The 121,993-nt window shown below is 43.1% G+C and overlaps 9 protein-coding genes and 1 long non-coding RNA gene across 14 annotated transcripts; 6 read left to right on the forward strand and 4 right to left on the reverse strand.

Moving 5' to 3' along the window:
• Positions 1-5,269: 5,269 nt before the first annotated feature.
• On the reverse strand, positions 5,270-26,990 carry LOC118094146 (albumin-like). 2 transcript variants are annotated; one of them, XM_035134193.2, is made up of 15 exons: positions 26,840-26,990; positions 23,465-23,522; positions 21,619-21,754; positions 20,169-20,380; positions 19,121-19,253; positions 17,379-17,476; positions 15,953-16,082; positions 14,478-14,689; positions 13,482-13,614; positions 12,822-12,919; positions 11,613-11,751; positions 9,561-9,784; positions 9,193-9,325; positions 7,370-7,426; positions 5,270-5,412 (listed from the first exon to the last, which is right to left on the reverse strand). In XM_035134193.2, the coding sequence occupies exons 1-14, from the start codon at positions 26,922-26,924 to the stop codon at positions 7,379-7,381; spliced, it is 1,839 nt and encodes a 612-aa protein (XP_034990084.2). In that variant the 5' UTR covers positions 26,925-26,990; the 3' UTR covers positions 5,270-5,412; positions 7,370-7,378. The 2 variants fall into 2 exon arrangements, with proteins under 2 accessions (XP_034990084.2, XP_034990083.2); XM_035134192.2 differs by having other exon boundaries at positions 5,270-5,416.
• Positions 26,991-27,730: 740 nt separating this feature from the next.
• LOC118094150 (olfactory receptor 14A16-like) lies at positions 27,731-33,020 on the reverse strand. The gene is made up of 2 exons (XM_035134201.2): positions 30,458-33,020; positions 27,731-28,962 (listed from the first exon to the last, which is right to left on the reverse strand). The coding sequence occupies exons 1-2, from the start codon at positions 30,494-30,496 to the stop codon at positions 27,985-27,987; spliced, it is 1,017 nt and encodes a 338-aa protein (XP_034990092.2). The 5' UTR covers positions 30,497-33,020; the 3' UTR covers positions 27,731-27,984.
• A 147-nt stretch (positions 33,021-33,167) lies between these two features.
• LOC118094159 (alpha-fetoprotein-like) lies at positions 33,168-51,808 on the reverse strand. Of its 2 annotated transcripts, none has more exons than XM_060281537.1 (15): positions 51,651-51,808; positions 51,057-51,114; positions 49,698-49,833; positions 48,397-48,608; positions 47,130-47,262; positions 44,839-44,936; positions 43,824-43,953; positions 42,899-43,113; positions 40,494-40,626; positions 39,494-39,591; positions 38,755-38,893; positions 37,106-37,329; positions 36,153-36,285; positions 34,366-34,422; positions 33,168-33,343 (listed from the first exon to the last, which is right to left on the reverse strand). In XM_060281537.1, exons 1-14 carry the CDS (start codon positions 51,733-51,735, stop codon positions 34,375-34,377), a joined length of 1,842 nt encoding a protein of 613 aa, XP_060137520.1. In that variant the 5' UTR covers positions 51,736-51,808; the 3' UTR covers positions 33,168-33,343; positions 34,366-34,374. The 2 variants fall into 2 exon arrangements, with proteins under 2 accessions (XP_060137520.1, XP_034990101.1); XM_035134210.2 differs by having other exon boundaries at positions 33,168-33,348.
• Positions 51,809-54,850: 3,042 nt separating this feature from the next.
• Positions 54,851-59,954, forward strand: LOC118094160 (uncharacterized). Its single transcript, XR_004693733.2, has 3 exons — positions 54,851-54,962; positions 56,050-56,188; positions 59,798-59,954. It is a non-coding gene; the product is annotated as an uncharacterized LOC118094160 (long non-coding RNA).
• On the forward strand, positions 57,256-58,239 carry LOC132593085 (olfactory receptor 2AP1-like). Its single transcript, XM_060282052.1, has one exon. It carries the CDS (start codon positions 57,256-57,258, stop codon positions 58,237-58,239), a length of 984 nt encoding a protein of 327 aa, XP_060138035.1.
• A 3,718-nt stretch (positions 59,955-63,672) lies between the features above and the next one.
• On the forward strand, positions 63,673-64,688 carry LOC132593132 (olfactory receptor 6B1-like). The gene has a single exon (XM_060282195.1). The coding sequence runs from the start codon at positions 63,673-63,675 to the stop codon at positions 64,633-64,635; it is 963 nt and encodes a 320-aa protein (XP_060138178.1). The 3' UTR covers positions 64,636-64,688.
• Positions 64,689-67,988: 3,300 nt separating this feature from the next.
• Positions 67,989-68,978, forward strand: LOC118094151 (olfactory receptor 6B1-like). Its single transcript, XM_035134202.2, has one exon. The coding sequence runs from the start codon at positions 67,989-67,991 to the stop codon at positions 68,976-68,978; it is 990 nt and encodes a 329-aa protein (XP_034990093.1).
• A 7,735-nt stretch (positions 68,979-76,713) lies between these two features.
• On the forward strand, positions 76,714-77,742 carry LOC118094153 (olfactory receptor 6B1-like). Its single transcript, XM_035134205.2, has one exon. It carries the CDS (start codon positions 76,785-76,787, stop codon positions 77,733-77,735), a length of 951 nt encoding a protein of 316 aa, XP_034990096.2. The 5' UTR covers positions 76,714-76,784; the 3' UTR covers positions 77,736-77,742.
• Positions 77,743-82,507: 4,765 nt separating this feature from the next.
• On the forward strand, positions 82,508-103,905 carry LOC118094148 (cytosolic phospholipase A2 gamma-like). 3 transcript variants are annotated; one of them, XM_060281540.1, is made up of 17 exons: positions 82,508-82,591; positions 84,579-84,627; positions 85,662-85,705; positions 88,258-88,369; positions 89,468-89,610; positions 90,696-90,898; positions 92,344-92,457; positions 93,314-93,454; positions 93,687-93,740; positions 94,263-94,295; positions 95,094-95,222; positions 96,730-96,855; positions 97,084-97,125; positions 98,309-98,401; positions 98,856-99,010; positions 102,025-102,196; positions 103,082-103,905. In XM_060281540.1, exons 2-17 carry the CDS (start codon positions 84,625-84,627, stop codon positions 103,231-103,233), a joined length of 1,716 nt encoding a protein of 571 aa, XP_060137523.1. In that variant the 5' UTR covers positions 82,508-82,591; positions 84,579-84,624; the 3' UTR covers positions 103,234-103,905. The 3 variants fall into 3 exon arrangements, with proteins under 3 accessions (XP_060137523.1, XP_060137522.1, XP_060137524.1); XM_060281539.1 differs by lacking the exons at positions 82,508-82,591; positions 84,579-84,627; positions 85,662-85,705 and adding an exon at positions 87,822-88,128; XM_060281541.1 differs by lacking the exons at positions 82,508-82,591; positions 84,579-84,627; positions 85,662-85,705; positions 88,258-88,369; positions 89,468-89,610 and adding an exon at positions 89,784-90,080.
• Positions 103,906-106,526: 2,621 nt separating this feature from the next.
• LOC132593106 (olfactory receptor 5B21-like) lies at positions 106,527-107,489 on the reverse strand. Its single transcript, XM_060282118.1, has one exon. The coding sequence runs from the start codon at positions 107,487-107,489 to the stop codon at positions 106,527-106,529; it is 963 nt and encodes a 320-aa protein (XP_060138101.1).
• Between the last annotated feature and the right edge of the window lie 14,504 nt (positions 107,490-121,993).

Below are 121,993 nucleotides of genomic sequence, written 5' to 3' on the forward strand. Positions count from 1 at the left end.
CAGGGAATTTGCCATGGATTTGGGAACTGTGACAGATATGGAGCCAAGGTCTTGTAATGCCAGATTGGCCAGAAAGAAGTACATGGGTTTGTGAAGGTCATGACTGTAAATGGTGACTGTAACGATAAAAAGATTTTCAATGGCGGCCATCAAATAAATGGCTAAGAAAGCAGTGAAATGAAATGTCTGCAACTTCTGATCATCAGAGAATGCATGCAGAACAAATTCCGTCACTCTTGATGATTGGTTATGCATTGTCTGCTTCTTCGGTGGCTGTGAAAAGAAGACATATCCATTTTAGAAAAGAGAAGATGGAAAACGTGCTGATAGAGACATGCCAAAGTGCTCAAGTAGATTGAATTAGGATATTAGGCTCTTGCTGAGAACTTAGTGCCTTAGAGAAGAAGGAAGTCCCCTAAGTGGTCAAGCAACTATCATTAGACCTGGGGATACCTATTTTGGAATTCTTGCTCAGGAATTAGCCATTGCAGGGTGAACTAGATCCTAAGTGGCTGTTCCTTCTGCACTATTCCCAACAGAGGTAGTGTAAGTTGGTAGTTGATACATGAATTCAGAATGAAATTATGTTTTCCTTTCCAAATAATTGGAATTTTAAGATATGCTACACAAGTTTTGAAAAGGTTGACAACATTTCTCATTATAGCACTACTTTGCGTCAACAGAGCTGTGAGTTGGTTGTCACATCTGACCAAGAGCACTCTTCTGAAACAAGTCATTCTCAGAATGAAAAGCAGAGTTGAACACGACTGTAATTCATGTATCCCTTTCCAGTGATGTAGCTAGGTACGGGTAATTTAATATTTTGTTCAGTGTTCTTATGAGGTGCAGCTTTTTAGATGGAAAATGTATAATATATCACCCCAAAGTGGTGCATTCAGCACTGCATGGTTTGAAGGCCCTTCTGTTCATTCTTCTACATGGAAGCCTGGAGTTTTATCTCAGAGCCCTGTGCTGATGGCACCACTGCCACTTTTTAATTCCAGAAGCAACAACATCAGATCCCACCCCATCAGATCCCATCACAATCCTTCTAAACCCTGTGAGCCTGGTCAGTCTATTCCTTATAGTTCTGACATGCACCAACAAAGAAGAAATGCTGAATTGCTGCCACTGTCCTGCTTTCTTCAATGCTTTTTGAGAAATGAGTGTGCACTGGTAGAAACATTTTCTTTATCAAAGCCCCAGTTTAGATGGTGGCTTTATGCACACCTAACCCCTGCAGATATTTCTTCAGAGTATCCAAAGTATAATTAACTTCTGATACAATCAATAAAAGTGTTAACAATAAGATAACTGAAAATACCACATGAACTTACCTAGCTATGCATGGGTATATTCTGGGTTACTTAATCTTATTTTATTTCTCTCTCTCCATCGCTGATCATGCAGTTCATCCACCAAATGTGAGCTGCTGTTTTTTCCATTTACCATGTTTTTCTCACTATATCTGTTTCAAAGATGACCTATCTAATTGCTCTTTGCATTGGCAGAAATGAAAGAGAAATGGTGATGAAGTTTATATTTGGTACCTTTACTCCCATGGGTCTAATCAAGCACTGAAACAAATATTTAGAAGTGATTATGTGTCTTCTGTTGTTTAAACATATTCTACTGAATACCCAATGAGAAAAAGTTCAAGCATTTCAGATGGGAGGGGGCACACAATGACTGTTTCCCCAACATAAAGGGGAGGCGCATTTTGCGGAGTCGCGTGCAGCCCCCCTGGGATCCCTGGGGCAGTTCTGGAGATTGGAAGCTGGCACTGCCTACCTGAGGCTGCAGGCTGCAGTCGCCGCCCACTCAGTTAGCCGACAAATCCAGCCAAGGGGAGGCCTGCCAGGGGAATTGGCCAGGTAGATTCAGGTAGGCTTACCTGCACACAAAGAAGAGGAGCCATTCCTGGGAAGCAGCCGACGGATTCAGAGCTTTCCCAGCTTCCACTCCCTAATTTTATGCTTGATTTACAGGTTATTTACTTCCACAGGCTGCTTGCTTTACAGGTTTTTACTTCCACAGGTGTACACACATGCAGGCGCTGCTACGACCGGCTGCTGTTAAAGGGCTGGAAAGGAATTTCCCTCCATTGGCAGGTTTCGCCTTTCCCGTAGCAATTCGTCACAACTTTGGCGGATGCAGGCCTTGGGTGGAATCCTTTAGTCATTTACATAAAGGGGAGGGGCGTGGGGGCGGTGACCCCCCGCCCTATTGCGACGGCGATAACAGGGTTCCCGTAAATGGGGCACCGGGGGGGGGCATTTGGCGATGCCAGTTGGCTGTTATTGCCCTCCCCTGCCAGTGGCGGCGATCGAGGGGGGCGGGCTATCTGCTTGAACATATGTTCTCCAGAGTTAGCCCAACCCGCACACATGCTGGACAGCCCTGAAGATCACCCCACCCCTGGCTGGGGGCTGGGAGGGATATACGCCCAATGCCTGCGCCAAGGTCTTCCTACACCTGAATTTTAATAAAGTTGTGGCCAATTTTAATCCAATAAAACGTGGTCTTGTGTCATTATTCCACTCGGGGCTGCCCTGGGGACTGGGGGGGGGGGACTCCACCTGACTGCGCAAAGTAAGGCCTCAGATGATGATTACAGAATTTGGGTCAGTTCAACAGAAGAACACGAAATAGCTTCTGATTAGCAAGTGGGTTTTTTAACTGCCTACTTTTGCCAGGACACATAATTATTACAGATAATGCTCAGGTCCAAACACGTTTTTAATAATAAGAGTAGGATGATGACAATATTATTGTTTTATTATCGCTTTTAATAAAATATTAATAAAATGTTGGTTCTATTATCCATGCACTGGATTGGAGAAGAACTGTGGGAAATGTTTGACAATTAACCTCCAGAATGCCATTTTCAGTTCCCTATTCCTAAATGCTATAAATTAATGGGTTCATGACTGGTGGCAACATGCACTAAAACACTGAAAGCACAAGATCCATTGATGATACAGTCCTAGAAGTTGGCTTTAGATAGACTAATGAACCACTGAGAAGATATAAGGATATTACAAAATGTGTGGCAAGCAGGTTGAAAGGGTTTTTTGTTCCGCCTGAAAAGAGTGAATTCTTAGATCTGCACTGAAGATCCAGGTGTGTATGTATTGTGTGGACAGGCGGAGTCCCCCAACCCCCAGGTGACCCCTGAGAGGAATAATGCTGGTTGTCTGTCATTTCCATATATGTGGAGGTGTTTCTCTAGTTGTATCTTAGCCACATTGCTGCCCTTGGGAAATGCCATGATAACGTTAATAGAAAATGTAGACTTCCTTTTGTGCTGCACATTCCAGGTGCAAGTCACTGTTTTAAAACTCCGTGTCCAAACAAGTTTTTTTTTAAAGAAGTGGCTGGCGTGGGCAAGCCATGGGCTTTCCTTATATCCCTGGGAAGTGGGCTGAGCCCACCTACTGGGAGTGGTTTGTGTAATGGATTAGCCTCAGGATGGAAAATTTATTACACCCTGGATAAGTTAATCCAGTTTAACTGACAGCGCATCTTTAGGAGGCGGGACGGTGCCTGGTTTAAAAAGGAGGGAATAACCATTTTGGCAGTTGGAAGAGGGAGAGAGGGAGTGTGGGGACAAAGAGGGAAGAAGAAGGGTGTGGGGCCAGGATAGTGGTGGTTTAGGTTAGACTTAGGGTAACTTGAAGTTAAAGTCTGACAGAGTTAATGTATAACTGTAATTAAGCTTGTAAACTTATGCATCGTTAAGAAAAGAAAAACCTATGTTCTCAAAAAAATAAAATTCATCTTCTTTTTGTGCCTAAGAGTATCGTCTTGGTTATTCTAGCAGCGTATTAGAACTCACTCACAGAGGTGGAGACTCAGAAAAGGGCAATACTTACCTAAGGAAAAGGGGATAGTTTGTGTCCTAGAGTCACACAGGAATGGTGTGGCAGTATGGTGAAAACCTAGAGTGCCGCAAGTTTGCCGGGGCGATATGGCAGACTGATACAGTGGGGATCTGAGTTGAGGGAGTCCCTGTTCTGTAGGCAGGAGGTTGTTCATTCAAATAGCCCTGAGTGTTTGTGAGATCAGGCCATGAAAGCTGGAATTAGACTCTCTTTACTGAGAAGCCCAGAATTGAGGGGTTTATTTTAAGGCATAAGGAATTAAGTGGGGATTGCTTTACCCCTGTACCCTTTCGTCTCATAATCTATCAGCAACATCGGTGAGGGGGTTTGTTGCAGCTTGCACCCTGGCTTGCTCAGGATTGGCAAATGGAGTGAATGGGCAGTATCTGCTTCTCAGGTAGAGAGCTTGGCCCAGGGACTTCCTTTGCTGCCCAAGAAGCAGTCCCAGGGGTCTCCCTCCTTGGATCACAGACAAGGAGGAAGCATCAGCCCACAACAGCACCCACCAAGGAAGGTGAGCATACTTTTGAGAATGACAGGCCATTGTAGGTCTCATGGAAACCTGCCTTTAGCACCACATTCCAGGTAGTCACTAAGCTGATGGAAGACTGAAAGCAGGTCCTGGCAGTCGGTGTCTTCCACTTGTACCCTATAAACAGAAAGTCATCCAGGTAGTTGATGAAATTTAGAAGGCCTGTGGGCAGGAGATCACCAGTGGGCCTATGCCCTGCCTACCAAACAAACAATGAAAGGAGATAATTCCCCTAAAGCTGATGGGGCAAAATGTTCCTGAAGGCCTCATGGAAATCCAATATTGGATTTCACGGTGGTATCATGGAGCACAAAACCACATCTCCCACTCCCATCAGAGCTGCCATGCTGCTGGGAAAGATGCCCGCCCCCCTCGCACAAGACATATTCAGAATGGGACTTGCATTTGTTTTCCATGCTGCTTCATTCTTGCGTGATTGGTAATGTGGTTGTTAATCTGCTTTGTTTTGTACAGAGTTCAAAAACTATTGCTATTTGATGAGTGATAAATGGAAATGTTATAAAGGAAATAAGTAAACTGGGCAAAACAGTTGGATAAGGAAGGACATTTAACTTTTTAGTCCTAGTGTTTGAATAGCAGCAAAATATATTTTCAAATACTTTGGCCACCTCATGAGAAGAGAAGACTCCCTGGAAATGACCCTGATGTTGGGAAAGATTGAGGGCACAAGGAGACGGGGACGACAGAGGACGAGATGGTCGGATAGTGTTCTCGAAGCTACCAACATGAGTATGACCAAACTGCGGGAGGCAGTGGAAGACAGGAGTGCCTGGCATGCTCTGGTCCATGGGGTCACGAAGAGTCGGACACAACTAAAAGACTAAAAGACAACTGCAACAGGGGAAGATTTTATTTAAACACTTTTATGGAAGAATCAAATCCTTTTTTCCTGTGAATCAGAAAGGTGGTGTGTCACAAGTGAAGAAGCAACCAAGGATGCTTGAGCTTATTTGGGCTTTATTTCCAGTGTTCTTCCTTTCTTGAGCGAGAAGAAAATAACAGCAATTAATTATTTGCAGCAAGCAAATAAGAACAAGCAGAACATTTTAGAGAAAATGAGATACCTCTCATTTGATATCTAGTGGTCAGTCCACAGAGTCCCATTATTTTGAAACAACAATAATTTTAATTTAAAGGCACCCAGCACACACACACACTTGATGTACTTTCTTGTAAGTTGGCAGACTATATTCACCCTGCATGGACAACTATAAGGGAAATTCCATCCATTTATGTCAAAAGAAAAAGAAGTGATAGCTGGGTTTTGTTTTGTTTTGTTTTTTACTAATAATGAAGGGGAGAATTTGGCATGCCCTTCTGGGAAAAAACCCCTGCTTCTATTATTCTGAAATTTCCCAGGATTCATGCCTTAAGAATGAAAGGTACTCCAAGGGCAGGGAGAGGATATAAAGCATAAAAAAGCAGTGAATTGGGAATAAATATAGTTGGACAGACAAACTGAACTAAGCAACCTACAGAGCAATTCAGCCTGAAGTGGTATGTTTTAGAAAGCCCCAAATCAAATTTCTTTCAGCCCTACTGACAACCGGGTAGAAAATTTGAGAGGGAGGTAAGACCAGAATGTACACTTGAAAATGTAAAGTGTGAACTATGTTTCTCTTTGTTTCTGTGTATTATACTTGGATTACCTGTGAGTCTATGTTTGTTGGCAAATGTGTGTTTGCCACTGCATAATAAGAGGCCCTTTAAGTATTTGGTTTGGAGAAGCCTCCCTATGGCTGTAGACATAATAAAAGGGGAGGGATGAGAAATAATAATAATAATAATAATAATAATAATAATAATAATAATAATAATAATAATTTATTATTTATTATTTATACCCCGCCCATCTGGCTGGGTTTCCCCAGCCACTCTGGGCGGCTTCCAACAGAAAAATAAAATACAGTAATCTATTAAACATTAAAACAGGGCTGCCTTCAGATGTTCAGAAAGGCATTGGTTCCTATTGTGTGTACAGTCGTACATTGGTTCTTGAACGGAATCTGCTCCTGAAGTCCGTTCAACTTCCGAAAACCAAGGCGTGGCTTCCGATTGGCTGCAGGAGATTCCTGCGCTCAATCGGAAGCTGCGGATGCCACGTCGGACGTTCGGCTTCCAAAAAAAGTTCGCAAACTGGAACTCTCACTTCCGGGTTTGTGGTGTTTGGGAGCCAAGGCATTCAAAAACCAAAGTATGACTATATATATATATATATATATATATATATATATATATATATACACACACACACATACATATATACACCTCTCAATAGAGGCACTATCTTCTCAAGAGGCGTCCTCCCCCCCCCTTGATTGAGGGGACCCAGAAGCACATGATGTCACATGTGCAACATTGTGCAACGTCCAGACATTGTGTATGCAACATCGCGAGGAGTCAGGGGGAAGAGCCAAAAGCCCTCTGAACATTGAGGGGGCCTGGACTCCTAAAAGAAAAACATGGGGGCCTGAAACCGTCTCGACTTCTAGGAGCTGGCACATATATCTCAACTGGGTGCAAGCTTCTGATATAATTCAAAACTCTGAAAGTTTTATTTGTTGGAGGTAAATATGTGATAGATGCAATAGAACCTCCAGGACATGATCCCCTTTGAGATATCTGAGATAATAAAATGGGTCCCCAGAAACTGAGTCTCTCTGTATCCTAGAGGAGGAAGTGTTAACCATGAAAACATGCATACTGAGTGTGGTTCAAATATCCATGATTTTGTCATAATACCATGTTCTGGCTATAAATAGATACTCCAGACCTTGGGTAGTGATATAACATAAATAAGAACAGAGGTTAAGCAAGGCCCTTCATACGTAATACTTTCACTGCAGGTAGTGGCAGAAAACATTAATCCTGCATTGTCAATGTAGAATCAGTTAAACCTTTTCACACAAACCATGCTTGCACATCAGCTCACCTGAGATTATTACTGCTCTCCAAAAACAGCTCTGCTGCGCTCAACCAGTTTTGGACCCTGGAAGAAATGACAAACATCCTTTGAGATTCCTAGAGAAAGAGCTCCGAGCTGACTATAGATCTCTGCATTGAAAAATTGTAGTTACAGGTAGGTAGCCGTGTTGGTCTGAGTCGAAGCAAAATAAAAAAATTCCTTCAGTAGCACCTTAAAGACCAACTAAGTTTATATTTTGGTATGAGCTTTCGTGTGCATGCACACTTCTTCAGATAAAATTGAAAAATTGTGTCACTTTAATTCTAGTAGCCTATTGTGAATGATACAGGGGGTCATTCTGGCACCTTGAAGAAACTTAAAAACCTCCACCCACAGCCTCCCTCTAATTTTATAGCAAAAAAGGCAATTGCAATTATATATTTCTAAAGCAGTGCATTCAAATACAACCATGTTTTCTTCCTAAGCCCCTGCTGCTCCCACCTCATCCTCCAAACTTGGCCTTGCATTGCTAAACACACCACCCCATCCTAACTACATCCCTTCCTATGTAGGCGGGCATACTTTTCACATGCGATACCGGTTTCTCTTTTTCTTCAAGAGAGAAATTCTGACTTGGTTCTGCCAGGGGGGAATAGAAGAGGCAGGGCCGGCCACTCCGCTGCTCAGCAGCGCCCTCGGCAGCAGCGCTGTGCGCTAAGCCCGCCCGCCGCCCACCCGTTGTGCAGCAGCGCCCTCGGCAGCCATGCTACGCACCAAGCCTGGCCGCCCAGCCGCCTGCCACGTTGAAAAACGGGGGGGGGGGGGGGTGCCAGAGGGATTCGTCGCACCACGGCGCCAGGGCGCCAGAGGTGCTTAAGACGGCGCTGAGAAGAGGGCAGGAACTGGTGTTTGAATAGTGCTGTGAAACCTTAGGAGAGTTGCGGGGGGGGGGGTTAGGGAGGTTGTAATGCTGGCATAGCTGTCAAGTTCTCCCCTTTTTAAAGGGAAATTCCCTTATGCTGAATAGGCTTCCTCGTGAGAAAAGGGAAAACTTGACAGCTATGAATGCTGGAGGCAAGCAAACTTCAGGCAACAAAATATATTGGACTGGAACTGATGAAATCTCCTTTTCCATCACATTCTCTAGAAAGCTTGATCAGGATGCATTTTTTTTTCTCATGACAGTATTTATACGGTATTGAGCAACTACTGCCTGGTTGCAAATACCCCCTTTGGCAGCAAGGTACTCAAGGGAGTAATGACAAAGCAGCTGCAGGGATTCCCAGAGGAAATCTAGACCCATTTCAATTTGGGTTCAGACCCAGGTTTGAAACTGAATCTGCCTCGGTTGCCCTGACAAATGGCCTATGTTGGTAGAGGAACCAGAAGAGCATGACACCGTTGCTCTTACTAGACTTTTCATAGGCTTTTGTTACCACTAACAATAGTATCCTCCTGGACCAGAGGTGTTGGGTTGCCCCTAAGACTGGGGTGGGGGTGGGGGTGGCATCTTACGTTGCATGTGTGTGACGTCAGTGTCACACATGTCTCTGGATGCCAGAGCATACTTCAGCATACTCTTCCTCCACCCATGGCCTCATTCTATTTTTAAAAAGTGACAAATAGCAATTGCAACGCTATATTTCCAGAGCCCCACTTTCAAAACATGGAGCTTCTCTTCTTCATTTCTTTTGTCCCCACCACAACCCACAACCCTGAGAGCTACTTGCCACTCTTGTCACTGAGGAGGAGTCCAGGCCTAGGTACTCATATCCCAATCAAGCACTTGATTGGGATATCAGTGAAGAAGAAGAAACTGTCCCAGACATTTGTCCTTCTAAGAAGTTTACCTCTGTCGTAAAGCATTCCTCATGGTTTTCGGCTTCGCAGCATTGTGTCACCATGGCAGAGAAATATCCAGTCATTTCTGCTATTTGCTCAGCGGTGCTATTGGGTTGGTGTTTTATTAAGTGGACAAGCTGCCTGCAATGAGAACAGTGAATGATAGGTTGGCAGTATAAGCTGCGTGTATCTCTCATCCTAGTGAAACTGAGTGTTGTTTCCTTCTTGATTTCAGCAAGGTGGAGAGTTTCAGGATAGCAATATGTGTAGAGACTGAAGAAAGGACAGGTCTTTGTGGCTAGGAACAGAGGTGAGGAAGGCTAAATTTATTGGATTGCTTTGAAGTAGCCAGCTAATTATTGGGCTGATTTCTTACTTTTGCTTCCTTAGGAGCAATTCATCTGGGGTAGCCGAGCATAGATCTTGGTGGGAGGTGAAGAGTTCGGAAGAGAATGGTACAGGGACATAATCTGGATCTACTCCTAAATTGCTAATGCAGTCCCGGCGGAACTCATAGGAATCTTCACAGCAGTTGTGCATTTGTTTGTTTAGTGGTTTAACTTCATGTCGCTGGCATACTTCTCCTAGTAAAAGGTCTGTCTAGAGAAAGAGAGACAACATGTTGACCTTTGATGAACTGAAGAGCGATCAAAGCAACTTGCTTGCCACATAAATCAAGCACTATTTCAATACAATGAATGCAAGTGATGTAACTTTTGAAGACACGGTGCTTATGAAATGCTAAAAGGTTGAACAATCCCATATTGCCACATGCATTGAATTTATTTCAATTTTATAAAATGACGCCAAGTGAATAAAAATAATAGGAAGATTATCAATGAAATTGGGGGAGGTGGGGGGGAGGAGTCTAATGGAGCTGCACTGACAACTACAGAACAAATTCAATAATGAACAGACTTCATCACACAACACACACCTGAAGTTCTATATTTTCAACCAATCCAGTATGCATGTCAGCCTGTTCTGGATAAGGTAGCACACTTACTGAAGGATCAGCTACACAATGGTAAGCTAGTTGACAGGCTGTTGAGGTCTTGAATGCTTTTTCACAGTTTTGGCTAGCACAGAGTGGTGAACTAAGCTACCAAACTTTCCTTAGTAACTCAACATCCCCCATTGTCAGGGGCTGGACTGAGGAGGAATGGTTGGAGATGCCCCCCCCCTCTCTTGAACCTTCCCAAGAGCAGGAGGACAGTATTGATTTGGAACAGTGGTTTGCAGTGGGGCATAGTCCAGAGGGGGGAAGCTGGGGGATATTGGGTGAGGAACAGCTAGAAAAGGAAACGCCAGGAGAGAGAGACAGCTGGCAACTTCAGTGTCCTTGGACAGCATTCTTGACCCCCTTCGCCTAAGACTAGACTAGGCTTTGAGAGTGATAGAACAGAGAGCTCAGTGGCAACAAGCCCACATTACCCGACATAGGAGTGACGTAAATTAATGGGGATGGAGGGGGTGAACCTTAACTGGGAGCAGCACCATTTTTAGAGAGATATACATTCCTTTGTCTCTTGCTTTGATTATTAAAGAAACTAACTGGTAAGAACGCTCTTTTCATCTGATCTGCTTATTTACTGCCACCAGGGGAGGGATCTGATTCCCCGAAGCCTGACACCCATCCAGTTTTCTGTCTGCTGCAACATGGCCCTTAGAAAATAAACTGTGGAGAGCCCTAAGGGGTATAGAGTGAATCTCACCCTCACTGTGGCACTCGGATGGGCAGAAAGGTTTCAAGCTCTTCAAAAAGCACATAGCCGCAATGGGAATGAAATTGACCTTCTACTCCTATTAAACATTTGATATGAATGCAAGGGCTGATTTCTACTTTCGTAGATTCTCAGATGTGCAGGGAATATCTTCTCTCCTCAACTGATCTTCACTGATCAGCAGAGGAGCTCTGTGTGTGTGTGTGTGTGTGTGTGTGTGTGTGTGTGTGTGTGTGTGTACCCTTTGTCCTGTATGTTTGTGTGGAAGAGGTATGTGTGCAGGGTGGCCACACCCACTACAGGCATGTAGACCCTGGAGGATTCCCAAGGGTGGGTGTGGTTCTCCAGCCAAGAAACATTCAACATATATGTAAGTGGGTCAGCTGTAGACATACCGGAAGAGGTCAAATCTAAGCCATTGTCAAACATCCCTGTCCTTTAGGTCACATTCAAGTTACATTATGGGAAATAAGTTTTAGAACATGTTCAGAACTGTCAAATTCCATGTAAAAAAATCAATTTGAAATGGATTCCTTCCCCCATTCCTAATTATTCCAGTATTAGTTATTGCATATTTGTTTGCTTGTTTTTATCTGAGCCCAATTCAAAGGCGTTACATTTAAAATAGTATTTAATAAACCCTGCTGAAAGAGAAAGAAATGTGGAGGGAGGAAAGAGGCCAATATGGAGGAGAAAATACTCACTTTCTCTTCTGCACACACCAGTATGTGTGCATCATTCTCCTTACAGCATTTGGCAACAACACCTGCAAATTTCATTGTGTACTGATACAATTCTTCAAATGTCATCTGGGGAGCTCTCTTGGTATAATGGACAAGGATTCTGCAAAGAACCATAACCGAGAAGATTTTAGTCAATGAGAATTTGGGGTGCAACCCTTGTCGGGGGGCGAGGGTTGCAGTAATGCTCAAGGACTCAGACAACTCCATTGTCTTCCACAAGTTGACAGGTTATTAGAACACGTCAAATCACTTTTAGGGCTGCCACTGGTGGGACCATTGGAGCTTCAATTTAAGAGTTCTCCCCATCTTGACAAAGTATTGTGTGCCTATGCAAACAAACAATTTAATCACTATCCTGGATTTGATACACAGCTGCTGGAAGTTCATATAACTTAGCTGATGTTGCATGTGCAGACAGAACACAGTTAACCACTGGTTTTTTCCTTTCCTTCAAAATTGGGGTAGGAGGCAGCCATTGTTGTATCTTTGGGCCAGCAGACTTCGCTTCAGACTCATTCCATTTTCTGCGTAGCACAGATTCCTCTAATTAGGTCTGCCTAAACTCCACGCCATCCTCGTGTCAAGTTATACGAGCTATAGACTTTGCGCCTCTTCCATGATGCCCAGATTCTCCTTCCCACCCCACATCTTTTGGGTTAACATCCATTCAGATGAATTGTTCTCAAGAACTCTAAAGCTGTTTTTTATTGGCTCTAATAAAAGTTTTCATCTGCTGCATTCTGTCTCTACAAAAAGGTAAAGGTAAAGGGACCCCTGACCATTAGGTCCAATCGTGACCGACTCTGGGGTTGTGGCACTCATCTTGCTTTATTGGCCGAGGGAGCCAGCGTACAGCTTCCAGGTCATGTGGCCAGCATGACAAAGCCACTTCTGGTGAACCAGAGCAGCGCACGGAAATGCCATTTACCTTCCCGCTGTAGTGGTACCTATTTATCTACTTGCACTTTGACGTGCTTCCAAACTGCTAGGTTGGCAGGAGCAGGGACCGAGCAACGGGAGCTCACCCCGTCGCGGGGATTCGAACCGCCGACCTTCTGATCGGCAAGCCCTAGGCTCAGTGCTTTAACCCACAGCGTTATCTAAAACTAAATTAGCGGAGCTAAACTGACCCCTATTCACAAGCTATAATCTGAAAGCAATAGAGCATACTCATTTTGGAAGCCGTGGTCTCCTGCTTTCTCGTACAAATTGCAGCGCATCTTAAGTGTTTCCAGGGTATAGTCAGCGTGTTGTCTTAGCTGTCCTTCCTGAAGGAAGATAGAACTGCTATTTAATGTTTGTACGGTGATTCTCAACTTATGCTGGGGTTAGGTTCTGGGGAAAGTGCCTAAAAACAAAATCTCATACAGTTAAAGCACACTGGGTTCAATGGCAGGTGGGATTGTCAAAGTCTTTTTTCCCATATGCCCTTTCCACCCCTGTGTGTGTGTGTGTGTGTGTGTGTGAGAGTGAGAGTGAGAGAGAGAGAGAGAGAGAGAGAGAGAGAGAGAGAGAGAGAGAGAGAGAGAGAGATTTGTCAAGCACGTAAAGCTGAATGCACACAAGTTAAATGTGTGTACGTTATGAGTTACCTGTATTTAAGGTGATCACTTTTAATAGGGAATGGTAGCTTCAGCTTCATAAAAGCTTCAGTTGCAAAATAATAATAATAATAATAATAATAATAATAATAATAATAATAATAACAACAACAATAATAACAATAATAACAATCCTCCATGTGAACTGACAAATCTGGGACTTGGATCTGTTTGTTCACTGGAATTACCGGTATTAATTGCATGGAGATGAAACATACTGGTAACTCACCTCTTGATGAAAGCACTCTTCAGGATTCTCAGTTTCGCAGCACTTTTCCAACAAACCCTCATATTTACTGCCAACTCTCAGCAGCAGCTGCTTAGAAAACTCAGGGTTTCTCCTTCCAGTCTCATAAACAAACCTGCAACACAGGGAAGAACACATGGTGATTGTGATGTTAAAGTGTTGAAAGTACTTCAAATACATCAACATAGCAATTAATTAGGCAAACACTGTAAGTTGGGTATTTATTTATTTTTAAATTTTTTGCTGCTGTTTGTTCATTTATCAATATAACTTCTATATTGCAGCCGCAGGAGAGCTGCAAACTAAAACCAGGTTCAAGGGCTGCAAATTTAAATCAGGACTAGACTTCGATGGTTTTTAGGTGCACTGTATGGGAGCAGGGGGGTGGCTGTCTCTCATGGACCCATGGGGCCACTGGCGCCATCTCCAGAGGGCCCTGGGGGCCTGGGCACCCACAAATTTTTTGCTGTGGGTACCCGGCCTCCACTGCCAACTGCCACTGCCTGCTGCCCACCTCTGGCATGCCAGAGCTGTGGCAGCAACTGGGACAGGCCTCTGTTGAGATCCACTGTCTGGGGCCCAAGTTGGCACTATTGCATGGGACAGCCATTATTTTCTCTGCAGAATTGCTTTGAAAATAATGCTACATGATCACATGGTGTCACTTCCAGGGCCATTCTTCTTGGCCTATTTGGATAGAGCACAACAGAAACTGTGCACCTAGCTGTTCAAGGTAGTTTGTTTGTTTTTATTAAGTACTTTGCCCTCCCCTCAGAGGGGGCCAAATCATGGGAAGCAATCAGATTGGTTTTTAATTGTAGGTTACAAAGTATCCATCACATGATAATGAAGTTACGTTTCCTCTTTCCCTTCTGATACCATATGCATTCTTCTTGCCCTCATGCCCTCAGTATGCTTGGCCACCCAGTATGCTTTAAGAGGTTGACTTGAGATCAATCTGAATTCTGTATACCATACTTTTCTAGAAGAGTAGCCTTGTTCTCCGTGAAATTTTGGCATGTTTCCTTAACCACAAACTCCTTGAAAGTGGGAGGCAAATCGGCAGGTTTGTCGTCATTTCCCACTTTTATGAGACAATCTCCTCGATCCAGCAGTTCCCTGTCGCAACAGTCCTTCACTTTAGTAGATATAGTGTCTTGGTGGGTGCAAATATACTCTATCATATCTGCCTGTAAGAAAAGAGGCTCAGAAATAACTGGTTATTAAAAAACTTAGTTGGTCTCTAAGGTGCTACTGGAAGGATTTTTTATTTTTATTTTGACTGCGTCAGACCAACATGGCTACCTACCTGTAACTGGTTATTTTAAGGCAGAAGCTTTCAAGCTGACAGACAAATAGCAGCTCGGTGTGCCTGATCACTGAAATGCTCGCATTAACAAAATAGGCCAGAGCCCACAGCTGTATACACTCAAATGGAATCCGATTTGCCCCTGGTGCCACCTGACCCCAGCTGAGGTAGAAGAAAGAATAGTATTCTTTGGCGAATTAGAGTACTGTTAAGTGAAATGAAGCAAGGAGAAGGTCAGCAGCTCCATCTTCTGTCAAACAACCAGTGTAGTATAGAATAGAATCCTCAAAAAATTCATCAATGGTGTCTCTGAAAATTTTTACACATCACTTGGGAAGACAGGCGAACTAATATCAGTGTACTAGAAGAAGCAAGGATCACCATTGTTGAAGCAATGATTCTTCAACGTCAACTTCGTTGGACTGGTCATGTTGTGCAGATGCCTGATGATCGTCTTCCAAAGCAACTACTCTATTCCGAACTTTAAAATGGAAAGCGTAATGCTGGTGGTCAGCAAAAGAGGTTTAAAGACTGTCTCAAGGCAAATCTATCTAGTATAAACACTGACAACTGGGAAACACTGGCCTGCGAGCGCTCCAGTTGGAGAACAGCCTTTACCAAATGTGTCATGGGCTTTGAAGAAACTCGATCTCAGGACGCAAGGGAGAAACGTGCTAAGAGGAAGGCACACTTGGCAAATCCACACCGTGATCAACTCCCGCCTAGAAACCAATGTCCCCACTGTGGAAGGTTGTGTGGATCCAGAATTGGCCTCCACAGTCACTTATGGACCCTTTGTTAAAACCGTGTTTATGGAAGACAATCTTACTCGGCTACGAGTGATCGCCAAAGAAGAAGAAAGAGGAAGAAGTAGTATAGAAAAAAAGCCAGGGAGCACCCCACCAGGGCCCTCTGTTTGAGACTCACGGTGTTTTCACCAGAGGACACTTTTGTATTCTGTGAGCCCTCCGTTCTTCGCTGCTCTAAGTCATTTAACTAAGGCTATGCACAGCCCCCAATTTGCTTCCTGGCCAAAATCCTTCCCATAAGGCTTTGGGCCAATCTGGGGGTTGTGAGTAGACAATGCCAGCACCCATATTATTCTTGGTTTGAAGTAAATTACATTAAAATTAACAAAGCTTACAATGTCAAGCAAACACTCCAGAGTATCACCCTTGCAGCACACTTCATGGATGTGTACACTATCATCAGCAAGCTTGAGAACGGTAGGAAAATCTGCCTTTGGGAACTTCCGGCTCAGCTCAGCAACTTCCCTGGAAAGAAAGCAAACAAAATGTTGAGATTGTTTCAAGACAGACGCCAAAAAAATAAAATAAAAAAATCTAGAATTTATTCCCAGCAACATTGGCAGTTTATTCATATTGTGTCCTATATTCCACTATACACCTGCAGTACCACACTTCTGAACAGTTGCATTCAAGGCTTCGTGTTTCTTTCCTTCTATTTCATACAAGCAGATAAAAGCTGCAGAAATTGGCACGGGCTGCGTAATTCAGTGCCCTGATAATCACATTTTTTTCCTGGAAAGAAAGTTTTTATCACTTATTGGTTAATGTGAGTAGACAAAGCCAGGACCCAGAAACTTTACTCCTGGTCATGTTCAGTGTCATACATGACACATTACACTTTTTTTTTTTACCACTAGCAGAAAGCAGACCATACTATGGAAATTTTGGAAAAGCTGCCTAATTCTCAATTGAGATCCTGGAATGTCATGGCATAGAGTTTGGGGATTGTTATCCTTTAACCAGAGTGTACATATGACCCTATTTATATCACTGGCTACATTTACGTTTGAATGGCTGAATCACAATCTAATAAACCAGTGCAAACTGAATGGCTGAATCACAATCTAATAAACTATCACAAACTAATAAATTTGATGCAAACGTAATAAACAAATAAAGAGAAAACAAAACCTAGGAGGGTTTAAAACATGTGAATTGAATTTGCTGCCTGAAACATCAGAACTATATATATATATATATATATATATATATATATATATATATATATATCCCGAGGCACCTTTTAGTAGCACACCACAATCTAAATTCCTGTGCGGAATGTTAAATATAGGGTTTTTGTTTTGCTCTTTTCTGATCTGACATTTCTGTGGTTCTTTGTGGGGGAAGCAACATGCTTTCAGTGTGCCTTAAATGAATGGGATGGATGTGAGCAGATGCCTCTGCCCTCTTATTATAGCACATCATGGTTTTGATTGCAGAGGCTTACCTGGCAATATGTTTTGTGTGTGTTAAATAAAATGCATTTTGCTCTTTTCCAATGCTACAATTCTATGAGCATCTCACAACCCATACAGGCCTTCCAAAAACTGCTGGGTACAAGAAATGCTGAGCAGGGATATATATATATATATATATATATATATATATATATATATATATATATATGTGTGTGTGTGTGTGTGTGTGTGTGTGTGTGTGCGCTCAAAGGTCCCTGTCATTCTCAAGAATACTTCTGACTTGATCATCCATGTAGCTAATGTCACAACCCCACACCCCCAAAGAGAAAGCACCCAGACTCACTGAAACTTCAGGGATCTTTTCCCAAACTCTTTCAGGATGGAACAGGTGTGCTTCTGCAATCCGATGGCATAATTCTTTTGCTCTCTCACAGCTGGCAACTGTCAGAGAAAACAACATATATAAAGCAATGGAAATTAGTTCACGGCAAAGAGCAAGCTGGAGAAAAAGCAAAACAAAGGGTTTCTGATAGTGGCCCGACCAGTAACGGGCAACCCAAGCTACAGTTGGTTTACAGCTAATTGAACTGAATTCATTCCTTCATTCCCCTTGTGTTGAATCCAAGCTTTCAGAATTCTGATTTCTGCTCTGATAAACATATCCAGTAAAGTCTCGGAAAGAATTGTGGGAGGAATTGCACTTAAGTGAGAAAGCACCTGCCTTATACTGTATTTTCAGGCTCATTGTTTGCCATTTCTACAGTAGATAGATGGAACAGAGGAAGGGAAAGACTCTAATTGAAACCTGGAAAAGTAACTGTCAAAGTAGGTGGTATTTTGTTTGATCAGGAGTGGGTAAATGTTTTTAGGCAAGGGCCAGTTTCCCTTCTGGCAACTATGGGGGGCATGCCAATGTGGGTGGAACAATGAATGTGAGTTTTTCCTTTGTACAGTGGGCTACTTTCTGCACACACACACACACACACCTCCATTCTTCATCTTGGCAAGTGAGAGGCATTATTGGAATTCAAGGGCACATTTCAGCCAGTGTGAAACAGAGCCAGTAGGGTGATGGTGTCTGGGGAGTGTCTGTACCATGGGGAGAAGTCTGAGGGCAAGATGGAGAAGCTTGGAGGGTCACAGTCAGCTTCAGGGACTGAAGGATCCCACCCTGGACCAGTGCTCTAAGAAGATGTAAAACAGCTCCCTATGAATGTAGCAGAAATACCAGACCCACCAAGTGTCCCTATTTTCCAGGGACAGTCCTGGATTTACAGAAGCCATTCTGATTTCTGATCTGATCCCATAATGTTCCACTCTTCCTTAAGACGTCCCTGTTTTCATCAAATAAATGTTGGAGGGTGTGACAGGACATCCCTATTTTCATCAGAGAGATGTTGGAGGGTATGGAGTTATACGATCCCTGAGCCAATGAGATAAGTAACTATACAACCTTTAGGAAGCATCTGAAGGCCGCACTGTATAGTTTTATTATGTTTTTATATGTGTTGGAAGCCGCCCAGAGTAACTTGGGCACCCCAGTCAAATAAGCAGGGTATAAATAATAAAAGTGTTGTTGTTGTTGTTGTTGTTGTTGATGATGATGATGATGATGGTGGTGCTTTGAATTATGGTGCTGGAGGAGACTCTTGAGAGTCCCATGGACTGCAAGAAGATCAAACCTATCAATTCTTAAGGAAATCAGCCCTGAGTGCTCACTGGAAGGACAGATCGTGAAGCTGAGGCTCCAATACTTTGGCCACCTCATGAGAAGAGAAGAATCCTTGGAAAAGACCCTGATGTTGGGAAAGATTGAGGGCACAAGGAGAAGGGGACGACAGAGGACGAGATGGTTGGACAGTGTTCTCGAAGCTATGAACATGAGTCTGACCAAACTGCGGGAGGCAGTGGAAGACAGGAGTGCCTGGTGTGCTCTGGTCCATGGGGTCACAAAGAGTCGGACACGACTAAACGACTAAACAACAACAACAATTTTCATCAGAGAAATGTTAGAGGGTATGAAATACATTCTGTATGTGTCTTTAAATAAAATATTGAGGTGTTATGTAGGCTAAAAGGAAATACCTTTTCTTTGAAGCAGGCATCCTTGTCAGTTTCCGGACAGCAAGTTTGCAGTACCTTTTCAAACTCTTTAACTGTATTATAGAGTATGGCAACCTTTGCAACAGGATGTCTTCTGGAAAGCTCATAGTAGTAACTGGGTCAAAAAGGAAACTTTCATTAATCTGGACTACAATTACTCAAAAAGAAAGAAAGAAAGAAAGAAAGAAAGAAAGAAAGAAAGAAAGAAAGAAAGAAAGAAAGAAAGAAAGAAAGAAGAGATCCTTTATAATTAAAGCTGTTGTTAAGGAGAGGGAGGACAATTATTCAACCTGTTACTGAAAAGAATGGCAAGGCAAAAAAATTCCGGTTGCCACACAGGATACTCAGGCTGCAATCTTACACTCAGTTAGGCCGCTTAACCATTGGCCTCAATGTAAGAAATTTGACAGCATATATATGGGTAGCATTACGTGTCATTTCCTCTAATTGCAAACCCAAACACTGTGTCTAGATAGCTATGGTCTCAAAATGGAGGCAGTGAGAAGGAAGAGAGAGGCACCAAGTATTTTATTGCAGCTCCAACCTAATTTTTGACATCTTACATGAAATAGGTGAGAGTATTTGCAAGCGTCTGATTTGCAGGAGAAAGTCATATATTTCACATTAATTTCATTATTCCCCAAAGGAGAACCAGTTCAGCAAAATGACTACAGTGGTACCTCGGTTTATGAACACAATTGGTTCCGGAAGTCTGTTCATAAACTGAAGCATTCATAAACTGAAGCGAACTTTCCCATTGAAAGTAATGGAAAGTGGATTAATCCGTTCCAGACAGGTCCGTGGAGTACTCAACCTGAAGCGTACTTAACCCGAAGCATGGGTGCAATTGTTTCCAGAAGTCTGTTCATAAACTGAAGCATTCATAAACTGAAGCGAACTTTCCCATTGAAAGTAATGGAAAGTGAATTAATCCGTTCCAGATGGGTCTGCGGCATTCATAAACTGAAAATTCATAAACCAAGGTGTTCATAAACCGAGGTTCCACTGTACATCAACTCAATTTACTTACCTGGCCAGAAATTTAGCTCTTGTATCTTGGTATGCTTTGCAGACGTTCTCTCCATCTGGCATTACAACAGGAGGAATGAATCCAGAAGTTTCATTTTTATGGGTTAGAAAACATTCATTTCTTTCTGGATCAACTTTGCCACAACACTCAGTAAATCCATATTTCTCTGCAAGACCTTCTTCATGACAAATTTCATCCAGAAAAACAATATGCTGAAGGAGAGATGCAAAATATATCAAATATCACATGTTTTTAGGGACATTTGTACATTTGTATAGTTGTCTTAAATTGCAAGCTGTTGTGAGTGTTTATATGAGGAAGTTTACATTTTATAAGAGATTTAAAGAAGGACCATTTCCAGATACTTTTATGGAAAATTCAAGTTTAGTTTATAAACCTCAGGAGTACAACATTTCATGCATAGGACCAAAGACAACTTTATGTTTGTTCACATATTACACTGAAACCAGCTACAAGTTCCTCTGCACATGTATAAGTGTTTGTGGGAAACAGTGTGCAACTCAACTACTATGTTCACAGACAAGGCAGTCATTGAAAATTACATGTGATAAACTGTACTTGCTCAACTATTTGTGTACACAGATACACATGTTACACATGTGTGAACACCTCTGGGTAAAAGAGTGTACATCTTGATTTGTACAATTGTGGTACAATTCACAAGTGCACATATTGTACATTTGTTGAATTCTTGTGTGCCACTTCCTCTTTAGGGGATCTCCACCCATCTTCAAATTCTTCTGCCATCTTATTCCAAGGAAAACAGCCCTGGGCTTATCTAAGGCGGTAACTGAAGAATAGGGAGACAGAAAAAAGCTCCATCCTCAAACACCCTTCACCCAGGAAACAAGATCAGCCAAGTCTAACAGTGCCATTTCCCCCTCCCTGGGTGTCTCTCTTTCAGTTAGGGACCTGCATCCACACAGTGGTGTGTCCTGCAAATCCATCTGTCATTAAAGGCGAGTCTTCTTTATCCCAGGCAAGGACTTCTCGAGGACAGGAGAGAGAACCAATGGGGAATTAATTACTATTTCTCCACTGCTACATGTTATGGAAGGCACTGCCCTGCATCAAAAAAAATGTAATTAAGTGTGGCAGGTTGTCAGGAGGGAACTTAGCTCAGCAGTGAGCCATATTATCATCAATATGCACATTTGCTACCAATATGCCAACCAGGTATACTAGGCAGACTTTTGTCTTATCCAATATGCCTAGCTCTGTGCTTTTAAACCCGGTATGTCCCCAATTTATGACTGTTGTATGCATCTATACATAAACTAGTTTCTTTATAAGTGAAATGTTTTCTGTCTAAAGTTCCAGGTTTGGTAATTTAATTTCATAATCCATCAGAAGATGGCCCAGGACTCCAGACTATGCAACATACCAATATTTCAAATCATAACCTCCAAATTTAGGTCCCAAGGCTTACCAAAGGCTTTTCACAGTCTGGGGCTGCTTGTTCATCACTAGAACATTTCTTGGCGAGCTCTACAAGATTGTCATTCAGTTTAGCCACCTCATCATATGAAGCTCTCTGCAGATTCTGCGAGAACAAGCCGATGATGCTGGGAAAACACATTTATTTTTTATTTATTTATAGATAGGAATATTTATTTACCACTGTATCATAAAAATATACATCACAGCAGTTTACAATATAAAAACATAAAAGCAGCTTCCGGTTCCAGTTTGCCTTAATGGAGGCAGCTCCACGACAGCAGGAGATCGTTGGTGAAGGAAAAACAAGGATGATTGAGGGTTATCTTCCTAGTTCACCCCAGGGACAGGGGCTTCATTTGCAGTTCATCTCAGTACTTGGCTCTCACTCTGGCATGGGATGTGGGAGGCAGGGAGGTACTGAGTGCAAAAGCACTTTGCCTGCCGATAACCATCCTACGCCACCATTAAGAAGCAGAGGTTCTCCTGTTAATTAGAGCTTAATTTGAAGTAAAATATAGGCACATTTGATGCTTTTGAATTATGGTGCTGGAGGAGACTCTTGAGAGTCCCATGGACTGCAAGAAGATCAAACCTATCCATTCTTAAGGAAATCAGCCCTGAGTGCTCACTGGAATGACAGATCGTGAAGCTGAGGCTCCAATACTTTGGCCACCTCATGAGAAGAGAAGAATCCTTGGAAAAGACCCTGATGTTGGGAAAGATGGAGGGCACTAGGAGAAGGGGATGACAGAGGGCGAGATGGTTGGACAGTGTTCTCAAAGCTACGAACATGAGTTTGACCAAACTGCGGGAGGCAGTGGAAGACAGGAGTGCCTGGCGTGCTATGGTCCATGGGGTCACGAAGAGTCGGACACGACTAAACTACTAAACAACAACAACAACAACAACAATAGACACGTGCTGGAAGAGATGAGATCATAAACGGTGGAACAGTACCAGCTGCAAAGTCATTAAGGTTTGAACTTGAGAGAAGACTTTATTCTGTGCAAAAGATAGACATAGCATTTTACAAGGACAGGAAGAAACACCATGGACAAAATAATTGCCACACACAGGAAGAACAAGAATATATTTGAGTGCCTCACTTGTGGTTCATTTAATGTGTTAACATGAATAGAAGTTATTAATATTGCAGCTGTTGTATAAAGGATTAATATTTTGACTGGAATGTAATTGAAATTAATAAGATGTTGGAATGCAGAAATAAAGAAATAATCAAACCATCAAATCTAGTATGCGCGGGGGGGGGCACCAAAAGTATATTCGGTATTTGAATGATTGATATTAGTAATTGTATAATAATTTGGTTATAACGAGGCTATGATTGGACTGTAATTGAAAATTTATACATACATATACATATACATACATATACAAAAAAAACCAAACAATAAAGTAAAAAAGATAAGAGCAAGTTAAAAGCAAAAGCAAATTAAAACAAACACGAATAGACCATTGTTGAGAATGTACTCTTAATCAGCGATGGACCGTATGCTAGTGCCACCCGGGGTGGGCATGCAGGGGGTGAGGTGGATGGGAGGGGCATAGAGGGAGTCCGCTGTGGCTGCACCAGCTGTGCCCAGGACCCCAGTCCCCACAGCCCCCCCCATGTTACTCCAGAGTCTCCCTCAACAACCCCCTCCTGATTTTACACAATTCCACATATACGTGTGGAGTCCAGGAATGTGACACCCTCGTAAGTGGGATAAATGCCTGCATTAACCCTTTAATAGCCTTTGTATTTATTACTACTTTTTGCTTTTGCATGTGAAGACTGGAGGTCATATCAAGGGAAACCATCTGAAAAGACTTACATGCCTGGAAACTGACCCTCTGCTATTTTAATGAAATGTCTGAAGGTGTCCTGGCGTCCTGTGAAGAATACAAAAATCAAATTTTCAATTTGAGGCATCTCACACCATTGGCATTTATCTACTGAGAGGCAGGCAGCAGCTTCATACAAAGCCAGAGTCATGAGTCAGAGCAGGATGCAGAAGTGAGAGCAACGTTTGCCCCAAATGAGATGTGTCTTCCTGAATTGAGTTGGGGTAGTTGTTCTATGGACATGGATAGGGAAAAAAAGTTTAAAAACAGGGCATTCATGCAAAGTTAAAGTCAGTTTACCATACAGTGGTACCTCGCTTTTCAAGAGTCTTGGAAGCCGAACGATTCAGAACCCGAACACCGAAAACCCAGAAGTTCCAGTAATTGCTTCTGTTTCTGAATGTGCCTCGGAAGTCGAAAGGCTTCCGAGGTGCATTTCTCATGTTTTTCAATGGATTTTGCCAACCACCCATTGATCCACGGTTTTCGAACATTTCGTAAGTCAAATGGTCTTCCGGAATGGATTACATTTGAAAACCAAGGTTCCGCTGTATAAGGTCAATAGCACACTATGGCGTGGAAGAGGGTGGTCAGAGGGAGAAGGTATTTTATATTTGTTTTGAATCCCCATAATAGTGAATGGAGAAAAATGTGCTTCAGTTTTCAGGAAGCAGATTCGGATCTGAATCCAGAGGCAAATTTCAGAAGAAGGTGGATGACTTCCTGAAGTGAAATATCCATATACAAGCTTAATCATGAGGCTGGTGCTTATCCTTATTATATATACAGAAGTGTTTTTTACACACAACAGTCCTATACATATGAATATCTATTCATATGATAACAGCCAACAAATCCACAAAGGTTTGCTAGCAGGTTTTGGGGTATATAGGATATTTTTGTAATGATGATGATGATGATAATAATAATAGTAATAATAATAATAATAATAATAATAATACCCCGCCCATCTGGCTGGGTTTCCCCAGCCACTCTAGAATATTAAAATACAACAAATCTATTAAACATCAAAAACTTCCCTAAACAGGGCTGCCTTCAGATGGGAGGGTGTACCACAAGGCGGATGCCACTACCAAGAAGGCCTTCTGCCTGGTTCCCTGTAACTTGGCTTCTTGCAGCGAGGGAACCACCAGAAGGCCCTCGGCACTGGAACTCAGTGTCTGGGCAGAACAATGGGGGTGGAGACGCTCCTTCAGGTATACTGGACCGAGGCCGGAAATGTACTGGGAGCCAATATAGGTCTTTCAAGACCGGTGTTATGTGGACTCGACGGCCTCTCCCAGTCACCAGTCTAGCTGCCACATTCTGGATTAGTTGTAGTTTCTGGGTCACCTTCAAAGGTAGCCCCACATAGAGCGCATTGCAGTAGTCCAAGCAAGAGGTAACTAGAGCATGCACCACTCTGGCGAGACAGTCTGCGGGCAGGTAGGGTCTCAGCCTGCATACCAGATGGAGCTGATAAACAGCTGCCCTGGACACAGAATTAACCTACACCTCCATGGACAGCTGTGAGTCCAAAATGACTCCCAGGCTGCGCACCTGGTCCTTCAGGGGCACAGTTACCCCATTCAGGACCAGGGAGTCCTCCACACCTGCCCGCCTCCTATCACCCACAAACAGTACTTCTGTCTTGTCAGGATTCAACCTCAATCTGTTAGCCGCCATCCATCCTCCAACCACCTCCAGACACTCACACAGGACCTTCACTGCCTTCCCTGGTCCTGATTTGAAAGAGAGGTAGAGCTGGGTATCATCTGCATACTGATGAACACCCAGCCCAAACCCCCTGATGATCACTCCCAGCGGCTTCATTTAGATGTTGAAAAGCATGGGGGAGAGGACAGAACCCTGAGGCACCCCACAAGTGAGAGTCCAGGGGTCTGAAAACTCATCCCCCCCACTTTCTGAACATGGCCCAGGAGGAAGGAGCAGAACCACTGTATGACAGTGCCCCAGCTCCCAACCCCTCTAGATGGTCGAGAAGGATGTTATGGTCGATGGTGTCAAAAGCTGCTGAGAGATCCAGCAGGAAACAGCTCTCACCTTTGCCCCAGGCTGCTGGAGATCATCGTCCAGTGCAACCAAGGCAGTTTCAGTCCCATGATGAGGTCTGAACCCTGACTGGAAGGGATCCAAATGGTCCGCTTCTTCCAGGTGTGCCTGGAGTTGTTCAGCAACCACTCGCTCAATCACCTTGCCCAAGAATGGAAGATTTGAGACTGGGCGATAGTTGGCCATATTGGCCACATCTAAAGATGGTTTTTAAAGAAGCATTCACCAACCCGTGAAGCCCATCGCCCAGCCCTTCCTGGCTAGCTTTTATAAGCCAGGATGGGCAAGGATCAAGGAGACAGGTGGTTGGTTTCACTCGTCCAAGCAGCCTGTCCACATCCTTGGAGGTAACAGATAGGAGGTAACAGTCTACCTCTTCCCGAATCTGAGCAACTTTATCTGCAAAAATTGTTGCAAAATCATTGCAGGAGATCATGTGGCCCGTACTGGGCCCTGATGGAGCAGGTGGTTCCATTAAGTTGTGAACCATCTGACAGAGTCTCCTGCTGCTGTTTTCTGAAGATGCAATAGAGGCGGTGAAGAAAATCTTCTTCGCCATCACTACCACCACTTGGTAGGCTCAACATTGAGCTCTAACCTGTGTCCAGTCAGCTTCAGAATGAGTTACCCACAACCAGTGCTCTAGCCATCTCAGCGATTGTTTCATTGCCCTCAGATCCGTGGAAAACCACGGGTCTGTCTGGGCTCCATGCAATGGCTTTTAGTTAAATACAATAAATGATTGGTATATAGGATATTGGCTCTAGTGAGTTAAGAGAAGGCAATATTGCAACATGCCCCCAGAATGCTTACTCTTTGCCCTGTCCAAAGTCACTAACTCATAGTTTGGAGAGGAACTGACTGTGGAACTCTCTGGTGCTTTACAGACAGGGAGCTAAAAAGGATTATAAAGGTACCAGGCAGAGACACCCTTAAAGGATGGAGGCCTTTTAGCCTTAATGACTTTATTATGTATTATTAAACACCATATTTATTGTGCAATTTTTCATGAATCAATGATACTTTTAAATTGATAAATGTTAAAATTAATAGGATTTTTTAATATACATATAAAAATGAATGAGTTCTGCACAGGAAAACCTCACAATGGACTGAGCCCCTAGTCTTTTTAAAAAAATAGTATGATGAAGCGAGCAATATTCTGACCATTCCAAATAGCTAGCCAGCTAACTAACTAGAAAGATAGATATAGAAATATGCATATATTATACATAAGCACAAAATTAATAAGTTTAAAAAAACAAACAAATCACAAACCCCCCACAACATACCTACATCCCGGTACCTTCTGGGCAGCTGTTTAGACTCAGCCAGGCTTATCAAAAAAAGACAAGAAATTAATGTTACCCACTTCATAGTTTCAAATTATTGAGGGGCTGGGATGTGGAAAGCAGCAAATGGGTAGATGAGCTTTTTATACTTTTGTGCATGCATGTTGGGTTACTGTCACATTCCCAGTTAGAATCTCAGAAATACTGCTGCTAATAATTATCAGAGTCCCAGGGGGTAAAGCAAACTTTGTTTGTTACCTGATAACTCTTAGATCAACCTTTCCCCCCATCAATATGCTGTCCAAAGGTGAATTGAATTGATGTGAGCGGGCCTCGTCAATTTAAAGAGCTTAAGTTCAATGGTGTCGTGTGTGACATTTGTTCTCAAGGCTGTTGAAGAGTAAACATTTACCCTTTCACAACAGGGGCTGAAAATTCAGACTGGAATCTTATTCATTAATCTATGAAAGTCAGAAAAGATATATCTAGTGGAGCTAGAGATTTCCATACCAACTGTCTTCTGATGACAGAAACCCTTCTATTTTTATTTTGTTCCCATCCCACACTGATGTTTCACTGTATTTTATATTATGTTAGAAGAGTGGATTTAGTAAGAGGTGCAGGCGATGATCAAGTATAGAATTTGGTATAATGTGTCCTCAGTTAAAAAAAGGAAATTCCTTCTTGCCTTTCCAGGATAAAACAGATATTCCCTTCTCTGGTATGGTCTACCAATTCTACAGCAAAAATTGGACTTGGTGGGTAGTTTGTAGCTCCTTTGCCAGAATCTTTGCAACTTTGTGAATCCAGAAACACCACTTTTCATGGGGCTGTCTCCATCAACTCACATGATGCATATAATCAAGCTGAAAAACATAGTTCTGACTTACCATGAATCTGACACAATGCAGCAGAACAAACATAAAACAGTGTGAGAAAATAAGTACAAAGTAAGCAAATTGACAAAAATGTTTCCACTTTTTAACACAAGAAAACAAATACAGAAATTGTTGTTAGTTAGAAAGTTTGTTCTCCAAAGGTTTACATTTGGTATGCAAATAGTGATTTATGTATAATAAATGTTTATAAATTATTTACAGGTTTTTTAAAAAAATGAAAATATAAGGTAATCCATTTTCTGGCCATTAGAAATTGGGGGAGCATTGGGAGAAGAGATTTGTATTCAACTTCCATAATGCTGTTTTCAATTCCTTATTCCTAATGCTATAGATTAATGGGTTCATAACTGGTGGAAACATGCAATAGAACATAGAAGCAACAAGATCCAAAAGCTCTGTGTCACTTGATGATAGTGACACAGAGCTTTGCTTCAGATAGACAAATGAACCGCTAACCAAATATAAAGATATTACAATAAGATGTGGCAAGCAAGTTGAGAAGGCTTTTCCCTTTCCCTGGGCAGAAGGAATTTTTAGAACTGCACTGAAGATTTTAACGTATGAATAAACTATTAGAGCAAGGAAGATAAAGGCCAGAGAGGCACCAACACAAAGAACCCAAAATGCAATGAGATATGAGTCAGAGCAAGCAATTTTGAATAGCTGTGGAATTTCACAGAAAAACATATTAATGTCATTTGAACAGAACTCAATTGTGAATGTACTGCCAGTATATACTGTGGAATAGATAAGCCCTGTAATCCATGCACTGATTGCCATTTTGACACATGCTTTCCTGTTCATCACAGTCTCATAGTGCAGAGGATTGCAGATAGCAAAGTAGCGGTCATATGCCATGATGCCAAGGAGGACAAAATGAGATACAGTGAAGAAGATAAGGTAGAAAACCTGGCAGATGCATCCATTGTATGAAATGGTCTTGGTGTTCATCAGCGAATTTGCCAAGGATTTGGGAACTGAGACAGATATGGAGCCAAGGTCTTGGGATGCCAGATTGGCTAGAAAAAAGTACATGGGTTTGTGAAGCTGAGGACTGAAAATTATGACTGTGATGATGAGGAGGTTTTCAGTGACAGCAATCAGATAAATGATCAAGAATGTAATGAAATGAAATGTCTTCAATTCCTGAGTATCAGAGAATCCATGCAGAAGGAATTCCACCACTCTAGATGACTGGTTGAACATTGTACGGCTGTGTAGTACCTGCAAAGAGAGGGCACAACAATTTTAGAAAGGAGGAGGAAGAGGAGAAAAATGTTTTGACGCATGCTCCCCAATGGAACAAGTAGGTTGACTTAGATCGCCAATTAACCATTGCTTGTTTAAGAAATAATTATTGTTTATTTATTTAACAAAATGCATAGTCTGTTAAAAATGTAAGTGTTTGATATAGAGTATTGTATTCCCTCCTGGAAAACCCCCCCAGATAAAACAAGAAAAAAATAAAACTAGTAGACTTCATAAAATTCCATGTGTGGGTTAACTTGTCAACAGAAAGAATGTTTTAGGAAACTTTTTAAACAGTCCAAAGAGAGATTCTATTTGATGTTCAAAGCAAGGAGTTATAAATATTGGTGCTACTCTGAATATTTCATCCCTGATTAAGAACAAAGTTCACATGGCATTGGTACAACTACGAAGTGCCACAGGTTGGAGCTATAGAGTTTGAATGTGTGAGGCCAAGCAAGTCTTCAGATAAACTGACCCCAACCTATTTAGGGCTTTATATGTTAACAGTAACTCCTTAAACTTGGCATAGTAAGGAATTGGCAGCTGGTACACTTATTTGAGCAAAGGTGCAATGTGCCCACATAATCTCACTCTTGTTAGCAATGATACTGCAGCATACTGTCCTAACTGTAGTTTTTGTACCAGACACAAGGAAAATCTCACATAGTATACATAGTATATAGTATATATATATCCCAAATTACAAGAAAATGATTCAGGATCTTTTGTGATGGGCAGCTTTGTGTTAGTTTTTGTGTGTGTTTGTTTGTTAGTTAGTTAGTTAGTTAGTTAGGCAGAAGTGGATTTTGTTCTGAACAAGGTGACCCTTAAGCCACTATTTCTGCCAAATTTCAGAAGGATAATGTTTTTTGGAAAACGGTTAGAAAATAGCCTACATGAGAGAGGTGCTCCTTGGTAAGAAACCTTCCAGATTTCTGACAAATAGATCCAGGGAACTTTGTGCTGAGCACCTTTCAATTTGCTGGGGATGAGAGATCTAAAAGGGAATTACATTACTGGAGTATCATTGCCTCAACAACTCTGGCTAAACTATCCCAGTGCAAGCAGGGCCACTATTATTATACCAGCCAAAACTGAAAAAAGGTATTTGAATAATCCCACAGCAACTATGCACAAAGAAGGGGTAGTGGCAGGCTTTGGGGGCAATCCCTGTATGTCTTTGCCCATGTCAGGTTTCCAGTATGCATAAACAAAGAGGGACTTAGACTGACTCATTCTCTTCAATGTCTCTTCAATGGGAATAAGGAAGCACTGGAAAGAATATTCTCTTTATTGAATGGAATGGTACCATTCTTGGTGATATGGCGACATTTCTGCATATCTAAACTTTGCAGACTTTTTGACTAGAGAATCCATAAATATTGGAATAAAATTGGAATAAAATTTGCTTTTTATTAATCAGGTCGCCAGTAAACAGACTGAAAAGTATCCCATGAGATTGACTTACCAAGCTGTTTACAGGTAGATCTTGGGTATTTTCATGCATGTTTACATTTTTCTTTTTCCTGCCTGATTGTGATCTGTGTTTTCTTTCTGGGTAGCCACTGTGATTCGCCTTTTCATCTATGTATCATATCCTTTTCTCTCCACAGCTGTTTGAGAGGCGATCTCTCTTACTTTTCTCTGTACCGGCAGAAAGAAAAAGGAGATGCTGCAATGAATTTTATCCATATTCATTTCCATCCCTCCCAGGAGTCTAATCAAACTCAAAAGAAAAGACTCATGGGTATGTGGTATGTTTGTATGTGTTTTACTGTTTACATGTACAGTGGTACCTCGGTTTATGAACACAATTGGTTCCGGAAGTCTGTTCATAAACTGAAGCGTTCATAAACTGAAGCGAACTTTCCCATTGAAAGTAATGGAAAGTGAATTAATCCGTTCCAGATGGGTCCGCGGCGTTCGCAAACCGAAAATTCGTAAATCGACGTGTTCATAAACCGAGGTTCCATTGTAAAAAGATTCCATGGAGTACCAGATGATATAAATTCAAGCAATAATCACAATGTCACATGGGGTTTCTCTCTTTCTTGTTCCTTTGCCATTAACAGTCTTGGGTTTGCCACTGAATAATGTAAATAAATGCCATCGAGGTAACTGCTTTTCAGAATCATCCCTACAACAAGAGTGTTTGTTATGTCCATAGAGACTATTAAAAGAGGAAATTTGGCTCATACGAAATAAAAACACCTGTTTTTTCTTCCATTGACGCCCCTCATCCAACAAATTTGGGAAGCCTTTGAAGTAATCCAAAATCCTGACAATCTTGTTCATAGTGAAGCAAATGTGTGATGGATGCAATGCCAGGCATGGCCAAACTTGGCCCTCCAGATGCTTTGGGACCACAACTCCCATCATCCCTAGCTAACAGGACCAGTGGTCAAGGATGGTGGGGATTTCATAGACCCTACAAGCCTGCATAGACCCTACAAGCCTTGGTTCCCTTTCAGAACTGTGAAATAATAACATCTCTTAATATCTCAGCATCTGAGTTCCCTCTATCTTGTTCCTTTTTTTTAACTATGTGTCTTAAGATCCCAAGTGCCCTTCTTAGCATGTGCATTCCTTTCAGCATCCAGCCGATCCATTTTACACCTCAAATGTGGGATGCACTATTGACCATATGACTCTTCTGTGCCCTTAGGCCCTTGTGTGAGTAGTCTTCTACCACACAGAATCTCAACTGCATGGGAAGCTTTCATGGATATACTGGGCTCATGGTCGCAGAAGTTTATTTTACTCATATGAGGGGCAGGGAAGCATTGCATGGCCCTTGGGTAGAGCTATAACATCCTCCCAGCCTGTTCCTACCCAGCCAAAAAAAGGAGTCATTTTGCAGAATATTCTCTACAGGCTTGTGTCTGGTGCCAACTCTTGCTCTTATGGCTTAAAAGCCCTTTGTTCACATGTTTTGGCACACTTGAATTATTCTGCAGTTTGTCTGTGATATTTTCATATTGTGTAGAAATGTGAAACAGTGAAAACAGAAGCTCATATCCTGCTACGACCAAGATGGAGAAAATAAGAAAATTGAGTCAGAAGGCAGAGATTATGGGCTGCTTTCCTTTCCCTTACTAAAGGGAGAAGATAGTTTTATTGAATGCTTCCACACTTATAAAATTGCTATATGTTTAGAAAATGTTCAGACCAGGAAAAAATGGATTTGCAGAACCTTCAGCTTCAAGTGCTAGCTGTTTTCATGAAGGGAGGGGTTTTCTTGCGTTACAAGAACATTATCCCTGAAATCTTATTGCATACAATCCAGTCCCACCCTTTCAATCTATAACCTGACATGAGACAATGAGTAGAACTGACCTACTGTCAAGGACTGGTAGCACTCCAAAGAGTGTGGGGTGGAGGCAGGGACCAGGACAGATAACCAGGAGAGGTGATTTGTGGGGTTTTACACCACCTGCAAGGCAGGAGCCAGGAGAGACGGAGAGTCAGGGCAGCCTGAGATGGAGGAAAGTGTGCCATATGTAGCAGAAGAAGAGGCTGTTGAGCCAACAGATGGGTCAGTAGACTCCCCACCTTCCCCCATTCTGCTGTCTCCTAGAACCGGGAAGGTCTTGAAGCAGCGGCTTCCACGCAGGAGAAATCTCAGGTTGCAGGCACACAACCCATCAGGACGGGGTTTGGAGGCTGGCAGTGGAGGATGGAGTCTTCCTGTTGCTGCAACTAGTCCACAGGGCCTGGACCTGTGGACATCCGCCTTGAGGCTAGAAGTGTGTATGAGTGTGTATCCGGAGCACTGTGGAAGCTACTGTACATGCTTTTCTTGTCAATAAAGACTTAACTATCAGAGGTGTGCCTTACTTAGCTAGGAAGGGCAAGAACACCTAAATATTTTTCCATTCATCCATACATGGTGAACATCCCAGATGGGAGTCGGGCTGCAAACATGCTTAAGGAACCTGGGACAAGATAATGGTAAAGGAACTGGCACATCTATGTTGGTGGGAGCTCTAGAATTGGTGGGTGAAGGTGAGAAGCAGGTAATTTGGCCTGCTGAATTGCTCTATACACACATAGTTACAGAGTGCCCCCAAAGGTCCTACACCCACCCCACTCCCCCACACTAATACAGCATCCATGCACAAAATCACAGCACATTTGTTTTAGCTCTGATTAAATGAATCACTGGACTGCAAAGGGGATGTATTTGTTTAAAGACTTTATTCATTCTCAACAGTACGACTGTCATGAGAGATGAAGATTATGGAAGAATCACATCCTCATTTCCTTTGAATTAGAAGGGGGACATTTAACAATGAAGCAAGCATTCGAGGGCGCTTGAGCATATTTGGACTTTATCTCCAGGATTCTTCCATTGCTGGGCTAGAAGAAAATAAGAACCAATAAATGGTTTGCAGCAGTAAGCGAGAACAAGTCCCAAGGCTAACCTGCAGAACATTTTAGAAAATAAAAAGCTACCTCACTCAATTCACACAGTCCCATTATATTAGTTACCTAAAGATCGTCCGGTAAGACGGAGTTGATTCTTCCCACTTGAGAACGTTCCACTCATAATGAGGGAAGATAAATTCCAGGGAGACTCAGATGTGAGTTTGGGGGGGGGGATCTTCTTCTACCATTCCAAGTCTGAATATCAGGTTGAAAATGTGGGGGCTGGGCAGGTTACTTGAGTTCAGATTGTCCACTTGATAATGTAAACAGTTAACTGCAACATGTAGGAACAATGTGTGTTTGCAACCATGTATGTGTGGTGGATGCAATAGACCCTACAAACCTTGGTTCCCTTTCAGAACTGTGAAATAATAAAATCTTTTAATATCTCAGAAGATGCATTTCTCTGTATCTCCAATGGGAGTGTATTACATGAATCTGGAAGGCATGCTTACTAAATGATTCAGATATGCAGCCTTCTGCCATAGCATAATTATGCATTAAACTGTATACATGTACCAGTTGTGTCTACACATGTAAAATGTTCATATGTTTGTGTGAAAGAGCGTACACTTCTTTGTGTAGCTCAGTTATTGTCTATACAGGTGCACAGACTGTTGAGTGATACAAACTGGGTTTGCCCCAGTTATTTGTGAACACAGATATTGTATGCAGATTGTGTGCTCGTATAATGTAACACGAACATCCATAATGTCATGTTTGGCTACGGCTATGTATCAGGCATGTAGCTAAAACAATAGAGAACTAAATGATTCTGGAAATACAAAGAACAATCCACTAACTTTCAATGCAATCATGGACCCCCGTGCATAACTGCATCCACAGCAGGTACCAGGTAGCTATTGATTACATCCCTTCTTAGGGCTTTCCATCAGTACAAAATCACTGAGACACCCTCACACAAGCCTCTCTTCCACATCTGCTCACCTGAGATGTTTAGTTTTCTCCAAAAGCAGCTCGGGTCCTCTCAATCAGTTTGGGACCCTGGAAGGAAAAAAAACCACACGATTCCCTCAGACATTGTTAAGGAAAGTATTCCTCATAGTTCTTTCACTGGATGAATAGTTAATCATGCTAGTTTAACAGCCTCTCATAAATTATATGGAGAGTCAGTTCTACATAAGCAAGGAGCTTAAAACTCTGTCTCATCACCCACAGTCTCACTTTAATTGTTCAGCAAAAACAGCTATTACAACTCCATTTGTCCAGAGCACCACATCCAAACAAAGAAACATATCTTTTTTTGTTCTCTTGCTCACACCTTAACCTTCAGACCCAGGCCCTGGTTTCTGGGAAACTCATTGCCAAATACTTGTCTACTAGATTTGGACAAACAGAACTGCATTGAAGTGATTCAGGAAAATCTGGGCCTTGGTTGACCCAGGCCCCAAATGGCTGCAATGTGGACTGTCCAGAGAGAACTGGGGCTGCCAGAGGCAGGAAGACGGAGAAAGTATGAAAAGGAGTGACCTAATAGACAGTTATGTCTTTGTGGGGAAAGGTAGGAGTGGGTGGGTGCCAATCCTATCCTGCCTCTCCTTCCTGTCAGACTCTTCCTTCTTCCTGTCCCCCAAAGCAGCACCCCACAGGGTCAGATCCTCCCACTTGCCAGCTGTGCAGTACAGGTTGCTACTCCTTCACAAGTGGCTTCCCTTTCTTGCAGGGAGGCCACTCGTGGAGCAGCAACAAAACTTTTGCTGTTCCTTCTCAAGCAGCCTCCTTGTGTGCAGAGAAGTCACTCAACAAGGTGCAGCACCCCACAGGATTAAGTCCAACTGGAGGGGGAAAGAAGGAGATGCAACAGCTCCTAGCTTCTCCTGCCCCTTCCTTACTGTCTGCTCTGCTCCTAAATTACTGTGGGAACAGATCCAGGGTGGGATAAGTGGTTCACAGAGCAGCACAGGGTAGGTTGGCCTGATCTAGGGGTTGTAGATTGGGACCACAGGATGGGTCAGAGCTGTCTATGAACAGCCCTGTTGTCTACTGCTTTGGTAGCTCTCAGTCTTCTCTGTAGCAACCCAGTTTAATAGTAACCTACCATTTTGTAGCCAACGGTTGTTGTTGTTGGTGGTGTGTGTGTGTGTGTGTGTGTGTGTGTTGAACACAACCGTATACCATCACATGCTTCCCATACACAAAAGCATCTGAGCTAGAATGTATTCCCCCTTTCCCCATTTGAGTATTCTGTTCTTTCATTCTGGACGATACTTCTGCACTTGATCCTTTCTCTGCCTTGTATTCAGTGCAGTCCTAAGGACATCTACTCACAGTCTTGATTCTGAATTAGTATACTCAGGACTTTTTCTAACTGGAACTCAGTTCTGGCACCTCTCAGGTGGGTGCCATTGCCATTATGAAAGAATAAGGGAGGTGTTCAAGGTGAGTTCTGGCACCTCTTTTTCTGGAAAAAAAATAGCACTGAGTATACTCAGCGGAAATTTAAGTCACGTGGATTATCTCTAATCTAGTCTCCCATGCCTTCTACTCATGGTGCTGCTTCCAACAGGCAATCCCACTAGTTGCATCCCTTTAATGAAGACATCTTCTGAGGTGTGTCTTCTCAGAGAGCTGCAGAAATGCCTGTTTGCCACACATCACTGACTAGGAGTTCAGGGCCACACATTCATCTTCCACCACATGCCCACAGCCTTGTCACACTGCCAGTGAAAGAAAAAAATGATATGGATACTTGTCTTCTTCTTTTTTTTAAATACCTCTTTTGCAAAACATGTATCATGCTCAGCCTCTTCGCAGCACTGTGTCATCATGCCTTGGAAATCTACAATCAGGCTCGCTAGTTGTTCATCGGTGATTGTGGGCTTGTGCTTTATCAAGTCGACAAGCTGCCTGCAATGACAACAAGAGTAAGTTGGAGGATGGAATCGTTAGCCTCATGAAAAGTGATGAGAAAGTAAAAGCAGGCCAAGCATTTCCTATCTTCAAAACATCACTTCAAAAATGGGTCATTATGATCACTTTAGGTCACCACTAGGGATATTATGTGGGACACGGGTGGCGCTGTGGTCTAAACCACAGAGCCTAGGGCTTGCCGATCAGAAGGTTGGCAGTTTGAATCCCTGCGGTGGGGTGAGTTCCCGTTGCTCGGTCCCAGCTCCTGCCCACCTAGCAGTTTGAAAGCACGTCAAAGTGCAAGTAGATCAATAGGTAAACACCGTTTCTGTATGCTGCTCTGGTTTGCCAGAAGCGGCTTCGTCATGCTGGCCACATGACGTGGAAGCTGTCTGTGGACAAACACCGTCTCCCTTGGCCTATAGAGCGAGATGAGCGCCACAACCCCAGAGTTGTCTGCGACTGGACCTAACGGTCAGGGGTACCTTTAGGGATATTATAGGGTTGGAAATGATGTTACAAGGCAGGAGACAATGCTTCCCCTCTGAAATGGAAGGTGAAAGGTCCTAGGGAACAGAGGGGCAGGAAAGGCAAAAACCCAGGAAATATTGAGGGAGGAGGGCTGAGAAGACAATAGGATAAAGGAATGGGCGTTCAAATAGGAGAACTTTCTGAGAAGCCAAAGAGGGTGGCAGTGTGTAGGCAGCAAGGTGCATTTGGTCAGAAGTTAAAGTGGTGAAGAAAGCTAAAGTCCATAAACACTAACTGATTTGAAATAACCAGCCAAATATTGGGCTGCATGCTTCTGGTTTCTTACTTTTGCTTCTTGCGCTTCAGAACTTCTGCATCAGCTGTGCATAAATCTGCATTGAAGGTGAACAGGTCGGGAGAAAATGGTATAGGGACATATTCTGGATCCGGTCCTAAACTACTGAAACATTCCCGACGGAAAGTTAAGGAGTCACTACAGCATTTGCACACTTGTTTGTTGATGTGATGTTCTTCATGTCGTCGACATATCTCTCCAAGCACAAAGGAGACCTGGAAGAGTTTCAGAAAACAGTAACCAAAGGGGTCAAAAAGCTGAACAACGCCCCTATGAAGAAAGACTGCATTTTAGTTTAGGGGGAAAAGGCAAGCAAATTGAAGTATATATCATTTGGGGGGGGGTGATAATCTAGCTCTGTGGAAGGGGATGTGTGAAGAGTACCTGTAGGGTAGAGTTATTTTCATCTGTATCCTGACCCTGAGCTGGGCATTCGACCTCTCCAAAAAGTCCTTTGTCATGATGGGGATAGAAATTGCCCCTCCCAGTCATTAGCTTAATAATCAGATATGCATTCTCACTGTAATGCAGTGCATGGCAAATGTGTCTAATTTTGTACTGCACATGTGCGAATGCTCTGTGCGTGTATCTTGCAAATTTGTGAAAGGTGTCGCCTTGGGCCATAGCCACCATTGACATGAAGTCCACACCCAGCCTGAAATGTTTGACATTGTACTATGCTTTTATATGTTCTGTAAGCCACCCAGAATGGCTGGGGAAACCCAGTCAGATTGGCAGAGTAAAGTAGTAGTAGTAGTAGTAGTAGTAGTAGTAGTAATATGTCACATGTAGATTAGATTTTTGCAATATGCTCAATGTAGGAAGGGATTTTATGGGGGGGGCAGATTTATTTATTTATTTATTTATTTATTTATTTATTTATTTATTTATACCCCAGCCACTCTGGACAGCTTCCAACAGAAAAATGAAATAAAATAATCTATTAAACATTAAAGGCCTCCCTAAACAGGGCTGCCTTCAGAGGTCTTCTAAAAATCTGGTAGCTGTTTTTCTCTTTGACATCTGATAGGAGGGCGTTCCATAGGGCGGGCGCCACCACCAAGAAGGCCCTCTGCCTGGTTCCCTGCAACTTGCCTTCTCGCAACGAGGGAACCGCCAGAAGGCCCTCGGTACTGGACCTCAGTGTCCGGGCAGCATGATGGGGGGTGGAGCGATAGGGGTGGAGACGCTCCTTCAGGTATACTGGACATGAGGGTCTCATGGTGTGGAGCATGATGCTCCAGCATTTGTTGCTCTTCTAGCTGGCCCATACCTAGGAAGCAAGTGATGAGGGACAGGCAATGGGCACAGCTCTGTCTCTATGGCCTCTTAGCTAACCTGTGCCCTTAGATGCAGTGGACAATGCTATCCTGTTACCAGCAAGAGCCTGATGCCATTGTGAGGGGCATTCGTAAATGGAATAAGAGGGATGTCATTTTGTACTTCACCAGAGACATTGCAGTATCTTGGGCTGATCATGGCTGTTCTGTACTTCTCAGCTCGATTCCAATAGACTGTCATTACATTTAAATCCCCAAACAGTTTGGGCCCAGGACACTTAATGGAATTCTGGGGTGGTGGGTGGGAAGGAAAGGGGCAAGGACAGACAGAGAGGCAAATATGGAGAAGAAAATGCTCACATATTTCTCAGCACATGGCAGTTTGTGGGCTTCATCTTCGTTGCAGCATTTGGAAGCAGCTTTCGTGAGTCCCTTGGTGTACTCGTACAGTTCGTCAAATGTCAGCTCGGGTGCTCTCTTGGTGTAGAGGACCAGCATTCTGCAAAGAGATCTTAGTCAGAGGACATTTGGGATGCCATGCTCATCTGAGGTGGGCTTGCAACAGTGCTATTTTTCTAGAAAAAGAGGTGCCGGACACGCACCATGAATGCCTCCTTCGTTTTCTTAGAATGGCAAGGGCGCCCACCTGAGAGGTGCTGGAACTCAGTTCCAGCGAGTTCTGGCTTTTAAAAAACCATGCCTTGCAGTAATGAGGAAATTTCATTGTCTTCCACAAGTTGGAGAAGACAAGTGAGGCTTCTTTTAAGGACTATGGTGGGACTATGGGAAAAGGAGTTTCATTTCAAGAGTTCTTCCCATCCCCACAACATCTTCTGTTTCTACCTAAGCAAACACACAGATAGTTTTTACCCTGATTTTTGTTACACAGCTAGTAGGACATCATATTACTTAGCTGATGGTGAATTCCTGAGAGAGATATGAGCAACAACTAGAACTCTTACTCTTCAATAGATGAGGGGGCAATCATTGAAGTTCTTTTGTCTCAGAAAGGTTTTTTTGCATCCTGAGGTCACTTGAATTGTTGAGCATCTTGCCCCTTTTCACAAGCTGGAAATCTTATGACAATAAAAAAACATACTCATTTTGGAAGAGGTAGTCTCCTGTTGTTGCATGCAGAGCACAGTTTTTCTTCATCGTTTCCACGGTGTCAGAAATGTGTTTTTTGAGCTCTTCTTCCTGAAAGAAAGGAGAATTTCTGATATATGTATATTTTTAAGAACAGAACTATAAGAAAAGATGCAGCTTTGAGAGGAAGCTTGAACAGGCCCTGTAACATGCCTTTGATGCAAAAGAAGACAAGAGCTTTCTTGAAGGTAAACATAGATGAGGATTGACAAAGGCATTTTTAAAAACATACAAATGGCTAAATATGAAATTTCACAGCATCATTTCCTACAATGTAAGTGGCAACACCAGAAGAATCCATTTGAGGGAGATAAAGGGTGGCAATAGCCTATTATGAGGCGACAAAGGAAAGTCATATTTATGGCAAAATATGTCTTCAAGTGCAAATTTTATCTTAACATTTACATTTCTAAAGCTCCTTTTTGTACATTTTTGGTACAGGATCAAACAATTCAGAGAAATGTGAAATCCACAGGATGATTACATTTAGTTCTATGCATTATTCTGAGAGGAGTGAATTATATCATTTTGCTTAAAAACATGCACCTCAGGAAATTTTCTTTCTGTTATCTGAACATAGGCAATGCCTGACACCAAATGGTTGCTTTGCAAGAGTTGGTGTATATCTGCACTGGATTTTGGTATTCTCAAGCACAGGCCTTTGAATATGAGGCTGTGTGAGACTGCTTAGCAGCAGCATGCTTAAACCAACAGGGGCAAGCCACCTACAAAAGGGAACATGGAAGAAGAAGGCCCAAAACTTGAGGATTGAAAAGCACATCTTTGCCATCCTAAAGTTCCCAGGTCCAACCCTTTCCATCCTAGGTAGTCCTAGGAAAGATCCCTGCCTTGTAAGCGCTAGTTCTACCTGTCCTACAAAATGTTCACAACCTGTCTTCTGGGTATCACAAAACAAGCAAATATCCTTTGTATGGAGATGAATCATAACCCACCCCATGGCCAAGGCACTCCACAGTATTCTCAAGAGGGCAGCACTTATCCAACAAATCCCCGTAGCCTTTGCCAAGTCTCACAAGCAACTCTGGAGATAACTCTGGGTGTCTCCTGGAATATTCATACACAAACCTGAAACACAGGAAATATCCCATTAACAAAGTATGAAGATGAGGATGACAACACCAACGGAAATAAACATTGAAAGGAAACACTTTTCAGCCTAAGGGCTACATTCCCTTCTCAGCAACCTTCAGTGGGTGGGAGGGAGGGGAGGCACTGCCAGGGGTGTATAGGGCTAGAGTCAAAAATAATTGCAGCAATAAATGTGAATTGTACATTTGTACAGTAAACTAGTCACTATGCACAACTCACAAACCCATTTCTATACAACTGTTGTTGTTGTTTAGTCGTTTAGTTGTGTCCGACTCTTCGTGACCCCATGGAGCAGAGCACACCAGGCACTCCTGTCTTCCACTGCCTCCCGCAGTTTGGTCAAACTCATGTTCGTAGCTTCGAGAACACTGTCCAACCATCTCGTCCTCTGTTGTCCCCTTCTCCTTGTGCCCTCCATCTTTCCCAACATCAGGGTTTTTTTCCAGGAAGTCTTCTCTTCTCATGAGGTGGCCAAAGTATTGGAGCCTCAGCTTCACGATCTGTCCTTCCAGTGAGCACTCAGGGCTGATTTCCTTCAGAATTGATAGGTTTGATCTTCTTGCAGTCCATGGAACTCTCAAGAGTCTCTTCCAGCACCGTAATTCAAAAGCATCAATTCTTTGGCGATCAGCCTTCTTTATGGTCCAGCTCTCACTTCCATACATCACTACTAGGAAAACCATAGCTTTCACTATACGGACCTTTGTCGGCAAGGTGATGTCTCTGCTTTTTAACATGCTGTCTGGGTTTGTCATTGCTTTTCTCCCAAGAAGCAGGCGTCTTTTAATTTCGTGACTGTTGTCACCATCTGCAGTGATCAAGGAGCCCAAGAAAGTAAAATCTCTCACTGCCTCCATTTCTTCCCCTTCTTTTTGCCAGGAGGTGATGGGACCAGTGGCCATGATCTTGGTTTTTTTGATGTTGAGCTTCAGACCATATTTTGCACTCTGCTCTTTCACCCTCCTTAAAAGGTTCTTTAATTCCTCCTTACTTTCTGCCATCAAGGTTGTGTCACCTGCATATCTGAGGTTGTTGATATTTCTTCTGGCAATCTTAATTCCGGCTTGGGATTCATCTAGTCCAGCCTTTTGCATGATGAATTCTGCATATAAATTAAATAAGCAAGCTAAAAGTATTATTGAGTTAAAGGACACATTCCTTCCAGGCAAAAGTCCTTGAAGGAAGAAGTGAAATGATGCTAGTAAGGGGTGAGGCCTGTGTAGAGTCTTTCTTCTTCTTCTTCTTCCTCTTCCTCTTCCTCTTCCTCTTCCTCTTCCTCTTCCTCTTCCTTTTTGCCAGATTGCCCTAGCCAATCTGGTGCAGTATGGAGGCTGTGCAGGTCACATTTGATTCCGGGTCTGAGGTTCAAATATATATATATATATATATATATATATATATATATATATATATATATATATATATATATATTTGAAGTCAAATATATATATTTGAAGTCAAAGAACTTCAAATATATCTCAGCAATACTTCAACTTTCATGTACATTAGATATGAAAATCCCAATTAATATTCAGAGGGGTGTGTGTGTGTGTGTGTGTGTGTGTGTGAGAGAGAGAGAGAGAGAGAGAGAGAGAGAGAGAGAGAGAGAGAGAGAGAGAGAGAGAGAGAGAATGTTTCAGACACTCCTGATCCAAATCAAGGACAGTATTTTACACAACAGAGGAGATTTTGCAGAGTGATCACATTGTGTTGCTTCCAGGAATATTATATGGGGAAAATACAGGTGTCACTGTTGGACCCCTCTCCCCTACTGAATTTTGCCACATTAGCCTTGGAAAGATGACTCATAATGATATCAAGAACAACTACAAAAACTACTACTGCTGTCAACAACAGCAAATACTATCTGAGCTCTCATCCCTCCCAGAAAACTACCGTGATCATACAGAAGTCCTAGTCTGTGCACTGCTCTCCCTGAGTGTACAGAGTGGAGGAATAATTTCTGTACTTGCTTCTGTAGCAACTTAGCTTTCCTCTTCCCTGCCCCAGCCTGCTCCTTCTCTACTCTCTCTTTCATGCCTTCTCCCTCTTGTCTTCCTGAAACTTTGTTCCAGTCATTGTTTGGGGAGATTTATTTGCTCAGATAGTTATATCCAACTGTCTCTCATTTTCCCCCCAGTCATACTTCAACACCCTGTTTGTTTGTTTGTTTGTTTGTTTGTTTAGCTGAAACTCAAAACTCCCTGTAGGGGTGAATGAAAGATTGTGTGGGATTTCCCTGGCATACTTTGCCTTATGAAGATTCTGGTTGTCAGCATAGTGTTGGCACACTTCTTTGTTATCAATGAACTCTCTGACAGTGGGAGAGAGATCTGCAGGCTTGTCATCATTTTCTGCATGGGCTAGGCAATCTCCTTGTTCCAGCAAGCTCTTTTCACAGCAGTCGTGCACTTTAGAAGATATAGTGGCTTGATGTGAACAGATGTACTTTGACACGTCAGCCTGTAAGGAAGGAGGTTCAAAAGCATCTGGTCAATATTTATGGCAGTGATCTGGCGGACCTGGCTTGGAAAGTTAGTAGCTGTCGTCGTATCACTATTATTGTGCAATATAACAATTGTTATCCTGGATATTAATGCAAGTCACAAAACCATAATTGAAATAAACTTATTTCAACTGGAATAAATTCATCACTTTTACATTGGCCTCACTGGTACCAAGGCGGAATGGGCACAGGAATGAAACTTGTTATTGCTTCTGGTCAGTAAACACAAAGATTCAAATGCAGTTAATTTTCTTGCACCCGATTCTTTCACAGCAGAGTTTATAAAGACAAAGACTACTTTTCTATTCCCACAAGCTTTGGGAAACTGACTGATATATGTACAGTTTTAACTTTATGAATGTTTCATTGTTGTTTTTAATTATTGATTCCCCACCACCACCACATGCTTTTTTCTGTTACTATTTTATCAGTAAGCTGCTGTGAGTCCCAGCCAGGGGAAAAGACAAAATAAAAATAAATACAATAATGATGATGATGATGTGCATAAATGAGCACACATAAGCACAGAAAAGAATAGGTCCTATAAGCCTTATGTCTGCCTGACCCAACTCTGTTCTAAATTCAGTAAATGGCAAGCAACTGGCTTTTCTGAGCAAGAATGTATTGCTGGGTTGAAGTCAATTACATTGAAATTGACAAAACTTACCCTATCAAGCAAGCACTCCAGAGTATCACCCTTGCAGCATTCTGCGTAGGCATGTACAATATCCTCAGAAAGCTTGAGAACTGTGGGAAGATCTGCCTTTGGAAACTTTTGACTGAGCTGAGCAACTTTTCTGAAAAGAAAATATACAAAATGTTGTGATTATGCCAAGAGAGATGCATGGTATCTACAATTTAATTCTAGTATTATCAGTAGGATAAACATATTGTGCCCTACAATCAAACGTGGGTTGTGTGTGTGTGTGTTTTGTTAGAAATGCTGCCTATCTGGGCTGTGTGCTTGTGTGTGTTGCTTTCAATGGCTCCACACAAACAGATAAAAGCTCCAAAATCGAGCATTGGGTACAAAATTTAGCATCCTGAGAATCCCCCATATTCTTCCTTCCTTTCTTGTTGCTAGATAAAGTGCCATGTCCCAGGAACTTTTCTGATGTCCACATTGCTCTTTCCTAATGCTATAATACTATGAACACCTCAAAAGGATGCTATCTGAGAAACAAGTGCAATTGGCACATGCTTTGCATTGATATATTTCAGTCTTGTTTTTGTCTTTCTCAGGAACACTTAATCTATGTTCCATGTTTCCCCTAAAATAAGACGTAGTCATAAAATAAGCCGCAGAATGTTTTTAAAGCATTTGCGCAATATAAGCCATACCCCGAAAATAAGACATAGTGATAGGCGGGTGAGTAGGAGCGCCCCGAGCTATCAGGACCCAGCAGCAGCAATGCCAGCCGCGGCAGGAGGAGGCAGGCACCCGGAACTGGCTGCTGCTACAGCACCAACAAAGTGCACAGCAGCGCCGTACAGAAGGAGAGCGCCGAGCACCCCGAGCCAACAGAACCCAGGAGCTTAATAAAAGTAAGGCCCCCCCAAAAAAAATAAGCCATAGGCTTATTTATTTGAAGAAAATAAATATAAGACAGTGTCTTATTTTAGGGGAAACACGGTAGGTAATTCACTCTGCCCCACCTCACCCCCGATGCAGCTAAACTTACAGAGCCCGCAGGGGCAGTTCTCCAAGCTTCCTGCGGACAGAACATATCTGCTTTTGTCGAGCAAAGTCTTTTCTCAGATACTTTGAGACTTCTGTTGCCTGTAATAATAATAATAATAATAATAATAATAATAATAATAATAATAACACTTTAACATCAATAATGATGATGACAAGAACAAAAACGGAAATCAGAAGGAAAATGTGTTTGACTCATTCCAAAAAATTTCCAAGCTTAAAACCATGGAGCCACCTGGGATGAACAAAGACATCGGATTCTTATCTCATTATGCATGATTAAGCTTTCTTCGGCACCTCAGCCCTTGCTTTCCCCCTGCAGGACCTATTGCAGTCATCAGCAGTCGTTTAAAGCCATCAACAGGTTTACCACTCCTATCAGCCCATCACCCATTCCCATCAACCCCCCCCCCCGAATATACATAAGGGTCTGCTTACTTCTGTTTCAGGGTATCTGACGAAGTGTGCATGCACACGAAAGCTCATACCAAAATAAAAACTTAGTTGGTCTTTAAGGTGCTACTGAAGGAATTTTTTTATTTTTCATTCCAAAAAAGTTAGGATAGGTGGAAATGCAAAGTTTTTTAAAATAATAATAATAATAATAATAATAATAATAATAATAGTGCCACAACAACATCCATTGCAATACTATTGGACAAGTTAAAACACTTTTAAGTTTCATTTAATTCAATTAGAATCTATCAGTCTGTCTGTCTGTCTATCTATCATCTATCTATCTCTTTCATCTCCTTCCCTTCTAGTGACATTAGTGGGAGCCAAATGAGCAACTAACATAGCTGGATAGGAATGGTAATTGACAACTGCTTCTAGCACCAAATTATACTGGACAGATTGGTACGTAGCATTCAATATTGTATAAGCTTGTATTAGTATAAGGGCTGGAAGACTTAGTTTTGCCTGCAGTGAGTGACCAAGGAGCAATTATGGCAAGAGAAGGCCAGGAAAGAGTGGGAGAGAGCATGAGAGAGAATTTTGACTTGCATTGGGCTGGCTTAGAGGTTGGAGCATTTATATTGAGGGAGGGTGTCCCAGTTAATCAGGGCCAATGCTTTTTTTATTGCAAAAGGAATTTTTAATAAGTTTATTTAAAAATAAGTAAATTACAAGTTACTTAGCTTTCACAAAAACCAGGAAGTACCATAGGTTCTAACAGTTTGCGTTCTGTTATTCCCCCCATACAGGGGAATGCTAAAGTCTGAGGAAGAATTATGAGAGGGATAAAACACCTGCTTTATAGGCTGAAGGCTTTGGGTTCCAATCCTTGGCATTTAGAAATAAAATCGTGTCCTCCCTGAAAGAGGGCACGTGTTGTGGTGAGACCTGGAGACTGACCAACTGTGTTGTCGATGGGTAAGATTGGACAGCCACAACACCCAATTAGTAGGTCCCTTGCTGTGGGGTTCAATCTGGCCAATGGGGCGCAGACCAAATGGATCGAAGGACCTATATATACCCATGCACGTGACCCAGAGCTTCCTCTTTTGGCTCGTGCATTCGGATCACCCACCCACCTCTCCCTACTTTTAGGGCATTTTGCAATTGACCTTGCTATATTGTCGTGTGTCTTCTGTCATTGGGACAGGGGCATGGCAGGAATTTTCCCCACTTGACTGATTGGCTGTTGCCTTTTGGGTTTCGCCTGCCGCGTAGCAAATTGTCACAACTTGAAAGGTTGCGGATAGGCACTGGTTCAGGTGATAGGGATGGGAGAATGGTTTCACCATCCCTATGTGAAGGGTATCACTGTTAAAGGAATCCAGGGACTCAACTGGTTTGGTCAACCCCTGAGAGGGGGTTGTGCCCATGCCTGAGTCCAGGGGAGCATCGGGGGGGGGGTTGAACATAGCCTATTCCCGGCTTTTCGCCTAGCCAGGTGTTCACCCTTGGCTGACCTATGCTGGTGCCTTGGCCAGCGCTACCTGCAAGGGTGCAGGGAACGAGTCAAACCAGAGCCTATGCAACCACTCACTTTCTGTATTCAATAAAGTTGTGGCCTAAATTCTTCCAAAAACCAAACTAAAATGAGTCAAGTGTGTCTTTATTTAGGGGTGGAGGTCTCTGCGTCTAAATGTTCAGATTGGTGCAGGGAAGGAAAAAACAACCACAACAACTAGTGTGTGAATCCCAGGAGTAGACAAGATTTGGTTAGATTGACCAGTAGTCTGAGCAGGTAGGAAAAAATATCCTAAGAACCTAGCAGAGGTGAATTCCTTAACCATCAGCTACATTATCTGGATGATAACGGAATACCTTTTCTGCAAAGCAGGCGTCTTTGTCAGCTTCCTGGCAGCAAGTTGTCAGTACCGCCTTATATTTTGCAGTTCCTGCAAAGATGGTGGAGGTCTTTGAGAAAGGGTATCTTCTGGCAATTTCATAGGCATACCTAGGATAAAAAGTTGCCTTTCAATAACACGAACTGCACTTTCTTGCATGAAAAAATGTGGTAGTGAGCACCTTTATAAATTAAGATGATGATATAAAGCAGAGGGAGGGCAATCATTTATCCAAGACTACTAAGAAGAAGGAAAAACAAATAAATTCAAATTCCCACAATGGAGCCCCGGGCTGCAACTGTGCACACAATTGGGCTACTTAAATCCAAGAGATTTCAATGCAGGAGATTTGTCAATTTGTAGCATTCCACATCACTTCCTCCAATAACAAACTCAAGCAATCCATTCAGATGTCTATGGAGCCCAAACAAAACCATTGAGAAGCATGGGCATGCCACCAAGATTTGCAGGTGGCGCTGTGGGTTAAACCACAGAGTCTAGGGCTTGCTGATCAGAAGGTCGGTGGTTCAAATCCCTGCAACGGGGTGAGCTCCCGTTGCTCGGTCCCAGCTCCTGCCCACCTAGCAGTTCAAAAGCACATCAAAGTGCAAGTACATAAATAGGGACCGCTCCAGCGGGAAGGTAAATGGCGTTTCCGTGCACTGCTCTGGTTCGCCAGAAGCAGCTTTGTCATGCTGGCCACATGACCCGGAAGTTGTCTACGTACAAACGCTGGCTCCCTCGGCCTATAGAGCGAGATGAGCGCCGCAACCCCAGAGTCGGACACAACTGGACCTGATGGTCAGGGGCCCCTTTACCTTTACCTATTAAACACACACACACACAATGCCAGATATCCCACCACACACCAGCTCGGTAAGGACTGGGCATACTCAGCTGCCACAGCATATCAAGTGTTAGTTGGGAAAGAAAAGGAGGAGATGAGTGAGACTGGAATGGCAAATCCTAGATGAGAGTGTGTCTGGTCAGCAAGCTAGAACCCTGGCCAGGAGAAGGTGGGGATAAATTGCAGACTGGCTGGCTAGGACACTGATGAAGGAGCACTGCTACCTAGAGGTGAGGTTATCTTTCATTTTTGACAGCTTGCATGAAGTAGCAGTCAGAATTTGCAATTATCTGTTAGATGATTTGAAACAGAAACTTGTACATCTTATCTGCGTTTCATTCGTCTCACAAAGGGCAACCAAATCTTCAAAGTTACAGCATAGAATCATTCTACTTACCTTCCCAGGGTTTGACGTGGGTCTGCTTCAAATGCTTTGCAGCCTTCCTCTGAAGATGGTTTTTGAAAGGGAGGAATGAATCCTTGAGTTGCATTTTTATGGGCCAGAATACAGGCTTGTCTATCTGGGTCAGCTTTAGCACAACAGTCAGAAAATCCATATTTCTCAATAATTTCTTGCTCATGGCAAAATTCATCCACAAAAACGGTACCCTGGTTGAGGGAAGCAAAGTGTTCTCTCAATTGATTGCACTTGCAGTCGCCTGCTTGCTTAGTCCACATAAACAAAACATCATTTTTTTGGGGGGGGGGAAATCCATATAAGCCTGTTAAATGTTAAACTGGCAGTTGTCAATAGAATTAAGTTTCTATATTACACATGGTTTAAAGGACAGTCAGCAGACAGATCTATTGAAAAGTTAAGTTGGTTTATAAACCGCTGGAATACCCATACCAAATTTCTTGATAGACTCTTTGTTTGATAAAGTTATTTTTTATGCATGAGCCCTTATTTTCCTGTTTGACCACTGAGATCATCTGGAAGAGTTGCCCTCTAGTTTTCAAAAGCCTGATTAGCTCCAAGTATAAGTTGGACATATAGGGTCATGGATCCCATGTTGTGGAATACTATTGCAGCAGAAATTTAGCAGGCATCCTTGCTGCTAATCATCAGACATTTCTTGAAGACATTTTTGTGTTGGTAGGTCTATTCTGCTGAAATTTTTAAAAGATGAACTAGTCATCTTTATAATTGTTCCATATTCTTGTTATTGTACTTTGTACATTTTGTACATGGAAACTTTGTTGTACGTTGCCCTGGTATGTGGTGGGGTCTACAAATATTTTCAATAACCTATGACTCAAAATGTTCCTGCCAGTGAACATGGAGAGGGAGATATTTTGAGCCAGGAGACAGAAACTGAAAACATAGGCTGTCCCTCCTTGGGGGTTTTTAAGCAGAAGTTGGATGGCCATCTGTCATCTCCTGCCTTCCTTCAAAGTCTGCTGCACTGCCCCTACCAAAGCAGGTGACAACATTAAAATGATAGAAACCATAAAATAAAAACATAAAACGTTAAAAATAATCTAAAAGCAAAATACTGTAACATGTATTTTACTAGATCCCTGAATATCAGATAGTAAACCTGGATATGTTCCAACAAGAAACGTAACCTGCTATTAAAACTAATAAGTTCCCCATTTTAGAGGGCTACATATCTGCATAGATCAGTTCCCAATATATTTGCTTTCTCTCTACAGTTTCATTTCTATGTTCTCTAAATTCAGCTCCCAAACACTTACCAAAGGCTTTGTACATTCTGGGTCTGATTTTTCATCAGCGACACATTTCTTTTGAAGTTCTACAATATCGTTCATTACTTTTGACACCTCTTCAAATGTTGCTTGTTGCAGGACTTGAGAGTACAGGACTAAAGCACTAGAAAATGCATACATGATTTATTTTTAAAAATGTTACCTCTGTGATAACAATAATCTACATGACTTCTAAGAGCAAGCACATTCTTTTGAGTGGTTAAAACCAAATGGCACAACTGGGTAGATGGACATTAAAATGACATTTATACAATTCAATGTAAGCAAAGATTCCATTATATATATTGGGGCAAGGAATCCTAACTTCATATCTATATGGATAGGGTCTCAGTTTGTAACAGACCAGGAATGGGAATGCACCCGAGCTCTGGTTTTCAAAATATACAACGAGAAATATTAGAGGGAAAATAGGGGCCTCATGAGACAGAGAAATTAAACAGTCTTTAGGAAGGAGCTGACCTTATTTATGTAATTGGCCAGTATTTATGTAATTATGTAATTATGTAATTATTTAATGTATTATTTATGTAAGTATTTATGTAATTGGCCAGTTATTGATGGAGAATAAGTCAAGCCAGGATTATTGCACTATTTAATAAGTCCTCCAGATTCATTATATGAGTTTGTGCAGATTAATTGACTAGTAGTGCATACAGTAGCATTTAAATAAAAATGATTGTGATAACTTTAAACTTTAAACTAAGATAACTTTAAACAGTTATGCCTTAGGAAGATATTGTTCTAGGCTTGTTGAGAAGACTTTCTTTGCTGAAGTGGTCGTAATGGTGGGAAAGCTGCCATTTTAAATTCCCCCGACACCGCATAATACACCACAGATTTTCTGAAATCTTAAAAAAAGAAGCTTCTCAGACACAGCCGATCAATGCAGGTGTGCTTATGAAAGACACCAACAATTGTGGGCTCCACAGAGATGGTAAGGTATTGGCAGTTTCCCAAAGGGGCCTACTGGTGACACCAAGCCTGTCCTTAGGGTCATCAGAGACAATGGGGAGTGACCTTTCTAAGACAGTTCTTACCCTCTGCGGGTTATTGTTTTTAATAGTAAGGCCCTATTTGATAAATAATTAGAATTGTTGAAAAATTAATTGAAGGGCAACCCGATTTATTTATCAAGTGATTTTAAATCAATTAATCTGATTCGTCAAATAAATATTGGATTATAATGTTTACCAATGTGCCTAGCTTCATTTGATAATAGCTTCATACAATTTTGTTATTGACAGTCCAGAATATTAAGCTAGTAGTAGTTCATAGCCTCTGTATCTGCTCAGGTCATTTGGAAAGAAATTTCCTTAAAAGACTTACATCCCTCGAAACTCATCAGCTGTCACTTCGGTAGCTTGCGCTATGGTGTCCTGATGTCCTGTAAAGAATACAATAATCAAAATTTCACTCAGTGCTTCTAGTAGTGCAAGCATTTGCACGTATCATCAGACCAAAACACTATTGAGTTGGGTAGACTTTACACAGTGGTAAATGGGTATAGAATTCCAGCCATATTGAGTTAAAAAGAGAATGCAGGCATCCATCATGCCTCTGGGATGCATGAGCCTTGCCCAATACTTCAGTATCAGAAATGAAGTAGCAGTGGGCCCCTCCTTGGAGGGAGGAGACATTGGCTGCTGCACCTTCCTTTCTCTGCACCCTTAAGAGTGGGAAATCCTGCTGATCCTATGGACCTTGGGCACCCTCCTATGGACCATGGGACTGCACTCGTTGAGACTTTAGTATGTATTAGTAATCCCTGTGTTTATCGTGCACTTGACTTACTTTTCTATCACTATTAAAAATAAGGTTCAACCCGCACATTTAAAAAAAAAAAATCACAAAGGCAACGCTAATCTTACCAACCAAAACAAACTGGTTTATGGCATCGTATGACATAAAACGACATATTACCTGCATGCCGGTACCGTCTGGGTAGGTGCTTTGACTCGGCCAAGCTTGCCAAGAAAAGAAAAGAAATGAATGTTACCCACTTCATGGTTCCGAATTGTTTAGGGGCTTTGATGATGTGAAAGGTAGAAAGAGCAAAGGGGTAGAGGAGCTTTTATACTTTATCACATGCATGTTGGGTTAATGAGAACCCACCTCACGGTCGTATACTTGGTTAGGACACAATAAATATCCCTGCTAATAATTACATTAATAAAATATTTACACATTATATTTGTCAAGGGGGTATCTTGTCATACAAAGTCTGCCAAAGTTATTCCTCCACCCCAGAATCAGCACAAATAGACATTGGCCTTATCGTACTTCAAAGAATTTAAGCAAACTGCCCTCTGGGTTACCCTATAACTCATATACCAACCTTTTCCCCTCTCAATATGTTGTCCAAAGGTGAATTGAATTGATCCAAGTGGGCCTTTGGCTCTTTGTCAAATTAAAGAGTGCATGTTCAGAGCTGTGCGTCTCTGACGTTAATTTCCAAGGCTGCTGAAAGGTAAACATTTGATCTTTTGCAACAGAGTCTGAAAACTCAGACTGGAGTCTTATCCACCTATCCAGGGATATCTGGAAAACTTTTCCAAATTTGATAATATGTTGTATCCAATTAAGTTTTACGTAGAGCAGACCTAGTAAAATATATGAACCTACACTCTTTAATGTGTATTAAAATTAAATTTAAAGATAGGGAGAAATCCCATACATGGGAAGCATGGCAGAGGGGAAACAATCTTTCAAATATTGTTTGTGTTAGGCCACCCTATTTGTTGGCTTAATTTATGTGGGGTTGTCAGGCCAGATGTATGGGTTTAGGGTCCATTCTCTCTGATTCCCCAGGATTCTCCCTTTTTATGGCTTATGCCAGCTTAAGATCTGCCAGGCTCAAGTTAGCGGTCTGGGTCCTGACCTTAGCTGCCAAGTATCCGGTTTTTCACGGGAAACCCCCTGATTTTAATCCATTTCCCGCTGTTCTCCCAAATGGAGAAAAATCCCAGAAATCCCCCGGATTTCCTACCTGCCAGGGAGCCTCCATTTTGGGTCCTGCTCTTGTGTGGGCACCGGAAATCGGGCAGAGCAGCACCGGAAGTCACTTCTACGCATGCCCAGTGGCCATCTTGGTGGTGGCCACATGGCGGCAGCCGTCACCAAGAGGGCCGCCACCATACGGCCACCACCAAGATGGCTGCCGGCATGTGTAGAAGCGACTTCCGGTGCTGCTCTGCCCTATTTCCAGTGCCCACATGGGAAGAGCGGCCCCGGAAGTTGCTTCTACGCAACTTCCGGTGCTGCGCCGCCGCTGATCCCGTATTTTTCAGCGGGAGACTTGGCAGGTATGGTCCTGACTGAGCCATGATGAGGGAGATATGGCAGCATCTCTCCAGCTGAACTATGAACCATATGGAAAGGAGGGTGATGTTGGTTTGTCGGGGTGCTCAGATAGGGTTGCGATACATCTAGGAAATCCTGGACATGTCCTCTTTTGGGAGGCCAATGTATTCATACAGGAGGGGGGATTTTTACATTTTAAAGGAAATTCTCAGTGTGTTGTTTATTTATTTGGTGTTTTTTGGTTCAGGAGGTATTGCTAGGAGATCACCCAGAACAAGGGGGAGCAGAGCTCATTCCATCTGGGAAACTGATATGCTTGCACATAAGGAACATTTGCATGTGTAGACCTTTTAACCACCCCCCAAAAAATATTCAGACAAGACTCAAATTTTTGGTTTGGTTTTTGGCAGAATTTAGGCCACAACTTTACTGATTACAATCAAGTGAGTGGTTGTATAGGCTCTGGTTCGACTAGCTCCCTGCACCCTTGCAGGTAGTGCTGAGCCTGGGCACCAACCATAAGTCAGCCTCAGGTGAACACCTGGGACAGAGACAAGCAGGAGCCCTGCTAGACCTCCACCCAGATGTCCCCTGGACTCAGGCTCTGGGGACAACCCCTCAAAGGGAAGACCAGCCATGAGTCTGTGGGTTCCTTTAGCGGAATACCCAACGCATAGGGATGGCTAGGCGTACTGCCACCCCGTCACCTGAACCAGAGCCTATCCGCAACCTTACAGGTTGTGACGATTTGCTACATGGCAGGCGAAACCCAAATGGCACCAGCCAATCAGCCAAGTGGGGAAAATTCCTGCCGTAACCCTGTCCCAGCCACAGGTGACACACGATGGCATAGCAAGGTCAAGCACAAGCCCTAAATATAGGGAGAGGTGGGCGGGTGTTCCGATGTTCTGAGCCCAAAAGAGGAAGCTCAGGGACACGTGCATCGGCTTAAGTAGAGGTTCCTTAATCTATTTGATTGGCATCCCATTGGTCCAATTACACCCTGGATCAAGGGACCTCCAATAGGGTGTCGTGGCCATCCAAACATTCCCACCCACAACACAGGGTTTGGTTGCCAGGTCGCAGGGGCAGTCCATCCCCTTTCACCACGTGCTCCCTTGTACTCCAAATTCTTGTGGTTCATTCACACTTCCACTTGTGCTGTACTCCATCTACATTTAAAAGATATGTAGCAATCTTGGTGTTTATTATGCAAGTACTGTGTAACCAAAGATTGTAACAACAAAGCTGCATCCATGTTTTTCTCTATTCATAATAAAACAAATCATTTCAAGAGGGCATGTATGCTGCCCTGATTTCCTCTGATAAAAGGCAAGTTTAAAAATGCATTGAGAGGGAAACCTCTGCTGGGAGTGTAGCACAAATCCCCATTAACTATTTCGTATGGAATCAACTTCTAACCCGGAATTCTATAAAGTGATCTGTTCCAATAATGCTATTGCCAATAATTTGAGCACATCACCTAGTGTTATAAGATCAGAGATATCACACTTTGACTCCTGGTGTAATTCTTTCTGCATTGCCGTATTCTCATCAGGTGATTTTATGTGAGTTTACCATGCTACATTTCAAATCCATAATTTTAAAAGGTACACAAAAAACATGAACACACTGCTTCTCTAATAATGAGTTTTTTAGTCAATTTTCCCCACTAGATATTTTTATTTTCTAAAATGAGTGTCCCAAAAGCTGAACAGTGTCCTCTGTGGCACAGAGGTCTCCAAAGACATAGCATTTTCTCAGGAAAAAAAAAAGATAAATAGCCACAAGAGGTAGTCAGAGAGTGTAGGCTGGAACATCTCACTTTGTTGCTTATCACATAGGCAGACATTTTGTGAAATGAAAATATACCATAAGATCCATATATACTGGGTTACTGACATGCTGAGAGAGGAGGAATCTTGTTTGAAGGTACAAAAGTCTCTCTCTCTCTCTCTCTCTCTCTCTCTCTCTCTCTCTCTCTCTCTCTCTCTCTGTGTGTGTGTGTGTGTGTGTGTGTGTGTGAAAGAGAGAAGAGTAGAGAGAGTTCTAGAGGTATTACAAAATTATCATGTTGGGATCTTGACCTCTCAGAACCGTTTGCAATTATTCTGTTGATTTTACAGCAAAGAAAAGAGTGCCAATGAGAACGTTTATAGAACTGTTTACATAATACAGAATAGAATCACACTTAAGGGAGTTCTATCTCATTATGTGAGGTCCCATTGCATGTTGTTGAAGGACACAAGTGCTTAAGTTTAATCTAGCATTTTCCAAAGAAAAGGATCTCGGGTGATAGAGATATAGAAGTCCACTGGTTGTTATATTTGAGAGTCAGAAGGGACTAGAAAGATCAGTGGCTCGAGGCTGCTTTAAAATATGTGTTGTAATCATTTGTTGTTGTTGTTTAGTCGTTTAGTCGTGTCCGACTCTTCGTGACCCCATGGACCATAGCACGCCAAGGACTCCTGTCTTGGTTGTAATCATTATTGGTTTGCAAATAGCTACCATAAAAAAATGGGTGAATCTGACCATTTCAGTTCTCACAATTTCTCATTTTTCTTCAGTCTTAAATTCTGTTCTCCACATTTCCACATCAATTTGCACTTTTTACCAGAAATCCTGTAAAAATTTATCAAAATATACAATTTTAATATGCAATTTTGTCTCATGTTCATTTTCGGAAAGTAATTTCCCCATATGTAATGCATTTTGGTATTCTATTTTCAATTATATATGCATTTAAGCACATATTTTAGCTAAGAACATGCATTTTTGTGTACATTACTTGGCTGGTAAACTGCACTGCAAAATTAACTACAAATTCTGAAGGATGGATGTGTTTCAGATTGTGTATTATTTTGGAAACTGTCAATCATGTACATTTGCCTTTAAATGTGAACTGAATTCAATTCTCTCTCATTCCTCACTGCTGTATCTTATAATTGCTTTGCACAGGAACTAGATTCTGATAAGATCTCAAGACAGTTGCTATGCCTTATTTCTTTGTGCCTTGCAGAGCTCCTCCTCCAGCTTAATATGGTAGTTAGCTGGCAATCCCATGGCAGCATGCTATAATGGGGTTTTACTGACTTCTGGAAACAAAATATGGATGACACATTGTCAGAAAGCTCAATCCACATCTTCTCAAAGTGAAGGTAAAGTCTACCGGGGTGGGGTTGGGAGACAATTATACTGCCAATAAGTTTGATTTGTGAAGTGTTCATTTTGGTCATGATTACGTTTGAAAAGAACAGCACTGTGTGAATAGCATTTTGAACATTCTAGAGCCATTCTATCGTGGATTATATTTGTATATTTCCAAATTCAGTCCTTCTATAGTTGCCAGAAAAGGGTGACAACCTCTTGTTCACATGAATGCAGTGACATGATGATATCCCACCAGATATGTTAATTTATAACTATCTTATTTCTGCTCGTGGACTTCCTAGAGACATTTGTTTGGTCACGAAGGAAAATGGGATGCTGGCCTAGATGGACCACTGATCAGCTGAGATTTTCATATGTTCATACATAAGTCTCATAAATTCCAATTTACTGCCTCTGTTCCTGGAATCAGACTAAACAATAATGCTTTTCAGTAAAATGTCTAAAAGCTACATTGGTTCCAGAAGTGGAGGTGCACAGCTGGAACATCTTTACCATGATATGTGTCTAGTGAAATTTTGTATCTATATCATAAAAAATGAAATGACCTTTCTTTCATGAAATATTTGTATGTCGATGATGCACATCATAGGTAAACTTTACAATTAATTGTGATGCATCTCTCCTATGATGCTAATGGGTCAATTGTATGACCGCAGGAATCACGTAGGAAGATTATCTGGGCCATTCTTCTTCCAATGTTGCATTCAACATAAGCTCTAGAAAGACATGATCTCTAACAGCATGTGGCCAGTGGCTGTTTAACTTTCCCATCTCTCCATCACATAACAGACGCTTATAATACTGAGCAACAGAATTTTTCATTCTCTACATGCTAAGTATCCAGGGTTGTTAATAAAGGTTCCAATGAGCTTTCATAAGAGGAACTCACACACAATGCAACTTAACTGGCCATTTGCAATGCAACTTACCTGGCATCAGTTTGGAGTGGTAACCAAATGTAAACATACGGGGGGGGGGGAGTTGTGAAACTCTCGTTCATTCAATTTTTTTCAACTATTGGCTTTTTCCGTTTTTTATCTTTTTTAGTTATTGGATGAAGCAACTCATGGAAAAAAGAGAAAATGATAATGAAACAACAGTGACAGAATTTATCCTCCTAGGGTTCAAGTCATTTCCTGAACTGCAGACTCTATTCTTTATTACATTTTTAGCAATCTACATGGTGACAATGGTTGGAAACCTCCTTATAGCTGCAGTCGTCCTAATCAATCATCATCTTCACAAGCCCATGTACTTTTTCCTGGGGAACCTGTCTGTTTTAGACACCTGCTACACCTCAACAATCCTCCCTAGAATCTTGGCTAGTATTATAAATGACTACCATAGAATTTCCTTTAGTGGGTGTTTCCTCCAGTTCTATTTCTTTGCTTTCTTGGCTGGAGCAGAAAGCTATCTTTTATCTGCAATGTCTTATGACAGGTATTTAGCCATATGCAAACCACTACATTATGTGACTCTCATGAACAATAGGTTGTGTGTTCAGTTGTCTCTAGCTTCTTGGGTGACTGGCATTGTGGCTAGTGCATTTACAACATTTTTTGCTTCGCAGCTAACCTTTTGTGGCCCCAATGAAATTGACCATTTCTTTTGTGATTATGAACCATTGTTAATGCTCTCCTGTAGTGAAACTCAGCATACAGAAATTGTGATGTCAGTCTTGGGATCGGCATGCACCATGCCACCAATGATACTGACCTTCGCTTCATATGTTTGCATCATCAGCACCATTTTGCAAATCCCTTCAAACAGTGGCAGGAGTAAAGCATTTTCTACCTGCTCCTCTCATCTTATTGTGGTCACCATTTTCTATGGGACCCTAATCATAGTGTACATATTACCAAAGACTGACACACTGAGGGATCTGAACAAAGTCTTCTCTGTTTTCTACACAATCCTGACTCCCATGTTCAATCCCTTCATCTACAGCCTGAGGAACAGAGAGTTCAAGGAAGCCCTTAGGACAACCATCAACCATTTTGTGCCATTGAGTAGAACTCAGGGAATCCAGCCTCAGTGAAAAAATAAAAACAAAACACCAGTAGAACTCTTCAGTAGTGATCTGCAGCTTGCAGACCTTTCTTTCTAATAAAAAGACCAATGAAATCAGCCAAAATATATCCATGCAGCCTAATGAATGGGAATAAACTGGGAGACACTGTACCACTCTAGACTGTAGGCCCAGGATATCACATTTTAATGTTCCACTGCATGCATCTCTCCCCCCCCCCTGTCACGTAGAAACAGAAAACAACAACAGGGTGTTGAAGGTGGTTGAACCATATTCACATTTCTTTTAACTTGCAGGGTTGCTGTTTGTTCATTGAGGAACATTCAGTAACGCATCCTTTACCATATCAACCTGAAGATTGGAGGTGTGATGCATTACTGAATGTTCCTCAACGAACAAACAGCAACCCATCACACCTCCAATCTTCAGGTTGATATGGTAAAGCCTACTGTACCACCTCAGTCTTCCACATTTATTATTATTATTTTATTTGCAGATTCATAGGGCCCTTTTAATTTTTTAAAAAATGAAGAATAATTAAAAGAGCATTACACACACATGCAGAGAGAGAGAGAGAGAGAGAGAGAGAGAGAGAGAGAGAGAGAGAGAGAGACCAGGGGCTGCTGCCCATTGTCCCTCTGCCAGCCAATCCCTTTGCCAATCCACCTCTCTGCTAACCATTTACACCTGGCGAAACCCCTTCCCTTTACACCTCTCCAATCTCTATCCCTATTCCCTCTCCAAGCCCTTTCCTCACCCCTCACAGCTCATTACAACCACTACCCACTTTTAAAGAAGGGAGGAGGAACTTCAGACAGCAGTTTTCTGAAGAGTCTCTCCCCTCCATTAAATCTCACTGCAACTATGATTAATAAAAAGTGAAAGCCTTCACAGAGCAGTTTTCTAAAACTCTCTTTGAAGCACCTCCCCCCTGCTAAACCTTGATGCAGCCATGTTTGAGGGGAGGGAAGTGTTTCACTGAACAGTTTACTCTTTGGCAGCTGGATGAACTGCAACGTGACAGTAGCCTTACCTTTTTATGAATATAGGGAGATATATATATATTCAATAGGTCTTGTTCCTGTAACCAGTGGCAGAGACAAGCATTTCCTTCCCCTCACTTCAACAAAGGACACTTGACTTTACATATTCTTTTAGGAAGAGAGGATGAAAGCAAAGTCCTTACAGCTGCTCATTCACACTGGCCATGCTGGTCTTTGCAAATTGTGCTCTTCCAAGGACTGGGGAATAAGTCTGCTTCCAAATTCTACTGCATGCTTAGATTAGGCCTCATGGATAATCTTAAACTGCAAGATACAAGCATTGTTTGCTCCAGAGAAGATACAATGGGATTAACAGAACCACCTTGGAGAACCACCACACAGACAATATTTCTCTACCCATTGCTCTCTTTCTCATCTACATAATTGAAATAAACAATATATTTTGAGAGAGTGTCCTTTGCACTGGACAAGATGACATCAGAATTTATTTGTCCAAGTTATTGGATTATACCATCTCACCCTTCTAGATCCCCTACTTCATTTTTCATTTCGTTTTGTTTCAGATCATGAACCTGATGGAGTGGATGCTGTTATTTGGCACAACCTTAGATTTGTAGCAATCTCCTTCCAGCAAATGGCAATGGGCTCAGACCTCAGGGGAATTTCAGGATTCAACCCATGGAACTGTATGAGAGAACTCATGCAGCAGATAGATTCCTCCACTGACCTCCATTCCTCATCACCATGCAGAGCAACTTCTCAATGGATATCTTTCTCATTAAGGTTTACATATAATCCGTGTTGGATAAACAAAAGACATAGATGAGAGGGGGAGCCTGGGGTTGTACTCCATCCGATCGAACCACCTTCTCAATGAAGGGAATCCAGAGCTAGAGCATCACCAGCAAATTGCTGTACAGACTATTAGAAGATCCCCAGTGCTTGAGATCCCCCTCCCTTTCCCTAGGCAGTTCTTTTCATTGTTGAACTGTCCTCTCCTCTGGTAGGCAGCAGAGACCAAAGATTTTCATTCTACTATGGGGAGGAAGAGAATTTTCATGTGGTAATGAAAGAAGAGATAACAAAACATGTCTGGGGTGGTTCAGAAACATACACAGAATCACATATCACACATACATATCACACATTGTGTATCCCTTCTGGTGGAACAGCTTCTTACCAGTCTGTAACTGTGTTGTTTTAAGGGGGGAAATGGGATGGCATTGGATGTTGTGTTGAATTCATTGGAGAGGTATAAATGCATTCATTCATTCAGTCTAGCAAAAGTTTTTACAAAAGATAAAATACATTAAATAGAATGAAAACAAAATAAAATGCATTATACAGTTAAAATAATTATTAAAACCAGACATTCTGACAGATAGAGTGTGCTCCCCTGAAGAATTGCCACATTCCCCTTTAAAAACATCCAAGCCAGTGTCCATCACTATTGCCTCTTGAATCTAATTCTAGACATTGTGAAATGTTGTTGTTTTTCTTGTTGCTCTTGTTCTTGTTATTTAGTAGCAGTAGCAATTAGATTTCTTAACCAGCCCCCCACCATAAGGTCCCAAGACTGGCTACAACAATATAAAAGAGATTAAACAATTATACTTGTGTGCTGAGTCTGTTGCCATCAATTCTATTCTGTGACCTCATGAGCTAGGTTGGGGTTTATTTTAGCTCTCATTTAGATTTCCAACTTTTATTCATTTTACCCACTGACATGTTTTCATTGGAGAATTTAATGTGCCTTTTCTATAAGACTGCATTCCAATCTATAGAGGGGAAGAGGCAAGAAAGCTTTGCTACCAATTTTAGAAGAAATATTCCATCACAAGGTCCCCTTTGTCCTTATAATGCATGCCCAGCTGCATAGTCCCCCCACCCAGCACACCTAGGGGGGTAAATGAATGGACACAACAACCGTCTGGGATTTAAAATGGCCACAACTTTATTGATTTCAGATGTGAGAAGCCTTGGCATAGGCATTGAGCATATATTTCCTCTCAGCCACCTGTTGGGGAACTGAGGAATGGCAGGGTCTATTCGAGGGTGGGTCCATTGCAAAGCGCAGGTTTACGCAGATGGGCCCCCAAATGCTGAGGGAAGCTCTATGGCCCACTGGCCCTAAGCAACTGGCTCTTTGGTCAGAGATTTCCCTCCAAACCCCTCTAACCGGTTACCCTGTTATCGCCCCCAGTGAGACCAGGGGGGTGGGTGAGTCACTACTTCACCACACCCCGATTGGATGAAAACCATAAGATTCTGCCCAAGGCCTAAAACACCAAGTTGTGACTAGTGCTGAAGGGAAGGCGAAACCTGCAGCGCAGGGGAAATTCCTTCCCGGCCCCGAATACAGCAACCATCATAAGACCAAAGCAAAGCCCTCCTAGCTGTAAGGAAAAAAGGTTAAAGCAGCAAGAATTAATGTGAGGAGGGAAAGGGTGAGTGACCTGTCCAGCCGACTGGATGAAGAGCACAGTGTTGGCTGGGATATATATCTGGGGGCGGAGGTGGACCTGAGTGAAGCCTGCTCAACTCAGGTCCGCTCACCAAACCACATCCCCCCTAGGCCACTGCAGATTGGCCCGATTTGAAAACTGGTTTTGGCAGGAATCCGTGAGCCTTCGTGGTGGCCGAGGAGAATGTACATAGCCCAAATGGTGTGGTGTGTCTGCATAGGAGGTACAGCATCGGGCTGCAAACGTTGCTCACCAGCAAGGCAAGTAAGTGTTCATTATCTGAAACAAGCTAAAGACTTAATTTGGAACTCCCTGTGGCAGTTTTGCCCAGAGAATTTACATCATCTCAGAGGAAAAATAAAGAACTGCAAGATGTAGTTAGAGAAAATAGGCTAGAATGTATTGTACAGGCCTTTATTATAGTCATGTTTTGTTCTAGGAAAGAAATGGAAAAGTACCATAGTATCTATATCTAGGTGTCCTGCTACTTTGAAAGAAGAGGTCAAAGCACTGATGGGGAGAGCATGCTTAGAGTTACAAAGGTCTGTGTGTGTAAGAGTGAAACAAGGGGGCAGTTCTAGGGATATTACAAAATCATCAGATGGAGTGATGGTGCCTGTCAGGACCTGCTGCAGATATTCTAGTGATTTTATAGCACGGTGATGGAGCTCTGGCGATATTATTAGCAGGAATGATAAGGAAGAGATCCTTTATGGAACTAAAATAATTGAAAATATGTTCTCAGGGAAAGGGACTTAGGGTAAACCAGTTGAAATAAAAGACCTATGATAGTCCTCTATCAGTCATGTCAATGAATTAGAACTAGCATTGGCTATAAATCATGTATGCAGACTTTCCAATATTCAGTCCCCAAGTAATAGGACTTCATGTGATACAGCAGAGAAAGCTTGTCTTCCTGAGGTCCTCAAGAGCTCAAATCCTCAATCAGAATGGACTGGGCTGATCAGCGGTCTAAGGCAACTTGTTATTAGTTTTCTTGTGATGTAATGTGCTTTAGGTGTCCAAGGCTGTGATCTGGAATACATCAAGGCTTTCTCGCCTTATGCTTGTTTTTGGTTTTGCACATGAACTAGTCTCATGAAACTTGTGGCAGTTGCTGATCTTTCCTAGGGTTTATTTGAACCTTACATAGCAGAGCTTCTTTCAACTGCAATATTCCACCAGATAGTACACCTCAATAAAGTTGTAGACTTCTGTAAGCAAATGAACAAAGGCATATTTTCTGGAGGCTCAGTTCTCACCTCCCTGAAACAAAGGTAAACATTTCTCTATATTAATGGTCAAAGCTGTTGCTAAGATCTGTAATCTGCCAAACATTCATTTCAGTTTTCAGTTTTTAAAGTATGTGAACATGGCAGGATTGTAGGAATTGTAGGTTGGGGAGCTGATAGTCAAACATTCCCCAAGCTGCTATGAACTACATTTGTACTATGAACTTTGACTTGATTTGTGACACTCTTGCCAAAAAAGCTGCACCACAACTGCCTTACATGTGTGTATTAACATAACCAAATGCTATCATGTATTTTCATATATGCTAATTCTTCCCCCATTTTTTTAAAAACAAAGATAAAACAACTACTGTACATGCTCCTAGAATAGTATACAACAATTGTGACAACTCTCTCTCTCTCTCTCTCTCTCTCTCTCTCTCTCTCTCTCTCTCTCTCTCCCTCCCTCCCTCCCTCCCTCCCTCCCTCCCTCCTTCTGTATTTTCCTGTGTCTCTTAAGGTTTTATGTTCAAATTCAGCTCATCTGTTTCTGAAAATAAACTGAACAGAACCCTTTACAGTAAAATGAATGTGAATTGAAATTTTGGACCAGTTTAGCATTTTTAACAAACTATTTTGCGGATAGAAAGATTATATATTTATAAATAGGTGGCACTCATATAGCATTGGCAATTGTGGTTTCTGTTTCAATAATTATTTAGTTGTTGAATGGAATAATTCATGGCAAAAGAAGAAATAGTAAATAAAACGGAGGTGACAGAATTTATCCTCTTAGGATTCAAGACGCTTCCTGAATGGCAGGCTCTCCTCCTTGTTATATTTTTAGCAATCTACATAGTGACAATGCTTGGAAATATTCTTATAACTGCAATAGTCCTAACCAATAATCATCTTCACAAGCCTATGTACTTTTTCCTGGGAAATTTGTCTGTTTTAGAGATCTGCTACACCTCAACAATCCTCCCTAGAATCTTGGTAAGTTTTATGAGTGGCTATCATGGGATTTCCTTTAGCGGGTGTTTCCTTCAGCTCTATTTCTTTGGTTCTTTTGCTTGCACTGAGTGTTATCTCTTATCAGTGATGTCTTATGACAGGTATGTAGCAATATGTAAACCACTGCATTATGTTGCTATCATGAAGAGTAAGTTATGTGTTCAACTATCCTCTGCTCCTTGGATACTTGGTGCTGTGCTTCCTGCATTTACAACCTTCCTTGCATCTCAGCTGAAATTTTGTGGCCCCAACGTAATTGACCATTTCTTTTGTGATTACACACCATTGTTAATGCTCTCATGTAGCGATACCCGACAGGCAGAAGCACTGATGTCAGTCCTGGGATCGTCATGCATCATGCCACCATTGATCCTGACCTTTACTTCCTACATTTGCATAATCTGTACCATTTTGAAAATCCCTTCAATCAGTGGCAAGAAGAAAGCATTTTCTACCTGCTCCTCTCATCTTATCGTAGTCACCATTTTCTATGGGACCCTAACTATGGTGTACATGTTACCAAACACTGACACACTGAGGGATCTGAATAAAATCTTTTCTCTTTGTTACACCATCCTGATTCCCATGTTCAATCCCTTCATCTACAGCCTGAGGAACAGAGCATTTAAGGACATTGTTAGAGAAGTCTTCAGCAAACTTGTACCTATGAGAAGAATTCAAGGAATCTAAATGCAGTAGAACTAAATGCTTTTGTAATGATGTAAGCGGCAACCCCCAACCACTTTCCTTTTGAGAAGACCAGCTGAAATCAATAGAAGCACTTTTGCGTATGTAATTTGTGACTTGTAATTTAATGAAAATGGAAATATAATTACAGAAAGAAATGCAATTGACTTAAAAAAGGAAAGAATGTCCATATATTTGCATAGAATCATAGAGTTGGAAGGGACCACAAGTCAGATACTCCAATGGCTTGCAATACAGGAATCTTATGCCCAGTCTGGGGCTTGAACTCATGACCCTGAGATTGAGAGTTTCATGCCCTACCAGTTGAGCAATATGGCACTTAGAAGGGTGGAAGGATTTTTAAAAACTAGTAGCATTGTACCCTTAGAAAATAAATGCAAAAAACACTCAATGTCCCATCAAATTCTCTCCCCAAATGCTCCCAGGGGCACTTGCGTGGCCCTAGCCCTTTGACAGGGGTTCAGACAAGAGCATGGCGAGCCCTTGGATTCCTTTAATGGAATACTCTTGCAGCAGCAGCATTGGAGGGGCAGGCAGAGTCAACCATGCCCCCTCCACCAACCAAATTTAACCAATGCCTAACCGCAACCTTACAAGTTGTGACGATTTTGCTATGCAGTAGGCAAAAAAAACCAAATGGCACCGGCCAATCAGCCAAATGGGCGGGTGATCCGATGCATGCAGCGGAAAGAGGCAGCTCAACGCTGCATGCAGGGAATAAATATCCCCTTGGCCGTCAATCATAAATTGCAACATCAAATTCTCCCCAACGACCAAGAGGTCCCCCAATAAGATTCGTGGACATCCAAACTAATCCGCCCAGCAACAGAGGTATGTCTTGTTTGCCCCCACCGCAACACGTGCTCTCCATGAAGGAGAACACACTTTGTATGGAATTGCTCCAATGGATCAGTTCAAGAACTGATATTTAACCTTGCTGGAACAGGGCACTCTGTGTTCTTTTTCAGGCTGCACATTGCTGTAGTAGTTAGTATGGTGGCCAGATGATATTACAATAATTCCAAGAAAGGAGAAGCTTAATGAAGGTAGTCTCTCAAGAGAGCTGATGGGAATGGCCCAGCTTTCTATCTCTCCCTTTGTGTTAGCTATACAGTGGTACCTCTGGTTAAGACCTTAATTTGTTCTGGAGGTCCGTTCTTAACCTGAAACTGTTCTTAACCTGAAGCACCACTTTAGCTAATGGGGCCTCCTGCTGCCGCCAAGCTGCCGCCACACAATTTCTGTTCTCATCCTGAAGCAAAGTTCTTAACCTGAGGTACTATTTTTGGGTTAGCGGAGTCTGTAACCTGAAGCGTTTGTAACCTGAAGCATTTGTAACCTGAGGTACCACTGTATTATTTTAAGGTTTTTTTCTGCGACCATTTCTGTATTTTTGTGTGTGGAGGAGGTGTTTAGTTTTGTAATTTGATGTTCAACTGCCTGCAATGCAAGAATCTTTCACCCAATGTGAAAGCCAATCTTTCACCCTTCCCAATAGACGGCACACTATCTTTTTCATTAATGAACACTCATACTTTACATTGTGGGTGCCCTTTGCTGGATCACGCATGGCGCTACAGTTCCCAGGGAGCTTACTGGCAAACGGGCCTCTCAGTGTTAATTTTTGGAGGTTCAGGCCCAGCCTCAGTAATCAAGTTTTTTCTGGGAAGTTTAATAAAGTTACATTGGGAAGTTTAATAAAGTTACATTGGGAAGTTTAATAAAGTTGTGGCCTAATTTTAATTCCATATAATGTTGTCAGAGTCTTTATTCCTTCATTTTTAATCCCTGGGGGCTGGGGCTGTCGCCACCTGGTCACGCAAGGTTTGTGTTATGTCGAACCAATACATAGCAGTTTGCATGAAATTAATGTTGGATAAAAAAAAGATATTCAGATATGGAGTGGGTTGCAGAATCAAAGAGGCTGACCAGTCCGAGGCAGGAGGCAGTTGGAGGCTGAGGACCTGCTCAATTAAAAAAGTCATATCTACAGCACCATACCAGATGCTGCAATCTTTCGAATTGACGTTTCCTCTTTGTGGAATTTCATGTGTGTTTACCATAATGCTTATTTCTATTCTATAGAGGGGAGGAGGCATAAATTTATCCCACTGAAAGGTCCCCTTTGCCCTTTTGTTATGTGAAATCAGCATCAGCTTGGAACTCCCTGTGGCTGAATTGCCCAGGGAATTTACATTGTGTTAGAGAAAATATATATATAAATGCATGATAGGATCAAACTAAATAGGCCGGAATGCTGCGCACAAACCTGTATTGTAGACAGATGTTTTGTTTGAGGAAATGGAGAAGTGCGATAGGATCTATATGCTGCTGTTCTGATATTTTGAAAGAGGTCAAAGCAGTGATTTGGAGAGCATGTTTCAAGGTAAAAAGGTCTCTGCAAATCAATGTAGAAGATGGGGGGGCAGTTTCAGCGGTATATGTGTGTGTGTGTGTGTGTGTGTGTGTGTGTGTGTGTGTGTGTGTGTGTATGTATATATATATATATCAGACGGAGTGTTGACCTCTCCTCTCTCAGGACCTGCTACACATTTTGTATTGAATTTGTAGCACAGTGATGGGTCTAGCAGGAGTGATGGTGAAGAGATATTTTATGGAACTGGTTAGATAAATATGTTCTGAGGGTCCTCATTCACTATGAGGCAAGGGATATAGGGCTGCATCCGACTACGTTCTACTCAGAGTATGCTCATTGTAATTAAGGATCTAACTTATTCATGGCCTTATGTTTGTGTATCAACATAACCAATCTATTAAGATTTTAGGTTCAGATCATTTATATCTGGGAATAGACCGGGGGGGGGACTATTTCCAGTAAGATGGATATGAATTAGTAATAGCAACCAAAATGATGACTTCAGGAGCTCTTCACAGTCCTTTGGCTAAAAAAAATTAGAGATTATATAGGGCGTTGGCCTTCTAATGTCATCAGATGCAAGTGCTAGAAAGAAGTGAATTAAGTAACACAAAACATATTGTGAGTGATAGAATTTATTTTCTGCCAATGGCAGTTTATGTTTCCCATCTCTTCTGAGATATGTTTTGAGTTTGTTCAACATTGTCATTCATTCTACATTAACTTAGTCTCCATATTTTTAAAAGGAATTGTTAATCCAGGATACAGACATAGAATATTTATAATAATTTGGTTAGCTTTCATAGCTACATCACTAAGAAGTTATATACTATGTGACTTATCTAGAGGGTGTTTGTTGGTTGATAGATAGATGTATTCTATTCATGGAGTTAAGCAGATGGCACTCAGAAAATGTTTAAATCTGTGCTTTCTGTTCCAGCTCTTATTTAGTCTCAGAATGGAACAATTTGTGACAAAAAATGAAAGGGATAATGAAACAGTTGTCACAGAATTTATCCTTCTAGGATTCAAGACACTTCCTGAACTGCAGGCTCCACTCTTCGTTATATTTCTAGCAATCTACACGGTGACAGTTACTGGAAACATTCTTATAGCCACAGCAGTCCTCGCTGATCATCAACTTCACAAGCCCATGTACTTCTTCCTGGGGAACCTGTCAATTTTAGAGATCTGCTACATCTCAACAACCCTTCCAAAACTTTTGGCTAGCTTGTTGAGTGACTATCATGGGATTTCCTTTAGTGGGTGTTTCCTCCAGTTCTATTTCTTTGGCTGTTTTGCTTGCACTGAGTGTTACCTATTATCTGTGATGTCATATGACAGGTATGCAGCCATATGTAAACCATTACATTATGTAACCATCATGAACAGGAGACTATGTGTTCAGTTATCAGTTGCGCCTTGGATTATTGGTGCTGTACTTACTGCAATTACGGCATTCTGTGCGTCACATCTGAATTTCTGTGGCCCCAATGAAATCGACCATTTCTTTTGTGATTATACACCATTGTTAATGCTCTCCTGTGGTGAAACTCAGCAGGCAGAAATGTTGATGACAGTGGTGGGATTCGCAGGCATCATGCCACCATTGATACTGACCTTGACCTCCTATGCTTGCATTATCAACACCATTTTGAAAATCCCTTCAAACAGTGGCAGGAAAAAAGCTTTTTCTACCTGCTCCTCTCATCTTATCGTGGTCACCATTTTCTATGGTACCCTTATCATAGTGTACATGTTACCAAACACCGACACACTGAGGGATCTGAACAAAATCTTTTCTCTTTGCTACACCATCCTGACTCCCATGTTCAATCCCTTCATCTACAGCCTGAGGAACAGAGACTTCAAGCAAGCGCTCACAAAAGCCTTCAGCAAATTTGTGCCTGGGAGAACAATGGAAGAAAACCAAATGCAGCAAAATTAAATGCTTCTGTAACTGAGGAGACAAACTGAAAACAATAGAAGCACTTTGGAGTAAGTGGTTTGTGACTTGCAATTTCAAAAATCCACCAGTGAAATTAATTAAACTAACAATATTGATGGCTTTAAAAAAAAAAGATGCAGAGCATATACATGTATAATGTCACTCAGAAGAGTGGAGACATTTCCAAAACCTAGTATTCCACCCTTTGTAGTCTGCTGGGACTACAGAACTGAATAAAATGAACCATAGGAAGAAGAAATGGGGTTAATCCAGCAACTGTGACAGAAATTTAACCTCCTTGGATTTAAGGCTCTGCCTGAATTGCAGGGTTTAGATTTTGTTGTGATTCTGGAAGCCTGCATACCTAACAATGGCAAGGCACCATTAACATGTGTCAACTTCTCACAACTGTTGAATTCCTCATGCAAGACAGGTCCCACAACTTTTGACTGTCGGGGGCTGCAGATTATATCTCCCCACCCTGCCATGAACTGTCATTGAAATTGTTGCATTGGAGGAAGATGTGCCATTAAAGGGTGTCCTAACTAGAGATGTATCATTCAGTTTTGATCCTGTGTCAGTTTTGCATGTGCTCATCCATAAATCTGATCCACCATGCTGCCATTTATTTTGTTTACCAATCCATATACTATTTATTGCTGGTACTCAAGAGTTTGTCAAATGGCCATTCTTGAAAAGATAGCTCATAAACTTAAATATCTAAAAGGCAGAGCTGTTTATTTTGTGTCTTGATTTTATTTCTTATAAAAATAATGAGGAACATGTTCACTCAGTGCCACCATTGTATGCAAATGTCTGGCTCATTTAAGATTATATAAAATATTTATTATTAATAATGATGGAACCAACAGCTGATGTATACTTTGTAAAGGGGATTCTTGTATGTATTAATACTTGATTATCTCTTTTGAACCACAAAATATCTTTCTACTTTTGTCCTTCCAGGCTCTGATGCATTATGGTTTCAATTTCTTTTTCTTTAACTTCTTACTTATTGTTATGTTTGCAATTTTTTGTTCACATATCAATAATTTTTTTTATAAAAAAGAAGGAAAAGAATCCTTTGTACAGTAGAGAGCACTGACTTAACAGGGTTCCCAGTTGCAGTGAATACTCTCTTTCAGATCTTTTGCCTCAATGAATGAAGTCTGGGGTGGAGCCAATGGGGACATAGCTGGCATATGCAGTCCTGTGAGACTACCACAATTTATTCACCCATCTCTATGGGCAGATTGCTTAAATTATTGCAGCATATAATCCCACTCTTCCAGGTCTTCTGTTTCAAACATTATTTTTTAAATCAGGACTCCCAAATTGATGAAATGTTTTTTGAGGGGGTGAAGGGCATGATGCATTGCACACTCACCATTTGAATGGCAATGGCTATTAACTTGGGGGGGGCTGCCCCCTCATATATTTTATGGGGGGGTGAAGGCCCAATTCAATTCAATTTTATTTACGGTCACAGACCAGCTCACATACAGAATCAAAAATCATAAAACTCAATGGTGTAGCATTAAAATTTACATGGCAGGGACAGTACACGTGTATTTATTACAGCATTTAGAATATGTAAATTAAAACTGGGTCGCTAAAATATAGCCTAAAGTTGCCCTTGGGGGGCCTTAATCATTGTGGTGACACCGCTTGTTCCCTGAGTTTTATAGCAGTTGCACAAAATTTGGCTACTTTTATCGTAATCTCAGGGTCCTTATCTTCTACAAGGAATTTTAGGCATTGGGATTCGGATTCATTCGAGAAATTTTGCATAACAGGGGAAATGAAAACCCGGCATATGTCACTGTAGAAACGCCAGCGTAATAATATGTGGGAGGCAGTTTCTACCTCCGACATACCACAGGGGCAGACTCGTTCCACATATGGTTTACCTGCGAATCTTCCCTGCAGTAAAGCAGATGGCAGTAAAGGGTAAATGCCTGTCTGTATTTAGGTATTTGTTATTTTGACAAATACTTTGCTGGGCGAAATCTTCTCCCATTATCTTTTATGGCTGGGTGTTTATTCATCTCGTTCACATGGCGTTGCAGTTCCACATCCCAAACACGTTGGCAGATTTTTGCTCTTGCTTTCTCGTAGCCTGAAGCTATCAAGGCCTGTGGGGAGAATCCAAAGTCTCTTAGCTTTTCGTACAGTGGGGCGGGGTGAAGGCCGCTTGGCCCTCAGAGTTGGCTCCTATGTTTGAGAAAAGCACCCAACAGAGGAAATACTGCTATTTGGCACAACCTTAGACTTGTAGCAAATGGGGGCAGGGGGGGGAGGTGAGGGGAATTCATGGGGTTGGAGCAGGGGCATACCCAGGATCAAAACTGGGGGGGGGCAAGCCATGGTCATTCAGGACGGAAAAGGCGAATGAAATCAAAATTTTAAGAAAACTTAAACCACAGAGTCTAGGGCTTGCTGATCAGAAGGCCGGCGGTTCGAATCCCTGCAATGGGGTGAGCTCCCGTTGCTCGGTCCCAGTTCCTGCCCACCTAGCAGTTCGAAAGCACATCAAAGTGCAAGTAGATAAATAGGGACGGCTCCGGCGGGAAGGTAAACGGCATTTCTGTGCGCTGCTCTGGTTCGCCAGAAGCAGCTTTGTCATGCTGGCCACATGACCCGGAAGCTGTCTGCGGACAAACGCCGGCTCCCTTGGCCTATAGAGCGAGATGAGGGCCGCAACCCCAGAGTCGGACACGACTGGACCTGATGGTCAGGGGCCCCTTTACTTGCCTTTTTATAAATAGTTATAGGACAAGCAACTCTGGCTTACTTTTCTTTTTGGAAAGGAGGTTCAGAGATAAAATAAACCAGCGAATGGAAATAAAGCAACTGGGGAGAATTGGACGTGTACAAGTCGGTGCGCGTGTGTGCGCACGGACAGCCCAGAAGGAGCGAGGTCGTGGTCGGCTGCATCTGCTCTGTGGCAGCCCTTAATGCCGTCGTCTCCTCCTGATAGAGGCAAAGCGGGCATCTCACACAGCGGGAAAGGTGCATGCCACCTCAACCATTCGCTCTGTCCCGCTTCTTTCACTCCTTATCCAGCGCTGAAATAGATTCCTCTACCAGTCGCTAGGTGGCTCTAGATATGTCTCGGTTTTTACACCATTTCAGTGTGGTAAACAACTGATTATTTGCCATCGCCCTACATAATTTTGTTTCGTTTCATCACTTTATAACCATTTTTAAAAAAAATGCTTCTAGGGGGAGCAGCTGCCTCCCCCTGTCCCTCGCTGGGTACGCCCATGGGTTGGAGCCCGAATGTGTGCACCCTTTGCCTCAGAGGAATCTCAGGTATCAACCTGATATCTGAGAACTCATACAACAGATAGACTCCCAGGTCCATTCCGCACTCCCTTGCAGAGCAACTTCTCCAGAGATGTCACACTAGATTTCTCTTTAGGATTTAGACATCACCAGTGTTGGATTTTTTGAGCCTGAAAGGTGCATTTTGTGGATTGTGAGTGCAGCAGAAATAATTTAGACAGACCCCAGTGTTGGGTGAAAATCAGGTCAGATTTCTGGGGAGGAATCATGGCTCATTACACATCTCCTCTTGAGACTCCATTGACAAAGATAATTCGGTGGTGATTTATGATAGCCATTAGATTTCATATCATCTCTGAGGAACAGAGATAACAGGGATTAACTTCCAGTGTTCTAGAAGGGCTGCTCTCTCACTTTGGGACTGAGGAACCTTCAATGAAGCTGTTTGGGTGAGCAGAAGAACTGCAATCTTGTCCAAACCCCACTTAATAGCCCTAGGGGGTCAGTCCTTGGGCAAAGATTGACTGAACCTCCCTTTCTTCAACTACTTCTGAAACTGCTATAAATTATGACTGAGGTTTTCTGTCTGCTGGTTAAACAGCTCATCTGAAATAAGTCCTGACTGCTCGACTTAAGAGGAGATGACACTAGAGGGCTGAAAAGCAAATAGAACAAAAAGCATTACAGTGGTGCCTCGCTTAACGAATGCCCTGCTTAACGAAATTTCCGCTTAACGAAAGGATTTTTCGAGCAGAGCTTGCCTCGCTAGACGAATGCGTTTTACGAAAAATTCATCTAGCGAATCGCGGTTTCCCATAGGAATGCATTGAAATTCAATTAATGTGTTCCTATGGGCAAAAAGAAATTTAAAAAAAATTCAATGCATTCCTATGGGATTCACTAGACGAATTTTTCGCTATAAGAAAAGACCCATGGAACGAATTAATTTCGTCTAGCGAGGCACCACTGTATTTAAATATATGCACCTAAGAAAGTTTCTGAACAGCTAAGAGGAGCTCTGAGTTGTTTTGATTTTATTTCACTTTATTTTTGCTCCTCCACTTCACTGGTGAATCTGCTGGTTGTAATATGAAACTACATGGCCATGCTGCTGTGGAAGAAGAATGCTAGGAATGTACTTTTGACAAGCAAGGACTGTGTGGATCTCAAAGAAGGCACTCAGTATGGTGAAAATACTGAAAAACTTCCCACTGACTGCAGAGATGCATACAATGGTGAATAAAAAGTTGAGGACAAGTTGAGGCTGGAGAAGTTAGAGAGTACCTGGAAAAAATACTGATGGAGGATTTTCAGAACAGGAAAATGGAATGGTAAAGCTGGAGGCAATAGATAATGAAATCGAGAGGACCTCCACAGTGTTTCCTGGAGGAGTGAAGCAACCCAATTGTGGAGTTATGATGTTGGAGAAGGGGAAGGAAATCATGGATGGAGACTCTAAGAAATATGCTGAGCTGGTAGAGATAGAGTTGAGAAAGAAAGGGCTCTGAGTACATTTTGGATCCAACAAGTCAGAGCATGTTATTATGGAGGTCCCATTATGAATTCTGATTGTGGTGCGCCTGCTGGCAACATACCTCATCAAAGACAATAGCTACAGCACCCCCAGCCAGGACCTGAGGCTTGAGAAAAATACCCATGTGGTTGTTGACGTGCCAGTAGTCTCGTTTGGAGTAGGCCACCTGGAAAATGCTCTGGAACGCCTGATAACCCTGCACCCAGTTATCAGAGGATCTCCTGATGTTCCTCTTGAGGCTATGTCGCCAATAGAACCTACCCCTGTCTCGTAACACCGTGACCCCCACCCCAAAGCCACAACCTTAGAAGAGTGAAAGCATCCACAAAGTTGCTATCCAGGGTACACTTATGCACCTTGCAGGAAGGATGCAAGTTAGTGAGTTCACAGGCATCTGCCACATATTGTCTTTTTATTAAAGATTTTCCTCGTTTACAAAGTTTTCAAGTTGTTTCCCCCCCCCATCCTACTCTGCCAGGCCTGCAGTAGGCCTGCAATCTCCTTGGTAGATGCAGTGCCTCATGTGTCACACATAATGGGGCATGTTTTTTCTTCTTCCCCATGATGCTTATTTCCATTCTGTAGAAGGGAAGGAGGGAAGTGTGAGAAATTAATACATTCCAATGAAAGGTCCCCTTTGTCCTTTTGTTATCTGAAAGGAACTTTCACTAGAGACTTGACTTGGAACTCCCTTTGGCAGAACTGCCCAGAGAATTTACATATTCACAGAGTAAAAATAAAGAACTGCCAGATGTAGTCAGAGAAAAAAAATAGGTTGGAATACTGTGTGCAGACCTTTATTGTAGTCACACATTTTGTTTGAGGAAAGAAATGGAAAAGTACCAAAGGATCTATATCCAGCTGCCCTGATACTTTGAAAGAAGAGGTCAAAGCACTGATGGGGAGAACAACTTTGAAGGTTCAAAGGTTTGTGTGTGAGAGGTTGAAAGAGAGGGAGATTTATAGGGATATTACAAAAGCTGTTTGACAGTGGAGCGGATTCCCTCAGAAGGTGGTAGACTCTCCTTCATTGGAGGTTTTTAAGCAGAGATTAGATGACCATGTATCATGGATGCTTTAGTTGAGATTCCTGCATTGCAGGGGGTTGGACTAGATGACATTCAGGGTCCCTTCCAATTCTACTATTTGATGGAGTGTTGACCTCTCTCAGTAGCTGCTGCAAATATTCTGCTATTTTATACCACAGGGGTTAGGAGATCATTTATGGTACTGGTTAAACATTGCAAAATATGGGTACTCATTCACTATGAGGCAAGGGACAAAGGGTTGTGTTCAACTTAGTTTTACTCAGAATATACCCAATTTAATTAAGTACCTAAATTGTTTAACCGTACTCATGGCTATTATTTTCAATGTGTCAACTCTGAGTAGAACTATCATCGCATAGGAGCCAACTCCTAGGTAAAAAGTGGGTCTTTGCCCCCCACGAGAATATTTGAGAGGGCTGCCCCCCCCAGTGTTGATGACTGTTGCTATTCAAATGGTGTGCATGCACTGCATCATGTGATTGATTATGCTGGGTGGGGCTTACCTGCCCCCCCCAATATTTTATTCAAGTTGGCACCCCTGTATGATTGGATATAACTCAGGATTGTAGACGTTGCAAGATTCAGTCTACAGGTGAAAATTTTCAAGTGACAGAGCAGAGACAGTCCCCACCCCCAACCCACCTGAGGTGCTCAAGAGCTACTGACAATTAGACTGGGCTGGACTGTTCAATAGTCTGAAGCAATGTGATATTAGTGTTCCTGTGGTGTATTCTGTTTTAGGTGTTCATGGCTCTGTTCTGTAAGGCATAAAAGTTTTCTCTCCTTTCTTATTTGGTTTTGTGCTTGATCTAGTCTCATAAAACTTGTAGCAGCAGCTGATGTTTCCTGATGTTTATCTAAGCCTTACTTTGTTGTTTGCATATTTCCACTGCATAATATGCCTCTTGGTCTGAAATCCCTATACAGCATACCTGAGTGAACTCCCATTGATTCGTAGAAGCAATGGGAAGTAAAGTCTTCGAAAGATACCAACAGTCAGAGATGATACCAAGAAGTTTAATCTGTCAAACTTTCATTTCATTTTTCAGGAGTTTGTAAATACATCAGACGTGTACAAATCTTATGTTGCAGCTCTGATGGTCAAAACTTTCTGCCAAACACTAGGAACTATATTTGTAGTGTGCACTTCGGATTTGATGCATAGCTCTTGCGAAAAAAGGTTGACTTCCACTGCCTTAAATGCATGTATTTACATAAGCAAATGCTATCAGGTATGTTCATATTTGATAAATCTCTGTCTCCACATGCATTTCCTCCTAGACACTTTCCTTTAAAAAAAATATATAGCAACCATTAACTAATTTGTGGTTTGTCCTCATTTTGTAAACTTCTTCATATGGCGTAACAGCCCTAATAATAGGAAACAGTGACTGATAAATCTGTCTCTCCACACCCCCTGTGTGCATGTTTGTTTGTGTTAAGGTTGTAGGAATTAAGCCAATTTCACTGGTATAACAAGAGCAAATAAAGAAATATTATAGAGGGCATTGCTAAGTTGCCTTTTCACTAAAATCGAATGAGGATTATATAGAGTGTTGACCTTCTGATGTCATCAGGCATAAAAATTATAAATAAGTGAACTGCAACAGCAGGAAATGTGTTCAGAGTGATGTTGCCATTTTCTGTTTACGTTCCCTACTTCTGCTCACATACATTTTGATTATGTTCAACAACATAGCCATTTTTATCGTTCTGTCTGGTATCTATATCATTATTTTGACCCGACATAGAGCAGCAAAATATTTCTAATAATGGCTCAGTTCAGCTTTCATAACTTCATCAGAGAGAATTGTTACACAATGTGTTAGATAGATATATAGTATTAAATATATGGATTAGCAGGTGGCACTCACATCATGTTTACATTTGTGATTTCTGTTTTAGAAAATACGTTGTCTCTAGATGAAATAACTCATGGCAAAAATGCAAAAGTATAATCAAACGACAGTGACAGAATTCATCCTCCTGGAATTCAGTTCTCCTCCTGAATGGCAGACCCTCCTCTTTGTTGTGTTTTTAGCAATCTACCTGGTGACAGTTGCTGGAAACCTCCTTATAGCTGCAGCAGTCCTAGCCAATCACCATCTCCACAAGCCCATGTACTTTTTCCTGGGGAACTTGTCTGTTTTAGAGACCTGCTACACCTCAACACTCCTCCCTAGGCTTTTGGCTAGCTTGATTAGTGGCTATCATGGGATTTCTTTTAGCGGGTGTTTTCTGCAGTTCTATTTCGTTGGTACCTGTGCTTGTACTGAGTGTTATCTCTTATCAGTGATGTCTTATGACAGGTATGTAGCAATATGTAAACCACTGCATTATGTAACCATCATGAAGAGTAGGTTATGCGTTCTCCTATCCTTTGCTCCTTGGATACTTGGTGCTGTGCTTACTGTGTTTACAACATTCTTTGCATCCCAGCTGAATTTTTGTGGCCCCAATGTAATTGACCATTACTTTTGTGATTACTCACCATTGTTAATGCTCTCCTGTAGTGAAACTCATCAGACAGAAATGTTGATGTCAGTCTTGGGATCGGCATGCACCATGCCACCAATGATATTGACCTTCGCTTCATATGTTTGCATCATCAGCACCATTTTGAAAATCCCTTCAAACAGTGGCAAGAAGAAAGCATTTTCTACCTGCTCCTCTCATCTTATTGTGGTCACCATTTTCTATGGTACCCTTATCATAGTGTACATATTACCAAAGACTGACACACTGAAGGATCTGTACAAAGTCTTCTCTGTTTTCTACACTATCCTGACTCCCATGTTCAACCCCTATATCTACAGCCTGAGGAACAGAGAGTTTAAAGAAATTCTGAAGAAGTGTGCATGCACACAAAAGCTCATACCAAACTAAAAAAACTTAGTTGGTCTTTAAGGTGCTGGTGGAAGGAATTTTTTTATTTTGTTTTGACTACGTCAGACCAACACGGCTTTCAACAGAAGCACTAAGTGTACGGATGTTATTGTTGATTGTTTCAAAAATGTGGAAGTGGCCAGGCTGTGGCGTCACCGACAGTAATGCAACAAACCACATCCTATGCACTGTCAAGTATACCACTGGTTACAGGTAGGTAGCCGTGTTGGTCTGGGTCGAAGTAAAATAAAAAAAATTCCTTCAGTAGCACCTTAAAGACCAACTAAGTTTTTATTTTGGTATGAGCTTTCGTGTGCATGCACACTTCTTCAGATACAGTGAAATGGAAGTTTCCAGGCACTTATGTAGAGAAGGGGTGGGGAGGGGTGGGGATGGGGGATCACTCAGAAGGGTGGTGGAAATGGGTGATTGACTGACTGATAGCTGTTGATGACCGGAAACGACTGCAAATGGTTTTGCATGAAAAAGCAAGGGTTGAGATGGCTGAAGATCGCTTATCATGTATAATGAGATAAGAATCCGATATCTCTGTTCAAACCAGGTCCCTCCATGGTTTTGAGCTTGGTGATAAGTTGCAATTCAGCAACTTCTCTTTCCAGTCTATTTCTGAAATTCTTTTGTAGTAAGACAGCTACTTTGAGATCTTGTATAGAATGTCCTGGGAGATTGAAGTGTTCTCCTACTGGTTTTTCTGTCTTCTGGTTCCTGATGTCAGATTTATGTCCATTTATCCTTTGGCGTAGGGTTTGGCCTGTTTGTCCAATATAGAGAGCTGAAGGGCACTGTTGGCATTTGATGGCATACACAATGTTAGAGGATGAGCAATTAAATAGTCCTGAGATGGTATGTTGGATGTTGTTGGGGCCAGTAATGGTGTTGTCTGGGTGTATGTGGCAGCAAAGTTGGCATCTGGGTTTATTGCAGGCTCTGGTACCAGTGTCCATGTTAAGTCTGGTGGTTGTATTATTGTGGGTGAGGAGTTGTTTAAGATTGGGTGGCTGTCTGTAGGCAATGAAAGGTCTTCCTCCCAGAGCTTGAGAAAGGGAGCTGTCATTGTCCAGGAGAGGCTGTAGATCTCTGATGATGCGTTGTACTGTTTTAACTTGGGAGCTGTATGTGATGACTAGTGGTGTTCTGTTATTTTCTTTTTTGGGTCTGTCTTGCAGCAGGTTCTCTCTAGGTATCTGTCTGGCTCTGTTGATCTGTTGTTTAACTTCATCAGGTGGATATTTTAGTTCTAAAAAGGTTTGCTGTAGATCTCTAAAATATCCACCTGATGAAGTTAAACAACAGATCAACAGAGCCAGACAGATACCTAGAGAGAACCTGCTGCAAGACAGACCCAAAAAAGAAAATAACAGAACACCACTAGTCATCACATACAGCTCCCAAGTTAAAACAGTACAACGCATCATCAGAGATCTACAGCCTCTCCTGGACAATGACAGCTCCCTTTCTCAAGCTCTGGGAGGAAGACCTTTCATTGCCTACAGACAGCCACCCAATCTTAAACAACTCCTCACCCACAATAATACAACCACCAGACTTAACATGGACACTGGTACCAGAGCCTGCAATAAACCCAGATGCCAACTTTGCTGCCACATACACCCAGACAACACCATTACTGGCCCCAACAACATCCAACATACCATCTCAGGACTATTTAATTGCTCATCCTCTAACATTGTGTATGCCATCAAATGCCAACAGTGCCCTTCAGCTCTCTATATTGGACAAACAGGCCAAACCCTACGCCAAAGGATAAATGGACATAAATCTGACATCAGGAACCAGAAGACAGAAAAACCAGTAGGAGAACACTTCAATCTCCCAGGACATTCTATACAAGATCTCAAAGTAGCCGTCTTACTACAAAAGAATTTCAGAAATAGACTGGAAAGAGAAGTTGCTGAATTGCAACTTATCACCAAGCTCAAAACCATGGAGGGACCTGGTTTGAACAGAGATATCGGATTCTTATCTCATTATACATGATAAGCGATCTTCAGCCATCTCAACCCTTGCTTTTTCATGCAAAACCATTTGCAGTCGTTTGCGGTCATCAACAGCTATCAGTCAGTCAATCACCCATTCCCACCACCCTTCTGAGTGATCCCCCATCCCCACCCCTCCCCACCCCTTCTCTACATAAGTGCCTGGAAACTTCCATTTCACTGTATCTGAAGAAGTGTGCATGCACACGAAAGCTCATACCAAAATAAAAACTTAGTTGGTCTTTAAGGTGCTACTGAAGTATACCACTGTTGTGGTTAGTGCAGGATACTACATATGAAGTAACCAACATGTGAACTATTGCATCAGAAGTAAAGGAGCTGCAATCCTGCATTTACACACACACACACACACACACACACACACACACTCTTGAAGTCAAGATTGTAGCAGGAAAACACCACTCTTTCATGGCTTATTGCCCCCCAGGCACTAAATCCTGAGCTCCTCTAATACTGTACCTTTCGTGGCAAAGTTTTAAGTGGGAAGGATGGAAAGTGCTCAGATTGTGTGCCTATAAAAATGTGATGGTTTATTACTGAACGTGTATGCTGCTGCTTCTTTGCCTGATGTATCACATCTTGCCTCCTGATTATTATAGATAAAAAGCCAGGTAGAATTTTTTCACAATAAACAATATTTGCTTCCATATTCATTCCCCTCCAATTCTACCACCCCCATCAAGATCCATACTACACTTGCCTTTGACATAATTGCAGATTGCTTCCTCCCCATTCACTTTGCTTTACCCCCTTGCAAATATATTATTATATTATCCATTATTACTTTGTTAAAAATTAATATATGACCTGATGTTCAGGATACAGATACTTCCAAGCCAGTGAACAAGGTAAATTAAAACTGCGTTTTTAAAACAAACCAAGCAGTAAACAATATTAACACATTTAAAAGTTATCAGGATCCTTCCTACAGGAATAGAATATGAGAAAGCTAGGGCCTTCTCCAGATACTACCCCCTCCTACCAGACCTTTCATTCTCCCATTGAAGCCTTCTAACAGCACAGTTGATACAGAATCCAGGGTAGAATAGGGGTGGGGGCCGGTGGAGCAGGCCCTGAGGTGGTCTTCATTTGACATCTCCTCTCCTGGAATCCTTCCCACTGCACAGTTGATAGTAGATATTTCATCCCACTTTCTCTTGCCATGCTTTCAGATAAGGAAACCCACTTACCTTTATCTGCTATTGTTCAGTTAGATGCACCCTCCAATGTGTCCTCAATATGACATGGATGGAAAAATAGCCATCTGATTACAGCAACCATGTTACAATCCTATTGTTGCACACTACCCCTATCTCTGAGTGGTACGAGATTTCAGGCGTTCCAAGATCAGTGCTTCCTTTTGTAATGAGGAACAGTGAAGGCTGGTGTTTTTATGATATATGGTATATGATATATGGGCAGGGTATAAATAAATTATTATTATTATTAGATATATACAACCTGAGCCTATGATGGAGGGGCTCCCAGGATTAACACCCCAAGAAGTGCTTGCTTTTCCCATAGCCACAGCTTTGGATTATAGCAGGAATCAGACATGGCTCCATCTCTCAGCTGCCCAGGCTGTTTCTAATTTCTAGCTTCTAGCTCTCATGACTCAACTCTGGCATTTTGTCCTTCTAACTACCACAGAATTGAGGGAGAGGGTATACCCAATTAGCCTACGGCACAGAGCCACTTCCTTTGTTACCTTAACAAACCATACTTAGGGGCCATTACCAATTCCAGCAATTGAAGTTACTCAGGCATACAGCCTCCCTACCCCCCACCCCACCCCCAACTCACAACACTGTGTATACTTACTAGGAAGTAAGTCCTATTGAAAGAGCTGTGATTTACTTTTTGAATAAAGTTGCACATAGTTAACTCATTATCCATATGCGTTTTTGTTTATTAATACTTCAATCTCAATGAAAGAAAATCAATCATTTGAAAGAAAAATGATTTATTTCTTTTAGATAATACACACATATACTGTAAAAGTGTTGAAACAAGTCCTCTATCTAATTTACGACACAGTTCTCAGATTGCAAATACTGAGTACCTTTAATTGATTGGAGGGGGGAGTAAAGGTAAAAATGTAAAGGACCCCTGGACGGTTAAGTCCAGTCAAATTCAACTATGGGGTGTGGTGCTCATCTCCGCTTTTAGGCTGAGGGAGCCAAAAGAGTGGAGAGTAAAAAATTTTTTAAAAAAGATGGGGAGCTTACTGTTGGTAGTGGTGGTGTTTTCTCCTGCCAGTTGCCCATTTGTGGCTGTCATACTTCCTGCCTCCCCCAAGCCATTGGGACAACATGACATCAACACTGGAATATCATGCTGTAGCATCATTCTGATGGGCCTCTGGGGAGAAATGGTGGCTGCTAGTTTATATGTATACATGCAAAGAACAAGATGCAACCCACCTTAATACACACACCTTAAAGATATAACTTCAAGGTCAAACTCTATAATCCCCAACTAATTTCCAGAGATAGAAAAGGACATGTAAGAAACTGCAGTTACCTGAAAAGACAGGTACCAGGAAAAAAAGGGGCTGCCCCTTGTAAATAAGTGCTGATGGAAAAGATGCATGAATATGCACATAGCTTGTAACTCTTCAGAAACCATTGCAAAACTTCTTACCTTATATGTAAAGAAACTACTGCCATTGGAGACATGAAATGACTCAGGTCCTCTATGCAATCACATATCTTCCTTGTTCCACAACACCTATCCAGGCCGGGTGGAGAATCATTGCACTGAACCCCAGGTGGACACCGTGGTCCATCCAACTCTCAGTCTCCAAAGGACAGAAATGTAAGTACAGCTCTTTCTGATTGCTGTCTTTCCTCATGAATAGATTCAAGCAAATAGAGGATTTTACACAATCATATGCAATAGGAGTTTTTTTTTATAAAAAAATCTCTTATAATAAGAGAGCAGCTGCCACCACAGAGATTACAAGTGTGCTGTTAGACTCTCACACAAATTCCTCCTGCATGCTTGTGTGTTTGTTATTATATCCCACCACCAATCTGTAAGGTTCTTAATGCAGAGAGCTAGTCCCAGGGTCATCACCCAATGAGTTTTTACAGATTATGGGTGAGCATCAGTGGGGCCTTCACACTTTGCTTGTGAGCTTCCAAGAGACACCTGGATGACAACTGTGGGAAGAAGGATTGACTGGATACAAGATGTCTTTTCTCACGTTCTTTGTCAAATTAAGTTCTTTCAGTTTCCAGTTATTCCAATGTTAAATTTAGTTCACTGCATTTCCACAGCAATTTATGATGATTAAAAAAAACCTCATGAAATGCTTCAGCGTTTAAGTGTGGATTTTTTTCTAATAAGCACATTTTTGTCTGCAGTTTTGACTAAAGTGTACATTTTTGCAAGATTCTCCTAATAAAATACCGAGGCTGAGAAGCACTGCTGCTTTGGTAGCAGCTGCAACGTCATTTTATTTCTACACAATCACCCCAAAGGTTTTAGGGCTGGGGTGATATGGCTGGGTGACTACTGCTGTTCCTTTTTCCAGATCCATTCCCTTCCCCATTTCCAACCTCATGTCCTTTTCCCTCCCTCCCACTTCTTGTGACCAGCTGCTTTTCAGCCATTTGAGTAGCAGTGGAAGAGCAAGAGACATTTTGACAGTTTACTTTCATATTTTTATCTCCAACTACCAGCTAACCCATTCACCCATCCTCCTGCTTCTAGTCCCCATGTTTTCTTGCAGCAATTTTTCAGCTTGCTAATATATGAAAGAAGGACACATTCACATACTCAACTCAATGCCAATTGTGCACAAATTAGTTCACTTTTTTTTTTTTAAGGCAGCAGGAGGAGAGAAGCTTTAAATAAAAAGTTCTTTAGTGCTTGCAGAGCCCAGAAGGACATTTATCTCCCTTTTCACGTTCCAAGCTTTGGCAATGGCTAAAAAACAGCTGAGGGACACAGGTGGCATTGTGGGTTAAACCACAGAGCCTAGGGCTTGCCAATCAGAAGGTCGGCGGTTCGAATCCCTGCGACAGGGTGAGCTCCCATTGCTTGGTCCCTGCTCCTGCCAACCTAGCAGTTCGAAAGCACATCAATGTACAAGTAGATAAATAGGTACCACTCCAGTGGGAAGGTAAACGGCGTTTCCGTGTGCTGCTCTGGTTCGCCAGAAGCGGCTTAGTCATGACCTGGAAGCTGTACGTCGGCTCCCTCAGACAATAGAGCGAGATGAGCGCCGCAACCCCAGAGTCGGTCACGACTGGACCTAATGGTCAGGGGTCCCTTTACTTTTACCTTAAAAAGCAGCTGACTTGAATCCCCTTCTCTATCTTCCATTTTCTTTTTATATATCCAACAAAGTGTGTGCAATAGACATTTCAACTCTTGATTAGTTTAGCGTAAATCAGAAGACCAGAGCAAAAGCCTTCAGAAGCAGCCCCTTGCTGGAAATTTACATGATGACTGACTTAATATAAAATAATGGGAAGTAAGAGCTGCCAAAAGAAAATCAGGGCAAAACCATCACCAACACCCCCTGTCCTAATCACCAGTGTGCATTACCTAGCTATTTTGGTAGTTTCCAATGAGCAAAAATGTCTGCAGTTAAAGGGGGAATGGTATGGGACAATAATGGGAGGAGGAAGATGTCGTGCGGACACCTCTAAATTAATGAGGGAACAAGCCAGTGCCAAGCCATGGTCTAATTTCCATGAAAACAAATGAGTAAGAATGTTTAATAAATTGGTCATCTGAAAACATCCTGTAAGACAAATGCTGAAGACTTTGTGAAATTGTTTCTTTGTTGCAGAAAACATTGAAATGTGGGTTACCCAATAAATAAAGCAGGAAGAGAAATGGTAAGAAATCTATCCATTATAGAACATTCTCCTCTCCCTCTTGTTTTCCAAATCAGTTGAATTGTTAGAGACCTTATGAAATATACTCGGAGTCGAGAGTGAATTTCATGCTCTTTATTCAGCTCATAGTCATCAAGGAGGAGAAGAGAAGACGAATCGCTCTTTTCCCAAAACCATCTGCTTATATACATTATTTACACAATGGGCCTTGCGTGATTGGCTACTTCAGGGCTACACCTGTGGGCCAATTATATTGTGGATTGACTTCTGCCTGCAGCCTGATTGGCTGCTCCTACAGGCCAATCAGGTAGCAGATTCACTTCTGCCAGCCGCCTGATTGGCTGCTCCAGCAAGCCAATCAGGTTGCGGATTCACTTCCACCTGGAGTTGGATTGGGTAGCTCCCGCTGATTCTGAATCCTATTGTTCTAGGATTCAGCTCAGTACATAACACCTTAAAAAACATGAAATCATATTTTATCTGTAACAATGAAATACAGAGCAAGTGAGCAAAACCTGGGTAGCGGACCAACTAAGGAGAGACAAAAGCAACAACGAATCCTATTTTACAACAGCAAATTCATTAGCAGGATGCCAGTCCTGAAGAAATAAACATGGCACTGTCAATGCACAAGAAGGGTTGGTGAAACGAAGTATATGGGGGGATGGGACCTGAAGCCACATTCCTTTTGAGGTAACTTTCTGGGGGCCACATGACAGTGGTAGGTAGGGCCAGAGACAAAATAGCAACACATTTCAATTTGCGCCTTCGTACAGTGGCTCGTTTCTCCGTCCTCCAGGCAAGCGAGAGGCCCTATCAGAGTTAATGACACAGTCCAGCAAGGCAATAACCACCTAAAGGAGGGCAGTGAGGGTTGTGTCTGAAGAGCAAGGGTGGCTAAGGAGTGGGGTATAGCTTGGGGTCAAGGGAGAGGCCTGGGGAGCCACATTGAGGCCTCAGGACCTGATGTCCCACACCCTGATTTCGAAACATTATAGACTCACATTTTCTTTCTGTTTCTTCCTTTGTTAAAGGAAAACGAGGCTATTAATGGAGAAAGCTTGTCTCTTAAGCAAAGGTAAGGCAAAACAGTTCAAATTCATTGCAGGTGCTGAAGGTCAGCCAGTGTTGACATATTGTCTGGTTTGGGCCCACTCGTTGCAGTTTACCTTGCAGTGAAGAGCTGCAAGAAAAGGTCTGCTTGGGAAGCAGAGAAAGCTGGGTGGATCATAGCCTCCCTCCCTTGCAGCTCGTAGCACTTCTGCTTGGCTGCCACCATTCCTGGTGATCCCACTGAGGATGGGTGCTGATACTGGGGAGCCCACAGGATGTCATGGGCACGATCAAATGGCATGAAAGCTCCTCTGAACTGGCTCTACTCATGCATGTCATCAGTCAGAGAGTATTCCCTCTGTGCATTCAGCTGTGGTTTGTGTGTGGGAGATTTTTTCTGGCTCTGCAGTCGACCTGCATACAGGTGAAACTCAGAAAATTAGAATATCGTCGAAAAGTGCATTTATTTCAGTAATGCAACTTATTATTTTTTCTTTTTCTTTTAATTTTTACAAATGCTTTCTTTTGGAAATTCCACGAGTAATAAAACAAATAGTTACAAAAATAAACAAAAATAAACATCGCTATTACATTTCATTAATTACATTCCATTTATCATTGACCTGCCCAACGACAAATATTTACAATTACAACAAATAAAGGCTTGGCGTATCTTGCTTTGCATGTCAAGCATCTATCTCATATATTGATTTCACCTTTTAAATTGTGTTATTGAAATAAACACTTTTCGACGATATTCTAATTTTCCGAGTTTCACCTGTATATTTGGGTTGGAGCCTCCTACTTTCATTATGCATGCACCAACGTTTAAAACAGGAAACTGTGTAACAGTGGATGGTGCATGGCTAGTACAACGTGGGTCCTATCAAGCAGAACACAGCTCACCAGTCAGTGATAGGAACATAGCAAGTTGCCTCCTACTGAATCAAACCATTTGTCCATCTAGCTTAGTACAGTGCCGGATAGGCAGAGTTGTCATCGGCCTATGGGCCCCACATCATTTAGGGGCCCCGCATCAACAGATCACAATAATATGGATTTGATCTTGAAATTGGTTTATTAAAATTGTTGCTTGGTAAAACAAAAAATGTAGTAGTAGTAGTAGTAATAATAATAATAATAATAATAATAATAATAATAATAATAATAATGTATTATTTATACCCCGCCCATCTGGCTGGGTTTCCCCAGCCACTCTGGGCAGCTTCCAACTGAATATTAAAAACAGTACAGCATCAAACATTAAAAACTTCCCTAAACAGGGCCACCTTCAGTTGTCTTCTAAAAGTAAAATAGTTGCTTATTGCCTTGACATCTGCTGGGAGGGCGTTCCACAGGGCAGGTGCCACTACCAAGAAGGCCCTCTGTCTGGTTCCCTGTAACCTCACTTCTCGCAATGAGGGAACCTCGGCGCTGGATCTCAGTGTCCGGGCTGAATGATGGGGGTGGAGACGCTCCTTCAGGTATACAGGACCGAGGCCGTTTAGGGCTTTAATGGTCAGTACCAACACTTTGAATTGTGCTCAGAAACGTACTGGGAGCCAGTGTAGATCTCTCAGGACCGGTGTTATGTGGTCCCAACGGCCACTCCAGTCACTAGTCTAGCTGCCACATTCTGGATTAATTGCAGTATTAAGAGATAATTTGTATTGCAGTATTACAGTATTTGTAATTGCAGTATTAAGAGATAATTTGTGAGCGCCCCCCCCCCCCAAGATTTTGATTGCCTAGAAGCCTCCACAGGATTTAATCTGGTACCGTCTCCACTGAGCAACTTGTGATTCTCCAGACTTTTTAGAGAGGGTTCTCTTTCCAAGCCCTTTCAGGAGATGCTGGGTATACAGGAGATGCAGATGCTCTGTTACTGAGCCATGGTGCTTCCTCAAGTAATGCGGACTTCTGAGTGCTTAAATCCACTTTCTGCAGCCCCACACAGGCAGCCAATATAGCCTTTCTGAACTGTCAAGCATGTCTATTGAACTGCACTCAGCTCGAAAGGTCACAGGTTATGTATGCCTGGGTCAAACCAAAGGTTATATTTATCCAAATGTTGTTTGCTAACTAACGATTACCAGAACTGCTCTTGCAAAACCAATGGTTGTGTGAAGAAACTGAGGGCTGCCTTTGTGAAAAACAATGGGGAAACCCCAGAAGATTGCAGAAATGTTTCCTAGCTTCAGAACTGTTCTCTAGCATGAGATGTAGCAGAAGGGTCCACTAACTTTGTCTGACACTCTTGTAAATATTGGGGGGGCATGAAAAATATACAGCTGTCTCAGAAAGTAGCTTCAAACATGCTCTTGCTGGTGTCCAAAGAGCATGCTTTTAAACAGGCCCAGCTCCAGATTTTGCAGGGCCCCTGGGAAGATTACTGAGGATGGAGGCAGGGTTGGCAAGGGGCCACAATCTTCAGGTCACCTGGAAAGAGTGAGTGGACTTTATGTTTCTATGAAACTCGAAGCACAAAATGTCTGTATGTGCTCCACAAATGACTGGGGTGGAGACTCCCACTTGAATGAGCAACTTTGAAATGGTTGATTTTTATTTTTAAACTAGTGATGTGATCCGGATTTCCAGAGATATATCTTATGAAGAAAAAACAGCTGTTGGCAGAAGAAAAATCAAAGTGCATAATTCTTTTCTGAAGCTTGGGGTCAACGTCTCCATGGTAAAGTTTCATGGCTTATATTGCAATATGCTTAAGGGATGCGGCGGTGCTCGCACTTTGGGTAATAGCGACACAATCGCTGGCAGTGATGTACATAAAGCCTTGATATTTTTGGGAAAGGGGCAGCCTGTCATTGGCTGAGCTGCTCAGGTGCTGTAAAATGGACAAGGAAGGCAAATGACCAAGGCAAAGGGGCTTGAAAAAATTAAGAGAGAAAAGGCAAAGTGAGTGTCTGGGTGGCTAAAACGTGGGAGGCTGGGAGAGAGGATGGCGGGAAGCAGAATTTGGAGAGGAAATTAGAGATACAGTAGAGTTGAGTTGGCAAAATGCAAGTAGATAAATAGGAACCGCTATAGCGGGAAGGTAAACGCCGTTTCCATGTGCTGCTCTGGATTGCCAGAAGCGGCTTTGTCATGCTGGCCACATGACCCGGAAGCTGTACCCCAGCTCCGTCGGCCAATAATGCGAGATGAGCACGCAACCCCAGAGTCGGTCACGACTGGACCTAATGGTCAGGGGTCCCTTTACCTTTACCTTTAGAGTTGAGTTATGAAAGCTTAAATTGCAATAACTAACAGTAATTGAATTCCCATTGTTCTCCCGTAAGCTACACAATCAATCAATATTTCATGAAGGAAGAGAATATATTGTTCCCTACAGAACTTAATTTCTCCAGTAGCAGACCTCAGGTTGGGATGGCAGCAGTCACCTGACTCCCTGTTGATCAAATTGCTTTTGCTTACAGGTGGCTAGAGAGGGGTGGCTCTTGCTGCCAGCTTGCCCCTCCCACTCTACCTCTTGTTAGCAGGTTAGCAGAACACCAAATCAAATCAAATCAAATCAAATCAAATACTTTATTACAGCCATGGGCCCATATTTAGATGCCAACACAAAATAATATACATCATACAGCAGAATAAAATTGGGCAAAATAAAATGAAATGAATTGTATTAATTCCATTCCATATATAGTGCCATGTCTTCTGCTACCATGCACCATCTGTTTCTAGTTTTACTGCTTGGTGTTACGTTGTAAAAAGTTTTTGTGATGACACATTTCAAAATATGACAGTTATTTGTCTTTCCTCTCTTCTCTAGAGTTCTGTTCCTAATGTTGCCCTGTTAGCATCTGGTGGAGGGTTGCGGGCCATGATTGCACTTCAAGGGGTTCTGGGAGAACTTCAGAAAGAGGATTTGTTGGGTGCTGTGATGTATCTCTGTGGAGTATCAGGTTCTACCTGGTAAGTGGACATAAACCATATAAACCATATAAACCATATTCAGTGATGACTGGCATAACCATTTGAAGAAGTAAGAACCTAGGTTGTCTCTAATGGCTAATGGATTTGATAAAGAGAGCTCTGTCCAACATAGGAACGTCATAAACTGTTTTATATTGACTCAGGTCTTTGGTGTATCCATATGAGAGCTAGTGTGGTGTAGTGGCTAAGAGCGGTAGACTCGTAATCTGGGGAACCGTGTAAGAGGAAGGGTTATAGGGAACAGCCCCACCCCCTATCAGATTGAGTTCCTCTCAGAGCAGTAAGTCCAGTAGCGGATCAGATTACAGGAGTCAGGAAGCAGAGAGGGAGGGACAAGGCTCTAGCAGCGTCAAAGAGCATCAACACCGAGTGGAGAGGGAGGCAGCTGGGGAGGAAATGATGGGAGAGCAGTCAGAAGGACGTCCCTTCCCCCCGACGCCTGAATTGAGGTGCACGGCACCCCGTAGGACAAGAGGGAGGCGCTTTGGGGTTCCCAAGCTGTTATGTTGGGCGTGAAACAGAAAGAAGCCATTGCGAGGTTCTGACTCAGACTAAGCAGACATGTTTTCCAGAACTTTGCACTGTAAATAGAATGCACAATAAAAAACACCTTAAAGACAAGCAGGTGTGGAGCGTCGTTACTCAAGAGTAGCCGCAAGAACCTCTGACAAACCGGGTTCACGTCTCCGCTCCTCCACATGCAGCTGCTGGGTGACCTTGGGCTAGTCACACTTCTTTGAAGTCTCTCGGCTCCACTCACCTCACAGAGTGTTTGTTGTGGGAGGGAAGGGAAAGGAAAATGTTAGCCGCTTTGAGACTCCTTCGGGTAGTGATAAAGCGGGATATCAAATCCAAACTCCTCTCCTCCTCCTCCTCCTCCTCCTCCTCCTCCTCCTCCTCCTCCTCCTCCTCCTCCTCCTCCTTCTTCTTCTTCTTCTTCTTCTTCTTCTTCTTCTTCTTCTTCTTCTTCTTCTTCTCAGCATTATCTACAGTGATTGGCAATGATCATCCAGCAAAAGTCTTTCTTCAAGGATTTGTTCACGATGCTTTGTCTTTTCTCCAAGGTGTATGTCATTCATCTATGAACATGAGGAATGGATGGGAAAGCTCCCTATTTTGGAAACAAAGATGTGTGACAATCTTGTAAATAAATCATGGGATCCCAGCAAATCCCTGGATGCCCTTGTAGAACCAAGTAAAGAGAAGGCATACTCATTGACCGATTTCTGGGGCAGTGTCATTCTCTATGCAATATTGCACGAGGCAAGTATACTACCTCCTTTCCACAGATACTTCGTGGTTGCACAGAATTTGTTGTTGTTGTTGTTGTTGTTGTTGTTGTTGTTGTTGTTGTTTGGGAGGGAGACTTGAAAAGTATTGTATAAGCTTTTAAAAAGCTTTTTAAAAAACATACACACCTATGTCACAGTCCAAACAACTGTGCAACTCTCTTTGTACATCTCATGTTCCTTTTTCCTGACCGAGAAACCACAATTGCAACACAACCACTTACAGATCACATAATAAACTGATTTAGAGCTGCAGGAAGACCCAGATGCAGTTTATGGTGCAGCTTGTCAGCAAGGCACTGCTTACAGGAAGCCTTGTGGAGATTTCCCATCATTCCACCAAAAATGGCAAACAACGTATATATTTACTCTACAAAAATAAATAATAAAATTATGATAATGATGATAATGGATATAAGTGATCTCCATAGTAATAAGCATAATGGTGACTTGGTATTTCCATTACAAGCAGAATTTGTGTTGTGATTTAATTAGAATAAGTAGAACCTGCAACAAAATAGTGCAGAGATGAGTCTGGGGATGTTAGGGGCTCTGCTTTAGCCCCCCTGTGCTAAGGTCATGAGCCCACCACCACGGGCATGGGGCTTTGGGCCAAGCTGAGCACCTGGACGGTGAAAAACAAACAAAACAAAACAAAAATTGCAGTGTGGAATACTTCTTTTCAGGATACCCCCCCCCACCCTCCCCCAGATGTCTGGCATTCTAAATATTTACTGGGTTCTGTTTTGTTGGTGTGTGTTCTGTAGGGGATACTTAGTTGTTGTTGTTGTTGGTTTTTTTTTTAATGTACTTCTGAAAACCTTGAGGAAACCCTGAGTATGTTGATACTTCCCTCTTGTTTCTTAGTAGCTCTGTTTTGGCTATAATCAGATTTCATTTTTTTGTAATGTAGACAATGACCTTTGGACAATATCAGCCATGTTATCAAATAAACAAATCAAACACAATCAAATTCCAGAAACTGTGCAGTTGGCAGCGGGGATGCGGGTGGGGGGTGGGGTTTAAATATTGAATCACTACACTAGAGGTAAGCCACGGTAGTCCAGAGCCTTTTGATTCATCTTGGTACATAGCAGAAGTACCCAAGTGATCAGTTTTGCTGTTCTAAATGTAACATACTCAGTAGGAATAGCAACTCAGCAGGCTATAATCCTTCTAGCACTCACCAGCTGTGTGTGTCAAGCTACAGATGAGATCGAAAATGTATTTGCTTTCAAAATGTTATTTGTTTATTGTTAAACGCTAATAGCATCAGCTGGCAGGGCTTATAACTTAGCAAAATCGCAGCAGGTACAGAGGAGGAACTTAACACTTGCCTTCCTTGCTTGGAACTGGGAAAAATCCTATCTCTTAATTGGGATGATATTCTCCCTCACTAATGAGTCACCTTCTCTACAGCTAGATTATCGTCATTTGTCCAAGGAAAGGATGGCCTCTTTTAATGGGGCAGTTCCTTACCCCATCTATGCAGCAGTGGATTCAAACAAATTAGATGACACCAGTAAAACCCATCCAGGTAAGAAACAAAACAAATCAGCAACTATATATGGCCATTTTTCATGATGCCTAATGTTCCCATTGAAATCAATACAACTTAAAAGGGCCTGGATCTTATCCATATGTTCATGGGTCTTCTCTGTGTTTGAAATCTCTGTCCATTGGGTCTCCTTGGAGCCTAATTAACATTGCCTATAACCCAACTTGAACAATAATCTCTATGTGTGTTAAACTTATCCAAGGATCACGTGCAACTGTTATTGGAGGCTGCCCTTGGATCAATGCAATTGACAGACAGTGGGCTGAACTAACATAAGAACATTAGATGAGTCCTTCTGCAAGGACTACCTGGAACAGCATCCTGTTCTCACAGTGGCTGAACAGATGCCTCCAAGCAGGGCCGTCTTATCCATAGGCGCAAGGGGTGTGGGGCACCTGGATGCAGGGCTCTCAGGAGTCCCAGGTTGAGAGTCCGGGGCCTGAGAGTTGAGTCCAGGGAAGAGCCCACCCGCCGGTGGAGCACCACGATGGGCTCTTCTGCTGTGAGCAGCTCTGCGCCGCGAGTTCAGGGGCATCCAAGCCAGCGAGATGCTGAGACGGCCGGCTGGCCAGGTCCACCCTCCTGCACGCCTGGGACTGGGCAACTGGGTGCATCTTTGCACCCCAGCTTAAGACAGCCCTGCCTCCAAGAATGGAGGCAGAACATAGCAAGCCAATTAACTAAATATGAATTTCTATAAACAATAGTTTGTGAGACGTGGTCGAAAAGGAACACGACAAATACAGAAGCTGATACAGCAAAAGAAGTCTGTGTGTGCAAACAATTGTTTCCCACACTTTCTGACACTGATTTTATTTTTGTTTTGTTTTTAAAGGTATCTGGTTTGAATTCACTCCCCATGATGCTGGATTCTTTCACCCTGGTGCATTTGTTGACATGAGACTGTTGGGCAGCACATTTGAGAACGGTGTGCTGAGAAAACTGAAGAATGAAAAAAGCATTTCTTACTTGAGAGGTAGTGCTGACTTACAGGGGGAAGAGGCAGCAACACAATTGATTCATGCAGTATCTAAACTTCAGACCAGTTCACATGCTCAGTGATTCCCCACCTTCCCGCACTGAACCAAGCATGTTCCCTCTGCTATATTTAGTGGTATACAATTATGATTCATGTATGCCACTAAACATAGTGCTGTCCTGCAAATTTCATAGACAATGCCATTTCCATTTCCTTCTTTCTCTTTCAGGCTTATGGGCAAGTTCATTTGCACATCACAAAGAAAACATCAAGGAAATAGAAGGTTTTGTATGTTTAGCCTATTGGACCCAGCTAGGGAAAGTTCCTTCCTGGTATGGATTCCGAAGGCACAGCCCATGTGTGCACACGTGGAAGTGGTTGTGTAGCTTATGTGGAACCCTGAAGAAAATCTGGTCTTCTATGTCCTTCCAACACTAACTTGATACTGTGGCCAGACTGCCCTCACTTAATTTACCAACACTTGACAACTTGTACTTGTACAAAGCAACACTTTTTTTTTTGAGGGGAGTGGTTAGGTCCATGGTCCCCTGCTGCTCTGGGCCACTTCACCCTGTCCACAATTTTTCTCTCTACCACAGGGATGGGAATCCTGTGGGCCTCCTGATGTTGATCAAACACCCACCAGCCCCAGCTAGCATAGCCAATGATTATGGGTAATGGAAAATACAGCCCAGTTAACATCTGGAGTAACACAGATTCCCCATCTAATAAAATATTCCTATAGCTATGGAAATATTAATATTCCTATAGCTAGGGAAATATAATGTACTTCTCACATTTTCAGGTTATATCAAACGCCTGGGAGAACAAGCTTCAGGTAAGTCCTTGACATTGCTTGAATTTTTTGCCATCAGTCCCTCTCAAAAGGATACATCTGTTGATGCCTTCTTTATTCAGGAGCTTTGCAAACCTATATGCCCATGTTTGCTCTATGCAAAATGGAAAGTAGTTTCAGACCAAAGGGTCAAAGGTAGGAAGGTCAGCCTGTGAGGAAGCAGCCCAAGCTACTATTTAAGTTAGGAAAACATTCTGTTATCAGGAAAGATTTGTTGGGCTGGAAGATAAGTATTGCTATCTCCTGAAGTATTATGCAAAAGCAGGTGGGGAGTGCATTTGACTTATGGCCGTATTTCAGCAAGGGTTATCCAATACTATAGAAACCCTGACAAGTTCTGCATTTCCCATAGCTATCAAAGGTTTAGAGGAGGGTAGTTAGAAAAGGTTGCAGAAAGAAATGGATTTAAGGTGCATTTGCATAACTTTTTGAATTGAGGTGTCTTGTATTGCTACCTTTACTTCCAAAGGAAGAAATTTGTCTATGATGTCAAGGCTCACCTCTCTTATAGGCAATACATTTATTCCAGCAGTGACATAAGGATGGGACATCTAGTGTGTGTGTGGGGGGGGGGTTGATCCAATAAATCAGGCATATCTCATTTAGCATGTTTATTATCTCTGTATTTTGAAGCCTGGCCTGCCCTGCCCATTTTTATCAGCACTGAGACATTCTCTACAATATGTTGCATCCTAACTATTGGAATAATCCAACCACTGATTCCCTGTTTGTAAGCTTTATTCCTTTCTTGTTGCTTGCATTTTTGGGCTCCTTTTGAAGCTTCCAGTTCTCACTGTAAATATTGTCAGGCTGCTTCACATGCAATAAAGCTCCTGATTCATGCCATGGAAGGGACGACACGTGAACATCAGGATGAAAACATCACAAACATCATGGAACTTCTTAAAGGTAAGAGGAAGCTGAGGAATGACTGGTGTCTATTTTTCCTACACGGATCTTCATGCTCCCAGCAACCCCTTCAAAGTGTATAATGTGTGTGAGATTAGGAATATGATTATGGCAGCAAATTGTACCCATGACTTAGACCAAGGATAGAGAATTGAATCTTACTAACCAGCCAGATTCAGATCTCCTTCGACACCCAAGGGACACTTTGGCAGGTGGGCCGGGACAACCACCTGACACCTGGCAATCACTTGGTAAAGCCATGGTGTCAGGTGAAGCATTTCCCATGGTCTGTGTTTCAAACCATGCAGGCAAAGAATTTTTTTTCCCCTGCAAGGTTCGCTGTAGGCACCAATTAAGTAGGGGGTTCTTGAGATACCAACCTTGCATTGCCGCCCAGCTCAAGAGGGTATGTGTTGACAGGTGCTCTTGGGACCTGGGATCTTTGTTCTGCCAAATGCTGACATCTATGTATGTGTGTGTGAGTCCCCTCCGTTCATCTTCACGGTAAGTTGGCAATAGAAAACCCACATCAGGCCCATGGCTGGGTGGCGTTGCCCAGGTGAGGAGATACAGGGAGGAGTTGCCTGCAGGTAGCTGAGTCTTTAGTAAGTTTGATCACTGTATAACCAAAGTGGTGAAACTATGGCCCTCCAGATGTTGTTGGACCCTAGCTCCTCAAAGCCTCAGGCAGACTGGCCAAGGGTCAGGAATCATGGGAGTAAGATTCCAACAATATTTGGAAGGCTGCTGACTCCCTACCCCTGCTCTATAGGTTAATCGATAAAGTTGAGACATATTTATACCATACATTGGAGCCAATTCCTAGGGACCAAGGGGGCTTCGCCCCTCAATAAAATACCTGCGGGGGCCACCCTCCCCAAATTTGATGGACATTGCCATTCAAATGATCAATTGACATTCATGTGATCAATTATGTGGGGTGGGGCTTACTTGGGCCCCCTCAATATTTTATTCAGGTTGGTACCCCTGATACCATACAACTGTCTTGTTCCTTCACTTCAAGTGGCAGTGCAATTTTTCCCTATACTGCAGGGGTGGCCAACTCCTAAGAGACTGTGATCTACTCACAGAGTTAAAAGTGGCAGTGATCTAACCCCCTTTTTTAGGAAGGAGGAAGGCCCATTTTGGGGGGTTGGGGTCAGAGTTGTTGAGTTTTTTCAGGAAGGAGGTAAAATGTTGAGCTTTCTTTAGGGGAGCCACAGTTGTTCAGCTTCTGGGGGGGAGCCAATGATCTACCAGTGATCTACCGCAGATGTCCAGTGATCTACTGGTAAATCACGATCTACTTGTTGGACATACCTGCTATACTGGATTTCCTCCAAATATAATTGGAGAAGTAGTATTTGAGAATGAAGGCTGAAATCTCAAAAATGTGAAATACAAGTGTTACAAAGGTTTTAGTATCGTGAAACTTAATTTTAATCTGGTTAGACCAGTTGGATATGCTTTTTTCATTATTCCAATCTCACCTTGCATTCTTTGATAGATCAAGAAGGCAGCAATATCTGCAACTTCCTCAGTTCATTGAAGGGTAAACGCAACACTCTAGACAAGCCTGAAAGAGTGGCACAGTTTTTGACACTGGCTGACATGTTTACTCAAGAATTTTCAGGTAAGTGTAGCTATGAATTTCAAAACTTCCAAAGAACTCTCTTAAACAGCAATCTTAGATATGGAGTTTGATCCTACATATATGTGAAGGACTGGAACCCTAATCAACTTCTACTCCATTTACAAGAAGCATATTGTAACCACCTTACAGTTTAGATGCCTTATAGTGCACCCATTTTATTGCATTTTATCCCTTAGTCTAATGCTATGATGCTTTGCTTTTTGACAGCTAGGACATCTCCATTCACACATCATGAAGAAACAAAGAGAAGTAAGTAATTCACACATTTTATACATCATTTTCCAACAAACGTTTTGCAAATTATTTTTATATCACAAAGGTTTGTGATGAGAATCTGCAGATATGAAAATAAGATTATAAAGTATACAGATTGTTTTATATCCATTCACTTTTAATTTTATTAATATTTATTTATAAGGGCCTTTATAAACCACCAACTCATTAAATTATTAATTCCATGTACAATAAAAATAATCAAAACATCATTGAATGACCGCACATTTATCAGTACAATATGTATTATACACAATATTAGCATCAAAATAGGACTGAGTGTCACCCTTCACCTTTGCCAATCATATAAAGCTGGGCTACATGATATACTTACCACAGGGATCAGCATTCCCACAACCTCCTACAATTGGTGTAGTGTTTTGGGACCATTAGGTGAATGAATCATGATGCATGTAAGGCTTGGGTCTCTCCCACACACGCAAGATGACTCTGACAGTTAATTATTTCAGATTTATTAGGCAATTTAAAAAGCCCCGGTTGGAGCTCTGCTAATCTCTGTCACCCTCAGATAGCACAGTTACCAGAATCTACTAGATTCTGGAGGTGGCATGCCCTGCATTTCTGTGTCTGTCTCATTGTCTGAGCCTATACGAGGGGTAGGCAACTATAGGCCCATGGGCCGGATGTGGCCCAATCACCTTCTCAATCCGGCCCACGGGCGGTCCGGCAATCACTGAGCTTGCCGATTGGAAGGTCGGCAGTTCGAATCCCTGTGACAGAGTGAGCTCCCGCTGCTCGGTCTCAGCTCCTGCCAACCTAGCAGTTCGAAAACACTTCAAAGTACAAGTAGATAAATAGGTACCACTCTGGCGGGAAGGTAAACAGCATTTCCGTGCACTGCTCTGGTTTGCCAGAAGCGGCTTAGTCATGCTGGCCACAAGACCCGGAAACACTCTGCGGACAAATGTAAGCTCCCTCGGCCTATAGAGCGAGATGAGCGCCGCAACCCCAGAGTCATTTGCGACTGGACTTAACTGCCAGGCGTCCTTTACCTTTACCTTTTTAAGGTGTAAATTACAGTGCTCACAATTCTTTGAAGGGGGGCACACTTTCAATGTGTCTTAAAAGTATTATTATTAATAATATTAAATTCTCAGACATCATTGTGTTCATTTCTAATCTAGTTTTTACTTTGCAGGTATATGGGATACATTGAGAATACTGTCAAAAACTGTTTATTGCCTCTTCAAATGGAAATGGGGGACCATCTCCAACTATATTTACAAATACCGTAAGGAAAACCACACATGCCCTTAATGATTGTGATGATGGTGGTGTTAGTATTTATTTGTAATTATTTTGCATTTATTAATCACTTTCTACAAAAATGCCTCAAAGCAACTTATGAAAACTCATTTGGAGGGGAAGAACCAGAAACGGCCCTTGAATTTCCTGGAGGACAGAATAGAAAGAAATGGAGTAAGTGGGGCGGGGGGACCCAGCAAGCATTAGCCTATCTACTTAACAGCCAAAAATGAATAAATATCCACTACAAAATGGAAATAGGGCTGGCAGGTCATTGGGGGAGGGCGGGGTTGTATAGCCTTGGCCAGAATCTGTGCAAGAGGTTTTCACACACTGCGTCTAGTTTGCCCTGCCACCTCTCCAGATGGCAGGGAATGCATGCATATGAAACAACTCCTGAAAACAAATTATCAAGGTAACACCTGACTCTCTCCCCTTAGCCAGCCTTAAAGACAAGAATCTCACAGGCAAGAAAGAACTTCGTTTGGCCGATGCTGGTATAGCCATGAATTCTGCTTATCCACTGGTACTCCGTCCTGAACGGGAAGTGAAACTCATTCTTTCCTTTGACTTCAGTAGTGGAAATCCTTTTGAGGTAGGTTTGTTGTGTTGGGTCATGATGAGATTTCATTTTTAATTATCAGTGCTGGCAGCAAAGCTCACTGGACTCAGGATTGGTGGTGAGATGCAAAGGCTTGTAATGCTCACCTCAAAGACAAAGTGAATACTGCCCATTATATCTCAGCTGGAGAATAATTCCTGACTGACAATCCCTAACCTCTCTGCCTCCCATCCACACTGCTCCCTATTTCTTCCTCCCTTATTCAATTTAAATGAGGTGGTGAACTTTTCTTTTTTACAGCTCAGGTTATAAATAGCCTTCTAGAAAACATTTCAGGGGCCACATGCTTTACAACCACTACACTTAGTAGCTGCCACCAGCCCAGTAGGACTACCCCCTCCCTGCAACAACTTGCCAAAAGGCAAGTGAGCAGATTTCAGTAGCAAAAGTGGAATGAGAAACATTAATTTTGTCTTTGCATAGTAAAGCTTTTTTCCCACACACACACACACACACACACACACACACCCTTCTCCAGCCTCCATCAAGTCAAGCCAGAAGCATTGTCAGACTTTAAGGGAAGCATTCTTGCCAGACAATAAAGAACATGCCAAAGGGGTGGATTCGCAAATGCCAGATAGAGAGATCCGAAAAAACAGAAACAGCAACAACAGCAGCAGCAGCAGCAAGTTATTTGTACCCCACCCATCTGGCTGGGTTCACCCAGCCACTCTGGGCAGCTTCCAACAAAGATTAAAAATACATTAAAATGCCACACATTAAAAACTTCTCTAAACAGGGCTGCCTTCAGATGTCTTCTAAATATCAGGTAGTTGTTTATCTCTTTGACATCTGATGGGAAGGCGTTCCATAGAGTGGGCGCCACTACCCAGAAGGCCCTCTGTCTGGGTCCCTGTAGCTTTGCTTCTCGCAGTGAGGGAACTGGCAGAAGGCCCTCGGCACTGGACCTCAGTGTCCGGGCCGAACAATGGGGGTGGGGACGCTCCTTCAGGTATACTGGGTCGAGGCCGTTTAGGGCTTTAAAGGTCAGCACCAACACTTTGAATTGTGCTTGGAAACGTACTGGGAGCCAATGTAGATCTTTCAAGACCGGTGTTATGTGGTCTCAGCGGCTGCTCCCAGTCACCAGTGTAGCTGCCGCATTCTGGATTAGGTGTAGTTTCCCCACGTAGCCCCACGTAGAGTGCATTGCAGTAGTCCAAGCGGGAGATAACTAAAGCATGCACCACACTGGCGAGACAGTCCGCAGGCAGGTAGGGTCTCAACCTGCGTACCAGATGGAGCTGATAAACAGCTGCCCGGGATACAGAGTTGACCTGCACCTCCATGGATAGCTGTGAGTCCAAAATGACTCCCAGGCTGCGCACCTGGTCCTTCAGGGGCAGTTACCCCATTCAGGACCAGGGAGTCCTCCACACCTGCCCGCCCCCTGTCCCCCAAGAACAGTAGTTCTGTCTTGTCAGGATTCAACCTTAATCCATTAGCTGCCATCCATCCTCCAACCGCCTCCAGGCACTCACACAGGACCTTCACTGCCCTCACTGGTTCCAATTTAAAAGAGAGGTAGAGCTGGGTATCATCTACATATTGATGGACAGTGTCACTGTTAGTTGGCTAGTACAGTCACTGTTAGTTGGCTAGTACAGCAGGTATAGTGTTGCTCCAGGCGTGGAAAGAAGAAACAAATGTAATAAGCCACACAGGTGACTCAAGGCTACTGGGCCTCTGATGGGTTGCCAGAATTTGAGTAAGGGTGCTTTTAGTCTAGACAACCAGGCAATTGCTATGCCTGGATATTGCTGGTATGTCCACTCACTTTTTCTGGTGGGCGGCGTTGCGGCCAGGCATCTGCGCCTACTTCTTTGTAAGTGGAAAGATCAGAAACCTTTGAGTGGCAATGTCCCTCCTTCCCAGAAATAAAAACACCAGACACAAGAATTAAGTTATAAATTGGGTGGTTAAGGCCACAACTTTATTGATTAAGGATGATGAGCGGTATTGGCTTAGGCGTTGGAACCTATCAAACTATATCCGACTCCAACCCGTGTGTTGAAGTCCGTGAGAAGTTAATCACCAGTAAGGAGTCCAGTGATGTACATCTACCGGAACTCCTCCTGTGACCACCGGAGGGGCGTGCCTTATGGCCCTGGCGTCTCCAGGCTCTGGACCAAGCCCCGCCCCCGGAAATCCTTTAACGGATTTGGGCAGTTGATGACGTAACCTGCCCCCTCCTTCATCTTGTTGTTATGCAAATTTCCAACACCTAACCGCCAAACCAAAGTTGTGACGAATTGCTATGAGGTAGGCAAAAAACCCGTCCCGGCTAGTCCAAGTGGGAAAAGTCCTACCCAGCCCCTGACTAACCAGGCAACCAACTGACGTCCATAGCAGCGTCCCCTAGCCTAAAGGGTGGATGGGTGGGTGAATTGTTCGCTCCGGCAAACAGGGATGAAAGAGGCTGAGTTCCCGCCTGCAGGGGGCTTTAAATTGCCAAGCCCCGCCCCAGCCGACCTTATTGGTCGGCCCGGGGATGACGCAGGCGGGAACCCTCCACCACGCAGGGGCTGAGCTCGCAGCCCCTACGCGATGGTTCAGTCGGGCTGCCCACAACTCTGCCGCCGTAGAATGCGGAAGCGGCTTTCTGTGTAGAGGTGACATCTCTCTGCAGAGCCAAATCATCCATGGTGCCCCAGTGGTGTAGCGTGGGTTGCCAGCATCTGAAGTTGTGGGAGGTAAATGGATGGAGCACACATATGCATCCAGCTGCCTACCGGCATGCACATCACCCACGAGATTGCAGCTGCAGAGATAAGAAAAGAAGAGTTGTTCCATTGTTTGGAGAGGTCACTTCCTGGTTCACATGGAGAAGCCATTTTCAACGGAGCCCAGTGACAGAAGTATTGGGGCAGCACCATGTGTTGACATTTTATGCCCCTAACAATTTTTCTCCTGGGCAACCACCAGTGGGGTGTCCTGCTCAGGCAACAATTTCCACATTCCTTTCCTGCATTTTCTTCTCTTCATAGACTGTCAAAGAAGCAGCCCTGTATTGCAAGAAAAATCATCTTCCTTTTCCTGATATTGATGTGTCAGAGTTGGACAAGAGTAAAGACAGTCCATATGACTGCTACATTTTCCAAGGATATGATTCTCCAACTGTCATGCATTTCCCACTCTTCAATACGGTGAACTGCAAAGGTATATTGTGTTTGGGGATTGCATAGAAAGGGGCATGCATTTATTATTGTTGTTGATAATTTATTTATTGTCCGACCTTTACTCTAAGGTCCCAGGGCAGGTTACAGCATTAGGAAGCTCATTACAGACAATTAAAAACAAATTTCATTGTTTAGCGAGGGCTAATGATCTCCTTGGACCTGATTGATCCCTGGAAGATAAATCTGGCAACTCTGGCCAAATTGCTACCTTGTGAAATTGGCTCACCCAATAAAAAAATTCCTTCAGTAGCACCTTAAAGACCAACTAAGTTTATATTTTGGTATGAGCTTTCGTATCTGAAGAAGTGTGCATGCACACGAAAGCTCATACCAAAATATAAACTTAGTTGGTCTTTAAGGTGCTACTGAAGGAATTTTTTTATTTTGCTTCGACTCAGACCAACACGGCTACCTACCTGTGGCTCACCCAATAATTGTTATAATTGGTCACCCTGGGAGCAGGATGCTGAACTAGAAAGACCTTTTGGCCTGATCGAGCAGGAATCTTTCGTTCCTATAAAACTGAGGGGGAGGGGAGGAAAAAAAGTAAATTAAAATTTTAATATGGTCAAAGACCAGCAAAAGAATAATACAACTCAATTCATAAGTTGAGGGGGAGGGGAGATTCCATGTTCAAGTTCTACTGGAAAAAAGAGGTTTTGTTTTGTTTTGTTTTTAAGATAGCTGGGATTAACGTTGGCGTTCTTACTAGCTCCACAGTCAATAGCTCACCCTATATAATATAAACTGGACATGTCCCCGCCCCATCCATTCATGTAATGGGTGCTTTGAAGAACATGTGTGGTTAAGTGTTTCCAAGTGAATAGCAAGGCACTTGCTTATGTACATCCTCTTTCTTTTAAAGGTAAAGTAGCTGAATGGAGAGAACAATATTCCACCCTCAAAGTTTCTTACAAGGAGCAGGAGGTCAAAAACCTTCTAGAAGCAGCAAAAGCAAACGTGAGGAATAACAGAGGAAGAATCCTGCAGGCGATGAAAAGCATGCAGGTTCCTTAACAGCTTTTCATTCCAATTTTGAGTTTGGAGGTTCTGGTCAACATTTTCCTTTCGCCTCTTTTCTAAGTGGGAGTTATACTCAGTACCACATGATTCTTTGCCGCATGCTTCTAATGTCTCCTCTAGAAAAGAATATTTTCTAAAGATAAAGTCCCCCCCCCCATGGCTACTGTATTTTGCCATGAATGTTGCCTTTTTCTTCTCAGTTGCTTCACATTTTAAAACACATTCTTCTTTGTATTATAAAGAGTATACTTTCCCCCCACTTTTCTTAATCCTAACCTTTTCTTTGTAAAAAAACAACAACCATATTATTAAAAATTAAAGTTTTTCAACAACATTGATGACAACAGGTCATCAAGGATACAGGGAACATGAATTACAAAAAGACATTTATAACATACAAAAACTTTTCTGATGTTTTTAAAAGCATACAGAGAGTAGATTTCAAAAATGGACTTTAAAATTAAAAGGTAATATTTTGCTTTATGAAATTTAATAATTTTCACCCAGTTGTTATGGGAAGGAAAGTATATATTATCTTGTAGATGTACTTTTCTGTTAAGTATAATTTTTCTGTTTTAAGTACTAATTAGAATTTGCTGATTAATTTCTTCCTATTGCACCAGGCGAACAAAAATTGTGTACCATATGCAAAATAAACAGAAGGAACGAAGAATTCTTGTTCATTGCAATTTTGTGCATGCTCAAATGACCTATTTCCTGAGCATTCATGTTTGCTTCCACAGAGCTTATACAGAAGTCTGATTATATCAAAATACATAATTTTTCGATTACAATTTTAAAACTCCAACTTTCAATAAGCAAATATCTATTGCTGTCTTGTCTCTCCCATCAGCAGTGGTATGTGAGGACAGTTACACAAGTAATTTACCATCTCACACAATCTGTGGCTAAAGGATCATGTACTGTATCAGTTCTGCCATTTGTATTGATGTAAACCTCCAGAGTATATATTTTTAACAGCTGACTATTTAGCTCTAGGGACACGGGTGGCACTGTGGTCTAGGGTTTGCCGATCAGAAGGTCGGTGGTTTGAATGCCCACGATGGGGTGAGCTCCCGTTGCTCAGTCCCAGCTCCTGCCAACCTAGCAGTTCGAAAGCATGCCAAAGTGCAAGTAGATAAATAGGTACTGCTCTGGTGGGAAGGTAAATGGCGTTTCCGTGTGCTGCTCTGGTTTGCCAGAAGCAGCTTAGTCATGCTGGCCACATGACCCGGAAGCTGTCTGCAGACAAATGCCGGCTCCATTGGCCTGTAAAGCGAGATGAGAGCCGCAACCCCAGAGTCGTCTACGACTGGACTTAACGGTCAGGGGTCCCTTTCCCTTTATTTAGCTCTATCCCCAGTATATTTTATCTTATTGACATGGGTAGTGGCTAATTAGTGTATTTTAATATTTCTGTTGGAAGCCGCCCAGAGTGGCTGGGGAAACCCAGCCAGATGGGCGGGGTATAAATAATAAATTATTATTATTATTACTAATGCAAATAAAGTTTCTAATCCACACAATCTGTTGCTGAGCTGATGAGAAAACAATGCAAAGGAACCCTGATTTTTGGTACAATTCAATAGGCAACTATCTCATGATTGACCACTGGATGGCAACAAAATCATCACCTATGGCTTAGTTTCTGCCTTCGACAGCAAGTAGTACTACAGAGTACTTGCTAAATTGACAGCTCATTCTCATTTTTCATTTTTAAACAGCTTCGTCTTCAAAAGCCATATAAACACTTAACTGAAGTGAGTTTCTTTGGGGGTAGTCCTATGGCGAGGTCTGCCAGGATGAGCAGCGGAGGAGGTAGCAGATCTCTGGATCAGCCAGCTGATTCCTGGTTCAGTGGGGTTCAACTAGGGTTAAGTTCCCAACCCTGGCTCAGCCGCAGGTACAGTGGTACCTCTGGTTACAAACCTGATTTGTTCTGGAAGTCCGTTCTTAACCTGAAACCATCCTTAACCTGAGGTACCACTTTAGCTAATGGGGCCTCCTGCTGCCACCATACCACCACCGCGTGATTTCTGTTCTCGTCCTGAGGTAAAGTTCTTAACCCGAGGTACTACTTCTGGGTTAGTGGAGTCTGTAACCCGAAGTGCCACTGTACTCTGCTTGTTCATTCGGGCTTAGCTGGCTGAGCCAATGCTGGTGTAAGTCCCCCAAAGGCGGGTGAGACCAGAGAGTGGGGTTTTTGGCTGGATCTTAGGCTCATTCACATTACCTGGCAAATAGTCTTAAATAATTGTTTTCCCTCTGTCAAGCACAGCAGCAGCAGCAGCCTTGCTGCTCAATGAGGTTTGGATCTGTAACTTTACGCTGGCTTAATTACACTTGCATGCCTTGCACCAGTTTCTTAAAAGTCTCCTCACAATCAGAAACTCTGTCTGTTATGACAACTGAGGGCAAGGAGATTTGGGGGCTAACAGGGAGAGAGGACCAAATCACTTCATATTTCTGGAATCAGTGCTATTTTTCTAGAAAAAGAGGTATTGGAACTCACCATGAACATCTCCCTCGTTCTCTTAGAATGGCAATAAGTGCCCACCTAAGCAGAAGTGTAGCTAGCTGCTCCAGCACCCGGAGCGGTGGGGGTGCGGTGAGCAGCCCATGGGGGCTCCGTGGTGAGCGGCCCGCGGGGGCGCCACGGCGATCCGCGCACAGGGGCGTCGTGGTGAGCTGGCCACGGAGTCCACCTGGTGGACGCAAGCCCCGTGCTACCGCTTCGGGCAGCACAGGGCCGGAGCCACCATGTCACTCCCAGGAGAAACACATGGCTCGGGCGTACTGCAGGCCAGGCCCCGCGGTAAGCACCACCCCCATGGTGTGTCATTTTGTAACCCCCTCAGGGGTGACACCTGGAGCGGGCTGCATCTCCCTCACCCTCCTTCCTATGCCCCTGCACATGAGAGGTGCTGAAACTGAGTTCCATTGATTTCTGGCTGGGGGAAAAAAGCCCTACCTGGAATCATAAGTTAGGTATGTAATTGACAAAACTATTTTCTCATCCCAGAGTGGCTGGGAAAACCCAGCCATATGGGCGAGGTATAATTAAATTAACAACAACAACAACAACAATAATAAAATTGAAAAGAGTTCCAAAACCCAGTTCCACAACTTAAAGGGGGGATGTCACAAGTGCTAAGACTTAGTTTCCCAAAGACCACAAACTGAACTCCTGGTGGTAGTTAAATTTGAACCACAATTCATCTTAAACATATCAATACAAAGCATTGCAAAAAAAAATGGTCAGAATACCCAGTGTGGTGTTTTTGAAATCAGTTTTTATTCAACCTATGCTGTACCCAACACTTATGAAGAACCCTTCTCATTGACACCTTGACCTCTTGGTTCCTCAGACTGTAGATGAGAGGGTTCACCAAGGGTGTAAGAATAGTGTAACCCATAGAAAATACTTTGTTCAAGTCTACCAGGTCATTGGTTTCTGGCAACATGTACACAATTATGAGTGTCCCATAAAAAATGGTCACAACAGTGAGGTGAGAAGAACATGTTGAGAAGGTCTTTTGTCTTCCTGCAACAGATGAAATTCTCACAATTTTGGAAATGATGCAGATATACGAAGTCAAAGTTAGAAGAAAAGGAGGAAGAGTGAACGCAGAACACAGAAGGAATATTAGTGTAAAAATAAGTTGTGCATTACTGCAGGAGAGTTTTAGAATTGTATAAGAGTCACAGAAGAAATGGTTGAGTATATTGGGGCCACAGAAAGTTAATTGTGACATAAACAATGTTACTATGGCACTGGCAAGAAAGCCATTGAACCAAGATCCACAAGCCAGCTGTCGACAGACCGTGCTATTCATAAGTGCTGCATATTGCAAGGGTTTGCATATTGCTAAGTAACGGTCATAAGACATTGCAGAGAGAAGACAGCATTCAGTGCCAGCCAAGCCACCAAAGAAGAAATATTGTATCATGCAACCCTTAAAAGGAATGATTTTATTGCCAGAAAGGAAACTGGCCAGCAACCTGGGCAGGATGGTTGAACTATAGCAAACCTCTAGGCATGACAAGTTCCCTAAGAAGAAATACATGGGGGTGTGAAGACGTCGATCAACAACAACCAGTACAATGATGAGAATGTTTCCAGCCATGGTCACAATGTAGATTAAAAAGAAGAACATGAAGAGGGGAATCTGCAGATCCCGGAGATCTCCGAATCCAAGAAGAATAAATTCTGCAACCTCTGTTTGGTTTTTCATTTTCCTGTCTCTCATAAAATTACCTAGGGAAACAGTAAGTGCAAAGAGAATCCAAAAATAATTACAAACATATATGCTTAAAGTAGTTCCACTTAGTTCCCACTGAAATAAATGGGACTAAAGTCAGAATCCAATCCATTCTTTGCCCCCATTTCATTCATTTCAAATACAGAGAGAAGTTATGAACTACCCTGTTTCTCATATTTTAAGACATACGCATAAAATAAGCCATAGTAGGATTTTTAAGCATTCAAGGAATATAAGACATACCCCGAAAATAAGACATGGTGATAGGTGCAGCAGCAATGCCGGCCACAGCAGGAGAAGGAAGAAAAAAATAAGACATCCCTTGAAAATAAGCCATAGTGTGTTTTTTTGAGGAAAAAATAAATATAAGACATGTCTTATAATATGAGAAACACGGTATCATTTTCAGGTGGATGACGGCATGAAGTGATTTGGATGTATTGCTCCACATCATCACAGTATTGTTGATGGTCTAAGAATTTCATATAATTAATACAAGAAAGAAGATTCCACCTAAACAAGAAAGAAGATTCCACCTAAACATTAGGAAGAACTTCCTGACAGTAAGAGCTGTTCGGCAGTGGAATTTGCTACCAAGGAGTGTGGTGGAGTCTCCTTCTTTGGAGGTCTTTAAGCAGAGGCTTGACAGGCATATGTCAAGAATGCTTTGATGGTGTTTCCTGCTTGGCAGGGGGTTGGACTGGATGGCCCTTGTGGTCTCTTCCAACTCTATGATTCTATGATGGACTCGTTAGAGTAAGAGTGATTGTGCTCTGAATATATTTCACCCAAGCCGCAGTTTCTGCAGCATTCCTGCAATGTTTACTTGCAGCAGACATAGAAATGTTTGGTATCATAGTGAACGCAGACAGACAAATATCTACTGTACTCTGCCAGGACTCTGAAAAAGTCTTTAGTTTTGCAGTCTCATGCATACTGTAGATCAGAAAGCATTGATAGGGTGACATCTGTATTCTTCCTCTCCCACAAACAAACAAACAAACAAAACAAAACAAAACCCTTTATGTCTGTGGAGGATGCCATAAATTTAATAAAATATGTTTAGGAACTAATGGCTGGTCTCTCGCTGCCTTTTTCTCCTACACACATTATTCCCACTACCCAGAGGTTTATGGAGCTCTGCAGCTGATGTTATTGCCTGGCTTTCACTCTTTCCTTCCTATATACCATCTGTATAAAAGCTATACATCACACATAGGATTCTACCATCTTGATAGCCCCCTTTAACTTGGGTTGAATCCTGAGAAGCTTAATCAGTCTGGGGGAACATCTCTGGATCCAACCGTAATAATATTAAAATACGAATACTAGCACTACTAATAATTTATTTATACCCCATCCATCTGGCTGGGTTTCCCCAGCCACTCTGGGTGGCTTCCAGCAAAACACAAAAACACAATACAGCATCAAACATTAAAAACCTCCCAATGCAGGGCTGCCTTCAAATGTCTCCTAAAGGTTGCCTAGTTCTCTATCTCCTTGACATCTGATGGGAGGGCATTCCACAGGGAGTGCACCACTGCTGAGAAGACCCTCTGCCTGGTTCCCTGTAACTTCACATCCCATAGTGAAGGAACCACCAGAAGACCCTTGGAGGTGGACCTCGGCTATTTGAATATCTGGTGCACCTTACGATTTGAAGATCTGAAGCTCCATCATCCAGGCAAGACATGCCTTTCTTCTCTGCTCTGGGCCATTGTATAAAACATACACTGAATAGGAAAACCTTTACCTTAAACAGGTCTACTCCTGATGTATTTTTATTCCTCCACTAAAAGGGAGTGAGCAAGCAATGCCAACCGCCTTCCCTTCCCATTCACATCTCTGATGTCACCTCTATCTGTTGTTCTGATACTGTTCTTATCCTCAACTAACTTCCCATTGCTTCACTTATTGTTTCACTAATTCCCATCTGGATTAATTACTTGTCCTCTCATGAGAAACAGTCTGTTCTTTTAGCAGATCAGTAAAGGGCATTTTAATACTGCAGTGGGTAGAATGCTGCTGAGAGAAAGTCAGTGAGAAACTAGTTTCCAAGGATTGCCGTTTCCAGTACACCTAGAACTGACAATTCTGTCATCGCTGTAATGATCTCAAGCAGACAAGCAAGCCCTGATAAGAAGTAATGACTCTCAGGCAGTTTCATGCACGTTTATTTACAAAAACAACACATCCAGAGCACGGCTTCTTGCCTGCTCACATTGACGATAATTGGTCAGTCTAAAACTCTGCCGCTTCCACAGCAGGAAGGACGCCAAATTTCCATCCTTCCCCTCTTTCCCATCCATTGTCCTCTGATCTTATCCAGTCTCCTAGAACAGGGGCTGAGAGGCTTCCCTTGCCCCTCCCAACTTTCACTCGACACACTCTCAGTCCTACGTTTATCTGCTGATTGCCTAGCAATGCTCTGGCTGCCTCCCAACTCTCCCGCTTCTTGAGAGCTGACAGTGACTTCTTTGGGAAGGGGGGTCAAACTGCTCCTTCTCGGCTCTGTCAGCCAGCTCTCATCTGCAGAGTCTCTCTCTCTCTCTCTCTCTCTCTCTCTCTCTCTCTCTCTCTCTCTCTCTCTCTCTCTCTGCTCAATTTCTGAATCTAACTCCTCCCCTGCGCTCTGGTGAGCCACATTCCTGACAATAGCAGCATTTCAAGTGCAAGGGAGAAAGCAAGTGTGGGGAAAAGAATAAGGAAGAAAGAGGATATGGCCATTGTGGGATACCTTTTGACTATGGATGGCCATAAATGCAGGGGGAAACTCAATAGGACACAACACAGCTGATGGTGTGGGAAGCCAGAGCTGAAGATGGATGGAGCCAGAGAGCCAGAGCCAAAAGTGGTTGCTCTCTCTAGGATTGCAGGACTGTATGGATCTCTCTCTGTCACCCCATGTCTTCAAGCAGCATGGGCTGATGGCTGCAAATGTACATTGAATAGTGAGTTCTCCGCCCCAGAAAGTTTTCTGGTCATGTTGAAAATGTAGGGAGAGGTGGATGTGCCATTCACAGAGGTCTTCAAATCCAAGAAAAATGAATACTGTTTGATTTTTCATTTTTTTGTTCACAGTTGTGTTATTTAGAGAACTAGTAGCAACAGGGGTAAGATGGATACATAATCCTTTACCCTTCTGTCTTTTCCTCTACACATGAGGAAAAGCTGCTTGAGGATACTTGGTGGATGGGTTAAGTCTCACCTCCCTGGTGGAATAAGAGAATGCTAAACAGCACGTTCTGGGCTGCTAATGGAACATTTTTTTCTTTAATAGTCCTGACATGCAAAGGTACATGTGTATTGTGGAGGGGGCTGTAATGATGGCTGCTAGTCTGGACTTCTTACATGATTCATTTCTATGGATCGTGGCATTAGTGTAGCTGACATAAGTTTAATAAGTAACTTATGAACTATCTGTAACCCTGGTACATCTCCTATCTCATACATTACTTCTGGTCCTAAGAGTTGCAGAAAAGATCAAAGCACTAATCTTTGTATTTAGCAGGAAGATTCAGTTATGTATTCCTGCAAGCTGAACCGGACTTCAGGAAGCAGCACATATCCTTTCTTTCCTATCCTTTCCCAATTGTCCTATGCTTTCTAGACATTGGTCCAATCAGTTTTGCCCTTGCCCTGCCACTTTCCCCCTGAAAACCTACTTTTTAGCACTAAATCAGAACAAACAGCAATCCACGGAAAACCCAAATTGTCATTTGTTCCAATTCAGTGGTGGGGCAAATGGAGGTGTGGATGAGCCCTGAGTCCTGTATGCCATATAGAGCTTAGAAGTCTTTGTATATGCATGTTACTCACTGACTCCATCTCTCCAAGTCTCATTTGGATGGGTTGGGAGCAACAAGTGATTATGTTTGTATGAGGGCAGTTGAAACCTTGGTCCCATTTGTAGGACACAGAACTCTAACATCTATTTCAAATTCTGCTAGACCAGGAACCCCCAAACTTCGGCCTTCCAGATGTTTTGGACTACAATTCCCATCATCCCTGACCACTGGTCCTGTTAGCTAGGGATCATGGGAGTTGTAGGCCAAAACATCTGGAGGGCTGCAGTTTGGGGAAGCCTGTGCTAGACTGACAAATTCATCTCAAAATTTAAAGGAAGTGAGAAATATTTTATCATCCTTTAGGGCAGGGGAAGGGAACTCATGACCTACCAGCCAAATGTAGCCCACCAATTCCAAGGAGTTACGCCCACATTTCCCAATTGCTCATGGACAGTGGGGAAAAGATCACTGTTCCCAGGTAGTGAATAGAAGCAGGAGTGCCGGGTTCCGCCCAACATTGGATGGGGGCCAGGCAGCATGTATGCGATGTCACACGACAGGAGGAGGCCCACACAATAGTTATGCACTGTGCTGAAGAGTGGCCCAGTATGCTCGAAGGCTTACCTGGGAGTAAACCCCATTGGTAGACATGCATATCCTCCAACATGCCCAGGCCAGAAACTGGTCTGTGTGTCTTCTGGGCAGTGCTCCTGGGTGAAGTGACCCATGTGAAATCGTAACCCCCCAAAATAATCATTTTTGCAGGGTGAGATCTCTGTGGCCAAAATGGCCACCGTGCTCTCAAATGAAAAAAAAATGGTATGTTCTGGTTTTCCTGGGACAGTTGATGGTATGGACATAGTTAAGATTCAGGTAGATGGAGGCTTCACCCCAACCCCATAGAGTCCTTGAAAGGATGAAGCATATCTGCTTTAAGAGCCGATATGAAAGGAAACAATGATGACATTATTATGTAAATACTAGGACTATGCAGAGCACCCTTAGCTCCAATCTAGGAGACATCAGTTTGTCCCACTGTTAGGGCTGCCATTACGGAAATTACTGGGATTTCAATGGTGGAAGTGATTGGATTTCCCAAAAAATGTGGCTCAACCAATTTGGATTTTCACTTCTTGAAATATGGCACCCCTACCCATCGTGGGTCAACCTGAGGACCATCACCCCTCCCCCTCAGTATCCATTCCTGAATAAGCTTGGGAGTTCAGCCTAAATGGCCATGGCCTACCCAGTATACCTGAAGGAGCGTCTCCACCCCCATCGTTCTGCCCAGACACTGAGGTCCAGCGCCGAGGGCCTTCCGGCGGTTCCCTCACTGCGAGAAGCAAAGCTACAGGGAACCAGGCAGAGGGCCTTCTTGGTAGTGCTGCCCGCCCTGTGGAATGCCCTCCCATCAGATGTCAAAGAGATAAACAACTACCTGACATTTAGAAAACATCTGAGGGCAGCCATGTTTAGGGAAGTTTTTAATGTGTGACGTTTTGTGTGGCTATATGCCCTCCTTCCCCGGAATAAAGACTCATGACACCAGGTTTAAGATTTAATTAATTGGGTGGTTAAGGCCACAACTTTATTAAATATGCATGTAGAGCGGAATTGGCTTAGGCGTTGGAACCTAACAGACTATATCCGACTCCAACCCGTGTGTTGAAGTCTGTGAGAAGTTAACCACCAGAAAGGAGCCCCGCGACGTAGATCTACTAGAGCTCCTCCTGTGGCCACCGATGGGGCGTGCCTTACGGCCCAGGCAACTCCAGGCTCAGGACCAAGCCTCGCCCCCGGAATCCTTTAACGGAATTACCTCTCCAAGATAGGGCAGCTGATGACGTACTTGCCCCTCCTCCACTGATTGTTATGCAAATTTCCAACGCCTAACCGCCTAACCTAAGTTGTGACGACATGCTACGAGGTAGGCGAAAAACCCATCATGGCTAACCCAGTATGGGAAAAATCCTACCCAGCCCCCTGGCCAGCCAGGGCAACCAACTGACGTCCATAGCAGCGTCCCCTTGCCTCTTATTAAGGGGTGGGCGGGCGGGTGAATTGTTCGCTCCGGCGAACAGCGAGGGAAAGAGGGAGCTTTCCCGCCTGCGGAGGCCTTTAAACGGCGTGGCCCCGCCCCGCCCAGCCTCATTGGCCGGTCGGGGTGTGACGCAGGCGGGAGCGCACCATCGCGCAGGGGCTGAACTCGCAGCCCCTACGCGATGGTACAGTCGGGCAGCCCACAACCCCACCTCCGACGCAAGCGCGGAAGTGGCTTTGTGTGGCTATATGCCCTCCTTCCCCGGAATAAAGACTCATGACACCAGGTTTAAGATTTAATTAATTGGGTGGTTAAGGCCACAACTTTATTAAATATGCATGTAGAGCGGAATTGGCTTAGGCGTTGGAACCTAACAGACTATATCCGACTCCAACCCGTGTGTTGAAGTCTGTGAGAAGTTAACCACCAGAAAGGAGCCCCGCGACGTAGATCTACTAGAGCTCCTCCTGTGGCCACCGATGGGGCGTGCCTTACGGCCCAGGCAACTCCAGGCTCAGGACCAAGCCTCGCCCCCGGAATCCTTTAACGGAATTACCTCTCCAAGATAGGGCAGCTGATGACGTACTTGCCCCTCCTCCACTGATTGTTATGCAAATTTCCAACGCCTAACCGCCACTCGAGCCCACCCTGGCTCGCCGCCAATCCGCTCACATGTAGTACCCTCTTGCCAATTCGTGGGTATAACATAAACATTATTTCATTATTTAATATTATAACGTTATTAATGGGGGCTGTGGTCCTAGTCTCTTATTCGCCTAGTTATGTACACTAACATGTAGCCAATCGTGGATTCCCGTAATTATGTTTCCGAGCCAGATATCATTCCCCATAGGCGACAGATGTACACCGTCATGACGATACAGGGCTGCTTCACTCTGTTTTAGGCTTGGGTGCGAGACTACTCGGCCGTTCAAGGCTAACACTCTGCGGATCACAAAAGAATTCAAGCGCCGCCTAGTTCTGTTCATAGCGATCGGGCAACGTCCATCGCGCCAAATGCGCCTCTCCAGCAGGGATGACCAAAGCAGCGTCATCCCCGGGCAAGAATCCAATAGGGTATCAAAATCACTGAATATTTTCAACTTCAAGTCCACTGCGTTACGGTAGGCAAGGTCGTTTTCCCCTAGCTGCAGCACCAGCAGGTCAGGGTAGCCGAGTGAAGCAGCCCGGCTTTCGAGGGTCGGCAACAGCTCGTTCCACTTCATGCCTCTCTTTGCAATCCAGGACACTCTCACCGATGCTGGGAGGCCCAGCCCGTGCCCCAGGCCCACTTCAATCGCCCTTTCGCGGGCCCAGTGAACTACGCTGTGCCCGGCTATCCAAACGCGCACTATCCGGCCACCTGGAAAACAAAGAGTGACAACCCGGGATCAGCTGAATGCTACGTACGAATGTACCTTTTGTATGCGTTTGATTTCCACCTTCCCAGGTCCTGAATCCTCTCGGAAGAAAGGCCCAGGTGCATGGCTGAAGTAGCTGCACCAATCCTGAAGGAGTGGGGCGAGAATTCGATGGGGTTATACCCGCAAGAGGCGATGGCCTTGCGCAGGACCCTGGTGAACTGCTGGCGGGTAAGCCTGGCCTCGTCCTGGTGAATAAGGAAGGGACCCGGGCCCGCCGGACGCAGGTGAAGGAACCTCCTGGTATCCTTTACTGGACACGGACCCGCGGCCCCTGTCGCAGGGAGGCGTACAACGGCACCCTTTCCCTTCTGGTCGGTCTTTGAACGTCGGATGTGTACTAGAACCTGGGTGTCGGACAGTGACACATCCCCTATTAAAATACCCCGAGTGACACCATCCGATTGGTCCTCGCAGACCACCTCCCCTACTCTGAGCGCCCCAAAGTAGGCAATCGAAAACACAGCTGAAAATAAGCGCGCCTCGAATTTCGACCAGCAAAGGATTCTCAATTGCTTGTGTATCTGGACCAACATGTCAAACGTGATAGGCCGCCTGTTGTCACTGGCTGGAGGCTGGAGCCGACGCCAGCCCTCCATAGCCCTGCGTAAGTGGAAGTTATCGCACGGGTCTATGAAATAAAGTGATTTTGAGAAGAATGTTATGGCTGCTGTGTGAATTTGAAGGGTCTTAGCGGCTCGCCCCAGATTCCTCAAATGCACCATGTATTGCATAACCTCTTCCTGGGAAGGCGGACTAGGAGTAGGACCCGTGGTTCCTTTCTGCCTAAACTTAGTGAAATCTGACCAAGCCCGCTTATACGAGTTAAGGGTAGAGGGGGCAACCGACGCAAATACTCCCTTCAGAATTTCGCGCTCCCAAGGTTCCATAGATGTTCCGGGAACGGCTCCGGCCACAGGCGTGCCTCTGGTGCCAACGAGCGGAAGCGGTCCATCTGGAAGCGAGACAAAGCATCTGCGATATTATTATTAAGCCCAGGCACAAATTTGGCTGAGAAATGCATGTTGAATTTCAAGCTTAGTAGGACGAAATGGCGTAAGAGAGATGACACTCTCGGAGATCTTGATGATTGGCGAGCGAGGACGCTGACCACCGCTTGGTTGTCGGTTCTGAAGCAGACTCGCCGATCCCTGAATTCCACGGACCATAGGTGCACTGCTACAACTATAGGGAAAAACTCTAAGAATGTTAAATCGCGTGTAATATCTGTGCCCTGCCAGCTGGCCGGCCAACGCTGCGCACACCATTTACCTTTGAAATAGACTCCAAAACCCAAAGAACCAGCCGCGTCTGACTGTACCTGAAAATCGGAATGCAGAACCAAGCTGTCCTGCCATAGGGATACCCCATTATAATTTTCAAGAAATGTAAGCCAGGACTCCAGGTCAGCCTTAACGCCTCGAGGGAGTCGCTTCCTGTGGAAGGGTTTTGTTAAACCTGCCGTAAGTCTGGCTAATCGCAGGCAGAAGGGGCGGCCTGGTGATATTACCTTGCACGCGAAATTCAGGTGACCCAGGAGAGATTGGATCTGTCTAAGGGTAAGTTTTTTACAGGGGATGAGCTGTCTAATAGTCTCCTTAAGGCCACTAATTTTGTCCGCAGGCAAACAAGACGTTTGCTCTACTGTGTCTAATTCTATGCCTAAATAAGTTAAACGTGAGACGGGCCCTTCCGTTTTATCTGCTGCTAACGGCACCCCCAGCTCGTAAGCAAGGGCCGAAAATGCTTGCATAAGGCCTGCACACTCCGGACTATTTGCCCTAGCCACGAAGAGAAAGTCATCCAAATAATGCGAGACTCCGGACAGGCCAGTTTTAAAGCGCAGGGCCCAATCCAGGAACGTGCTAAAGGCCTCAAATGCAGAGCATGCCACGGAACAACCCATAGGCATGGCTTTGTCGATGAAATATGCCCCGTCAAACCGAAAGCCCAGCCATCTGAAGTCTTGCGGGTGGACAGGCAGGAGGCGAAATGCTGATTCGATGTCACACTTTGCCAACAAGGCACCCTTACCAAATTGCCTTACAAGCTTCACTGCCTGGTCAAAGGAGGCATATTTCACCGTGCAAAGCTCCTGAGGTATGCCATCATTTACGGATCTGCCCTTCGGATGAGAGAGATTATGAATGAGTCTGAATTCGCCTGGCGCTTTCTTAGGGACTATTCCCAAAGGGGAAATGTGGAGTTCGGGTATGGGTGGTACTGCAAAAGGACCCGCCACGCGACCTGCAGTAATCTCCTTGTTGATTTTCTTAATCGCTATGTCGGGTCTCTCCCTAACAGATTTCTGATTGGGGGGGTTGCTCGAAAGGGGTGGGCTTTTTACTGGGATTCTAAAACCGGAGGAGAACCCCTCCCAGAGGTAGTTAGCCGCCTTTCTATTGGGATAGTGATCTAAAAGGAGTTTCAGGGGGCCGAGCTTTATAGGGGAGAAAGCCAGAGTGAGTGATGTATTAGAGCCGATTACTGCCTGTTCCCTGGGGGGCGCCACTTGCGTGTCTGGGGCCCTGGTGTGAACTGCCTCGCCCGCCGCGAAAGGACTGCCTCCCTTTGAAACATGACACTCCAGGGTGCTGTCCTAGACATTTTTCGCATTCATGCGTATATTTACAATTGGGCCGCTGACAGATGCCCTTATTATATTCCCAGCATACCCTGCGGCGCGGGTCCCTCCTGGGTTCAAACCTGCCAGACTTAGGGGGATCCGTCTGTTTCCTTTCCACGTATGGGACCACGTGGTTACTCCAAAAATGCTGGTTGCGCTGATCCCATCTGGTCTTTGGATTCTGAGACGCGTTCCTACGAAAGTCTTCATCGTAGCTTAAAGCCGCCGCCTCCCCAGCCATCTTATTTGCCAACCTAACGTCAGCTACATAAGCCCACAAGTGCAAGGCCCTCTTGGGGTATGCAGCTGAGATGACCGCCGCCCAGATGTGGATGCCATCTAGCCAGTTTTCGAACGTACGGTCGGCGCGGGGGGTCTTATATCTGCGCCTACCGTAGTTCTTCATCTTTTCGCCCTTTCCCAATGTATGCGACAAAGGCAAAAGGGTGAAAATGTCAACAAAGTCCCCGTTCAAAATCTTTTCCCTCTTTTTATTTGACAAATGCGAACCCAAGAAAATGTCGGTGTCAGAGTTGGTGGAATATTTTGAATCTGGCACTAAGGCGCCGTCCCTCCATTCTAAAGTCCCTTTAAAACCCTTGCGATGGGCGCTCGATCTCCGCCTATGTATCCAAAGAGGAAGGCCCGACTGGTCTTCCGCAATCCCCCAATAATCCTCCATCGGGATGTCGCCATCCGATTCGGAGGTCGTACCTGAATCGTCCGAGTCGTCCCTGCTCCTCTTGCGCTTGCCGGTCTTCTTCTTGGCTTTCCCTCCTTGACGCTCTCCCTCGATCCTTGACTCGTTCTCGGTACCTCCTCCAGGTCTGGACGTACCCTCGTCCCCGGACGTCTCGGAATCCCCGGTCCCCTGCTGCACCAGGGCTTGCCCAAGCTGGTCTGCCCGGTGACCTGCCGACGACTGAGTGGAAGAACCTGCAGAATGAGACCCCTCCCCCTGCCCTTGGGAGTTGGAGGCATTAGCGCGCGCCTTCTGCCTTCATGTCCGCGGGGCTTGGCTCACGTTGCTACCCCGGTCGGAACTAGAGGTGGAAAATAGAGAAGCAGAGGTACATGGCGAATCGCTTTCCATTAAACCGGTGTCAAAGATGAAATCCTGTGACTCACCTGGCTCTTCCTGCAACTCGCGAGGATCCTCCTGAGTGGCGGCAGCCATGGGCACAAGCGTTTTTGCAATGGCCGCCAGCTGCTTGCACACGTCCAGCTGAGTTTTTTGCAGCGTGGAGACCACTCGTACCAGGGCCTCAGTCTTGTCCTGGGCCGCAGGGCTCTTGGAGGGGGCCTTACCCTGCGCACGCTTAGGAGCCATTCTCGGAAAGGTGCTGAGCCTAATTTTTCTGCTCTGTCCTAGATGTGCTTGTGTGTCCGTGTGCGTGTATGCGTGTGCGTGTGCGTGTGTATGTGCTTTATTTATTTTATTATTATTATTACTATTATTATTATTATTATTTGTTTATATATATGTATATATGTTTATGAGTGTGTGTGTGTGCGTGCGTGTATTGATATATATATCGTTATTTAACTTATAGTGTAATTTAATATTATATGTATTTAATATTATAAATTTGATACTATACCAGATGGTGCTAATACTTCCAATCTAATGCTGCTAAGTAATCTGACTAACGCAATTAATTAGATAAAAGCTGCGCAATTAATTATGTGAGCCTACACCAGTACAAGGAATAAAGAAGACAATTAGTCACAGCACATTCAGGAATTCCCTCAAATAAATTCAAGGGTAGTGATTATACAGTCTAACCCGATAGTCAATTATTCGTAGAAAAGAATTATGTTAGGTAATTAATTCACCCCTGTGAATTAAAGCCTGGGACGGGTAGGCAGTTAATTAATTCACAATTAATTAATTCGATGCATCCACTGTAGCTAATAATATACCTAGGTAAGCAATGAAATTCAGACCGTGCAAATTAATCAATTATTCCATTATTCCAAGAGGGAATTGTGCCAATGTAAATAAAATAAATCACTGCCAACTATATCCTATCGGGTAAGCAGAAACCGCACTCCAAAAGACTGCCGAATAAAGGAACCTCCTAAAGGCTTCTCAAGAGTTCTGCATCTAACTCCCTTCTGTATTAATTATTTATTTTCCCTCTCAGTATGAAATAAAGTCGCGCTAATACTGTTCCTGCTGCGCGAAATTCCGGCCTATTTTATGGCTCAAATGGCCACCGCGACTTGCTTTTACACTAAAGTTCTCCACTCAAAATGGCGTCGGTTGTGAGGCAGTCGCTTGCAACAAGCCACACTCAAAATGGCTACCGTGCCACTCAAAATGGCACTGGCACACAGCCTCCTGCTAATACAACTGCACCACTCAAAATGGCGCCGGCCACGTGGGTCTTAAGGATTCCCAAAATGGTGGCGTCCTTGCCCACAACCAAGATGGCGCTGCTGGAACCCCAGTGCCCTCACCGCTATAGACCAAACACACACACCGCTAAGCTTTCACTCACACAACAAGGAGCTACCAATCACGCAGGGGAATCACTACCAGAGAACCGACTAGGGGGGAGGCCAGCTAATCAACAAGACCAAAATAGCGTGACCGCTGCCGCCGAAGCAGCAAACTCACCAGACCGCCCGGATGAGACCGGAGAACTTCACGTTGAAAATCTGTTGCAGTGAGGCAGCGGCCTCGACCCTGCAGGAATCACCGCCGCCGGGGAACGGGAACCGACTCTGCCTCTCCGTCTCGAGCGGCAGGAAGACTAAGCGCTGTGGGGAGGCAGCCGCCTCCGCCCGGCAAGCCAAAAGTGGGCGCCGCGCACCGTCGCGCGGAGAAACAGCTGACAGGCGGGCCAGCGGCAGGCGGGCGATCCTCGCAGTTGTGGCGTGCTTCCCAGGGGCACCGGAGGAAAAAACCTGAATGCGATGCTGGTTGCACAGCTGACTGGCGCTAGCAGCTGACTGGCGGGTCCCCGCCGCTGCTGCAAACTGCCCCGGCGAAGAAAATAAGCGTGCCTCGCTTCCCGATGACGATCGCGAACCAGCCTGCAAACACCCTGCCCGAGTAAAAAGGACTCAAATAAAGGTAGAGAGCAACAACAAGAAAAAACGCCAAAGGAATTGGTGAATTGTTCGCTCCGGCGAACAGCGAGGGAAAGAGGGAGCTTTCCCGCCTGCGGAGGCCTTTAAACGGCGTGGCCCCGCCCCGCCCAGCCTCATTGGCCGGTCGGGGTGTGACGCAGGCGGGAGCGCACCATCGCGCAGGGGCTGAACTCGCAGCCCCTACGCGATGGTACAGTCGGGCAGCCCACAACCCCACCTCCGACGCAAGCGCGGAAGTGGCTTTAATGTATTTTAATCTTTGTTGGAGGCCGCCCAGAGTGGCTGGAGAAACCCAGCCACATGGGTGGGGTACAGATAATAAATTATTATTATTATTATTATTATTATTATTATTAATATTTAATTAAGTGTTTAAAACCCTAATTACATATATAGATGGGGGAGAAATGGAGAAAGATCTTGCATGGGGGTGATGACCCACAAAGAGCAGGGGCAATTCTCTTTATCACCCTCATGCTGCTATATCTCTTCTGTCAACAGCTGTTGAGAGGGGAGAGAGATCCTGGGGGTGGGAAAGAGCATCAGGTAGGAATAAGACTGCTCCAATATTCCGCATGAAAATAGGGACATTCTATTTGCTTTATCCCAAAGGAAGTTATTGCAGTTGAGGGCAAAGTGCCATACTCCCCTTGGAAAATCTTGCTTCCTTAAGTTCCTTTCCTTTCCCCCTATATAAAAGTCTCATTATCATAAATGTCTGGGGACACTTTCAACTTCATGATGCGGAATATAAACAATTCTATATAAATAGTCGCCTTATTTTGGACTAATGCAGACCTTGGTATCCGTGAAACAGAACTCTTTCAAAGAGGAAGAGAGAGGTAAGCAAATCTTTGTTAGAAGAAACTCTAAAGGCTGGAGAAAAAGGGGGAAAAAATGGGAGCATGCTTCAAAATGTGAAAATGAAATAGTAATTTCCAGGTAAAACTAGCAGCATAGATCCTATTATAGATGGATTTGGGGGGGGCACCCTCATTTTTAACACTTATATATTACTCAGCATGTGACCTACCACTTAGAAATATTATCTTATATGACTTTGTTGTGGTTTCTCCTTCCTCCTAAAACAAATGCTCCTGTTCACAATTCCATCTAAAGATTCTTCATAAGCAGGGAATTCCACTATCCACCCCCTCTCCATTTTCCAATTTTCTTTTCAAACTGTTGTTGTACATTTCATAGCTTTAAATTGTGTTCAGTACCTAGTGAGCTGTTTTGTGTTTTTTGAACAAAATTCTTCAAGAGTTTTTTTTTTAAAAAAAATATACCTTTTTGTACTCAAGTAACCCTCGGGGTTCCTTCAAGCATGCTTCTTTCTTATTTCTCATTGTTCCCATTAGGTTTACAATCTTATTGGTTCCAGAATGTTGTGGAAATGCCTCTCCCTTCTGCTCCGTCCATTATGGCCAAGGATTAGGGATAATGGAAATTATAGTCAAACAACAATTCTCCATCACTGAGTGAAACATTGTGTTGAAAATCTGAAGTCTACTTTC

Source organism: Zootoca vivipara, chromosome 13 (genome assembly GCF_963506605.1).
Source record: "Zootoca vivipara chromosome 13, rZooViv1.1, whole genome shotgun sequence".
NCBI classification, from domain to species: Eukaryota; Metazoa; Chordata; class Lepidosauria; order Squamata; family Lacertidae; genus Zootoca; species Zootoca vivipara.

Coding starts and splice junctions, on each gene's coding strand:
- LOC132593132 (XM_060282195.1), top strand. CDS start 63,673: ATGGCAAAAGAAGAAATAGTAAATAAAACGGAGGTGACAGAATTTATC.
- LOC132593106 (XM_060282118.1), bottom strand. CDS start 107,489: ATGAGAGACAGGAAAATGAAAAACCAAACAGAGGTTGCAGAATTTATT.
- LOC132593085 (XM_060282052.1), top strand. CDS start 57,256: ATGAAGCAACTCATGGAAAAAAGAGAAAATGATAATGAAACAACAGTG.
- LOC118094159 (XM_060281537.1), bottom strand. CDS start 51,735: ATGAAGTGGGTAACATTCATTTCTTTTCTTTTCTTGGCAAGCTTGGCC. Junction 48,609..49,697: donor CAGAATGTACAAAGCCTTTG/GTAAGTGTTTGG, acceptor TCCCTCAACCAG/GGTACCGTTTTTGTGGATGA. Junction 38,894..39,493: donor GACTACCTCTTCCAAAATGA/GTATGTTTTTTT, acceptor ATCTCTTTGCAG/AATGCTGGTCCTCTACACCA.
- LOC118094148 (XM_060281539.1), top strand. CDS start 88,079: ATGGAGGCAGGGTTGGCAAGGGGCCACAATCTTCAGGTCACCTGGAAA. Junction 88,129..88,257: donor CTTCAGGTCACCTGGAAAGA/GTGAGTGGACTT, acceptor TTTTTAAACTAG/TGATGTGATCCGGATTTCCA. Junction 93,741..94,262: donor AAACATCAAGGAAATAGAAG/GTTTTGTATGTT, acceptor TCACATTTTCAG/GTTATATCAAACGCCTGGGA.
- LOC118094146 (XM_035134193.2), bottom strand. CDS start 26,924: ATGAAGTGGGTAACATTAATTTCTTGTCTTTTTTTGATAAGCCTGGCT. Junction 19,254..20,168: donor AGAGCTAAATTTCTGGCCAG/GTAAGTAAATTG, acceptor TTTTTGACCCAG/TTACTACTATGAGCTTTCCA. Junction 16,083..17,378: donor AAAAGATCCCTGAAGTTTCA/GTGAGTCTGGGT, acceptor CTTTCTTTCCAG/GGAAGTTGCTGAGCTGAGCC.
- LOC118094150 (XM_035134201.2), bottom strand. CDS start 30,496: ATGCATGAAAATACCCAAGATCTACCTGTAAACAGCTTG. Junction 28,963..30,457: donor ATCTACCTGTAAACAGCTTG/GTAAGTCAATCT, acceptor CTCTCTTTGCAG/GTACTACACAGCCGTACAAT.
- LOC118094151 (XM_035134202.2), top strand. CDS start 67,989: ATGGAACAATTTGTGACAAAAAATGAAAGGGATAATGAAACAGTTGTC.
- LOC118094153 (XM_035134205.2), top strand. CDS start 76,785: ATGGCAAAAATGCAAAAGTATAATCAAACGACAGTGACAGAATTCATC.